General features: G+C 62.8%; 4 protein-coding genes across 5 annotated transcripts; 3 read left to right on the forward strand and 1 right to left on the reverse strand.

The window, feature by feature from the left end:
* The first annotated feature begins 3,926 nt into the window (after positions 1-3,926).
* TFF1 (trefoil factor 1) lies at positions 3,927-6,896 on the forward strand. Its single transcript, XM_070073121.1, has 3 exons — positions 3,927-4,076; positions 6,142-6,294; positions 6,692-6,896. The coding sequence occupies exons 1-3, from the start codon at positions 4,001-4,003 to the stop codon at positions 6,706-6,708; spliced, it is 246 nt and encodes an 81-aa protein (XP_069929222.1). The 5' UTR covers positions 3,927-4,000; the 3' UTR covers positions 6,709-6,896.
* A 16,999-nt stretch (positions 6,897-23,895) lies between these two features.
* TFF2 (trefoil factor 2) lies at positions 23,896-27,025 on the forward strand. Its single transcript, XM_051828507.2, has 4 exons — positions 23,896-24,268; positions 24,832-24,981; positions 25,930-26,076; positions 26,859-27,025. Exons 1-4 carry the CDS (start codon positions 24,070-24,072, stop codon positions 26,870-26,872), a joined length of 510 nt encoding a protein of 169 aa, XP_051684467.2. The 5' UTR covers positions 23,896-24,069; the 3' UTR covers positions 26,873-27,025.
* A 14,239-nt stretch (positions 27,026-41,264) lies between these two features.
* Positions 41,265-43,667, forward strand: TFF3 (trefoil factor 3). The gene is made up of 3 exons (XM_070073076.1): positions 41,265-41,377; positions 42,419-42,565; positions 43,491-43,667. The coding sequence occupies exons 1-3, from the start codon at positions 41,296-41,298 to the stop codon at positions 43,502-43,504; spliced, it is 243 nt and encodes an 80-aa protein (XP_069929177.1). The 5' UTR covers positions 41,265-41,295; the 3' UTR covers positions 43,505-43,667.
* A 10,644-nt stretch (positions 43,668-54,311) lies between these two features.
* Positions 54,312-104,096, reverse strand: ABCG1 (ATP binding cassette subfamily G member 1). 2 transcript variants are annotated; one of them, XM_070073122.1, is made up of 15 exons: positions 103,939-104,096; positions 97,401-97,644; positions 73,914-74,031; positions 71,650-71,782; positions 70,557-70,607; positions 66,760-66,905; positions 65,140-65,263; positions 64,512-64,626; positions 63,438-63,586; positions 63,234-63,335; positions 62,206-62,374; positions 61,119-61,219; positions 60,856-61,014; positions 58,630-58,748; positions 54,312-56,407 (listed from the first exon to the last, which is right to left on the reverse strand). In XM_070073122.1, exons 1-15 carry the CDS (start codon positions 103,978-103,980, stop codon positions 56,179-56,181), a joined length of 2,001 nt encoding a protein of 666 aa, XP_069929223.1. In that variant the 5' UTR covers positions 103,981-104,096; the 3' UTR covers positions 54,312-56,178. The 2 variants fall into 2 exon arrangements, with proteins under 2 accessions (XP_069929223.1, XP_069929224.1); XM_070073123.1 differs by lacking the exons at positions 97,401-97,644; positions 103,939-104,096 and adding an exon at positions 95,333-95,464.
* Positions 104,097-138,148: the final 34,052 nt, after the last annotated feature.

Consider the following 138,148-nt stretch of genomic DNA (forward strand, 5'->3'; position numbering starts at 1 on the left):
AATGACTGGGGCTGAGCCAGGACAAAGCCAGGAGCCAGGAGCTTCTTCCAGGTCTCCCATGTGGGTGCAGGGACCCATGCACTTGGGCCATCCTCTGCTGCTTTCCCAGGCGCATTAGCAGGGAGCTGGATAGGAAGTGGAGCAGCTGGGACTCGAACCAGAGCTCCAACCTGGGATGTGGGCGTCTCAAGCCGTGGCTTAACCCTCTGTGCCCCAGCTGCGGCCCAAGCTTCTGAGTTTGTTGTGATCCTGTTCACATATTTTGCGTTTGCTCACTGCACGCTTGGGTCAGATATATAGAAAAGCATTGCCCAGACCTGTGCCTCGGGGTGCGCTGGGCTTCTCTTAGTTTGACAGCTGCAGGTCTCGAGGTGCGGATGGGGAGAGCTGGAGTCCAGTTTCCTCCTTGGGCACATGGACACCGTGTGCCCCACCCCGCTGGTTGGAGACTCCGCCCACCACGGCGTTTCTGACTCAGTGGGAGGGGTATTCCGGTGGTCCTGGGTGGTGGAGAAGGGGGCGCACAACAGACCTGCGCCAACAGCACCTCCACCCTGAGCCCCAGGGCTCCCCCCTCACACACCTGTGTGCTCCTGCCCCAGCTGAGTGCAGATCTTACTTCCTGGTGCCCGCAGGGAGCGTCCCTCCAGGTCCTGAGGACGGGCTGCTGCCCGGGCTCAGACCACCTCCGAGGGACGGGTGGCATCCCCCTGCATGAGCCTGGGGGACCACTGGGAAGGCAGTCACGCCTCCACGTGCTCGTGTACACAGCACGGGCATCGGCCCCCTGCACAGGTGCAGATCCGTCATCCCCTCGGCTCCCCTCTGGAACACCCTCCCAGCTCCTGCCCCTCTACATGGGGTACAGGGCCTCCTCCTGTGTGGGCAGTGGGATGCTAAACCCAAATGCATGCTGGGATAGAGGGAGGGGCCTGCTCCACCTGCCTTCTCTGTCCAGCCTCCCCGCACCCCACACCCTCCTCCCCGCACCCTCTGCCTCTTCCGCCCTCACCCTCCCTGCACCCCACCCCTCCTCCAACCTTCCTTTCCCAGGACCTCACACCCTCCTCCCTGCACCCCCACACTCTCCTCCCTCCCCTCCCCACACTCCTGCCCCCTCCTCCCTGCACCCCCACACCCTCCTCCCTGCACCCCCGACTTCCCCTACGCCCCGCCCTCTCCCACCCTGCACCCTCTGTCCACTCCTCTGCCCTCCCCCTCCTGTTCCTCCTCCACCCTCCCCTCCGCACAGCCCACACCCTCATTCCCACACCCCCGCACCCCCACACTCCCACCCCTGCTGCAGGAGCTGTGGTGCAAACACCCTCAGGCCCATCCGTGCAGTGGAGGTGGAGACAGGGCTGGAGAAGGTGGGGGCTGGAGAAGGTGGGGGCTCCACATTTCCGCCTGAACAGCCCAGTCCCACGTCCCAGAGTCTCTGATCCCCACCAACACCAGGGTCTCGGATGAGACGGCCTGGCACGGGGGACAGGCCGTGGGTGCTGCCATCCAGGCCTCGGGCCGGCCCGACCGGCAGCCCCCCTGCCCTCCTGCCCTCCTGCCCTGTGGCTCTCACTGTCTCCCTGCTGCATTCGCAGCCTCGAGTGGGGCAGGGCTCCGGGAGGAAGCCAGCAGAGCCGACGTTCCCACCCTGATGGGCCAGCCTCAGCGCCCACCACCGCCTGCCCCTTCCCTGGGTAACTGGAGCCATTGTGGCTCTGGTGTCCCCGCCCACTTTCTCAAGGTGCCCCACCCCAGGGTTGCGGGGGCAGTTTTTGTGTCCATCAGAGACTGGCAGGAGACAGGCAGGGCCACTGCAGGCGTGAAACGGGGAGAATGCTGGGGCTCTTCGGGGCTGGGACCCCAGAGGGTGGAGCGGGGGCAGGCAGGAATCAGCACGCCTGCCTGTGGCCCCTCAGGGGGTGGGGGTGGGGCGGAGGCGCTGCTGCAGGGGGATCCTGGAGATGAGCCCCAGACACCCGCCTCCCCAGGGCCACCCAGAGCGGCCACGAGCCAGAGTCAGGCCGTGAGAGCCTGTGAGGCCTGGGCAGGGCAGTGCAGCTTCGGGGGCGGGGGTGGGAGAAACCCACTCCTCATCCTGGGCGCCCAGCCCTGAGCGGAGGGCGGGGTCTGAGCCGGGTCGGGCGGAGTCAGCGAGGGGGAGGGGCTCTTACTGAAACCACAGGTGGCTCTGCAGGGCCCGCACGGCCACCGTGGCCTGGCGAGGTCTCGGGCCACCATGCGGTCCAGTCGCCTCGCTCCTCAGATGGGAGCACTGCAGCCCAGCACTGCTCAGACCAGGACGAGGCCACCAGCCAGGACCCGACTCCACCGTCCCTTCAAATCACGCGGACACTTCTCTTAGTTTTAAAATTTTTATTTACTTGGAAGGCAGCGGTGGGGGGGGGGCTTCCATCCATTGATTCACCCCCAGGTGTCGTGGGGCTGGGCTGGGGCTGAAACCAGGAGCTTGGATCCCTCCCCAGGCCACACTCTGCCTCCCAGGGTCAGCATTAGCAGGAAGCTGGAACAGAAGCAGAGCCAGGACTGAACTTGGCTGCTCTGTCTGACAGGGATCTGGGTGTCTTAACTGGAATCTTAAGCCCTAGGCCAAACACCCCCACATTGTCATTTTTTTTATAAAAATACTTATTTATTTGAAAGGCAGAGTGACAGAGAGGGAGAGACAGAGATTTTCCATCTGCTAATTCAGTCCCCAGATGGCTGCAGTGGCTAAGGCTGGGCTGGCTGCAAGCCAGGAGCCAGGAGCTTCCTCTGAGCGTCCCACGGGGGTGCAGGGGCCCAGACACTCGGGCCGTCTTCCGCTGCTTCTCCAGGTGCTGGGGCAGGGAGCTGGGGCAGCCGTGGAGCAGCGGGGACTCGAACCGGCGTCCACACGGGATGCCGGTGTCGCCCGCCCCGTGTTTCGCGCGAGGTCCTTTTCCGTCCCTGTGCTGATGGACTTTGTCAGCACTCCCGCTGCTCTCTCCTTCCTCCCCAAGCTCGTCTCAGCCCCTGCAGCCAGGACAGAGAGGCCCCGGCACCCCCTGCCCAGCGAGCGTCTATCTGCGGTGGATACAAGCCGAACGGCTGGTTGTAAAATCTGCGTATTGCTCTCCGCCCAGCGCCGCTCGGCTTTCCTCCACATCGCTGCCCAACTTCAGTCCATTTCCCAGAGAAACGAGACTCACGGAGCCTGTCGTCATGGGTCACCCCGGGGCCCCCAGTGGCCCCAATGCCAGGCCTCCCCCCGAGACCTCGGCCGGGTGTCGGGGCAGGCAGCGTGGGGTGAGGACTGCGGCGGCCGCAATCCTGACCCGGGCTGCCCTCCCAGAGTGGCGTCCAGGGCCGACTTCCACAGTCGCCTAAGGGAAGACAGCGTCTCTCCAGGCTGCTCCCATCTCCTTAGCTGCTCACTGAAGAAATGATATTCCTTAGCCGCTCACTGAAGAAATGATATTCCTCTTGTGGTCCGTTCCCTAGTGCAGTCATTCGCCAGCTCTGGGTGCCCATGCAAGGTGCATCTTTAGGGACTGGGGTATGCAAAGGACATGAAGACCCCCCCCCCCCCCAGGGACCTTGCAGGGTACCGGGCAGAGGGCGCAGCAAGTGACAAACCCAAGGTGTAAGTGAGCAGCAGGGAGCCGAGGAGCCGAGGCGCTGGGGCCCCAGGGCGCAGGGCCCAGCACTCAGCAAGTGCGGCGTCTACACTCCTGGGAGGGCCTGGCCGGCCAGGTGGGACCCGGTCAGGGTCACCCTGGAGGAGACCCCCGCGGGATAAGACGGGAGCCCCTGCCTTGCAGCCCCTCCGCCAGGATGACCGGCCCGCGCCTTCTCTATCAGTGACCTGTCACCTGGCCTAGCCCTGCAATCTCTGCAGATTGCGGCCGGGCCCTCCCTAGGCAAATGTTACTCAGGCTCGCTCAGCAAACAGGCCACCGCATAAAACCCAGGGCTGGGCCAGGCGCTCATCTCTGACCGCTGTCTCCTGGAAGGCGCCATGCCGCGCACGGTGGCCTGCGTCCTGCTCATGGCCCTCATGCTGGCCCTCGGCTCCCTGGCCCAGGACCAGGAAGGTAAGGCTGCCTCCTGCCGCTTCCTGCAGGGCACGGCCAGGCAGACGTGGCCTCATGGGAGCCGTGGTTACGCCACGCCTGGTTTCCAGGCTGCATCTCTGGGTGGTCGCCGCACCAGGCTCCTGGCGTGCACGAGAGGGGCAAGGCAGGTGGAGCCGAGCGTCGGGGCCCACGGAGAACTTGAGGAAACGCTGAGACCTCCCCTCCTGGCTGGCCTCGGCTTCCAGAATCAACCTAGACTATTCTGTATCATAATATTGATGTACCATAACCTAAGGAGGAGGTTTGGTGTAGCTGAGAACGTACTTCCAGAGTTGGAGACAAACTCTCCCGGGGGGAGGGGGGCGGAGCCACCCAGAGATGCTCAGGTGCCATTGGTGGGACTGCCCGGGCCCCTCTGCCCTCCTGGGGCTGGCAGGGTCCCCCAGGGCTCCCCTGGGCTCTCTGGGCTCCGTGTGCTGGGGAGCCGGGGCTCTTGCTTTGAACTTGACTGAGCGAGTCTGTGGGTGGTGCAGCGGCCAGCCTCCCAGGGCGTCCGGTGCTGAGCAAACATTGCTTCTTGCTGTTGGTGGGGTGACGGGGACCGGACAGGGGAGTGACCAGTGTTCCCAAGCAAGGGTTCCCACAGCGGTGTGGGGAGGAGAGAGCGAGGAGGGGGTTCCTATGCTGCGTGGGCACCTGCGGCCTGAGGGGTCTGGAGGGCACCAAGGTGGCTTGGGATCCCGCAGAGGCCGTGGGAAGGAGCAGGGGCTTCCAAACCCTAAGTGGAAACAGCCGGGTGAGGGGCGGGGCAGGGCCCCCCGCCAGCTCCTCCCTCCCTGGCTGCGGCTTCTTCCCTCCCCTTGCTCCTGCTCCAGCTCCCACTCTGCCCCCTGCCTGTCCCCACCCTGACCTGTGGCCAGGGCTCTGTGCTTCCTCCTGGGTTACGCAGGGTCAGCAGGTTTTGCTAGCACGGAAATCCAGAGGGCCGTGATTACAAGCGCAGCCCACGGACGGAAATCACGGCCCCTGAGCTCTGCTGGGGCCGTCAGTGGGTGGGCAAGAGGACCCTGCAGTGGATGCGGCTGGGCCTGGGGGTCCGTGGCCCCAGGGCAGGAGCACAGCGGGGAGCGCCTCGCCCAGCGAGTCCCTCTACTGGCCGCCAGGGGGAGCTGCTTCCCGCTTCCCGCGGGGCTCCTGACCGCACACCCTCCCATGGCGGGTCACTTGGCCCAAGGGGCCACTCGGCCAGTGCGAGACAGCCCAGCCCTGGGTGGACTCTGCCCGAGTGCTATGGCCTTGTTAACCCCCTCTCCCTCCGCCCCTGAGACAGACAGGAACAGAGACAGGAAGGAAGGCATTCTAGATGCTTCTGTTAGCCGACTGCCAGATTCCAAGTGGTCAGCCTCCTCCATCTCTGGCCCCTGGCCCCAAGGTCAGACCCTGGGGCTCTTCCTGCCTCGAGAGTGCAAGTCGGCACCTGTGACCTGGGCCCAGCTCCTCCACATTGCCCTGTGGGCCAACTTCCTTGACTCCCTGTGTCCAGTGGAGCCCCCAACCCACTCTCCCCAGACCACCCCAACTCTCTCCACCCCTCCTGCAAAGGGCCTTGCACCTGGCCTCTCTGTACAGCCATCTGGTCAACCTGCTTCTCCAGGGTGGCCTCCCTGTGGAGCTCAGCCTGCAGCCCTCGGCCCCTCCTGGGAGCTCGGCGGCCCCCGCCTGCCCTCGGCTGCCCTCGGCACTCAGAGTGGCCACGCTCCAGTGCTGGCTTCTCGGTCATCCCGGCCATTAGACCGAGAACCTCCGGACAGCAGCGTCTCTGCCTCCGGTGTGGGGCCCCCTCGCCAGACGGGGTGCCTGGTTTTGGGGTACAGGCTCTGCTAGCACACACAACTGAGGCTCAGCTTGGGGGCTCGGTCACATGCTGAAATGAACGTGGACATGAACGGTGACCCAGGAAGGCGCCTGCCCGGGTTTCAGAGCTCTGCCTCGGGCGGGGCCTCCTGGCTCCGACTTCCCTGGAGCGGGAAGGTGGGCGGAGCTCCCCACCACTTGCCTCTGCTTCCTGCCCGCACCCCTGCAGAGACCTGCGACATGGCCCCCCGCGAACGGAGGAACTGCGGCTACCCCGGCGTCACCGAGGCCGAGTGTAGGAGCAAAGGCTGTTGTTTTAACCGCTCCATCCCCGGCTACCCCTGGTGCTTCTACCCCATGGCCATCGACAATCCTGCAGAAGGTACGGCCACGTGACCCCGCGGCGGCGGGGCGGGGTGGGGGCTGCAGACTCAGAGCGGCCAGCTGTGTGTTTCCCTCTCTGGTGTGGACCCACGGTCATGCGGCTCGGCCACGAGGCTCGGCCACGGCCAGGCTGAGCTTGGCTCCAGGGAACACAGTAGGCAGGGCAGAAAGGCCACCTGGCCAGACCCCTGCTTTTCCTGGCTTCTTGTGCCTCCCGCCCACGCCGGCCAGGACTCCCAGCTCGCTCGGGGCCCATGGCAGGAGTGGCAGCTCACGCACACAGACACTGAAGAATGCTCCTACTCAGGCCTGTTGGGAAAACCTCTCCGTGATGAAGAGAGAAAGGACAAGTTCACAGCCACTCACACCTTTCCCCTCCCCCACCTCCATTTCAGAGGAGTGCCCGTTCTAGACGCCCGCCCCACGCCAGGAGCTCCAGCACCCTGCCTGCGCGGGCCGTCGCCTGCCCGTCACGGAGCCCAGCCTGCACCTGCAGACCCGGGACATCCTTCTGAGTCTCCCCCGGGCCTCCGGGGAGATCGGCGGCTCTGATTCTCAGTCCTCACAATTGGCCTCAAAGATTAAAAGAGATGAACGTTACTCTGTGGCTTTCGCTCTTGGGCGGCGAAGGGCGAGGTTCTCACCCCGGTTTCCTGCCCTGGAACCGGAGCTGTGTCAGCCAAGACCCACAGGAGAGGGCGGGGAGCGTGCTCAGTGCTGTGCAGTGCCTCGGCCCGCTGACCTGGCGGCGGTGGCACACAGGGACGGGGGACGGCGGGCTCATTCAGGGACTGGGTACGGCGGGCTCATTCTGGGCAAGTCTCGTTCTTCAGCCCACGAGTGCCAGCCGCACCCTTGTCCCCCTGTGAAGTCACTGTGGGTGCCCAGGTACGCAGGGGTTAAAAAATATTATCCCTTTCCTTCCCCAAATGGGAGCCACCCCGGGAGATGGAATCCTGGCAGCGCATCTGAATACATAGTGACAAGGATCACAGGGGTGGGGTGAGCTCCCCCCGACCTGGGGGAGGGAGGGGAACCGAAATGTCACCTTATCACCGCTGCGGGCGAGGCAGAGGACAAGGAGCCCATTGAAGCTGCCAGCTCCGGCCCGGTGTCAGACAGACACCTGCAGGTGCAGCCCCGCCGGGCAGGTGCCGCCCGGGAGGACAAGGCAAGGGCACCCTCTGGGCAGGCAGCACCAGCTCCTGCCTGTGGGCCAGGAGCTCTGGTCCGGCCCGAGAAGCAGGCAGGTGCTGAGTGGGGTGGGACCGGGCCTTGGGAAATTAACCGTAAACCTCGGGCCCCCAGGGTCAGGAGCTGGGAGGCACGAGAGGCCGGGGGAAGACATGAGGAGAAACTTGGGAATGGTGAGCTCCCGGGCGGTGATGACCCAGGTTACGTTACACGAGGCGCGTGGAGGTGCACTCGATGGGAAACCTCCAGGGGTCTCACAACCTCCGTGGTTCCAGGGACGCCCTCCCTGAGGGGTCTGGGGCACCCTCTCTGCTCTGCTGAGTACCCGAGCCCACACTGTCTGTCTGCCAAAGCTGAGGGCGCACTGACTGCGTTCACGGGCTGGGCGCCCACGGCCTGGGGGAGCGGCCACCCCGGCTCTCCCTGGAAAAGCTGGCCAGCCGGCCCTAGCAACCACCAAGCTCCCTGCTCCCCCACCCCGGGCCACACCCCCTTTCTTCCCCTCCCCCACATCATGTCCACTGTGGGTGTCCCCTAGCAGTGACCGAGCTGTCTCTGGGGAGGCCCTGCTGGTCCCAGAGGTTCAGGGGCCTTCCAGGAAACTGACCAGGTCTAAGGTCCCTCAGCCCCGACCCCCTGGAGCGGAAATCAGTGGCCAGATGGAGGGGTGCGGCCAGGGATCCGTGAGATCAGACCCAGTGAGAAGCATGATGGGGGAGGGGGTGTTAGCTGGGGGTGATGGGGTTGGTGCTGCGGTGCCCGGGGGCTAGCCGTGCAGGTACCCGGCATGCGTGCCCTGCACACGGAGCCCTCCCTCCGCCCAGCCCTGGGGAAGCCGGGCTCCGGCTCTGTATGAGCTACGATTCGGTGCCAGAGCCCCCGGCACCTCCAACCGGCCAGGCTTCTGTCAGGGAAGGGCAGCCTCACTCGGACCGTCCCACTTGTGCACGTGGCTGGGGGAAGAGTGGCTGGACAGTCCACGTGTGCACGTGGCTGGGAGGATGGAGCAGCTGGACTGTCCACTTGTGCACGGGGCTGGGGGTGGGGGAGAGGGGATAGACCGTCCCACTTGTGCACGGGGCCCTGGGGGAGACGCTGGTCGGTGGAGTTGCATGTCAGTCCACGCTCTGCTCACCAACCATGACGTCCGGATGCCCATCTGGCCAGCTCAGGATCAGCCAGTGACAAACAGCCCTTGACCCCCCTCCCCACCATGCACACCCTGCCCTTAACCACCAGCCTAGGAACATTCTAGAACTCCCATGTCCTTGAAGTGTTCTTCAGCGATCGTCCTCTGCAGACAGAAGCTCAGGAAGACTCTCGGGAGAGAGCTTCACTTTGGGGGCAGTGCGGGGTTTTCTGGGTGCAGGAGAGATGGGGTGTGCCTGCCTTGGCCTGGGCGAGCAAGGAGGTCCCGTCCCCTGGGGGCTGAGGCTGGCTGTGCTGATGCCCTGGGCTCTCAGGACACCCTCTCCCGTCTCTGTGGCTGGTTGGCATCGGCCAGCTTGGGACCTTGGACAGGGTCCTGCCTCCAGACAGTCTCCTGGTGCTGGGGCTGGAGGTTCAAGGCCGAGGAGGGCAGGGCTGGTCTCCCCGGGCCCCTCCTCAGCGGGCTGCCCTCTACCCACTGCCCTCCGCAGCTCTCCTGTCTGCAGATTGGCTCGGGGCCTCACAGGACCTGAGGAGCTGCAAACCCCGGCTGGTGCTCAGGCCCCAGGTCAGGACGTGGACTCAGACCCCAGGGCCCACAGCTCAGCCTGGGACCGCAGCCCGGGAGCCCTCGTCCTGGGTGCAAGCTGCTGTCCGGGACCAGCACTTCCACTGTGGCCGGCAAGGAAAGCGTGGAAGTGCAGATATACCAGGCGCAGGGTGGGAGGGCCAGGAGCAGGGAGGGAGGAGGGCCAAGAGCAGAGAGGGGGGAGGGCCAGGCTCAGAGAGGGGGGAGGGCCAGGCACAGAGAGGGGGGAGGGCCAGGCACGGGGGGGGAGGGCCAGGAGCAGGGAGGGGGAGGGCCAGGCACAGAGAGGGGGGAGGGCCAGGCACGAGGGGGGGAGGGCCAGGCGCAGAGAGGGGGGAGGGCCAGGCGCAGAGAGGGGGGAGGGCCAGGCACGGGGGGCGGGGAGGGCCCGGCACAGAGAGGGAGGAGGGCCAGGCGCAGAGAGGGGGAGGGCCAGGCGCAGAGAGGGGGGAGGGCCAGGCAGCTGGGGAGAGGCAGCGGACTCTCATACTGTGCTCCCGGAGGGCAGAGGGGTGGGCAGGCGGCAGGCTGGTTTACGCGTTGCGAAGGAAGGACCCAACAGGGCAAGGGTGAGGGCCACACGTCCTAAGGACCGGATGGTGCACCTCTGTGCCGACAGCTCCCTTTCCCCAAGCCCACGGTGACCCCATCACGGCCCCAGGGCAGCCACGCATCCAGGAGCCCTCGTATGCTCAGCCCCAGAGCAGGGCTGGAGGCTCCGTGGCTGTTCCTGGGTCACAGGCCTTGGCCCCCAAGTGCCTGGGGCCGGAGCAAGAGAGCGTGTGGCCCCCAGCAGCCTCCTTCTCCTGACCCCGCTCATAGCTCAGTGGTGGTGGTCCTGGCAGCAGCACGCTGGTGGGGAGGGCAGAGAGAGAGCAGGACCTGTGACGGTTTCACGGCCTCTCCACGCCCCGTACCCCGCACACAGTGTCCGCCCCTGCTGCTCTCGCTCCTCTGCTCCCACCGCGCTGCGAGCTCATTTAACACCGCCCGGGCCGAGCGCCATCCGGGCCGAGTACTGCCACGTGGTCTCTCCGTCCGGCCGAGTACTGCCACGTGGTCCCTCCGGCGTTCCGCTCTGCAGCCGGGCGTGCCTGTGGGGGTCACGGTGGCTTCCAGTCGTTCCCACACAACAACAGGACTCTGTTCAGACACTGTTGAGCCGAGGAACAGAGCAGGAACAGAGCTGAAGCCAGGTTTGTAGGGTCAGCGGGAAAGTCACTGCGGGCCCCGCCCTTCCGTTGTGAGCGGGAGCCGGTTCCCAGGTCTGGTGCCCGTGAATCCGATGCAAACCCTGAGCTAAAAAAAAGGGGCGTTGGCAAATCCTGTGTGCGCAGCTCACTGGCAGGGACGCAGGAAGGGAGAGCTCGTGGCCGAAAGGCCCAGGCAGACAGATAACTGCTGGCGACAGTGGGACGAGCATTGTCACGGCGCAGGCGTCTGTCTCTTGTTCTCAGTTCTTAGTCTAGCTCCGAGCTGGACACGTCCACTAGGCAAAGCTGCAATGCGTGCACATGTGTGCACCGCCGTAGGGTGGGTGAGGCAGTGGGCGGGTGGGTGGACAGGTGCGGGGCAGCGGTTCTACAGGAAACATCGGAAGGGGTTCCTGCATCGTGGCCGGTCTAACCTCTCACCGGGGCCGAGCCGGCTGGTCTGACTCCTCACCGGGGCCGAGCTGGCTGGTCTAACCCCTCACCGGGGCTGAGCCGGCTGGTCTGACTCCTCACCGGGGCCGAGCACCGGGCAGCTGAGGTTTCCCCCTCCGTGCAGGCTCACCCGCCGTCCAGCACAGTGTCCTGGGAACTCCCCGGGTCAGAGATGCAGGCCTGTGTGGCTCCCAGGGTGCTGTGGGGCTCCCTGCAGGGCTGTGTGGAGAGAGCGCCCTGACCTCGTGGGCTCAAGGTGCCTTCCCAGCGGCAGAGCTGTCATGCCCGGTGTTTGCTGCACAAACATTGGGGGGGACAGCCTGGAGGAAGGGACTGTTTTCACGGCCTCCCGCACTGCCCATTGGTGAGGGCGGGGAGAACAATGGCTGTGTGTGCGTGGTGTTTGCTTAGAGCTCGGGAGGGAGGACAGACCATGCACAGCCCAGGGGAGCGGGCCAAGGCTGCTGCGGTGGCTTTGTAGTCCCGAGGGGGTCAGGAGGATGTGGCCCACTGGGTAAACAGGGCTGTGGGCTGGCAGGGAGCTGGGATCCGCCACCCATGGACCAGCAGGCACCATGCCTGCGCCTGGGCGAGGAGGAGGAGGACTGTCTGGCCAGGGGACTTTCCCCATGGGGAGTGGGCAAGGGTGTTACCAGTGAATGGCAGGGTTCTTGTCTTCTCACAAAAAAGAATTCAGGCGTGAGACAGGGAGTAGTGGGAGGTAAAACAGCAAGGTTTATTAGGGCAGGGACATCTGTAAGGATGGACGGGCACCTCTCCAGACAGAACCTGAGAGAGAGCCCAGTCGCTCGGACTGGGGGGGGGAGGGCGAGGTCACATGGCTGAGTGGAGAGAACACACCTGGGCAGGCCAGGCGGGCGGTCAGCAGAGAGGCAGAGGGCTGAGCGTGCCATCCGGGTGAGGCTGGGGGGGTTTAAGGGGATGGGCCTTGCCTGCCCATCTCTGCTCCTCTTGGAACAAAGGACTTCTTGGATGTAAATAGAAAATCTCCTGTCTGAGTTCTCCCCCTGAAGGTATCAGACAGGAGGAAGCCCGGCTGGCGCTGCCCTGGTTAGAGGAAGGATGGGCAGGACCCCCTGGAGTCAGGATCCGGAGCAGCGTATCTGAAATGCAGATGTCAGGCAGGCAGAAGGGCCGGGGACCCCACCTGGCAGGTTATGGGTAGGAGGGGGCGGGGCAGGATGCGACACTGGGCTGCCCCTGGAACGTTATGGGGATGACTTTGAGGTGCAGATGCTGGACCCAAATGTCTCCTTAGGCTTTTGTCACACACACGTAAGCTCATATCTGACTTCCTACTGAAGTGGCACCTTGACAGTAGGGACTCCATTTTGGAGCACTTGAGACTGCATTCTGGGAAAGCACCCCCCCCCCCGAGACTCTGGTCTGAAACTATGATCTCAAATAGTCGGACAATAGCAGTGCACTACGTCACCCTTGACAGAGCACAAAACCCCCCAGCATGAGTGGTCAAGCTAGAAAGTAGAAAGGCTGCACCTGGGTTAATGAGAAAGATGTGGTTGTCTATGTCTTACATATAATTTGGATTAATGCCAAGATCATATATGATAACTGTACGATTGTAACTTGGTTTTATCAAGATTATAGTGGATATCAATTTCACCTAGGTCTTAGGTTATGATGACCCCAGTAACTATGTACTCTCCCTTGATCTTAGCAACCGTGTATAGCAACCGTGCATCCCCCCCCCCTCCGGATTTTGCGGTTTTTGCCTTTATAAACCCTATGCTGTAGTTCCTCAGGGCTGCTCTGTTCTGGTTTGATCAGAGAGCTCCAGCATGCTGGGAAAAAAAAAAAACCCTTTGCTAATTGCATGAGAGAGAGTCTCTTGGAGTCATTCCTTGGGTGGTGGACGTTTCTCAACCATAACATTTGGAGGTTCCACCAAGATCTGACTGCTGCCTGCGGACGCCTCCAATGGACATCTCTCGGGGTGAGTGCGGCGCCTATTGCTTTGGTTGAACGTGTGCACTTTGGTCTGTTGTTTTCTGAGGTTTATTTGTTTGTAATCGGCAGCGTGGTTGTCGGGCTTGAGCGAGAGCTCCACCCGACTGTGGCGGGCAGACGTGCTCCAGAGCCACAGGCCACATCCCGGGGGACGGTTAGGTTCTGTGGACCAGAGGCACTGCAGACAGCACGCCAGCGAGCGCTCGGAGCTGTGTTTCAATAAAGCTTTATTTGAAGCAGAAATGTGCCTGTGAGCTACGGGTTGCAACCGCTTCACCTGTGGCTTGATTTTTAGCCTTCACGGGTGGTTTCAAAGCCTCAAGTTAACGCATGGCACAAACAGAAACACAACACTCAGCCGCCAGGGACGTTTAAGCAATTTCAGTCTTTCCCACGTCTCTCAAGCAGGTGCCAAGAGGAAGGAAACAGCACAGCTCTGGAAACGTGCTGAGTGACATCCGCCCCGCTAGCCCGACGCTAGCCCTGAAGGCGTTGAGCCCCCCCACCCGCACCCCCCAACTCTGGGCCGGAATTCTCACAGCACTGGCTCAGCTGATTCTTACCCCAGCTTTGGCCAAGTTCTGTTCTCTCCAGGGAACTTTAGTTCTGGGCTTTGGAATTTTCTATCGTCTGCCTGCTGTGTTCGTATTAATCGGGTTTTCATGGCTACGTGAATCACCCGGGACAAGGAAAGCGAGGTCTCCCGGGCGCTGGGTTGTGAAGGTTCCCAGGCCCCAGCTGGGCAGCCCCAGGCCTCTAGGGTCGGGGAGGGGCTGCGTGGGGAGCCCAGAGGCAGACAGGGGCTGGGCCAACTCCTCTGTAACCAGCCCTCTTGTGAGCAGGACCTCGGAGGGCAAGCTCCCAGGGCCAGGCTCTTCCCACAGCTCAGCCCTAAGCTCCCACCTCCGAGTGCCGGTAACTTCCGCAGCTCTAAGGTCCTCCCTGGGTTCCGACCAGAGCCCTGGGGCGGTGGGAAGGGCGGGAATTTGTCATTTGTTTTCCCCTCCACGTTTAGGGACATCGAGTGTGACAGCTGACCGCCAGCCAGGCTCCTCCCCTCCCTCCCGCCCCACGATGCTGTTCCAATGAGGCGGCAGTGCCCTGAGTTTCCTGGAGGCGAATTGATGCAGAGAGTTTGGCACAGATGAGAGTTATCCGAGATGCAGATGGTACTGGAGAAGCAAAGGGTTCTTGTCTTCGAGCAAGAAAGAATTCAGGCGTGAGACAGAGATTAGTGGAAAGCAAACAGTAGGGTTTATTAGGGCAGGGACATCTGTAAGGACGGATGGGCACCTCTCCAGACAGAGCCTGAGAGAGAGCCCAGTCGCTCAGACTGGGGAGAGCGGGGTTACATGGCTGAGTGGAGAGAACACACGTGGGCAGGCAGGCGGGTGGTCAGCAGAGAGCAGAGAGAGTGCGCTGTCCGGTTGAGGCCAGGATTTTTAAGAGGATGGGCCTTGCCTTCCCCTCTTCTCCTCCTGGAACAAAGGACTTTTTGGATGTAAATATGAAAAATTCCTTTCTGAGTTTTCCCCCTGAAGGTATCAGACAGGGGAAGCCCCGGTTAGAGGAAGGATGGTTATGGGGTAGAAGGGGCAGATGCTGGGCTGCACCTGGGAGGCTACTGTGATGACTCTGAGATGCGATGCTGGACCTGGATGTCAGCTCCTCAGGCCTCTGTCACGCACACATAAGCTCATTTCTGACTTCCCACCTAGCAGTGAGGGGCTTGCCTTTCTCATCGGCTCGGACCCATGTCTTCTATGTGTGGATACCACCTTGTCAATTTCCATTGGTACTTTGGGTGAGGGGCATCCCTAGGTGGGCAATTATCATTCCCCTAAGTCCCAGGGTGCCCGCCACCCACTCCTCCACTCCACTCCTCCTCATTAGGTAACACTGCTGGAGACCACACTAAACAGAGTCCCCGAGACGCAGCGTGAGCGGGGCGCAGACCTGGCTCCAGCGTCCATGCTGCGGTCCCTTGCTGTGTGACTCAGGCAAAGTACGTCATTTATTTAGACCATTAAATGGGGGGTGGTCATGGTAGCCCCTCTGTTGGGCTATGGTGAGGACTGAGTGAGGTGTAACACGTGGAATCCTCAAACAGTTGCCTGACACAAGGAAGCCTGCAGCTGCTAGGTGGGAAGTCAGAAATGAGCTTATGTGTGCGTGACAGAGGCCTGAGGAGCTGACATCCAGGTCCAGCATCACATCTCAAAGCCATCACAGTAACCTCCCAGGTGCAGCCCAGCATCTGCCCCTTCTACCCCATAACCATCCTTCCTCTAACCAGGGCGATGCCAGCCAGGCTTCTGATGTTGCAGTAGATTCGCTCCTGAGAGGAGGAGCGTGGTGGGGGCAAGAGGCGCGGAGTCACCACACAGACCCTGGGAGTTGGGTGAAAGCCCGCCAGAGGCGAGCAACCTGCAGACTCGTTTATTTCAGTTGGTGCAGCAGCTTATATAGCCAAGGCAGCCAATCCTGTCAAAGGGCGGTGTATGCCCTAACCAATCACAGCCTGTTGCCAGGCAGTTTCCAAAGCCATCCAATCACAGCCTGTTGCCAGTCAGGCTCTGTTGCCAGGCAGTTTCTGAAACCATCCAATCACAGCCTGCTGTCAGTCAGGCCCTGTTGTCATGTGGTTTCTGAAGCCATCCAATCACGGCCTGTTGCCAGGCAGTTTCTGTTGTCAGTAGCCATCTTGGCATGGCCTTTTCTTTTTTTTTTTTTTAACTTTTATTTAATGAATATAAATTTCCAAAGTACAGCTTATGGATTACAATGGCTTCCCTCCCATAATGTCCCTCCCACACGCAACCTTCCCCTTTCCCGCTCCCTCTCCCCTTCCATTGACATCAAGATTCATTTTCGTTTCTCTTTATATACAGAAGATCAGTTTAGCATACATTAAGTAAAGATTTCAACAGTTTGCTCCCACACAGAAACATAAAGTGAAAAATACTGTGTGAGTACTAGTTATAGCATTAAATCTCAATGTACAGCACACTAAGGACAAAGATCCTACATGAGGAGTAAGTGCACAGTGACTCCTGTTGTTGACTTAACAAATTGAAACTATTGTTTATGGCCTCAGTAATCACCCTAGGCTCTGTCATGAGCTGCCAAGGCTATGGAAGCCCCCTGAGTTCACTGACTCTGATCATATTTAGACAAGGCCATGGTCAAAGTGGAAGTTCTTTCCTCCCTTCAGAGAAAGGTACCTCCTTCTTTGATGACCTGTTCTTTCCACTGGGATCTCACTCATGGAGATCTTTCATTTAGGTTTTTTTTTTTCCCCCCAGAGTGTCTTGGCTTTCCATGCCTGAAATACTCTCATGGGCTTTTCAGCCAGATCCGCATGCCTTAAGGGCTGATTCTGAGGCCAGAGTGCTGTTTAGGACATCTGCCATTCTATGGGTCTGCTGTGTATCTCACTTCCCATGTTGGATCATTCTCTCCCTTTTTGATTCTATCAGCTAGTATTTGCAGACACTATTCTTGTTTATGTGATCCCTTTGGTTCTTAGTCCTATCATTATGATCAATTGTGAACAGAAATTGATCACTGGGTTGGCATGGCCTTTTCATCTCCTCATTCCACCACATTCCCCCTCTCTGATAACTTCAGGGGAAAACTCAGAAAGGAATTTTTCGTATTTACATCCAAAAAGTCCTTTGTTCCAGGAGGAGATGAGGGGAAGGCAAGGCCCATCCCCTTAAAATCCTCACACACACCCCCACCGGCCTCAACTGGGCGGTGCGCTCAGCCCTCTGCTCTCTGCTGACCACCCACCTGCCTGCCCAGGTGTGTTCTCTCCACTCAGCCATGTGACCTCGCTCTCCCCACTCCGAGTGACTGGGCTCTCTCTCAGGCTCTGTCTGGAGAGGTGCCCATCCATCCTTACGGATGTCCCTGCCCTAATAAATCTTGCTGTTTGCTTTCCACTAATCTCTGTCTCATGCCTGAATTCTTTCTGGCACCAAGACAAGCACCCTCCTTTCTCTGGTAACAGAGCCAGTACCATCTGCTATTTCTTTTTAAAGACTTATTTATTTATTTGAAAGTCATAGTTACACAGAGAGAGAAGGTGAGGCAGAGAGAGAGAGAGAGAGAGAGAGAGAGAGAGTTTTCTATCCACTGGTTCACTCCCCAATTGGCCTCAACAGCCAGAGCTGCGCCAATCCAAAGCCAGGAGCCAGGAGCTTCTTCCAGGTCTCCCATGTGGGTGCAGGGGCCCAAGGACTTGGGCCACCTTCCACTGCTTTCCCAGGCCACAGCAGACAGCTGGATTGGAAGTGGAGCAGCCAGGACTTGAACCAGCACCCACATGGGATGCCAGCACTGCAGGCGGTGGCCTAACCCGGTATGGCACAGCACCGGCCCCAGCCATCTGCTGTTTTTTAAGTGATGACTAAGGGGACCAGAAAGGTGAGACTCCACCAACAGCATCACCGTGGGTGCCGGGGGGGGGGGGCTTCCCTCCGGGGAGGCGGATCACCGTGGCAGGTGCTGGGGGGGCTGGGGTGCCGGGGGGGAGCTTCCCTCCGGGGAGGAGGGGAAGCCTTCCTGGAGGAAGTGACTCCCAAGCCGGGAGCTGGAGGACGTGTGGGGGCCAGCGAGGAGGGGTGGGGGAAGGGCGCATTGGGGCACGCGGGGTCCTGGCAAAGGGGAGCCTAGCGACAGGAGCCGGCGGAGGGCACGGGGCGTCAGGCCGTAAGCAGCCTTGCTTCCCACACTCAGGCATTTGGTCTACACCCTGCAGGCTTCGGGGAGCCAGGCAATGGCCCAGACTTTCGTTTGATAAAGGTCAGTAAGGCAGATGTTTGCCTGGATGGGGCACGTCGGGGACACCAGGAGACAGGTGTGGTGAACCAGGTGAGCGATCTGGCAGCCTGGACCGGGCTGTGGGCGTGAATGCTGGCGGAGACCGAGCAGGCGCCATCATTGGGCCAGTCCAGTCGGGGGGCAACCTGCAGAGGTCACGGCCGGTGTGGAGGGGCTGCGGCTCCGGCCTGAGGGACTTCCCCAGAGCCGTGGGAGAGCCGGGTGCAGGGCGTGGCTCGTCGGGAGCAGGTGCAGGGTGTTCTCGTGAGAGGAGGGTTCGGACTTCCCTGGGCTGCACGGTTTCTCGGGGGGAGTCCGTCGCCTCTCCCACCGTGCTCCCCGCTGCCCGGTGTGTCTTTTTCTCTGGCTGCTTTAAAACTTCTTCTTAATCACCGTGTTTCAGCAATCTGATCGAGCCGTGCCTTTGTGGGTTTTGTTTGTATTTGTCTTCCTTGAAGTCCTTCGAGCTTCTAGGGTTTGTGGGTTTAGATTTTTCAGCAAGTTGACAAAAAAAACCTGAACAAGCTTTCTTCAAATGCTCAGTGCTGCTGAGTCCTTCTTTAGCGCCTTCCCTCTGCTTTTCTGCCAGTGGCCACGCACCTGCGTGCCGGACTGGCGGACACCGCCTCACGGGGCGCTGGAATTCTCTTTTAAAGTATTTATTTATTTTGTAGAGGGAATACGGCCACAACCAGAGGCAAAGAAAGAAGGGCGACCCCTCCTCCCACACAGACCTCGTGAGGCAGCTGCCCGCTGCGGTCCTGTCCGGGAAGGGACGATGCCCCTAGGCTCTGCTTCTGTCACTCCAGTCAGCAGTCTGTCCCGGGACTCTGCCCCTGGGAGTGTGGTCCTTCTACAAGCACACCAGGCCCACTGGCCCCTGGGAGTGTGGTCCTGAGTCACGCGGGCTGTGATTTGCGCCCAGCAGGGCCGTGACGGCCAAGGTGCGATGCTGATGAACCGAGAAACGGCGGGAGACACTTGAGTGTGGCTCGGCTCTCGGGAAATGGGCCCCGCTGAGCCCGCAGGCGTGATCAACTGCCTGATCCCCCGCGGTCTCCGGGGCCTGTTTGATTGAAGGGGCTTTCCCTGCCCGGGTGTCTGTGACAATTTATCTGACAGAGAGAGAGAGAGAGAGAGAGAGAGAGAGAGTGGGGAAGGAAAGGGGGGCATTGATTTTCCATCCGCTGGTTTACTCCCCAGATGGCCACAATGGCCAGGACTGGACCAGACTGGAGCCAGGAGCCAGGAGCCAGGAGCTTCTTTCACGTCTCCCACGTGGGTGCAGGGGCCCAAGCCCTTGGACCGTCTTCTGCTGCTTTCCCAGCCGTGTGAGCAGGGGCCTGGGTGGAAAGCAGAGCAGGCAGGACGCAAACCAATGTGTGCACAGGGGACGCTGTCACCCCGTGGCGCAGGCCACTGCTCCACAGTGCTGGCCCAGCCATTGGAATCCTGTTTGCTTTCTTGGCCACCTTTTTTCTGAATGCACTAGTTTAGGACCGTTTGTGTTGCACTGGCTTCCGGCGAGCCAGCTTGTCTTCCGCAGAACCTAATATTCAGGACCTGACCCAAAGCCCTTAGAGGGAACCTGTGGTTCCAGACGCCGTCTCTCCCACCCCTAGAACTCTCCCTTGGTTCACTTTCAGTTTCCGTCTCTCTGCTGAGGTTCCTTTTCGCGCCGTCTATTTTGGGTTTTCTTTGAATCTTTGTGAACATTTTTCCCGGGCCTGTTTCCTCTCGCGGGTGTTCCTGATGGTTGTCGGACGCGCCTGCCGGCTGCTCTGGGCGCCTAGAAGCCGGCGACTTCACGCCGAGCACCCAGCCGCTGTGCCGTCGCCGGGTCTTGTCTGTCGCCCGGTCGTGTCTCCCCTGGTGCAGTGCTGACCTTCATCTGTCCGTGGTGCTGCCGGCTAAGCCCGGTCCCTGCAAACTCACGAGCTGAACCCTAGCCTCCAGCCCTCCGAGTGGGCCTGTGTTCAGAGACGGAGGCTCCAAAGGGGTACTTGGGTGACACCGGGGCTGACTGCTGTCCTACAGGGGGCGCTGTGCACAGAGGGACGGCCGTGTGACGACACAGGGAGAAGACGGTGTCTGCAAGCCGAGGAGGGGTCTTGGGAGGAGCCAGCTGCCCACACCAGTCCCGGGCGCCTGCACTCAGAGCCGGGAGAAAACGCACTGGGCCCGGGTGGCCCTGGGCGGCCCCCGTGGATGGACAGAGGCAGGGAAGGTGCTTGAAGGTCACCTTGGTCCTCTCAGGACCTGCTCCACAGCCTCCCCGGCAGGGGTCACAGGTGCCTTCCCTCCACACCCGAGGTGGTCGGCCAGCCTCCCCCACCGGCCGCTCGGGACTCCGGGGGAGCCACTCGGTTCCACAGCAGTGATTCTTCTTCCCCTGGGAATGGTTTGGCCCGGCCTGGTGGGCCTGGGAACTCTGTATTTGACTAAAAACTCAAGGGGCTCCCATTCACATTTCTGGAACTCCCTTCTCTTCCCATAAAACTCCGGCCACCCCCGTTGCTTCCAACTCACGGCTCTGTGTCCCCTCTCCATGCTGTCCCCTGCAGGGTATCTCCAGGTAGGAAACCAGGGCGGGCAGGGGACCCTCCTCGCTGAGTTCCTTCTCAATGGCCGCTGTCTACACTGCCAGCTGTCCAGCATCTGTGGGCACTCAGGGTGAGGGTGCCGCTGTGGCCGCAGGGACTCCGCAGTCAGACAAAGCGACACAGCGGGGAGCTGGGGAGCGGGGGAGCTGGCTCGCATCCCAGTTTTCCTGCGAATGGATGGGCAGCGCCACTGCAGGGCGGGCACCGCGGCAGGGAAGGGGGCGGAGGGAGAGAAACACAGGGCACCTCCACGGAGGGCGGGTGACGGGGGCGGGTGACAGAGGGCGGGTGACAGGGTGCCTCCACGGAGGGCGGGTGACGGGGGCGGGTGACGGGGGCGGGTGATGGGGGGGCGGGTGACGGAGGGCGGGTGACGGGGGGCGGGTGATGGGGGGGCGGGTGATGGGGGGCGGGTGACAGAGGGCGGGTGATGGGGGGCGGGTGACGGGGGGCGGGTGACAGAGGGCGGGTGACGGGGGGCGGGTGACAGAGGGCGGGTGATGGGGGGCGGGTGACGGAGGGCGGGTGATGGGGGGCGGGTGATGGGGGGGCGGGTGATGGGGGGCGGGTGACAGAGGGCGGGTGATGGGGGGCGGGTGATGGGGGGCGGGTGACGGGGGGCGGGTGATGGGGGGCGGGTGACGGGGGCGGGTGATGGGGGGGCGGGTGACGGAGGGCGGGTGACGGGGGGCGGGTGATGGGGGGGCGGGTGATGGGGGGCGGGTGACGGGGGGCGGGTGATGGGCGGGTGATGGGGGGCGGGTGACGGGGGGCGGGTGATGGGGGGGCGGGTGACGGGGGCGGGTGATGGGCAGGTGATGGGGGGCGGGTGACGGGGGGCGGGTGACAGAGGGCGGGTGATGGGGGGCGGGTGACGGGGGGCGGGTGACGGGGGGCGGGTGACGGGGGCGGGTGACGGGGGGCGGGTGACAGAGGGCGGGTGATGGGGGGCGGGTGACGAGGGGCGGGTGATGGGGGGCGGGTGACGGGGGGCGGGTGACAGAGGGCGGGTGATGGGGGGGCGGGTGACGGAGGGCGGGTGACGGGGGGCGGGTGATGGGGGGGCGGGTGACGGGGGGTGGGTGACAGAGGGCGGGTGACGGGGGGCGGGTGACGGGGGGCGGGTGACGGGGGGCGGGTGATGGGGGGCGGGTGACGGGGGGCGGGTGATGGGGGGCGGGTGACGGGGGGCGGGTGACGGGGGGCGGGTGACGGGGGGCGGGTGACAGAGGGCGGGTGATGGGGGGCGGGTGACGGGGGGCGGGTGATGGGCGGGTGACGGGGGGCGGGTGATGGGCGGGTGATGGGGGGCGGGTGACGGGGGGCGGGTGATGGGGGGGCGGGTGACGGGGGCGGGTGATGGGGGGGCGGGTGACGGGGGCGGGTGATGGGCAGGTGATGGGGGGCGGGTGACGGGGGGCGGGTGACAGAGGGCGGGTGATGGGGGGCGGGTGACGGGGGGCGGGTGACAGAGGGCGGGTGATGGGGGGGCGGGTGACGGAGGGCGGGTGATGGGGGGCGGGTGATGGGGGGGCGGGTGACGGAGGGCGGGTGACGGGGGCGGGTGACGGGGGGTGGGTGACGGGGGGCGGGTGACAGAGGGCGGGTGATGGGGGCGGGTGATGGGGGCGGGTGACGGAGGGCGGGTGATGGGGGCGGGTGGGTCCCGCGCCTGCACTCATGGCGGTGGGACCAGTGGTGGGCATTAGCCACCCCGGGCAGCGGGTGGAGGTGCAGACGTCGGAAGTGGGCAGCCCGGCTGCTGGGAGAAGTGGACACTGCGGAAATCAGGCCGGACAAGGAGCCAGCGGCAAGGACGGAGGCGCAGGCTGGTGCTCAGCGGGGCATCGTGGCGGAGCAACAGGGAATGCGTGGTGCTCACGTGGTGCTCACGGCGTCCTGGGCAGAGGGAATGCGTGGTGCTCACGTGGTGCTCACGGCGTCCTGGGCAGAGGGAATGGGTGGTGCTCACGGCGTCCTGGGCAGAGGGAATGTGTGGTGCTCACGTGGTGCTCACGGCGTCCTGGGCAGAGGGAATGCGTGGTGCTCACGTGGTGCTCACGGCGTCCTGGGCAGAAGGGACCGTTTGCATCTAGACGGAGCTTGAGCTCTGAATGGGGCCGTCTGCCAGGAGTGGCAGGATGCAGTGGGAACGGACGCTCCCGGACACGCGAGCGGCTGTGGATCGGGGAGACGCCCTCTGGAGTGCTGAGGGTGCCGGGGCACCAGAGGGGCGTGTTCGAAGCTGGCACCTCCGGGGGCGCCTCCAGGGGGGTGTGGAGGTGTTAGGACAGCAGGGAGGCCAAGGCCCAGCCCAGGCCTGAGCCCGGCGGCAGGAGCTCGGCCAGGCTCAGCCGTGCAGGGTCTGCACGGTGCACAGCTCTGCGTTCCGGCAGGGCGCTGCTCACGTCGGGGACGTAGGAGGCGACTTCAGAGGGTCCCGGGAAGCCTGGAAATGAAGATGCTTTGATTTTGGTGCAAACGCTTCTGAAATCCGTGCAGGCAGGGAGCCTCCGGAAACTCGGGCGGGTGGAGCATCGTGGAAACCGCGCGGTTTAAGGAATGCTTTCGCCCAGACAGGCGCCTCTTCGGTTCCAGTCTTCCACGGCCCCCTAGAGGACCGCGTGCCACAGTGACCCCCAGCGGGCGGAAGCCGCTTCCCCGGAAGTTCCTCGAATCTCCACAAACGCCCAGGGCGAGCGTGGTGGGAGCCGGCGCCCCTCCCCCGCCCCGGCCACGTGTGGCAGAGCATCTCTCCAAGAACGCAGCTTCTGCCGAGGCCGGGGAGGGCGCGGGGCCTGGGCGGGGCCAGGAAACCCTGGTGGGGGCAAGGGGAGCTCTCAGACCTGGGAGCAGGAGGGGGCAGGGGAGAGAACGGAGGGCTGGGCCACCTGGGCTTGGTGGCACTGAGGGTGACAGGAGTGCGGGACGGAAACCGGCCATCTCGGGGCTGCCCTGCGGGGTCCACAGGGGACCGCACAAAGCCCGCTCTCTTGATCCCATCAATGGCGCTTGCTGGCAGGCCAGGGTCTGGGTCCTGTGCCTCTTTGGGTCACTGCTCCACCCCGCGGCGACAGCCGGGCAGCGCTGCGGGGTTCCCTGGTGGCAGAAGTCTTAGGGTCCTCAGCACCTCCCTTTTCCCTTCCGGGGCGTCTGCCCCGGCTCCCATCCCCTCCCTGTCCAGGGCGTCCCTGCCGGGGCAGGGCCAGGGTCCGAGGCCCTACCTGAGGAGGTGCGAAGAGTCTCCCTGGCGGGGGGAGACTGCCCGGTCTCGGGGTTGCTGCACATGTACTGATTCAACACGGCCATCGCGGGCTGCCCACCTTCCTCGTCCACCTCGTCCCTGTGAGACGGGACGGGGGGACACACGGGGGTCTCTGCACTGCTGACCCAGCACCTGGGGGAGCTCTCCCGCCCTCCCCCTCTGGGGAGGGGTCTCCTCTGTGCTCCCCTCTAACTGCTCATGAAGTCTCAGCGGTAACATGTAAAAACATTCCTGCGGTAGCCACGTAAAGTCCCGGGACAAACACACAGCTAATCCCTTCCTGGGTGTGACCCGGGGTGTGCCCAGTGCCAGCCACGCACGTGGCCCTCTGCCCACGTCAGCAGCCCGGCACCTCCCGGCTCCCTGCTCGGGGCTGGGGGCAGCCACGTCGCGCGGCCGCCCGGCCCCCAGCCGAGGGCCTCGCCCGCCCGCACTGGGCACAACAGCCTCTGGCTCCTCTTCTCCGTGTGGACCTAGCTCAGCTCCTAACAAAGGGTCCCGGGCGGGGGTCATGGGTGGGGCAGTGGAAGCCGTCTGGGCTCGCTGGGCAAACAGGGGAGATTATAAGAGCACCCCCGGCAGACGCAGCCGCACATTCTCCAGGTCGCCCTCGGCGCAGCCGGCCACGGACATGGACACCCGAGGCCCCTGGCTCCTGGCAATGCTTCTCCTCCCGGGGCTGTGTGCCCTGGCCAGCGCCGAGAAACCTGGTAAGTGGACCTCTGGGCCGCATCTCCCGTCTCTGCAACGGGGCATGCGGGCCAGGGAGCCCGGAGTGTGTGCCCCGGGTGTGAGGGTGGGAGTGAGGCCCTCGCTTTCTGCAGCCCCCAACCCAACCCCGCGTCTACTCCCTCCGGGTCTCCTCTGAAGGGAGAAGGCAGGTGCAGCTTCGGGGGTGGGGGGCAGGTGGGGAGTAGCTACAGCGGCATCCTGAGATTGGAGATGGGGTGGGGTCTTCGGCCCCAGTGGCTGGGAGTGGGTGGGGAAGGGGGACCGAGGCTCTGCAGGGCCCAGGGTCAGCCCACCCAGGCCCTCGGAGAGGCCGTTTGCCACCTTCACCCTGGACTTTGCCTGCATCCATCTGTACCCCCCCCCCCCTTAAAGGAACCAGATGTTTGGCAAAGGCCAGTGAGCTCCTCGGGAGGAAACAGCACACGCAAACACAGCCAGACAAGGCTCTGGGTGGCCCTGGTGGCAACAGGACACGGGCGGGGTCCCTTGGATCCCCTGAGCCCAGGGGCTCTGAGCGGGGCTGAGGGAGGTCTCCCCGCAGCTGCCTGCCGCTGCTCGAGGCTGGAGCCCAAGAACAGGAAGAACTGTGGCTTCCCCGGCATCACCAGCGAGCAGTGCTTCGAAGGCGGCTGCTGCTTCGACTCCAGCGTCGTCGGGGTCCCCTGGTGCTTCCATCCACTGCCGGCGCAAGGTGACCTTGGGGGGAGCTGGGCCCTCTTCCCAGGCTGGTGGCCAGGAGCCCGGCACCTGCTCCCCAGGAAGGAACCAGAGCAGGTTCTCGGCCACTGGGCCAGAGCGAGCCCGGGTCTGTTGGTTAGTCTGGAGCTAGCCCAGGGTTAGTCTGGAGCTAGCCTGGCCAGCCAAGAGGAGGTGATGCCCCCAGCTGCACGCCCACAGCCGCTGTGCTCCCCAGACTTGTGTGAACCCGCGGGCTCGCTGTCTGTGAGAGCGGGAACCCCAGGGCCCCTCCAGCTCCCAATGTGGGGCTGAAGGGGGCTCCTGGGGTGCAGGCAAGGCCTTGGGGACACCACTGCTGGCCGTCCCCAAAGGAGAAGGAAGTGAACTAGCACCCCGAGGTCGTCTGGAGGGTGGGCTTCATCCCGAGGCGCAACGCCTTAATGCCTGGAGCGTGCACAGACCTCGGCGGGATCCTCCCGGCCACGCCCCCCCCCCCCCCCACGGAGCGATCTTTGCCCGGCACGCGGCTCAGCAGCTCCTGCGCTCTGATGGGCAGCAGGAAGGCCCCAGCGAGGGCCGTCCACTGAGAGGCGCCATCTGGGCATCAGCACGTTGACGAAATGCTTCATGGCCTAAAACTGTTCCCGAACCTCTTCTCCTGCGAGAGCATTGAGTCTGGAGAGAGACAGAGCGAACTTTCCAGGGCCCCGCCCAGCGGATCTGACTGGTGGAGACCCCAGCCGCTGGGTCATTCCTCCAGGGAGGGCCGGCCAGCTGACCACGGGCGCTGGCCCTTAGCAGTCTCTGGGTGTCTTAGCCCCAAGCAATGCCACCTCCACGCAGCCCCCCAGGATAACCGAGGCTGGGAGCCCAGCACGTTCCCGGCGGGAGGCTGGGAATGAGGGTGTTCCCGAGGCTGCCGGCCTAACGGAGTCTGCTTGTCACTCCTTCCTGTGGCCAGATTCGGAGCAGTGTGTCATGGAAGTCTCGGCTCGCAAGAACTGCGGCTACCCGGGCATCAGCTCCGAACTCTGCGCCGCCCGCAACTGCTGCTTCTCCAACACCACCCCGCAGGTGCCCTGGTGTTTCTTCCCGCAATCCGTGGAAGGTAAAGTCCGCACAGGACGGGCCCCGCTGGCTCCCGGACACAGCTGGTGTCTCCGAGGTGGCGGCTCGGGGCCCTCAACGCGGGGGATAAGCGTGTGCTGTGTGGCCAGCCCAGAAAGCAGGGTCAGCACGTGGCCCACAGCGACAGCAGCCCCCAGCCTGCGCGCTGCACCCGCACTGCCCGCTTCGGCGTCTGACGGTGTGGACACAGCAGCGCCTCTGCAGCCCCGCCCCGGGTCTCTGCAGAGCCGGCGGTGTTGCCTATTTTGTTGCAATTTCATTACCATATCTGGATGCCGCCAAGTGCTAGTGCGCTGGGCTGTGCCGGGCTCCAGGGCTGGGCTGGAAAGAAGCAGGCTTGGTCCGGCCGCTCTGGCCTCAGCCCCTCCCCCAGGTGCACACGTGTCACCTGGAGTGGGTCTTGGGAGAGCCCCGTCCCCAGGTGTGCACCTGTCCACCTGCCCGTCCCTCAGTAGTTGTGGGTTCCCGACACAGTTTGGCAGTGGAAGGAGAAGACCAGCCACCTCCAAAACGCAGGCAGAGTGTGTGCCTGTGCGTGGTGGGCGCCACGCCCCTGTCTGTGGGATCCGGGTGCCCCCAAGGCACTGCAGGAATCATGGGAGTGGTTTTTCCTGGGACCTGAAGGTCTCCCTGGGAAACAGCTGCCTGTTGGGGGAGTGGCCTCACAGAGCACCCTCCGGCTGGTGGCCTCTGTCCCCGCACCTGTCAGCCCAGGGGCCCAGCCCCTCCCCTCCGTGCTGACCGTGTTGCTTTCCACCCTAGACTGCCATTACTGAGGCCCGGCTGCCGAGACCCCGACCGGCTCTCGATGTCCCGAGACAGCGGAGCAAACCCCGCATCCGGTCGGCTCCACGGCTCCTGAACCCCTGTTCTGTCTTATGCCTTTCAGTGGTATGACGTCTTCAAATAGAGAAAAATTTTAAAATCTGCTACATTTCACTCTGGTTTCATTGGCAGAGAGGCAATGGTAGTGTGTGTGGTGTGTGTGCATCTGCACAAGTGTGTGTGCATGTGTGAGTGTGTGCATCTGTACAAGTGTGTGGTGTGTGTGCATCTGTGCGTGTGTGTGCATGTAAGTGTGCATCCGTGTAAGTGTGTACATATGTGTGTGCATCTGCGTGCGTGTGCACATGTAAGTGTGAATCCGTGTGTGTACATATGTGTGTGCATCTATGTGTGTGCACATGTAAGTGTGTGCATCTGTACAAGTGTGTGGTGTGTGTGCATGTGTGTGCATCTATAAGTGTGTGCATGAGTGTCCATCTCTGTGAGTGTGTGCATGCGTGTGCATGGTGTGTATTTGGGCCCCTGTGCACACATTAGGAATCTCAGCGGCCGAAGGCTCCAAGGGCCCCGTGGGGCTCCGGGTTTCTGGTTGCAATGCAGAGGCCCCTGAGGCTGTTGGAGACAGCGGCGACCGAAGTGCAGGCTGCGGGCGACCAACGCCCGGGGACCCTGTGGGGCCATGGGGCCTGGTCCAGCTCAGGGCTGGGGCGTAGCGTCGACCGGCCCCGAGGTCCCCAAGTCCACACCTGCAAGCCGCTGCCACAAAGGCTCGTCCCGCGGCCACATCAGAAAGCCCCAGCCTCCTCCCAGGGCGGGGAGGGTCAGAGCTGACCTGGCCGGAGGGCTGAAACCAAGGGCGGGTGGGGGGTGCTGCCTCCCTCCCAGTCCTGCGCTCTGAGAGGGGCCGCAGCCGGCACAGGATTCCCGCGGCGTCCTCACCCAGCCGGTGGGAGGCAGGGCTCCAGGGGACTCAGCCCACTGTGGGCGGGTACCGCGCCCACCCTTTGCTCCTCCGCGCCCGCTAGGGTCCGGCCCGGGGTCGCTCGCATGTTTCCGCGGGGCGCGGTGGTCTCCCGCGGGTGGCTCTGGGCGCCCTCCCACCTGGGCTCCCAGCGGCACCCCTCCTCCTCCTCTTCGGAGACTCCGCCCCCTCCTGGGACCGAGGGCGGCCGCGCGGGACGCGGGCTGGGGGCTCTGGGGCTGTCCTGACCGGACTCAGGGGCGCTCGGGAGATGCCGTCCCCTCCCCTTCTCCTTCGGGGGTTTCCGGAGGCTTAAACCCACCCCTCTCTGGCTCCTCATCCCGCGTTCCGTTTCCCCTTCCTCCCTGGCCGGGGCCTCCCCTGCCCCCGGAAACCCCAGAGGCACCCACGGTCCCCCACACAGGGTCCCAGGCGCAGGGGTGTGTGTGTGGGGGTGGAGCCATCAATCCACCTGCGCCGGCCTCTGCCACGTGAGCTCAGGTGACAAAGGCGCCTTGAGCGATCTCGCGACAGGGTGAGGGGACGACAGGGCGGAACTTGGGGGTGGACCTTGGGCAAAGTCTTTCCTGGCGGGGCCCTGTGGGAACTGGGGACGGCGCAGGTGCGGTGCCCTGTGCACGCGGGCGCCACCAGGGGGCGCTGCTGCCGCGCGGGCCTCCGCCTCCCGTGGACCGCCCGAGGGCAGGTGGGGACGTTGACCCGTCCCGCACGGCTGCTCCCCGTGACCCGTGGCTCAGTTCCGCAGAGCCGCTGCCTGCCCTAAGTCCTGCACGCGCGTGGCTGACTCCTGGAGGGGGTCGTGGTCAGGTGCCTGCGGGCGCCGGCCGCACCTGCGCCCACCGCGACAAAGTGCTGGGTGCTGGGGTTCCCAGTCGACCCACCCAGCGGCACTCCCCCGTGGGTCTCCCGCCAACAGCGCGGCCCAGACAGCCTCCTGCTGCGAGGCCGGAGGACGCGCCTTGCACCCCGGGGTCACCCCGCGCACGCCGGGCGCAGCTCAGCCTGGCCACGGCGGGGGATGGCGGGGCCACACTCAGCTGCGGGGGACAGAACGGACGCTGGGGGCTGCGGCTCGCCGCTCCTCTCGGCCTGGGAGCTGCACCCCTTCGGTCTTGGCTCTGGCTGCTGCACACCCAGGAGCACGGGTCAGCCCGATGTCCACCCGTGTCCACGCAGTAGAGCTATCTGCCACCCACCCCACCCACCTCCACGCGCGTCTCCCTCCTGCGCACACTCGAGGGGGTTCCCCAGCTCCAGGAGCGCCAGAGGGGCCGCCCAGCCCCTGCCCACTCCTGCCCAGCCCTTGGCCGCTCAGGCCGGATCTGCTGACCGCTGGGAGCGCTCTGGGCTCGGCGGTTGGCGGGCTCCGCGGTCATTTCCTGCGACCCGAGGAGTACCCGGGATGCTCAGCCTCCAGGCGGCACGGGCGGGAGTGCGGCTTGGGGAGGACCGACCCTAGGTGGACCCCAACCTCCGCCGGGATCGCTCTCCGGCGCCCTCTGCCGGCCTACCTGGGCACAGACACACCACCGCACCACCACGGGCAGCCTGGGTGCCGGGTGGTGGGCGTGGGTTCCCCAGGTACTGCGCACACCGAGCAGGGCGGGTGTCGCAGCCCTGTGTCCGGGGCAGCTCCCGGCTCCGCACAGGGAACGCGGCCAGCGGTGATGCGCACGCTTGAGATGTGTGAGAACCAGCGTGTGCAGGGTTACCCATCTTAACAGCTCAGTTCAGCCAGGTGTGACAGGCGCGCGGTTTGGGGAGCCCTGCTGCGTGAAGTTCTAGGTCGCGGGTCTCCCCACCGCCGCCCCCGCACAAGGATCCCCTCTGGGGCAGATGTCCGGCCCGCAGTGAGGAGGCCAGGAGAGCACCCGGCCGTGTCCGGGGACCTGGGTCCACTGAGCTCCAGCCCCTGGCGCTGGCTCTCTGCCACGGCAGTGGGGGGGGGGGGGTCACATGAGTACGAGTGACGGCTGGAGTGGGAGATCTCTACCCATCTACCTCCCCTCCATCCATCCAGCGATCTATCATCTACCTGTCATCAGTCATCTATCATCTCTGTCTATCATCCACCCAGCGATCTGTCATCTACCACCCATCTATCATCTGCCTGTCTGTCTGTGTATCCGTCGTCTGTCTATCATCTACCCATCATCCATCCATCTGTGCACCACCTGTCCATCATGTCCAGCTCGATCTCTGTCTCTCAGCAAAGCCCTCGGTGCCCTTTGGCCTCCAGCATCTTCCCTGCGGAGCTGCGGGTCTGGTTTCCTTCACCTCCCGCAGACCTCGCGGGTTTAACCACAGAGCGTGGAGCAGAGCCCTACCCCTTCACTGGGCAGGCAGCTCAGGCCGGGAACGGGACGGGAACTGGGTGGGAACAGGGTGGGAACGAGATGGGAACGGGATGGGAACGAGATGGGAACGGGATGGGAACGGGACCTCACTCCTTCCCACTGCCGAGTCAGTCCTCCCCTGATCTGTCCACTCACCAGCTGCTGGGGTCTGGGCTGTGTCCAGTGCTTGCCCCATGCAGGACGCTGCCACAAGCAGCCATGTGTGGTCTTTGAGTGGATGTGGGCAGATCCGTGTGCAAATAGCCTCTCCATAGTGGACAGTTGGGTAGTGGGCAGGGGGCACACTCACTTCCTAGGAAATCAGGGGCTCTTTTACTGCACAACCACCACTGGGTGAGAAGAGTGAGAAATGGACACCTCCTCCAGGGAGACCACAGGGTGTGCAGACCTGCTCTAGGGGAGACCACAGGGTGTGCACACCTACCACAGAGAGACCACAGGGTGTGCACGCCTGCTCCACGGAGACCCCAGGGTGTGCACACCTGCCCCAGGGAGACCACAGAATGTGCACGCCTGCTCCAGGGGAGATCACAGGGTGTGCACAACTACCCCAGAGAGAACACAGGGTGTGCACGCCTGCTCCAGGAGAGACCACAGGGTGTGCACACCTGCCCCAGGGGAGACATCAGGGTGTGCACACCTGCCCCAGGGGAGACCACAGGGTGTGCACAACTACCCCAGAGAGAACACAGGGTGTGCACGCCTGCCCCAGGGAGACCACAGGGTGTGCACACCTGCCCCAGGGGAGACCACAGGGTGTGCACACCTACCAAAGAGAGACCACAGGGTGTGTACACCTGCTCCAGGGGAGACCACAGGGTGTGAACATCTGCTCCAGGGAGACCACAGGGTGTGCACACCTGCTCCAATGAGACCACAGGGTGTGCACACCTGCTCCAGGGAGACCACAGGGTGTGCACACCTGCCCCAGGGAGACCACAGGGTGTGCACACCTACCCCAGGGAGACCACAGGATGTGCACACCTGCTCCAGGGAGACCACAAGGTGTGCACACCTGTCCCAGGGAGACCACAGAGTGTGCACACCTGCTCCAGGGAGACCACAGGGTGTGTACACCTGCTCCAGGGAGACCACAGGGTGTGCACACCTGCTCCAGGTGAGAAGTGTGGGTGCTAAATAAATAAATCTTTAAAAAATAAGTAAATATTTCACATTTAATGGAAGAACTGGTATTTTATTTCTCCCCTTTGCTGCATTTCCCTGCTGTCCATCTCCCCCAGCTCAGAGCCGGCTCTCCCTTCCTGTTCCACTGACGAGTTTGGGCTCTCAGCTTCTTCCAGCCAGGATTTAATATCCCCAGAGAATCCAAAATGAGGGCTTTGATTATCTATTGTTCAGACTCCACAGTTTGGGTTGTAGTTTATCCCTTAGCCACAAGTATTTAGCAGGAGATACTTGGATTTCCGTGTTTGAGTCTTTTTAAAATGTCAGTATCTTCTAGCTTGATTACGGGGTGACTGTAACGTTTCCGCTCTGTGGGACCTGCTGCTTCCTTGTGACCAAGCGTGAATTCTGTATTTCGTGTGCACCTGAGAAGCTGTGTTATTGTCAGGATTTAAGGTGTGACGTGCTTATGCCTGTGTGTTCGCCGTAGGAGCTGCCTTACTGACTACGTTTAATTCTATTTTCTTACTTTTTTGTTCACTTGTCCTGTACTGAGAAGAGCGTTCCTGTTAGCAGGAGGGCTGGTTTTCCCTTCCGCGTGGTTCACAGGTGGGCACCCTTGCCCGTCCCCTGCTGGCAGGAAGATTGTCGTCACAGTCACAGCTTCGCTGAGAACCCTGACTCCTTCATGCCGACGCACAGGTCTGGATGCCACTCCGTCGTCAAGGTCACAGCCCCCGCCCTGGCTCGCATCCCGGCGGCTTTAAAGTCTATTTAACCAGCACACCGACTCATTCTTTACCTCAGTGGCTGCTGGTCGGATGCAGAGAGCAGGGAGTGTGGGCAGGCGTGGAAGGAGCTGGTGACGACAGCGTTCACAGGAGGGCGGTGCAAATAGCCTTCTTCTCCAACAGGAAAGTCGCTGGCTGCATTAGCGATCTTACAGGGCGCCACTGCCCACGACGCCAGCATCCCAAGTGGGCGCAGGTTCCAGTCCCGGCTGCTCCACTTCTGATCCAGCTCCCTGCTGTGGTCTGGGAAAGCAGTGGAAGATGGCCCAAGTCCTTGGGTCCTTGCACCCACATGGGAGACCTGGAAGAAGCTCCTGGCTTCTGGCCTGGCCCAGCCCCAGTCACTGTGGCCATTTGGGGAGTGAGCCAAGGGATGGAAGAAGATCTCTCTCTCTCTCTCTCTCTAACTGTGCCTTTATAATAAGTCAATAAGTCTTTAAGAAAAATCTTACAGAGCACATCAAAATCTCTCCAAGAATTAAAAACAAGTTAGAGTAAAAATATGGCTAGTACAGAAATGGTGATATTTTCGTGAAACATCTAAAATAAAACCTGCTTGTAGGAACTCACTGTACAACTTCCTACCAACGGCGTTTAGAGGCATCTGGGGTTTGAGCTGTGTTGTTGCTGTCTACACGGTGAAGGGGCTCACCCCTGCCCGCTCCCCCACCCTCAGCTCACGCGCCTTGGGATAACCCCAGGGGTGCTGGGTGCTTTTATGGCTGCCTTGTTCCGCACACAGAGCTCACTGGATCGCGATCAGATAACACACTAAATAAAGCCAGCGCGGGCCCTGCCTTCCGCTTGCCTCACCTGCCTGCTTTAGTGGGGGCCCATAAAAGAGAGATAACCGCCCGGCCAGCCTATGGGCTAATGGTTCTCATCACCAAGTGGCCCTTGGATGCCGGCCCAGAGCTGTGCACTTTGCTGGAGAACCAACTTCCGGCCCCTGAGTGCTGCAGGGTCCCGCACAGTTGCAACACCTTTATCCGTCCCCTTCCACGTGCCCCTGCTGCTGAGACCCCATCCCCGTGCAGTCAGCGTGCCGGGGAGCTGAGCAGCAAGCGTCAGCCCAAGCCGCGGAGCCACGCACATGCTCCAGGGAGGGACCGTGGGGCCAGGCGGGCACCCAGAGTGTGCCAGCCCTCAGGGCACGTCCGAGACCCAGAACGTCCCGGAGGGGCTTCTGGAGGCGGCCAGAGCTGCCTGAGGCCAGCAGTGGTGCAGGGCTCCTAGGCTGGCGGCTGCAACATTGTTGCCAGTCCACAGGGGAGGGGGGCACCTGAGCCCCTGGGCCGCACTGTGCAGCTCTCTTGGCCGTCTCCCAGGACGCCCTTTCCTGTCCCTAACCCCCGGGGCCATCCCTGTCCATCTCTCCCGCACGTCAGCAAAGACGGAGGCGCCATGCCCAGCCGCCCCCTGGCATCAGGATGGTTTTGCGCTGAGCTCGGCGGAGCAGCACCAGAGGCAGAGTGCGCTCTGCCTCCCCACCTGACTCAGCAGGACAGCCGCTCTCCTTCCGGGAGGACCCCGTCCCTGTCCTGTACCCGGAGGACAGCAGCCCCGCCGAATGACCCCCGATCTCCTGCCACCTTCTGCTCACCAGCCCTAGAGGCCCCGTCCCTTCCCTCTGTCTTATCTCCCTGGTCTGATGCCTTCCGCTAAGACGGTTCACGGCGGCCATCTGACGCCCTGTGAGTCATCGCTCTCTACGAAGGCCCCTGTGCCTGCAAAAATGAGAATATTAACACTCAAAGTGGAGCCTCCTTCCCCCTGGTTAGTTTGCAGACCCCAGCTTCAAAACACAAGGCAGGGGCCTGGCGCTGTGGCGCAGCGGGTTAACGCCCTGGCCTGAAGGGCCAGCATCCCCTGTGGGTGCCGGTTCTAGTCCCGGCTGCTCCTCTTCTGATCCAGCTCTCTGCTGTGGCCTGGGAAAGCAGTGGAGGATGGCCCAAGTGCTTGGGCCCCTGCACCTGCGTAGGAGACCTGGAGGAAGCTCCTGGCTCCTGGCTTCGGATCGGCGCAGCTCCAGCCACTGTGGACATCTGGGGAGTGAACCAGCGGATGGAAGACCTCTCTCTCTCTAACTCTGGCTTTCAATAAATAAAATAAATCTTAGAAAAAAGAAAAAACACAAGGCGGGGGGGGGGTGTAATGGCCACTGTGCCGTGTGGAGCCCAGACCCCGGGACAGCTGCCTGGGCACCGCACGGGGGTCTCCTCCCCTCCCTCAGCTCTCGACCTCGGGGCTGTGGGCGCTGCCCGGTGATGAGCTGCCAGAAGGCACTTCCTTGCTGTCTCTCCTCGTCCCCAGTCCCGGCTCACACGTCCGCATGGACCCAGGGCCACCCCGGCTCAGAATCGCCCCTTCCTTAGAGATGCTGTGCCTGCCGGGGTCCAGGCACCCACACTTTTTCCTCCCGGACACCTGCGTCCGGCTCGGTGAGCTTACTGGGGGGAGGACTTTCTCCACGTCTCGTTGCTTCTTGGTGTGGTCGGCCACGGAGGCCAGCTGCCCTGCCGGTGTGAGGTCCACCACACCCGGCGATGCCCGTGAGCATGTGGTCCTGCCTGGGGCCGGCCCACAGCGCCGGGCTGAAGGTGATGCACGCAGTGGCTGCTTCATAAATATTGACCGACTGCTCCCCTTTCACTTCCACCCTGAAGACCTCAACAAATATTAGCTCTGGTGGACTCACAGCGCCTGAGCGCTCCGTAGGGATGAGCAATTGATTAACGCACCTTGGAAATCAGCCCGTGATAATGCAGGGCAGGGTTGTCGTGGCCATGAGCCCAGAGTGGCCTTGGTGTGGACGCAGGCCCTCGCCTGGGGGTGTTCCCCGCTTGGTGATCTCACCCTCTGCCTTCGGTGCTCTGGGGGTTGACCTTGGAAAAGCTGATAGGACAGAGAGAAGAAGCGTCAGCTGGGACATGCACCTGGTAGAAAGAAGCCCAGCAGCTGTCCCCGCCGTGACACTTAGCGTGGCCCCCCGGGGCCTGGGGGCAGCAGCCTGGAGAGGCGGCCAGCGGGCGGCCTGCCTGACCCCAGGTGGGTGCTCCGAGCCTCGCCAGCCAGGGCTGGGGCGCCACCGGCAGGCAGCGGTTTGTTCCGAGTCATCTCACATCTCTGCAGGCTTGATGGCCCCGGTACATTTTTGGGTTTTGCAACAACGTGTTTGTAAAATATTTATTTACTCACATATTGGAAAGACAGAGGGATAGAGAGGAAGAAAAGGAAGAAAAGGAAGAAAGGAGGAAGAAGACGTGAACTTCCGCTCACTGCTTCACTCCCCAAGTGTCTGTAACAAACAAGGCTGGACCAGGCTGAAGCCAGGAGCCAGCTCCCTGCTGTGGCCTGGGAAAGCAGCAGAAGGTGGCCCACGGGCTTGGGCCCCTGCACCCACACAGGAGACCCGGATGGAGCTCCTGGCTCCTGGCTTCCGCCTGGCCCAGCCCTGGCCCAGCCCTGGCCCTTGAGGCCATCTGGGGAGGGAACCAGCTGTTGGAAGATCAATCTCTCGCCTTCTCTCTCTGTTTCTCTGCCTTTCAAATAAAATAAATAAATTTTCTCAATAAAAACGGTGGCTCTGGCAGCCCAGGCTGCAGCGCTCGGCCGGCTGCTCCCAGGCCCCTGCACCCTCTCAGCTCGGCTCCCTCCTTCCCACGCCACCCCACCTTGTGTGAAAGGGGCAAACAGCCAGATTGCAAAACCCCTTCCTGCTCTTACCCCCAGCCCCCAGCAGGGGGCCGTCCACCTTGGCCCTGCCTGCAGCCTGCACGCCCGCCGCTCCCTGACCACCGTGCAGCACTGCCCTGCAGGCAGCGCCTCATCCCGCGGGGATTCCTGAGCAAGCCGCCGTGGCCTGTGCTCGGTGCTGCCGGGCGATTGGCCGCGGTGCCCTGGCGCGCACCCTTCCCTTGGGTTGTGCGTGTAACTGCTGAGATGCGTCCACCCCAGGGAACCGACCTGGGGCTTTCGACTCACGCGTGTGTCCGAGCCCTGGCGAGGCAGGGAGCTGTCACGCCCAGCTGCTCCCGGGCCTGGCCGCAGAGACTTCTCCCGCTTCCCGGGCGCTGCTGGCTGCCGCGGGGGCTGTGCTGGGACCCCTGGCCGCCCTGTGAGGGCTCAGGTTCCTCCACCCTTGCCAACCTGTGCTCTCAGGGCGGCCTGGGGTCTCTCTCAGTGAGGTTGGGGCTGTCGTGCCTTATGGCTCAGCTGTCGCGTCAGGGACAGACGCCGTTCACTGTGACTGAGTCGGGTTTACCGGCCGTGCCTGCATGATTCAAGTTCAAGTGTCAGAGAAAGTGCCAACGGTGTCTGCCTCACGGCAGTCTGAGAAGCCTCGCGGTATGGACAGTGCCTTGCCCTCGGCCTCTCTGCTGGCTCCGCCTGGACCTGGGCTGTGAGCCCAGCCCTCCAGCCCCATCAGCAGGGGAGAGACCTGCACCTGCCGCCCACCCAGCGTTGTCTCAGCCTCCCCTGACACGGGAAATGGGAGTAAAACACCCGTGGGGATTAGGCTGGCGAGGTGCGGGGGCACGGGCGGGGGGGAATGCAGCAAACGTGGTGATGGCTGAGCCGGGAGGCTCAGATCGACAGTCACGTGGGTCCAGGGGTGGGGGAGGGGAGCAGGAAGGGGCCGGGGAGCAGTGACGAGCCCGGGCACCCAGTGGTGCCCCTGACGGGAGGCTGGCGGGCAGGGTGACCTTAGCCTAACTGATTAGTCCACCAGGATCCCACACAGGGCCACGTTCTGAGGTCCTAGGAAAGCTTCGATTCCAGGGAGCCGGAATTCGCTTGGCGACAATGACGTGGTTCCCAGAGGCAGAATCAGGGGCTTCTCCCCGTGGCTGGGGGGAGGGGGAACCTGGTCCCCGGGGGGCCCCCGTGCTGTCTAGGGCCAGCTCGCACCCCTGGCTTTTGGGAGCAACAGGTGCACGTCCCAGGTCTGGTCAGGGCGGGGCTGCAGGCTAGAGCTCCTTGCGGGAGGGCGAGTTAGAGCCTGGCCTCTGTGCTACCGGAGCTGGGGACCACCCCCGCCCCAAAGGCAGGGCTGCCAGGGAGGAGGCGGCCGCGTCCCAGCTGCCAGCTGTGCCTGGGTGACCCACCCCACCCGTCAGCTGCTCCCAGGGGCCCTGCCTGGCAGCGGCAGCCCCACAGATGCCACCCAGAAGCTCCGCCACTAGCGGCCACTGTGGCTGCCTCTCAAGACCCACAGCTGAAATGCCCCGTCCGTTCAGCGCCCATTGTCCTGCTACCGCCCCTTCCCCAGCTCCCAGGGCTGCCATGGGACCTCCTGGGTGGAGCAGGTGGCAGCTGGCCCAGTGCTCAGGGCTGGAGGCCCCGGGCACCCTCTGTCCTGCACTCACGGGAACCCCTGGCTGCCAACCCTCCCCCTTCCATACGCCGAGTCCCAGCAGATGGCACCGCCCAGCCCAGCTGTGTTTGCCTCCTTAATCAGCCAGGCCCTGATGACTTGGGAGGGGTCTGGGTGCCCCTCTCCGGGAGGTAGCGAGAATGCTGAGTGGAGGGAGGCGCCGCGCCCGGGGCAGCTGCAGAGCGAGCGACAGCTGGCCAGCAGCACCCCGGCCCTGCGGAGGCTTCAGCTGTGACTGGCCACCTCCCCCCTCCACGAGACGCTGAGTGACAGTGCGAGGGACGGAGATGCACACCGGCTGACCCCTGTGGGCTGCTGAGGGGTCGAGCGCTTGGCAGTGCTGTGCATTTCTGATCCCCCTCCTCTGATGAGCTCCTAGTCCCACTCCAAACCCTGCTGGCTTGAGCCCCTTCTCACTCTCACCCCTGCTGACAGCAGGCAGGGGACCACGGCTACACGTGGCTGCGGCGGCCACGGCAGGGATGTGGCCGGCCACTGAGGAGGGAGAGAGCCTTCAGCAGAGCCGCTCTGCCCTCCCTCGGGGCTCGGGACCCCCACGCAGCGCCCTGTCGAGGGAAGCCTAGGCCCAGGGACCCTCGTGCCTGCAGCCCTCGACCAGACAGGGAGGCCGGGGAGGCCGCGGGATGACCAGCTCTGGGGGCAGGGTGGGCGCTCCTGTCCCGCTCTCTGCTCCTGCACCCAGGGCTCCTGGGCAGGGCCGCGCTAGAATAGAAGGAGGGGGTCCACAGTGAGGTCTTCCTCTCCCCCCACATGCGCTCCAGGGCTTCCTCCTCCAAAGGCCCTCCCCTGGCCCCCTCTCCCCGGGGGGCCCGTGCTGTGTCCGCCAGGGCGAGTCCGGCTCTGCCCCCACCCCTCCTGTGAGAGCCCTGGGACCAGCGGATCTGGCTCCTTGGTTGTACCACGCCTGGCGGGAACCTTGGGGCAGGTGAAGAAACTGAACCACGGGGAGCGTGATTTGCACAGGGCCACGTAGCCCAGGGCTTGGGCCAGGCATCTCGGCGTCCCCATGTTGGCACGACCAGCTGGCCTCCCCGGGGCCTTCCCACGCGGGCAGCACTGTGACCCCGCGCAGCTGTGGTAGGCGCGTGGTGCATGCTCACTCTGTCCAGTGGAAGCCTCCACCAGCCGGGCAGTCCTGGCGCTGCCCATGCGGAAGGCCCGGGGCAGTGGGACGCCTGGCTGGGGAGGGCCTGGACGTCACTGTCTCCAGCTCTGCAGGTGACTCCAGGTGTGGCTGGGCGGGGACCACGGCTCGGACAGACGCTCCTCCCCAGGCAGCCTGCAGAAAACCATCCCACCCCCTGCTCAGAGCACAGAGTGAGGGCCACAGTGGTTCCTGGGGTGTCTGCAGGCCCCTGGAACCCAGCCCAACTCCAGCCCAGCCTGGCCTCTGGGGGCTGTCACCAGGACAAGCTCCTGGGCCTGTCCCTGTGACCATCTGTCCCCTAACATGAACCCCCGGCGTCCCTGGTGAGCCCCGGTGCCCTCTCTCTCCCTCAGCCCAGAGAGGGCCCTGGGACGGAGCAGGCAGGGCTCCGCCTCTCTCACTCGCCCACAGGGGGCCACCCAGCTGCCCACGGAGGGCTCCCTGGGCACGAGGAGGTTCCTGGCTGACTCCCATCCATCCCTCGGTGAGGGACAGCTCTGCCAGGGCGTCAGGGCCCTGTCCAGCCCCTCAGGTGTCCCACCTGCAGGCTACGTTTGAGCAGGGACGGTACACAGAGTGCCCTTGCCCTGGCGGTCCCTACAAGATGCCCCTGCGTCAGCCAGCGCCAACTGCACAGGAGTGGCCAGGATCCCGACTGCTCGAAGCAGCCACCGGCTGCAGGGGTGGGGGCACCAGGAACAAACACGAGAGGCTGAGGTGGGGGGTCCCCATGGATATGGGTCCCCAGCTGCTGCAGCCACCCTGGGCAGGAGCCTTGAGGGTGGAGCCTCGGTTTCTCTCTCTGGAAAATGGGTGCAGTTTTTCCCGTCTCATCCAGTCCAGCTGTCGGGACAACTTCCAGTACACGGCGTTCATTGAGGACGGCCAGGCAGGCAGAGGGTGCCCTCAGCCAGAGGACGGCCTGCAAGGGCGCAGATTTAAAAATCCGGATGCACTGGGGCTGGCTCTGCGGCGCAGTGGGTTAAGCCGCAGCCAGTGACACTGACATCCCACATCACAGTGTGATTCAAGCCCGGCTGCTCCACTTCCCATCCAGCTCCCTGCTAAGGCACCTGGGCAAGTGGCAGGAAGTCCTTGGGCCCCTGCCACCCACGTGGGAGATCTGGACGGGGCTGCAGGCTCCCGGCCTGGCCCAGCCCTGACCTGGCGGCCACTCGGGGAGTGAACCAGTGGATGGGAAATCTCGCTCCCTCTTTCTCTCTCTCAGTAACTCTGCCTTTCAAATAAATGAATCTTTAAAAATTATTCTAAAAATCAGGTGTACCCTATTTGTATTAAAATGCATTGAATAAATTTATTTCATACATTTTATTGAAGTGCAATTAATCAAAGCATTTCTGCTGGGAAGAAAGACCAAAGAGGGGCCGGCGCTGTGGCATAGTGGATAAAGCTGCTGCCTGCAGTGCTGGCATCCCATATGGGCGCCGGTTCAAGTCCCGACTGCTCCACTTCCGACCCAGCTCTCTGCTGGTGGCCTGGGAAAGCAGTGGAAGATGGCCAAGTGCTTGGGTCCCTGCACCCGCGTGGGAGACCCAGAAGAAGCTCCTGGCTCCTGGCTTTGGATCAGTGTAGCTCCAGCCGTTGTGGTCATTTGGGGAGTGAACCAGCTGATGGAAGACCTCTCTCTCTCTCTCTGCGTAACTCTGCCTTTCAAATACATAAATAAATCTTAAAAATAAAAGAAGAAGGAAAGAAAGCCAGACGAGAGAAAGGGCTTTGTGCCTTTGCAGAGTCCAGCTCTCGAGAGGCGGAGCAGGCTGGGTCTGGACGGTGGCCTGGGCCAGGGTCTCTGCTGTGCTCCCGGGGTGGGAGGGCTGAGCCCGGCCCACTGACGTCCCTGCGGGAGCCACAGCCCCACCCGAGCCCCCGGCCTTTCCTGCAGCCCCGCTGGGGCGGGCAACACAGCCCTGTGCAGACGCAGGGAACCCACGTGCTGCTGCTCCCGGGGCAGTGCGGGCTGGGACACACACACACACCACACACACACACACACATACACACCACACACACACCATGCACCACACACACCACACACACCACACACACCACACACACCACACACACACACACACACACACACACCATGCACCACACACACCACACACACCACACACACACACACACACACACACCACACACACACACACACACATACCACACACACCACACACACACACCGTGCACCACACATACCACACACACACACCACACACACACACACACACCACACACACACACCACACACACACACACACCACACACACACACCACACACACACCACACACACACACACACCACACACACACACCACACACACACACACACCACACACACACACCACATATACACACACACACCGTGCACCACACATACCACACACACACACCACACACACACACACACACCACACACACACACACCTCGCGGGCTTCTGGGGGCTTCCAGTGGCATGCGGGAGAGAAACAGGTGGGGCTGTGGTGGGGCTCCGCCCAGAGCAAACAGAGTCCCGGTGGCTGTGCAAACACAGGGGTACAAATGGGCCCGGCGGCGGGTGCTGGCACTCCTGCGTGCCCACAGCCGGAGCGGTTACCATGGGGATCCGAGCGCTCTGGCTGCTGCTGCTCATCCTGGCCTTGGGGTCCTCGGGCTCTGTCGGGGAGGACCTGGGCCTGTGTGAGTACTGGCTCCTGGGGAGGTGGGCCAGCACCGGGCAGGCGGGCGGGGTCCAGGCCGAGGGCGCCATCCTGGGCTCAGAGCAGCGCAGGCGGACACGCCGTCCTCTGTTTCGTCTGCGCCGCTGGGCACAGGCGGGCTTTCTCTTGCAAAAGCCCTGCCAGGAACCTGAGGCCCAGGGCAAGGCAGGGCTGAGCGCAGGCTGCGGGGCTCGCCCTGCCCCGCCCCTGCCCAGCGCCGTCCTACCAGGGGTTTCTGGATGAATTTTTGATCTGGCGCAATTGCAAACCAGGAAAGGCAGGAGAGAAACCAACCTCCCAGAACACTTTTACATTTTTTAAAGATTTATTTATTTATTTGAAAGAGTTGCACAGAGAGAGAGAGAGAGAGAGAGAGAGAGAGAGAGAGAGAATCTCAACCGCAACAGCCAGGGCTGGGTTAGGAGCTTCCTCCGGGTCTCGCAGGTGGGTGCAGAGGCCCGAGCGCTTGGGCCATCCTCCACTGCCCTCCCAGGCGCATTAGCGGGGAGCTGGGTCTGAAGTGGAGCAGCCGGGGTTCCAGCCGTACCCATGTGGGATGCCAGCGCTGCAGCTGACGGCTTAGCACACTGCAAACACCGTCCAGGAGGCCTCCTTTTAGGCGTTATGTGGGAAGCCCCTCTCGTGGGGACAGAGCCATCACCTGCAAAGTGGAGCAAGCAGAGGCTGGTGCTGTGGCCCAGCGGGTGAAGCTGCAGCTGTGGAGCCTGTTCCAGTCCCGGCTGCTCCACTCCTGCTCCAGCTCTCTGCTGTGGCCTGGGAAAGCCCCGGAGGATGGGCCAAGTGCTCGGCCCCTGCACCCACGTGAGAAACACAGAAGAAGCTCCTGGCTCCTGGCTTCAGATGGGTCCAGCCCCAGCTGTGGGGGCTGCTTAGGGAGTGAGCCAATGCATGGATACGCTCTCTCTGCCTCTTCTGTAACTCTGCCTTTCAAATAAAAAAAAATGAAGCAAGAACACGCCAGCAGGGGCTCTGGCAGCTAACTGGGCTTTGTCTGGGGCAGCGGCCAGCCAGTGCGTCATCCCGGCCCAAGAAAGGGTGGACTGCGGCTACCCCCAGGTCACCGAGGAGGAGTGCAAGAGCAGGGGCTGCTGCTTTGACTCCAGCATCTTCGGGGTGCCCTGGTGCTTCAAGCCCCTGCAGGACACAGGTGAGCCCCAGCGCGGCCCCGCGTGCAGACCCAGGTCCCCAGACAGCTGCCCACGGGCCTGGGTCCTCAGCGCCGTCCACTGGAGGAGGCCTCCCAGTGCCGTCCACGCCCAGGGAAGCCGCGGCTGGTGGCTGTCCCCTTTCTGATTCATGTCGAAGCCATAGCTTCACAGACGTGCTCTGAGCGAAGGCTTCAGGTGGAGGGGCCCGGGGTAACAGGTGTCCCAGGACGGGGTGGGGGGCACGGAAGCCTGGCTGCTGGGAGACGGCAGCAGTGGCTGAGCCGGGCAGCAGCCCTGGAGCTGCCCCACCGTGATGGTGTGGCTCTCCCCTCCCGCGGTGCTGCAGGCCGAGCAGGGCAGCGCCCCTGGGGACCCCTCCTGGGAGGGGTAGTGGGCCCCGGCCCCTCCCACCCACTCTGGGCGTGGCTGACGGCCCTCAGCCAGGTGCCATGCCCACGGAGGACGTTCCCAGGGGGACAACTCTGGCCGTCAGCACCGCGAGGGGCCACTCTTGGCCTTTGTGCCGGGATAACAGTGAGAGGCCGAGTCCCAGGTCACCCCGATCCCAGGCACTGAGGGTGGCCCCAGCCCCTGCGCCCTGCCAACAACTCCGGGGAGAAGGCAAGAGACGAGGTTGCCTCTTCCCCGGCTGTCCCCTGCCTCCTGCCGTCCCTGCTGGGACCCCCTTCTCCCCTGAGCACTGGCTGGTGGCCCCGCCCTCTGTCACCTGCACTGACCACCTGCGTCCAGGGACCTCAGTAGCCCCTGAGGTGGGTTGCGAGGCCACCCGCTAGGAGCTCACCACTTCCCCGGGGACCTGGGGGCGCGCGCCCCAGCTCTAGGCATGGTCTGGGCGCCTGCGCTGCTGGAGGAGCTGTGCACGGAGCCGAGCCGCTCACCACACTGTCTCCGTGCTCCTTCCAGAATGCACGTTTTGAAGCGCAGCTGCGGCCTGCCGGGTCCCCGGGTGTGAGGCCCCTCCCGCCCTGCTCACCCCGCTTCTCTCTCCCCGCCTCCTGCCTGCTGCGATCGCCAAACCTAATGCCTGGAGCCTGATGTCTAGAGAATAAAGAACCCGTGCCCGGCACGGACCCTTCATCACCCCGCCAGTTCCCTTTCTTCCTCGGCACTCGGGGGCAAGGAGGGGGAGGGGCTTCCGCTGCCCGGGGGAGGGGCAAGGAGGGCGGGAGGGGCTTCCGCTGCGCGGGGGAGGGGCAAGGAGGGCGGGAGGGGCTTCCGCTGCCCGGGGGAGGGGCTTCCACTGCCCGGGGGAGGGGCAAGGAGGGCGGGAGGGGCTTCCACTGCCCGGGGGAGGGGCTTCCACTGCCCGGGAGAGGGCTGCTCCACGCCAAGGGGCAGGAGAGCTGGCGTGGTGTGCAGGGACCCCTCCCGGGCCGCTTCCTCCCGCAGGTTGAGAAGAAAACATTTCAAGTGCGAGTCCTAACAGTCCCCGCGGACGTCAGCGTAGGTGTTAGCCTAGAGGTTAAGACACGTGGGCCCCGCAAGTTCCGGTTCTGGCTCCTGGCTTCAGTTTCCTGCCCCTGCAGACCCGTAGCAGGTGACGGCCCAGGCGCTGGCTTCCTGCCAGCCAGGCGGGAGACCCGGATGGAGTTCCCAGCTGCTGGCTTTGACATTGGGACCGCTCCCGAAAGCTTCATGGGCTTGGGGAGTGGACCAGTGAGTGGGTGGGAGCGCTCTCTGTCTGTCTGTCTGTCTCTCTGCCTCGCAAATAAATAAGCTTTGTAAAACCCCTTTAAGGATTTATTCTGTGTTGGTGAAGAGCGCGGGCAGCAGCAGCCTTGGACAGACCCTTGCTGTGTGTGTTTGCAAGCCAGGGGTCACACCCGCCACCCCAGAGGCCCCTGCTTTCACCCTCTTGTTAGATGAACCAGGGCCACCGAGCTTCAGACGGGGGCTCAGAATCAGCTCCCCGGGTGCCGGGCGCCTGGCGAAGGAGGCGGCACCACGCAGGCAGCCCAGTCCTCCCACCACAAGGCCCCGCCCAGCCCCACAACCTCCAGGGGGTCCCAGCCTCCCCCAAGAAGGCGCCCAGGAGAGTCCTCCCTGCCTGGGGGGCCTGGTGGGCTACAGCCTGACAACACTGGGCACTGAAACTGTGGGGGGGATTTTCCCCATTCCACACCCAGCAGACCACTGTCTGGGAGAAGGGGCGGGGCGGGAAGAGCTGGACCCCTCCCAGTGGGAGCCCCAGGCTGAATTTCCTGGTCTGAGCCCTTCTCCCCTCCTGGGAGTGAGTCCGGAGCTGCCCTAGACAGCAGCCTTCACTTGGTGGCCGGCCGACGGCTCCCAGCACCCCAGCAGCGAGGTAGCCTTCCTTGTCTTACGGAACAGAGAAAGCCCTTGTTAAGCAAGGCGTCCAGAGGCCCGGACAGCACAGCCAGGACGTCCTGGTCTCAGGGTCTGACGCCCTGGGTGTCCTCCTGCTGACCATCGCGCGTCTGCCAGACCACGAGCCCAGGTCCCTCCGGCCCAGGAGCGTGCGCGAAGTCCGGCCTCCCGCTCTGAGACCCTGACAGAGCTCCGGCCTCTGATCCCTCTCCCGCATCACGGCCCACGGCCAGCCCGAGAGGCCTCTGATCCCTCTCCCCCATCACGGCCCACGGCCAGCCCGAGAGGCCTCTGATCCCTCTCCCCCATCACGGCCCACGGCCAGCCCGAGAGGCCTCTGATCCCTCTCCCCCATCACGGCCCACGGCCAGCCCGAGAGGCCTCTGATCCCTCTCCCCCATCACGGCCCACGGCCAGCCCGAGAGGCCTCTGATCCCTCTCCCGCATCACGGCCCACGGCCAGCCCGAGAGGCCTCTGATCCCTCTCCCGCATCACGGCCCACGGCCAGCCCGAGAGGCCTCTGATCCCTCTCCCCCATCACGGCCCACGGCCAGCCCGAGAGGCCTCTGATCCCTCTCCCGCATCACGGCCCACGGCCAGCCCGAGAGGCCTCTGATCCCTCTCCCCCATCACGGCCCACGGCCAGCCCGAGAGGCCTCTGATCCCTCTCCCGCATCACGGCCCACGGCCAGCCCGAGAGGCCTCTGATCCCTCTCCCGCATCACGGCCCACGGCCAGCCCGAGAGGCCTCTGATCCCTCTCCCCCATCACGGCCCACGGCCAGCCCGAGAGGCCTCTGATCCCTCTCCCCCATCACGGCCCACGGCCAGCCCGAGAGGCCTCTGATCCCTCTCCCCCATCACGGCCCACGGCCAGCCCGAGAGGCCTCTGATCCCTCTCCCCCATCACGGCCCACGGCCAGCCCGAGAGGCCTCTGATCCCTCTCCCCCATCACGGCCCACGGCCAGCCCGAGAGGCCTCTGATCCCTCTCCCGCATCACGGCCCACGGCCAGCCCGAGAGGCCTCTGATCCCTCTCCCGCATCACGGCCCACGGCCAGCCCGAGAGGCCTCTGATCCCTCTCCCCCATCACGGCCCACGGCCAGCCCGAGAGGCCTCTGATCCCTCTCCCCCATCACGGCCCACGGCCAGCCCGAGAGGCCTCTGATCCCTCTCCCCCATCACGGCCCACGGCCAGCCCGAGAGGCCTCTGATCCCTCTCCCGCATCACGGCCCACGGCCAGCCCGAGAGGCCTCTGATCCCTCTCCCCCATCACGGCCCACGGCCAGCCCGAGAGGCCTCTGATCCCTCTCCCCCATCACGGCCCACGGCCAGCCCGAGAGGCCTCTGATCCCTCTCCCGCATCACGGCCCACGGCCAGCCCGAGAGGCCTCTGATCCCTCTCCCGCATCACGGCCCACGGCCAGCCCGAGAGGCCTCTGATCCCTCTCCCGCATCACGGCCCACGGCCAGCCCGAGAGGCCTCTGATCCCTCTCCCGCATCACGGCCCACGGCCAGCCCGAGAGGCCTCTGATCCCTCTCCCGCATCACGGCCCACGGCCAGCCCGAGAGGCCTCTGATCCCTCTCCCGCATCACGGCCCACGGCCAGCCCGAGAGGCCTCTGATCCCTCTCCCGCATCACGGCCCACGGCCAGCCCGAGAGGCCTCTGATCCCTCTCCCCCATCACGGCCCACGGCCAGCCCGAGAGGCCTCTGATCCCTCTCCCCCATCACGGCCCACGGCCAGCCCGAGAGGCCTCTGATCCCTCTCCCCCATCACGGCCCACGGCCAGCCCGAGAGGCGTCCTGACCCCAGCGGCTGCCACCTTGTGCCTGGCTCAGGCCTGCAACTCAGCTCTGTCACCCCGCCCTGCTCCCCTGCATGGAGGCCTGACCTGGGACAGGGGACAGGGGACCAGGGACCGGGGACCGGGGACAGGGGACCGGGGACCGGGGACAGGGGACTGGGGACAGGGGACCGGGGACAGGGGACTGGGGACAGGGGACTGGGGACAGGGGAGAGGGGACAGTGGAGAGGGGATAGGGGCTCGGCTGCCTTCCTACAGGGGGACTCTAGGACTTCATTAAGGGAGCCGCTCATACGCCCCCAGAGAATTCCTCTACCCCCCCCTCAGCACCGACCTCTCTGTTCTCAGCCCTCGATTCTCATTGCCCCCGAGCAATGCCCCCCCGGAGAGAGAGGACGGTCGCACCCCAGCCCTGCAGCTGCGTGGGCCCACCTCCCTCACTCCTGGCCACAGCTGTCCACCGCTCAGGGGAGACCCCGTGCGGGTTCCAGAATCCCCATCACGGCGTCTTTCTGCCCCGGGTGTGGTGCCTGGGTTGGGTGGCTGGGCGGACATTAGCCTATGGGCGTGAGAAGACCGGAGTGATTGGGGCAAGTGGGCGATGCTGGCGATGAGCCAGGGAACCCGCCTCGGAAGCAGAGCTGCAATTGCAGGGCTAACGTCCTCCCCCCCATTCAGAACCCTGCTGGGGGGGGGGTCCCAGCCCTCTCCAGGGGGCAGCTGAGGGGAATCTCCCCCGACCCTGCACCCAGGGCGGCTGTGAGGTCCCTGGAGGAGTTTCAGGGACTCCATGCCCGGGAAGCCTCCGCCCAGCACGGTCTTGGAGACAGAGGGGAGAACAGGGCCACACACGCCCCTGTAAAAACTCCAGTCTGACTGCTCACTGCTCCGTGGGCGGGGGGGGGGGCACACTCTCCATTAAACTTGGCTGGGCGGCTTCCTGCCCCTCCTGTCTCCCGCCCGAGTTCTCTGATCAGCATCATGCTGTCTCCTGAGACACTGAGTTTGCCACGGCCAAGTGAACAAACGCGGCACGGAGAGACGTCCGTGTGAGGCCTGGGGAGGAGCCGGCATCCTCTGTGCTGTGCTGTGTGTGCCATCCACCGAGGGCCCTGGGCACCCACCCCGGGCTGCTGCTGCTCCGCCCGGGAGGGGAGCCCCCTCCCCCCCGCCCCCCCCGCCCCCCCCCCCCCGGCTGCTGCTCCGCCCGGGAGGGGAAGCCGCCCTCTCCCACCCGTGCCCAGCTCCCGAAGCCACAGCTCTTCCTGGTGGCCACACCCCATCCCACATGAGCTGTCCAGAGTGGGGCAAACTGCACCTGTAGCGAGGAAGCCTTGGGTCTGGCTGCCCCGGGTGACCCCTGTGCACTGACTTGTGGCCGCCAGAGATGCCTGCGGCCAACAGCAAGGGGTCACTCGTGCCTCATACGCCAGGCTGAGGTGATGGCGGGGCCCCAGGCCTGTCCTCTCTGGGCCTGTCGCTGTCCCTGTCCTGCTGGCTGGGGGAAGGGAGACAGGGGAGGCCGGCAGAGCCCTGCAGCTGGGGAATGGCTGCCCCAGGACCCCGGGGGACTGCTCTGGGGACCCACACACAGCTGCTGGGTTCTCTGACTCCGGCACGGACATGGTCATGGTCAGCCGCTGTGTGCTCGCTTCCTGTGCTCTACCACAGGGCTCTGCAGTCCCAGAGCCGGAGCCCGGGATGGGGACGGCCCCACCCCCCAGCCCAGGTGAGTGTCTCAGCAGCTGCCACCTGGTGGCCACTGTCCATCGGGGCTACTGTCTACCTCTGGTCACTCAGTGGCCGCTGTCCAACCCTGGTCACCTGGTGACCACTGTGCACCGGTCACTCAGCGGCCCAGATGCACACCCAGGGGAATGCCTCCCACCCCCGCCCCCTGCCATGTGTTGTTTCGGCAGCTGCTGGCAGTTTGCGGCTTCTGTCTTGAAAAGCTCCCAGTCGTGTCCCCGGGGACTCGTGCAGGGCCCCGAGGCCAGCCTCAGAGTCGGAAATCAGCCTCATCCCCGTGCCGGCCACCTCCTGTCCATGGGCTGGGGGAGGGGGCTCAGAGTCCGGCCCCTGTGCTCTGCTGTCCCTCCTGCCTGTTGGTCCTGCGTGTCCTGGGGCTCCTGTCCAGTGAGAATGCTCCCTCCCCGCCCTCGCTAGCTTGAGTCTCCCCCACCAGGGTTTATGTTGAGACTCGGGCCCCGAAGTGAAGAGGGGTGTGAGGCAGTCACGACCGCTCCGCCCTCGTGAGCTGGTCAGGGCCGTGCCCAGCAAGGGCGGGAGCAGGTGACGCCCCCGTGGCCCTTACAGCAGGACACAGTGCCCGCTCCGAGAGAGGCACCACCCCTCCCCTGGAGGCAGAGAGCAGCACCCCCCCCCAAGACAGGGAATCTGCTGTGCCTCTATCTTGGGCCCCAAGCATCCAACTGTGAGGAAAAAACGACCACCTGGTCTAAGGCATTCTGTTAGCGACTGCGATACCCACCCCCAATCTCGCAGCTCCACACACGGGCGTGGACTTGGAAACATCTGAGAGGTGATTAAAATATCTCAGAGCCCCTGCCCCAGCCTCCACCCCCACCTCCAGCAATGGCCGCCCTCTGCGCAGGGCAGGCACCGGGAGAGGGGGCGGGGCCACCCGCAGGCAGTATTGACATGAGGGCCAGGGTTAGGGTGAAGTCAACAGGCAGAATTGTGCAAGTGCAGGACCTTGTCTGTAGTTAAGTGGATATTTTGTTCATCATAGTTTTGTATTACTTCTGATTTTTAAACAGTGTGTTGGGAATATTCAACTTGATGATGGAGTTGTCCAATAACCACTGGGAGTCTGGGTGAAGCTGCTGCTGCACCCGGCATCCCTACAGGAGCGCTGCTTCAAGTCCCACTGCTTCCCTTCTGACCCAGCTCCCTGCTGCTCGCCTGGGAAAGCAGCAGGACCCCTTCCACACACGTAGGGGACTGGGATTGAGTTCCAGGATCCTGGCTATGGCCTGGCACAGTCCCGGCCGTTGTAGTCAACTGGGTGAACCAGTAGGTGGAAAATTCATGTTCTCTCTCTCTCTGTCACTCTGCCTTTCAAATAAATAATCTTTAAAGAGTTTGCATCCAAGGTGAATGCCTCACTGGCCTCCCCTAGCTGACACTTTGAGCTGGGGGTGTACAGTGCGTCCGGTGGTGTAGGCTGGCTGCACCTGCCCTGGCTGTGCCTACCCTGGCTGTACCTGGCTTTGACTTCACCTGCGTTCCGTCAAATGAGGTCACCAGCCCCCCCTCGGCCGAGGCAATGATGTCGCCGGAAGTCAGCGCCCTGAGGGGTGGCACCCACTCTCACGGACGCTGCTGGGTCAGGGGCAACACTTGGGGCCCCTTGCTTCAGCTGCCCGCAGCCTCACAGGTGCCTGTAATCGGATCTGCACCGGATGGGGAGGCGTGGAGCGAGTGCCGTGGAGGCCCCCTCCCCACCTGCTTCCCCTGTCTGTGTCCTCCCGCGGGTTTCCAGTGGTTTGAACCGTAGGCTGTAGGGACGTAGGTGTGAGGATGGAGAGATGGGAAGGGGTGAATTCTGGAATACTGTGACCTCGTGCCAGGCTCCGGTCTGGAGTGCGGGGCGGGGGCACTGCAGGTGAGGGCGGGGTGGATCTACTTTGAGAAGGGGTTGGTGAAAGCCCTCAGGATGTCCACGGGAATGACCCAGGGTTGCCTCATGGGGCTGGGGGTGGAGTGAGGCCATTAGCTTTTCTACTCTGCTTCACTAACTGGTAGAACATTTGAAGTTTTAAAATTATAAGAGAACTTTGGAAGAGGTGGAGGGATGGGGAAGATGGCAGATGGGGGGGGGCACAGGAGCAGAGACCTGGGCAGGAGCAGGTGTGGGGGTGCAGGGCACACAGAGACCTGGGCAGGGGTGAGGTGGGGGTGCAGGGCAGGAGCAGAGACCTGGGCAGGGGTGCAGGGCAGGAGCAGAGACCTGGGCAGGGGCAGGTGTGGGGTGCAGGGCACACAGAGACCTGGGCAGGGGTGGGGGCGGGGGTGCAGGGCAGGAGCAGAGACCTGGGTAGGGGTGGGGGCAGGGGTGCAGGGCAGCAGTGAGGACAGTCGGCTGCTGTCTTCAGCTGGTGACAGACAGGTAAAGGGGCGGGGCCATGTACCAGGGGCCAGGGCAGCCGCCTGCCCACCTGTCCTGTTCCCGCCTGCCCACCTGTCCTCTGCAAGGACAGCACCAGTCCTCCTGCCCTTGTCCCAGGAGATGCTCCCGGTATGAGCCCTGGGCCAGCCAGCAGAAGGACCCCTGAAGCCGACCCCGGACACACACAGCATCCCAGCCCTTAGCAAAGTGAGGACATGAGGTGGGCTGCGGCCCCGGCTCCCGGGCTGTGGTCCTGGGCCTTCAGCGGAGATGGCCGGGAGGCCCCCGAGCACCGTGTGCTCCTCGCCTGTGATTGGGCGCCACGGCTGCGGGGACCACGGCGGCGTTCGTCAGCCTCGTGTCCGTCAGCCTTGTGTTGCTACGAGTGCCGTAGCCAGGGCGGGCTGCTCTATAAGAAGACGGGTTTATTGTGGTTCCCAGTCCTGGCAGGCTCTGGCGAGGCCTGTGGCCTGAGACCCCCGTGGCAGGAGTGGGTGTGTCTGAGTGTCTGTGTCCCCCCCGTTTAGAAAGCAGCCAGGATTCTAGCCTGGGGCCCCGCTCCAATGTCCGAACCCCACGTAAGCATCTCCCTCGGCTCCACCTCTGACCACGGTCGGCTGATGAAGTTCGGGGGTTACCCCCAGCACGAGGCAGGGGGACAAGCACATTCAGACCACAGCAGCGGACAAGCGAGGAGCCACAGGGACGGCCCCCAACACCGTCCTCTCTCCCAACAGGTGCTCGGGGGACGCGGGGCCCTCGGGCCCCTCCAACGCCACCCTGGCCTTTCCTCCCACTCACCCCTGACGAGCGCATAGGAGCCAGAGGGCGCCAGGCTTGTCCTCCCTGCGTCTCAGAGCCGGGGTTGCTGAGAGCAAAAGGAGAGAGAAGTGGAAATCTGAAAATAACGATGCTTTATTTATTTCACATCCCCAGACAACGCAGCTGATTTCAGAAACAAAGTTCAAGTCTGCAAAAATCCAAGGAGCGAACTCTGCAGACGTCGATGCCGCGGCCCGGGCTCTGCAGGGCGGAGTTAGGAAGCTCGCACGGCGGGGTCTGTCCAGGCTCAGTCTCCAGGGGAGTGACGCAGCCGCAGGAGCGAGGCCCCGGGCGCTGATGGGATTTCTGCATATATGTCCACGTATGTTTATCTACAGCAGTGCAACTCTCTCCCAGTGCGCAAGCGACAGCGGCTCCCACAGAGACACGGCTGCCTCGGTGGAAGGTCACCCACACGGTATTATAAAAAACACGCTGTGTAATCACACAGTAGACACACAGATAGACGCAGTGTGCAGCTGATTAAAAAGTTACTTGCATTGACGTTTGCTTTGGAAGAATAACAAAGGGGACACCCTGGAGATTCCTCGCCAAATAAAAGGTAGCAACTGGAGACGGCCGAGTGTGGTCGGCCATGGCACCGCTGTCTGTCCACGGAGGGAAAACTCGAACGGGAAGAGCGATGGGTTGGGTGACGCCATTCTCTCTCGCGACACGCACAAGCCCCATGGAGAACTGGTTCCCGTTCAGCCCCTTCCAGGAGGAGCTCCAGACCATGGAAGCAGAAAGCCCGCTGTGTGCGTGGTGGGCTATTCTAACCGCAACCTTTCACTGGCCAGGACTTAACAATGGGGACACTCACGACAAATCCCAGAGAATGTTCCCAGCGTCGTGGACAAGGCAGCCAGGTGCAACAGGACCGAGCCTACAAATTGCAAAGGAATCAAAGCCAAACCGTGCTCCCCCGACAGCAGGGGCCACCCTGGGAACGCCAGGCACCCAGCACTGTGGGTGCTCCACCTTAAACCCACGTCCTGCGCGACTTCCCAGCCCTTCCCTGCAAGGCCTGAAACGCATCCAGCCCCAGCAGAGGGGGCACCCAGGGCGGCCCCGGGAGGGGAGGGTGTTCTGGAAACTTCCCCAGACGGGGAGGAGCCTTCTGTTCCCATGGCTGTAGCTCCCTCCAGCTGGACAGCTTGCCGTGCACACCCAGGCCCCGGCCAGGCAGAAGGGCTTTGGGTGCGCATTGCCCGGAGCAGGTAAAAGGCCAGGTGAGGACCCGCCCAGTGTGGGCAGTGAGGGCTTGGCAAGTTCCCCTGCAGGGGAGACTCCTGGGGCAGGGGACTGAGAACTGCCACCCCCGGGCCACCAGGGCTCCTGCCCTCACTGCCAGATGACAGGCAGGACAGCAGGTGCCTAGAGATGGGATCTGTCAACGCCAGCGAACCTGAGACAAACAGGACTTCTAACAGCACATAGCTGTGTTCAAATCCACGCACAAGCTCCGGCCTCGGCAGCTCTGTTTCACACTTGTTGGGTGCAGCCTCGCAGAATAGGGGGCGCTGGAGGGAGCCCAGGCCGCGGTGGGACATCACGTCTGCCCCACAGGGAGGCAGACCCACAGGGGCCCGTGGCCATGGCCTTGATGTGGACTGACAGGCAGTGGCTGTGGGGGCGGCTCCCTGGCAGAGGGGAGCTGATTGGACGAGCTCCCTGGCCGGCGGAGCCCAGCCCCTGCCGCAGTCCCGCCCGTGGCGTGGGCCAAACCGGAGCGCTCTGTGCCTTCCTCGTTTGTCTGCAGCCTCACAGTCGTCACTGTGGGATGCCCCAGATCAGGCCTGCTGCCGGTGGGCCCTCGGCCGGTGGCTCCGGGCTGGCCCATGCGCACGGGTGTTTTTCTCGTTCTGATGCCAGGCACAGGGAGTGCCTGAGGCCGGGGAGGCATCGGGTCCACAGGCCAGGCCCACGCTCACATGCGTCACACACGCAAATCTCATGCTGCTCACATCTGAGGCTCCACTCCACCCTGACCTGGGGACGGTGAGGCTGAGGACGGAGTGGTGCCCGCCTGCCACCGTCACCTGCCTGTCACAAACCGTGCGCCACTTCTGTGGCCCCCCCACAGCCCCTCCTTGCTTGAGCCCTGGAGGTGGCAGGGAGGCCCAGTCGGACAGCTGGACCCTGGGGAGTCGGCGAGCACACGTAGCATCCGATGCACAGCCCCACCCGCCCTGCCCGTGCCAGCTCTGGGCGACACGGACCTGGTGAGGGGCTGTGTCCCCCCGAGCAGCTGCCTGGCCCGAGCGGATTTCCAGCAAAACCAGAGCAACAGGCAAGGGATGTCCCCTGCTGGGGCTGCTGCCCGCGTGCCCGCGTCCATGGCTGGGATGGGGGCTGGGCTGGCCCTCGCTGCGGACTCCTGTGAGCCTCGTCTGGGTCCTTTGGGAGGTCATGGCCACGTGAACAAGGCTGGGAGAACGGAGGAAGAGAAAAAGCGTGGGTGTCCTCCAGAGAGAGAGCGGAGATGGCTTATAGCCAGGAGTTGACCCATGTGCCGGGCAGGCTGCCGGGACTGGCACCAGTGCGCAGATCCGCCCCTGCACCCCACTCTGCCTGGCTTAGCAAATTCACACGGGTTGCTCGAAGCATCTGACACCGGACGCAAGTGCGAGATTTTATATGAAATATTTATTAGCGGGCTTGATTTCGGAGGAGTGCCTGGCTCCAGATTCCCACACTCTGCCCTGGCTGCTGGCTGCTGGCTGTCCTGTGCAACTTTTGCTGGCGTTTGGCTAAAGCCTCGATGGGTTTTGACCATGTTTGTTTCCTCGGCACCATGGGCACAGAGGGAGCTTTTTTCTCCCTTCTTGTTGAGGAGGGTGATTGAGGTCTGCTACGGAGAGGGAGGAAATCCGGGCACAGGCACACGTGTGCATGTGTGTGTGTGTGTGTGTGTCTAAGACACAGCTGCGTGCGCCAGCCACCCTGCACCTGGGCTAGCTCAGACCACCCAGCGGCCCAGGGACAGCCTCGTCCCCTGAGACCACGGTGAGACCCAGGCCAGCCGCCCCCACCTGGCAGGACGCAGGCTCAACGCTCCATCTTAATAAACCCTAGTGTGTTTCCTAAAAACGATCTTGAAGTGCAAAAAGAATCTCTAAGCATTTGCAAACAAAATCCATGTAGAACGGGGACTTTTCCTTCTCCGAGAACAGGGAGAGACAGCCCCGGAGACAGCCGTGGGAGTGAGGAATCTTAGACGGCCGGCCTCGGCTCTGATCCGTGTGCGATGCCTGCCAGGCGAGAAAGCGCAGCCCCCAAACCGCAGTCTTTCATTGGGGACCCTCTGCTGGGCAGTGACACCGGGGAGGCAGAAGTTGCATTCTCCTTAACGGTGGGCTCCTTTGGCCGGAAGCACCACCCACCCTTGCCCGGAGCTGCCCCTGGGAGCCGGCAGGTTTGGAAGGCAGAGGTTGCTTAACGCTGCTCAGTCGCTCACTCCCAATGGCGCTGTCGGACCAAGCGGCAGCCCCGCCCCCGCCTGCCGCGGTCTACTCTGCTGCCTGCAGACAAAGCTCCCAGATGCCACGGATCCCCCGACATCTCGCGGGCGTCCCGCCCCCTCCTCGGCGGCTGCTCTGTAGACCCCACCCCCCAAGGCCACACCTGACGCTTCCGAACAGGCACTCGGCTTCCCAGGCTCAGCGGAGGTAGCTGATGTGATATGCGACAAAAGATTAAAAAAAAAAAAATCAACAGAGCTGACCTAGACACTTAGGCAGAACGGAGGTGGGCAGGAAGCCGGGGACACAGAGACGTTTTGTTTAAAACTAAAAGCAACAAGCCAGCAGAAGGACACGAGCTGGACGCGCCGGCCGATTCCGTCGTGCGACTCTGAGTCCCCTCTAGCCACAGCCCGCACGGGACTCTCCCAAGCTCGGCCTGGCAGTGAGGCCAGCTCAGTGGTCAGGCTGCCAACCGCCCAGGCTCTGGACAAAGTCGGTGCTGAGCCTGCTACCAACAGGTACTCAACAGTTACAAACAGATACAATGTATCAACTCTCGGCTTGGAAAAGTGACTTCTGGGGAGAGAGACAACCCTCACAAAGATGGAGCTAGGGAAAGTCATCAGAGGGGATCGCTCCACACCGGGGCCTTCTGCCCCAGACCCCTACCCACACAGTGGCCACTGAGAGATGGCACGGAACGCCCGGGCCAGGACAGGCGCCCCCGGTCCTGGGAAGAATCTCGAAGCCTCCTGTCTGTCACCAGCCAGGTTGCACGGCGGTCCCGGGTGTGGTGCGCCTAGAAAACCCTGCCTGCAGCTTCCTAGTTAAAGCTAGAGAGGGAACCGGAGAGGGTATCTGACCTCGCTGGGCACAGAAGCCGGGCGCCAGGGCCCCACAGACCGCACGCGGAGTCCAGGGTGGGTCGGGAGGGTCTCCGTGTCAGCGGGGGCGTGGCTGGCCGCCGCCGTTCCAGGAGCGCCCTTGGCCTAGCAGCAGCTACTCATCGCGTCTGCTGGCCCGCGGGCTTCTACCTCTCGGCCCGGATCTTGTACCTCAGGACGAGGTAGGCAATGAGGCGCAGGGAGACGAAGAAGACGCCCAGCACCAGGAAGTCCAGGTGCAGCTTGGCGTTCTCCACGTCCAGCTCCCGCAAGATGGCTTCCGACTTCTGGAAGTGGCACGTCTCGTCCGTGTCGCAGTGCAGGTCTTCCCGGTCCAGGCCGTAGATGGACAGGATGACCCCCTCGAACCCATACCTGGGGCGGAAGGCACAGGTGTCATGAGGAGGTCCCGCGGTGGCCGCTGCTCGGGTCCTGGCTCAAGGACGGGGTCGCCCACGGTGCCTGGCCTGGCTCCCTCCCTTCTCCCCAGCACGGGCGAACCTCGCACCCAGAGCTCGGCCGCACGGCTCGCCAGCCTTGCTTCCCCCAGGAGACCCCACAGTGGGGGAACTGGATCTGAATGCTATGGATCCTGCCCACGGGGCCACGCGCCTGTTGGTGGCCAGAGATAAGGGCGAGACTGACGGCTAGGGAGCATTAGGTGACACGTGTCCGGGGCCCTGGTCCTTCCAACCCGGGACAAAGCACGCTGGGGTCTTGAAGACCACACACGCTGCCTTCTGATTGTTCGGTGTGGGCGTGCACAGGTGTTGGGAACCCCAGGCAGGCACCTTGCTGGCTCCTAAACAATGTACCTGGGTCTGAACTATAGTGTAGACAGAGCTCCTGGCCCTGTGCACCTGGGTCTGATACAGTGTAGACCAGGGCTCCTGCCCCTGAGTACCTGGGTCTGATACAGTGTAGACCAGGGCTCCTGCCCCTGTGTACCTGGGTCTGATACAGTGTAGACCAGGGCTCCTGCCCCTGAGTACCTAGGTCTGATACAGTGTAGACCAGGGCTCTTGCCCCTGTGTGCCTGGGTCTGATGCAGTGTAGACAGAGCTCCTGCCCCTGTGTACCTGGGTCTGATACAGTGTAGACCAGGGCTCCTACTCCTGTGCACCTGAGTCTGATACAGTGTAGACCAGGGCTCCTGCCCCCTGTGTAACTGGGTCTGATACAGTGTAGACCAGGACTCCTGCCCCTATGTGCCTGGCTCTGATACAGTGTAGACCAGGGCTCCTACCCCTGTGTGCCTGGGTCTGATACAGTGTGGACCAGGGCTCCTGCTGCTGTGCACCTGGGTCTGATACAGTGTAGACAGAGCTCCTGCCCCTGTGTGCCTGGGTCTGATACAGTGTAGACAGAGCTCCTGCCCCTGTGCACTTGGGTCTGATACAGTGTAGACCAGGGCTCCTGCCCCTGTGTGCCTGGGTCTAACTGCAGTGTCAACAGAGCTCCTGGCCCTGTTACCTGGGTCTGATACAGTGTAGACCAGGGCTCCTACTCCTGTGTGCCTGGGTCTGATACAGTGTAGACAGAGCTCCTGGCCCTGTGCACCTGGCTCTGATACAGTGTAGACCAGGGCTCCTGCCCCTGAGTACCTGGGTCTGATACAGTGTAGACAGAGCTCCTGCCCCTGTGCACCTGGGTCTGATACAGTGTAGACCAGGGCTCCTGCCGCTGTGCACCTGGTCTGATACAGTGTAGACCAGGGCTCCTGGCCCTGTTACCTGGGTCTGAACTACAGTGTAGACAGAACTCCTGCCCTGTGTACCTGGGTCTGATACAGTGTAGACCAGGGCTCCTACTCCTGTTACCTGGGTCTGATACAGTGTAGACCAGGGCTCCTGGCCCTGTGCACTTGGGTCTGATACAGTGTAGACCCGGGCTCCTGCCCCTGTGTACCTGGGTCTGAACTACAGTGTAGACAGAGCTCCTACTCCTGTTACCTGGGTCTGATACAGTGTAGACAGAGCTCCTACTCCTGTTACCTGGGTCTGATACAGTGTAGACCAGGGCTCCTACTCCTGTTACCTGGGTCTGATACAGTGTAGACCAGGGCTCCTGCCCCTGTGCACCTGGGTCTGATACAGTGTAGACAGAGCTCCTGCCCCCTGTGCACCTGGGTCTGATACAGTGTAGACAGAGCTCCTGCCCCTGATTGGGTCTTTGAGGCACCTGGAGTGGTTGCTGCGTGGGTGGGGACTGTGAAGCTGGGCACCGCCCCAGGGACCAGCACACCCAGGCCAATGCATTGTCTGTGTCACTGGTGACATCGGCCCGTCGGAACCTGGGCTATTCCCAGGGGGCTCTGACCATGGCTTTATGGGCCCCACACACTTGCAAGAGAGCTGCAGCTCCTGAAAGGCGGGAACTCACAAGGCTCCCAAACCCGGCCACGGGGAGCCTCCTGGGCTCCTGGGCGCTCATCGCCCACAGCACTTTGTCATCGCTGTGTGTGCGCTGGCGAGGACGGGAGCACAGAGCTAGGGGACAACAAGGGCCATGCATGTCCCGGGGCCATGCCCGGTGCTCGGCCACAGGTGACGGTGGGCGTCTGGGTGCGCGTCTCTCCCACCCGCCGTGCTGGCTACCTGACGTAGGAGATGTAGGACATCCACTGCAGGTACGTGGGGATGGTGTCGAAGCTGACGAAGAACCCTGAGAACAGCAGGACCGGGATGGCCGTCACGGGGCCCACGAACGTCGCCACCTGAGACGGGACACAGTGCAGCTGACCGCAGGCCCCCACAGGCAGCCCGAGTCACCATCAGCAGGACAAGGCGAAGGCTGGGAGGTCGTCAGGGCACAGAGTGCAGAGTGCAGAGGTGGGAAGAGGGGCAGGGCTCCCTGGGCAAGGGCGGCAGGGGTCTCCAGGGGACAGGGGTGCAGCTGCCCCCAGGACTGCCCATGGTGGGGTGTTGCGACACCTGGGGGCTGTCTGGGGCAAAGGTGCAGCCGGCCCGGCCGTAACCCCAGCCCAGCAGTGATCCGGGCTGATGGGAGCCCTGTGGGGACCACCAGAGCCCAGCGTCCTGCAGGCCTAGGGGCTGAGGGCGGGGCCACCCTGGGCTGGGGATGGCCGCGCTCACTCCGCGCTCCCAAGGGAAGGGGCTGATGCAAGGCGGGGCTCCTGGCTCCCCCCGGGAGTGCGAGTGGGCCCAGGACACAGCAGGAACCAAACAACCACAACTCCTGACTTTACCTGAGCAGAAGCGCAGAGTGGGCGCTGTGGGGGGGAGGGGTGTACAAGTGTGGTGTGTGCAGTACATGTGTGTGGTGTGTGGGGTACCTACATGTGTGGCACATACGTGTGGGGTGTGGTGTATACATGTGTGGTATTGTAGGGTAAATATGTACTATGTGGTATGTTTGGGTGTAAGTGTATGTGTGCGGTTATGTGCACATACATGTGTGGTATGCATGGTGATGTGCCCGGGTGTGTGGTACGCGTGGTGTATGTGTGTGATGTGTAGCATGTGGGATGCATGCTGTATATGACATGTGGTGTGCACGGTGTGTATATGTGGTGTTTGTGTTGTGTGTGTGGTACGTGTGTGTGTAGTGGACATGTGTGTGTGGTGGTTACGGTGTGCATGTGTGGTGGATGTGGTGTGTGTGGTATGTGTGGCATGTGTGGTGCATGTGTGGTGTATGTGGTTACATGTGTGTTGTGTGTGTAGTGCACATGTGGTGTGACCTGTGCAGGGCTCTAAGCAGGCCTCCCACCTGTGCTCTGTCCGGGGAGCCCTTAGGAGGCTGAGGACATGGGGTGGAGGTCAGCCTGGGGAGGGCCTGAGGGGCTGTGGGCTGATCTTGGGGACAGGTGCACTGTGGGGGAGGGGAGCCCCGGTGAGCGACCCCGCCCGTGGGCTCGTTAGCATCGGGTGGCGCTGTGAGGCCGGTGTGGCCTAGGCACCGCCACAGGCTGATGGTCTGGACAGGGACACACGCTCAGCACAAGGCAGGCACGGCCGGGTGTGCGGGTTGGGGGCCCACGAGGAACCCCACTGGGGCAGGGCCCAGGGGGCCGAGCAGCAGGGCAGAGACACCTGAGGCTGGTTCCCTGGAGCCAGCACAGCTCAGCCCAGTGCCCATCTGCTCCGTCTCCAGCGTGAAGTCAGGCTGGGACACCCTGCTTTGCGGGAGGCCGCTGGGACCGAGGGTTCTGGGAAGGGCGGGGCGTGCAGGAGGGGGCGACAGGTGCGACTCCCGGGGCTCGCCCAGGGCTGCCATGGCCAGCTCCTCCTGTGGGTGTCACCCTTCCCCGGACACCCTGGCCACATCTCCCTGTGGGCAAGGAAACAGGCCCAGGAACAAAGCAAGGGGTGGCAGGTGGACCCTGGAGGTGGCACAGTGGAGTGCTGGGCCTGGGACCACAATGGCCCCGCAGGGTCTGCCCACGCCTCTGGCCTCAGTTTGTCCTCCAGGGCCGGGCTACAGTGGCCTGTGGGGCAGGGGCAGGTGCAGGCTCCTCAGAGGCCACGGGGCAGCTCAGGGCTGGGGAGTACAACCAGGGGATTCCCGAGAGGAAGCAATGAGACTTGGGTGCTGAGGGCCTTGGGGCCCCCCCGCAGGTCACGTGCCTGTTGGTCTTCCCACCTGCAGGACGGGGACAGCTTAGCACCGAACCTGTACGTGTGGCTGAGGCCGGGCGAGCTGAGGCCGGGGACACAGCACCCAGCACAGGAGCAGCTCTGCACTGCCTGTGGGCGCGACCTCTCGGGAATTCGGGGGGAGGGGGAGGAGCAGGAGCAGGTGCGCTGACAGGGCCACAGGCCACGGAAGTGGGGGCCACAGCGCGTCCTCGGGGCGGCTACCTGCAGGGAAGTGGAGGCTGCTCCGATCAGCAGCCCCAGGGACTGGGCCACGAGCGACGTCATGGTGCCCAGCGCAGCGAACAGGATGAACCGCACGGCGTCGGACGGCTGAGAGGTCATCCAGTACACGATGCTGCAGTAGGCCACCGGGAACAGGACCTGGCAAGGCAGAGCCGCCTTGGTTACCCTGGGGCCGGCGCACACGTGGCTCCACCTCCGCCCTCCGCAGACCCGGCCCCTCCCCCGCCGTGCGCCCGACCTACCTGGAAGGGGACGTCGGCCATGGTCTTGGCGAGGTAGTAGGCCTTCAGGCTGTACCAGTAGTTCAGGTGTTCCCGGAGGAAGACCCCCATCTCCAGTGGAACTGCAAGAGAGGCCGAAGCACGGGTCGGCGGGTGGGTGCACCCAGCCACGAGGTCGAGGGCTGGCGGCCTGACGCGGCTCCAGCCTGTGCCTGCACTCCCAGTGCTGAGAGCCTGCGCGGGCCCAGCTGCAGCTGTGAGCTGCACGGGCGGTGTGGGGAGCACCTGTTGAGCACCGAGCGTCACCTCCGTGACCACACGGGTGCTGCCTCCAGCCCTTCTTGGCCTGTCTGCCTCGGCTCCCCCTGTACTGCGAGCCCCACCCCTACCCCGCACTGGTCCTGGGAGTTAGAGGGCACAGAGAGGGTGGTGGTGGATCCTGGAGGGGGCCCTCCATGCTAGGCTCTGGCAGGGCCCTGGCTGCCTGCACTGCCAGCCCAGAGCGGCCGAGGCTGCCCCGTCGTGGGCAATCCCGGGCTGCACCAGATCTGTCTGCAAGAGCTTGTCCACTCCCCACGTCGGCCACAAGGGGGCCACCTTAGTATCTGAACCAGGACACGCTTGCCCAGGGAGACCTGGACCGGCTGGGGGCCAGCAGACTTTGGAGCGATGTCCCTCCCATGCTCCTGTCCTGGGCTGACTCCTGCACCAGGGATTCAGCCCTGTCAACAGTGTCTGCTGTCAGCCCGCAGCAGATGCAGCACCACCTCCGGCTGTCAGCGAGAGCAGTGGGGACGGCAGGTAAAGCCACGTCAGCGGTGCCGGCATCCCATACGGGCGCCGGTTCGAGTCCCGGCTGCTGCACTTCCAGTCCAGCTCTCTGCTGTGGGGCCTGGGAAGGCAGTGGAGGATGGCCCGAGTCCTTGGGCCCCTGCACCCACGTGGGAGACGGGGAGGAAGCTCCTGGCTCCCGGCTTCAGACCAGCCCAGCTCATCTGGGGGTGAACCAGCGGATGGAAGACCCCTCTCTCTCCCTCCCTCCCTCTCCCAGGTCCCGTTCCTGGGTGGGAATCCAGAGCAGGCAGGAGGCGGGCGGCCGGGCACTCACACGTCAGGACCGTGGGCATGAGCGCAGCGAACATGAGGAAGAGCATGGAGAAGAAGAGGAAGCCGGAGTTGCTCAACACCTTCTTGGCCTCGTTCCCGATCCCCAGGTAGAGCAGGCCGATGAGGAGGCCGATCCCGATGTGGGAGGTGACGCGCAGGTGCGTCAGGACCTGGGCGCAGGGGAGCCGGCGGTCAGGGCGGGAGGCCCGACCTCCGCATGGCCCCGCCCGCCTCCCCTCCCCTCCCCTCGGCCGGCTCAGACTCACAGCCCTGCCGTGTGCACACGTGACATGTGTGTGCACACATGCACACACACGCACCGTGCATGCAGACACGCACACGCCATGTGTGTGCACACACGCACACCATGTGCAGGCACGTGTGTGCGCACACACAGCAGGCTTTGACAACAGAAGTCATTGCTGCTCTTTGTTGAATCCTCTTTAACTATAACCAGAAGGGAAGTCCACCTTCAGAAGGGAGAGCAGCAAATGCAGTGGTGGGATAGTGAGGGAGGGGGGCCGGGGTGGGGGGCGCAGCCCTCAGGGCTCCCGCGTGGGGGTCACGGGCAGACCCCTCTGTCTGCCCAGCCCAGAGCCAGCAGCCGCACTGGGCACCTCCTCTCCCAGCAGGTGGCCGGTCACTGTGACTGGGCACCGCCTTAGCCATGGGATCCTTTCGGCCACCACCTGTGAGGACGAGGGCCTGGCTGCCTGCTGCCTCCAGAGGCAGGGAGGGCCACCGTGGGCGCTGCCCCTCGTCCCCTCCCTCCGCCCTGTGTGTGGCCTGCAGCTGCCTTCACACGGAGCCCCAGGACGGGAAGACAGAGGGGGCTGAGCCACGACCCGACCCACGGCTTCCGGCGAGGCACAGACACAGGCCGGGGCACACACACACACACGCGTGGCGGATGGTCTGTGCCCGCGGCTGGCGGTGCGGGCTGGGCGAGGCAGACAGCAGGGCGAGGAAGGAGCGAGTGGCGGGCCGAGCCGCCCCGCAGCCACGAGCGGGGGTCAGGGAGGCACTCACGGAGTCTCTCATGATGCTGAGGAGTGTCCTCCGGAACAAGATGCAGAACTGCGTGAGGCAGCTGGCCGAGAAGCTGTGGCAGCCCTCCGCGGAGGCCGAGTCCTGCGGGCACACGGCAGCCGGCGTGAGCCCACGGGGCGCCGCGCGGCAGGCGGCTCGGCCGGGCGCGCGGGTCCACGTTACCTGTCTGAACCCCTGCTTTACCTCTTCAGAGGGCCGGTGCCAGAGGAAGGTGTTCACCTCGGCTTCGCCCCCGAGGTCCCGCTTGTAGTCCGAGTCACACATGCCCTCCCGCACCGCGCGAACCAGGCGGCCGTTCTGATCGCCGTACTCGCCGGACGCGACCTCCATGACTGCCCGAGACAGGGGTGGGGGCTGCGTCAGCCCAGGGCTCCCGGTGTCACCCGGCAGCACGGTCATGGTTGGTGGGGACTTTGCAGCCCGTGACACAGGGGCTGCCTGGTGATGACAGCGGGGTGATGTCAATCATTTATCAACCAGCGTTTGGCCCCGCCCCCGGGCAAGGTCTCCTGTCCAGGCAGAAGCACACAATGCACCTGGACGTCAGCCTGGGAAGCCATCAGCTGCCCCAGCTCCCAGCCCCAGGGCTTACTGAGAGCTGAGGCTGGGGCGGGCAGCAGAAAGGGGCGGGGCCTCTCCACCAGGGCTCCGGGAAGGGCGTGCCCACTGCCACACGGGGGTCCTTGGCAGCTGGGGGACACCCAGGTCTCGGACCCTCGGCCTGCACCTGGCAAACCCCAGCGCATAAATGCTCGCCTGGCCTCCCCCCTCCCCGCCCATCCTGTACCCCGAGTCAGTTCCTTCCCACCTCCAGGTCTCCCCCGCCCCGCCCCCTCCTCTCCAGCACAGCCTGCTTCTTGTGAGAGAGAGATGTCTCCCAGGAGCAACGTCCCAAGGATCACAGTTTGGGGACCCGTGTCCCGGGAATCACCTGCCCAGGGACAAAGGAGAACGGCCTCCGGGGGGAGGGGTCACCACACCCGTGACCTATCTTGAGCTGAGTTCATCCTGGGTTAGAGCGGATCCTGAATCCAGTGACCCGTGTCCTTGTGGAGGGACAGGCCAGGCCCGCGGCGACACAGGCAGGTGTCTGGGGGAACAGGGACCTCTTCCTGTGTCCTTTGAAAGCTCCGCCACAGGGCGGCACCTGAGCCCCTCCTGGAATATTCTAGACCTTCCTGACCGGGTCAGATAAAAGTGGGAGCCACAGAGCGGACAGGGGTCTGTTTCTTCCCAGCTGGCCAAGGCTCTACTCACCGAAGTCGGCCGGGTTGTGGTAGGTGGGGCAGCTCAGCCCCAGGTCCCTTAAGTACGGCACGAGGTTGGAGACCTTGCCCCGGTACACACACTGGCCCTGGCTCAGCACGTAAAGCTGGAAAAAGGGAGGAGGGGGAGCATCAGCACCCGCCCCCAGGGGCCGTCAATCAACCAGCTGGCCCTGCCTTCCTCCTAGAACCCCACCCCCACCCCCCCACAGGACAGCTCAGGGTCCCCGCTGAGGTTCCAGGAGAAAGCCACGGCGTCGTGGGGAAGACGGACAGCAGGGGGCCAAGCATCATTTTACCATTTGACATCATTTGCTTTTTATTTCATGCTAACCCTTGCTGAACAAAGAGCCCGGGGCTGTGGGAAGACGCGTTTCCCGTGTGGGACCTGGCTGTGGTTAGCACCAGGATCTGCGGCATCGTGGGGTTGCTGGAGCCTGGCGCTAACTGTCCGCAGGCGGCCCCACTTCAAGGTGGTCAAGCACCAGCGAACTTAGTGATGGCCCCATCCCAGGCCCGGCCCGCAGGGGCCCAGCACTTCCTAGCCCCGCCCCCTGCGCTGCTGAGAGGGTGCAGTCGGCTGGGAACGCGGCGGGTGGGGTGGGGGTGGGGGCGGGTACCTGGTCGAAGAGCTCGAAGAGCTTGGCACTGGGCTGGTGGATGGTGCAGATGATGGACCGGCCGCCCTGAGCCAGGCCCTTCATGAGCGAGAGCACCTGGAAGCAGGAGGCGCTGTCCAGGCCGCTGCAAGCAAGGGGCACCGTGAGACGCTGCGGGCAGCGGGCAGCGGGCAGCGGGGATGCCCACGGCCCCAGAGGCAGGCTCTGCTCCAGCCAGCGGGGACTGTGGAGGTCAGGCTGGCTCGTGCTGGGTCCAGGGGCGCCCGGGGTGGAGAGGGCGGGGGTCCCGCCCATCTTGAGGGGGGGGCTTCAGAACCCTATGGCTGGGCAGTGGCACCTCCTCCCCAGGACATGTAAAGGGCCAGGGGCACAGCCTGGGGCTGGCGCCGGGGGTCGCCAGGGGCCGAGGCTGCACCCGTGGGGGTCTCACTTGACATGTGTGGGTGTCTTTCCCGCGGATGCAGGCTCCCGGGGTGACCACCCTTCCCCCCTCCCTCTCCAGCCACCCCTGGCCCTCAGGTCCACAGCCAAGGGCCAGGGTTTGGGCGTGTGAGGACAGATCCCGGGGCCACGCCCCCCAGAGTGCTTGCAAGGGCTTTGCTTTTGCTGAAACAGGCACAGAGAGGCTGCCTTGGGGGCTGCACCGGGTTGAAGCAAACCCAGCAGACACGCCCCTCCCTGGAGAAGGGCCCGGTCCAGCTGGGCTGTGGAGAAGTGAGCGGGCAGGGAAGACGGACAGTGGAGCGTTCGGGTCAGAGGTCACTACAGCACCCGACCTGCTCCCCTGGGCGAGGACAGCAGGAGGTGAGGGGTCAGGAGTTAAGTGAGCGGGGCTCAGCCGTGGGCACCAGGGCAGAGCTACGTGACTGCTGCCAGGGACCCTGGAGGCAGGCGGCGTCCCGGGAGAGGCTCAGGGCCCGGGCAGGGGTGGAGAGACAGGGAGCCCCCAAAGACAGTTCTGTCTGGGGACCCCTCCGAGCCTTAAACACGTGGTGTTTCCAGAGCTTGTGGGGCACCAGGCCCCCTTCCCAGGGCTCCCAGCGCTGGCTCCAGGGTGGCCGTGCCTTGGGGGCCTTGGTAGTACAAGCACTGGGAAGGGGCAGTTCCCCCAAACCCCACCCCCACGATGAGCGCACGCCGGACCCTGCCCCGTATCCCAGGAGAGAGGAACGGGAAGGAGGGGAGCAGAGCCCATGCCCCCCGAGGCCGTGCAGGGGGTCAGGGCTGGCCCACGAGCTCGGAGGACGCCCATGCCCCCCGAGGCTGTGCAGGGGGTCAGGGCCGGCCCATGAGCTTGGAGGACCATGCCTCCCGAGGCTGTGCAGGGGGTCAGGGCTGGCCCACGAGCTCGGAGGACGCTCATGCCCCTCGAGGCCGTGCAGGGGGTCAGGGCCAGCCCACGAGCTCCGAGGACGCTCATGCCCCTCGAGGCCGTGCAGGGGGTCAGGGCCGGCCCAAGAGCTTGGAGGACCATGCCCCTCGAGGCTGTGCAGGGGGTCAGGGCCGGCCCAAGAGCTCCGAGGACGCTCATGCCCCTCGAGGCCGTGCAGGGGGTCAGGGTCAGCCCACGAGCTCCAAGGACGCCCTCGCCCCAGCCCCCAGCCCAGACGCCCCGCGTACCTGGTGGGTTCGTCAAAGAACATGACGGGCGGGTTGTTGACCAGCTCCAACGCAATGGCCAGACGCTTCCGCTGCCCGCCCGACAGGCTCCCTGTGCGGGTGTGGGCACAGGTCAGCAAGCCCAGTGCCGTCAGGATCTCCTTGACCTGTGGGCGACAGAACCAGGGTCCCCATCAGGAACTGCGTGCCCACCAGGGCCACGTGGAGAGCTCTCCAGCCTCCCCATGTCTCCCAGGGGCCACCTGGTGCCAAGCAAGACAGGCACTGCTTCCAACAGCTGACCCGGGCCACGGAAGCTGCGCTGGAGTCAGACCTGAGGACTCTGGCTGGAGGTGTGGGCATGGCCCTCACTCCCAGAGACAGAGGAGCTGCCAATCACTAGCTGAGGAGTGGGCGGGCGATCAGTTTGTGACCAGCACCTGCAAGGTGCCTCCTCGGATGCCGGCCAACAGGAGGCCGAGGCTTGGTCGGCTGCAGCCTCTGGGCCAGGCTCACCCCCACGTGCCTTAGGCTGCCTCCAGAATCTATGCAACCCTAATCTCCTTGGGCTGGGCAGCCCCGGTGGCCAGAGCCAGCAGACCTCAGGGCATGGCCTGGCTGGGGAGTCAAGGTTCTGCAGGAGTGAGGGATTCACAGGGACGAATGTGTCCACTCTGGGCTTTTGAAACATTCATGCACTGTGCGTGCAAGGTGCAGCGGGGTGATAGGAACCGGCACACTGCTGCCGGCAAGCGGGGACAGGTGCAGCGAGCGGGAGACAGGCCTGGGGATGGAGCCTGCGCTGCCTCTCTCTGCTGATGCCCCACCCCACCCCGCTGCCCCTTCCGGAATATCTTGTCTCTGAGACAAGGAGGCAGCTGTAGGGAGACGGCCCGGATGTCCAGCGGGGTGGGTGCAGGTGGGCTGGGATCTCCGGGTGCTTTCTCTCCTATGTAGACCCAGGATGAGGTCCACGGGGTCCCCAAAGCCACTTGCTGACAGACTGGAAAACCAAGCAGCCATGGTGGATCCGGGCCCGCTCTGGGTGCCTACACAGACACGGCACACACCTGCTTCCCCGTGCACCTGCAGCAGGGGCCGCCGGCATCCTGAGCCCCTCCGGCTGCACCTGCCCCTCTGCAAGGCCGGCCCCGCCGCTCCAGCTCGGCCTCAGCGATGAGGCTGTGCGTGTTGGTTTGTTTTGCTCCTCCTCCTCCTAAGTCCTCCTGGGCCTGGTGGCTCTGGCCTCCCTCCTGAGGAAGGAACCACTGGGAACAGGGCCGGACTGGCGGGAATGGAGGCACGCGGGAGATCAGTGGCGGGGCTGGGTGCTCGGAGGGGGGGACGCGCACTGTGGCCGACCCAGTGCTGCAGGTGAGGCGGGAGCAGGATGCAGCCCACCTGCTGCAGGGCACGGCGAGGGGCCAGGCGTGGTCCAGAGGCCACTGTGGTCCTGCAGCCACACACAGGGAGATGGGGCTCAGGGCCCAGCAACCTCTGCCTGGGGCTGTGGCTTCCTCCTGTCGGGATGAGGGTGGGGTCGGGGGGGGCTGACCTTGGGCATGGGAGGGGGGAGGGAGCTGACAGTGGACTTGGGAGGGGGCGAGGGAGCTGAGGACATGGGAGGGGGGAGAGGGCTGACAGTGGACTTGGGAGGGAAGGGGAGGGAGCTGAGGACATGGGAGGGGGAGAGGGCTGACAGTGGACTTGGGAGGGGCGAGGGAGCTGACAGTGCACATGGGAGGGAAGGGGAGGGAGTTGAGGACATGGGAGGAGGGAGGGAGCTGACAGAGTACATGGGAGGGGGGAGGGAGCTGACAGTGCACATGGGAGGGAAGGGGAGGGAGCTGAGGACATGGGAGGGGGGAGGGAGCTGACAGTGGACTTGGGAGGGAAGGGGAGGGAGCTGAGGACATGGGAGGGGGAGGGGACTGACAGTGGACTTGGGAGGGGGGAGGGAGCTGACAGTGCACATGGGAGGGAAGGGGAGGGAGCTGAGGACATGGGAGGGGGAGGGGGCTGACAGTGGACTTGGGAGGGGGGAGGGAGCTGACAGTGCACATGGGAGGGAAGGGGAGGGAGCTGAGGACATGGGAGGGGGAGGGGGCTGACAGTGGACTTGGTGGGGGAGAAGGGAAGGGAGCTGACCTTGTACGTGGAGGGGAGAAAGGGGAGAAGGGAGCTGACCATGGATGTTTTGGGGTGGGGGAGGGAGTCGACCCTGGACATGGTGGCAGGGAGGAGGTGTGGCCTTAGATGTGAGAGGAGGTTCTGCTAGCCCAGGGGTGAGGTTGCCGGGCCACCAACCCTGCATCACCAGGCTGCTGACCTGGAGCTGCCTCTTTCAACCACCGCCTAGAACCGCTGTCCAGCTGGATCCCCACTCTGCGGATGTCAGCAGCTCTGGGGCAGGGCTGGGGAGCAGTGGTCTGCCCATCTCTGTTACAGGGTGCCGGCGCGGCCAGGGCTCCCTGCTCCCAACCCGCACCATCGGTCACAGCCAGGCCTGCGCCTCCAGGGGGCAGAACCACGAGCAGCCCCCACACTGTCCCATCTCAGAGTTCTGCAGGAAGTGTTTCCATAGCAGGAACCAGACTGGGGGGGGGGGGGCGCGTGCGGTGCAGAGGTTACGGTGGGTGCTACCTGAGACGCCTGCATCCCATATCTGAGTGCCTGGTTCAAGTCCCAGCTTCTCCACTTCTGATTCAGCTCCCTGCTAAAGCCCGCCCCGGGAGGCAGCAGATGATGGCCCAGCACTTGGGCCCTGCCACTCAGACCTGGAGTGAGCTCCTGGCTCCTGGCGTGGGCCTGGCCCAGCCCTGGCTACTGCAGGCATTTGAGGAGTGAGCCAGCAATGGGACATCTGTCTCCCCATCTTTAATTTTAAAAATAAGAAGGAATTTCCTTTCTCAAAAAGAACTGAAAGAAAGCAGGTTCTGTCTGCCTACACTTGCCACTGCCACCCAGAAACGGGCTGGATCCCAAGAGATTTCGAGGGTGCAGTGGCTGGGCGGGGGGAGCCCCAGGCTGCCGACCACCGTGTTCTGAAGACCAGCGCGGTATGAGCCAGCCTGCGTAACGAGGGACGTGAAGTGCGGTGACAGGAAGCGGCGGACGCCCCCATGGCCAGTTCAGCTGCACCCTGCTGCACACTCGTCCCTCACCTCTGTGGCAGGAGCCGAGGGCACTCGGGGCACGCACCCCACCCATCCCGCGCTCTCCACGGGGGCCAGAGGAGACAGACAGCACTGCAGGGCGGGCCTGCCCGAGCGCCAGTCCCCCGAGACCCCCAGCAGCGCCCGCCCAGAGCGATGAGGGGGCGAGCCCCTCCCCGTGCGGCCTTCTGGGGGGCTCCCTCTCCACCTGCACACCTCACTCTCCCTGGTGCCTTAGTTTCTGTATTTAAAGACCAGCTAATAACACCCCCAAGCCGATTGCTTCTTGCCAGTGTGTGTGTGGGTGGAGGGTGGCTATTTTTAAACGAATGACTAACCATCTTCATTGTCAGCATTTAAAGAAAAATAATTGAATATAAAGTGTATTAAACACTCTGAGGCACAGAGCGCCGGGCCCAGCCGGGAAGGCGGAGGCCTCTGGCCGCCCACGCGGGCCAGCCGTTGGCTCCTGGATCTGAGAGCAGAAGCCGTGACTCTGGCCCCAGCACAGCCTCTCCTGGAATCTGGCGGCACAGCCTAGGGCGTGCCCTCGCCAGCCCCTGCCTCCCGCAAGAAGGAGAGGCGGGAACAGCCAAGCCACACACAAGCCAGCACCGCAGAGCCCCGCACTCCGGGCCCGGCACGGGACCCCCAGGCACTCACCATCTCCCTCCTGCCTTCGTCTTTCTCCTGCAGCTTCAAGTGCGCAGACACCTGTGGGGACAAGGGGGACGGTGTGGAGCAGAGGCGTGGCTGCCGCAGGGCGGGCCCCCAGCCACCTGCCACAGAAAACCCCAGAAGGCCTCGGCCCCTGCCCTGGGGGTAACCCGGGCCGGGCTGTGGGCGAGTGCTGCGTGTCCCTGTGCCTCCACCTTCTACTGGACCCATGAGAGACATCAGCTATGGGCAGCGTGGAGAAAGTAGGCCCCCAGCATCAGGAGCCCAAGACCTGCCCAGCGGGGGGCCCTGCAGCCGCGGGCCTGGGAGGACGGAGTCAGGGACACAGGCTTCAGCCACGGGCACGCGCTGCACCCAGATGCTGCTCCTGGCTGTGCTGTGTTTCCCTGAGACCCCGTCCACAGCACAGCACTGGGCCCCTGACCCTGACCCCACGCCTCTACCAACGGCAGGGGTCCTGGGCAAACAGGGAGACCAGTTTCCTCCTCCCCAGCTTGGGGGTGAGGTCACAGCCTGCCCACCTCATGGTCTAGGGCGTGGCTGCAGGGGCAGAGGAGAGGGGAGAGTGGCAGTGAGGTCACAGACCCAGATGGCCAGGGCTAGGCCGCTGGTACTGGACGTCTCCACAGCGGAAGACACTGGGAGTGAGAAGAAGCAGTGATTGAGCACCTGCTGGATGCCCCTGCCTTCCGTGCAGCATCCCCTCAGGGGGAGGGGCCTGAGGCTGGGGGAGGTGACAGCTGCATGGCAGGGAGGTGGAGCCCAGCACTCAGAGGGGCCTCCAGGTCCCCGTGTGGCCACAGGCAGCCCTAGGACCCTGGCTCCCGGCTCAGCTCTCACAGGGCTGTGTGCGTACGGCCTGGGACCCGGCAGGTGCTGGCCAGTCACTGGCTGCAGCCCCGCCACCTGGCAGGCAGGTGAGCGGGAGGAGGAGGCCCTCTCGGCTCCAACACAGGCTCCAGATGAGCTGAGACCTGGGCTGGACTCACAGAGGGAGGGACGTCCCGGCCCGACCCAGGGAGCAGGACGCTGCCCACTGGCTGAGTCTGCCAGGAGCCTCGGGGGCGGGGCGGCTCACCATCATGGCCTCGTGCACCGTGAGGTGTGGCAGCAGCATGTCATCCTGCATGATGTAGCAGGACACCTTCCGGAAGCAGCGCAGGTCCCGGGGCGTGCCGTTGATGAGGACCGCCCCCTTCATGCCCGTCTCCCTGCACAGCCGAGCGGAGAGGGAGCGTCAGCCCCAGGCCCGCCCGTGTGCCACACAGACGGGGCCTCGGGCTGTGCCTTCCCCAACCCAGCAGCGACAGGGACGCTCCTGTGTGCAGTCCGCCTGGCTCTGCCAGCTTTGTCAGATCGGCTTCTGGAACGTTCTGTGTGCAGCTCAGACTGTGCCAACTGCCCCCCACCCCCAGGCCAGTGACAGCTCCTGGCAGGGGGAGGGGGCTACAGGCACTGAGTCTCCAGCCCTCCTAGGACCCGTCATGGCAGCCTCGCTCCCAGGGGCTCCCGGGGTCGTGTCTGGTTCCAGCTTCGTTCACCCATTGCTGCAGCTGTGGGCCTCATGGTGGACCGTTCTCCACCCCGAGCAACAGGCCGGGACCCACTGGCTCACCCCTGGACACCTGCAAGGGCAGCTCCAGGCTCCAGGCTCTGCAGGGATTAGTAGGGGCGGTGCCTGCCTGACTGCGTTGTGACCCGCTGACCGGCGGGGACCCCACAGGAGACCCCTGGTGCTGAGCACTGGGCTCTAACCTCGAGGCAAGAGTGGAACAGGCAAGGATTTGTCCTAAGTGAGATTTCCAAAAGTCTTAACTCCTTGGGGCTGGCGCCGTGGTGTAGCGCGTGGAGCCGCCACCTGTGACACCGGCATTGCGTGTGGGAGCCAGTTCCTGTCCCAGCTGCTCCTCCTGCAATCCGGATCTCTGCTAATGGCCTGGGAAAGCGGCAGAAGATGGAACTACCTGGGACCCTGCCACCCCGTGGGAGACCCGGATGAAGCTCCCGGCTTTGGTTTGGCCCAGCCCCTGCCGCTGTGGCCATTTGGGGAGTGAACCAGCAGATGAAAGCGCGCTCTCTCTCTCTCTCTCTCTAACTCTTTCAAATAAGTAAGTGAATCTTGTTTTAAGAAAAATCCTAACTCCTTACATTAAACACAATTCAGAAGCCTTAGTGGGGATGGTGGTCATTTTATCAGGAAATGGAGTGATTAGGACAGGGGTCCCCTGTTATCAGCAAGGACGCTCCCCAAGAGGGTGCTGAACTCTGTGGATACCAGGCTTGCTCCCTGGGGTACACATCCACGCCACCACGATCAGGTTCAGTTTCCACAGCAGCCGCAGTGCGTGGCACCAGGCTGTCAGCCGACCGCCAGCGTCACCGCTCCTGCGCTTCAGGGCCGTTACTAAGAGACGCAAGGGGAGCTTCCCATGAGAGTGAGCCTGTAACTGACAGGTGCCGCGTGAGCGATGGGTGGGAGGCCATTCCTGTCCCGGACGGGACACAGCAGGCGGGCAGGAGGCAGCACCGTGCCGCTCAGAAGTGCTCGGAGCCGCGTGCTGCTGTGACTGTTCAGAGACTGTTTGCAGAGCGTGGTTCACCACGGGTGGCTGAAGCCTTGCACAGCCGAGCCCAGAGGCAGAGGAGCCGCTGGGTTATTTCGTCTCTGTTTGCTCAGTGAACCAAGGAACCCATGAGAACAGAAAAGAACTGGCTTCCGGAGGGCATTTAATAAATACTTGTGAAGGTGCGGCTGTCTTGTTGTCCACAAGCAAACCACACAACCCGGCCGGCGCCGCGGCTCACTAGGCTAATCCTCCACCTAGCAGCGCCGACACACCGGGTTCTAGTCCCGGTCGGGGTGCCGGATTCTGTCCCGGTTGCCCCTCTTCCAGGCCAGCTCTCTGCTGTGGCCTGGGAGTGCAGTGGAGGATGGCCCAAGTGCTTGGGCCCTGCACCCCATGGGAGACCAGGAGAAGCACCTGGCTCCTGCCTTCGGATCAGCGCGGTGCACCGGCCACAGCGCACTGGGCATGGCGGCCATTGGAGGGTGAACCAACGGCAAAGGAAGACCTTTCTCTCTGTCTCTCTCTCACTGTCCACTCTGCCTGTCAAAAAACAAAACAAAACAAAACAAAACAAAAAACACACAACTGTCCCAAGCCCTCCACTGCCGCTGTCTTCCTGGGCCCCGCCCCCCTCGCGGGCTGCAAAGCCCCCTGCTGCTGAACCCCACGGGGGCCCGGGCGTGCTGAGCCTGGTGGAGCCGCGGGTGCCAGCACTGTCCCTGGCGACAGCACAGACGGAGGGGGCGCCACTGACAGCCGCGGCGGGTGTGCTCACCTGTATCCGGCCAGAATGTTCATGAGCGTGGATTTCCCGGCCCCGGAGGGGCCCATGATGGCCACCAGCTGTCCGCTGTTGAACTTCCCCGAAATCCCCTTCAGAAGGGTCTTGTACCCTGCAAAAGGCAGAGCGTGCTGGTTCCCCGCTGCCACAGGCTTCGCTCCGCCGTCCGCGGACAGACGCCCAAGGGACAGACGCCCAAGGGACAGACGCCCAAGGGACAGACACTCAAGGGACAGACGCCCACGGCGCATCCCACGCCCTGGCGCCCAGCGTCGCCTGCGATGCGACACCGGCATCCCATCTCGAGTGCTGGTTTGAGTCCCGACTACGCTGCTTCTGATCCAGCTCCGTGACGCCTTGAGTGCTTGGGGCTGTGTCACCCACATGGGAGACCTGCACAGCTCCAGATACTGTGGACATTTGGGCAGGGAGCCAGTGGATGGAAGATCCCCCCCTACGCCCCCTCCCTCTCTTCCTCCCTGCCTCCCTCCCTCTCTCTCTCAAGCAGATGAAGATAAGTAACAAGTGCTGTGTCCTAGGTGAGAAACGGCCCCGTGTCTTTTCGATGCCCCCTTTCATGTCCTCGCTTGCGTTTTGCGGGCTATAATTTTATCAGCAAATGCACCATGTTTCAGAGGCGACAAAGCACTTTCCCACGCTCCACCCAGGCCGTGAGGAGCCCCCTGCTCCCATTTCAGAAGGAGCAAGACCTGGCCCTGCAGCCACGCTGAGCAGACCCCGCTCGGAGCTTCGCCCTGCCTGGTTCCCCCCGCCGCCCACCATGGCCCACTCGTGCCCAGAACTGAATCATTCACTGTCCTTCATTAGTTATTCTTATCTGTTTATAGAAACATAAATTTGCATGCGATTTCTTTATAAATCATTACTCTGATGATGACTACATTATTTATTCCTTAGTTAATAATTGAGAGTTCGCCATCATGCGTGCACACCAGATCACTTTGGCGCCTCTGCCAAGTGCCAGCGGGGGAACCCGTCCACCCCCGGCAAAGCCCCTGACTTTCCAAGCCGACCTGTTATGGCCCCGTACACAACAGAGACCTGGACTCGCAGGAAGGACGCCCAATTCAGAAACGTTTCTCCGTGTCGATCAGACCAGGACGACCCTCCCTCCAGTGAACAAGAACCGCGTGTACACACGGTCTCAGCTCCGGCACGCATGATTACAGGGACCTCATGGCACGAGGGACACGAGGTCCTCTGGCTTAGGCTTTGTGCACCTGTCTGGGCCTGGGTCCCCGGGGAGTTTGCTCCACGCCACCCTCCCTCCTGTCTTTCACAGACGGGACGTCTGCAGACTCAGAGCTGTTGCCAGGAGCCACCTTGACCTGGACAGGAAGTCCCTGAGGCCTTGTCTAAGTGAGGCAGAGAAGCGGAAGCCACAGCCCGGAAGCTCGCAGCCCCGTGCGGCTGACTCCGTCCGGAGGCGCAGGCAGCTGTGGCCCTGGGTGGGGGGGTGGCTGAGAGTCATGCCGGGTTCCGGGACAACAGGGCAGGGCCTGGCGGGCAGCCGTAATCTGCACCGGAACCCAGCTCCCCCGGCCGGGGCGCCTGTGACAACAACAAACACAGCCCGGGCCCGAGCTGGGCGCAGCTGCCCCTCAGTGCACAGATGGGCTGAGACCATTCCTCCACAAGGCCAAGTTCTGCACGGCCGGCTTGTCACAACAGGGCCCTGTGGCTTGGGGCTCGGCACCTGGGGACTGTGCATCCCAAGGGATCCACATGACATCATGGAAAGAGCGCTAAATACCAGGCGCCTGCTCACGCGGCCTCTCACCTGTCCTGGCTGAATCGGGCCTGCTCCAGAGCAAACCCTAAGTCACAGCCTTGAGAAGTTCAGAGCTGCTCCCCACGGCCCGGGAACCGCCTGACGGTGCAGAGAGGCCACAGAAATGACCTTGGGCCTTTAGGAGCCGAAGCAATCCGTGCACACGCGTCCCCAAGGGCAGCCTTGCACCTCGGGCTCAGGCAGGGTCCTTCCCATGTCCAGGACAGAGCCCACTGCACCACTTGGCCAGAGTGTGAGGCCATCAACCCCAAATGCGGGGCCACGTCAAGGAAACACAGCCCCGGGCGGGATCTCACGCGGCCCAGCCGAGGAGAGGAGGACCCTGTGAGCTCCCTGGGGTGCTGTGGCCACCCCTCCCGGAGGGTGCTGCCAGCCTCGTGTTGTGGCAGCACCTTCTCGGTGGCCCCCATGGCGGCACCGGGGGCCAGACTGCAAAGTTGCATTTGGGTCCTGAAGAACAAGAAGACATCTGCAGCCTGTGAAATGGGCAGCCGCCCCCGGCCTCTGCCGGGGCCCAGGCGTGGGCAGTACGGCCTGTAGGAGGCCAGCGCTGGGTCCACAGTGGGCGCTGGAGGTCAGTGTGCCCCACGGGGGGATAGCCACAGCGAGCAAGGACTGTGCCTGTTCAGATGCAGGTCCCACTGTGCCGCGGGGGGGCACAGCCAGCCCTGCCCACCCATGCCACGGAGTCGCCGGCTTGTGCCCCTTGTAGAAACCCACATGGAGCTGAGGCTAGCTCAGGGCCGTCTTGGTCCCTTTCACAGTTAGTCCCCACGGCTGTGCACGTGGGAGAGACCAGCGTGTGTGGGTGCTGGTCCTGTCCAGAGCCGCTGGCTGTGGAAGCAGCAGGCACAGTTGTGACCCAGGACCCCTGGGGTCTCCCGCAGAAGCCCCCAGCCGCACCCAACGGCCCTCGGCTGACTCCATTCTGCAGTCTGCAGCCAATCCACGCAGTCGGTCCGCCTACGCAGACCCACCCTGTGCAGCGTGGGAAGACCCCAGACCCATCTGTCTCCTGCAGGCAGAAAGGGGCAACCGATGGTGTGGCATGAGCGGCTGCCCTGGCCGGGGCGGCGGCCACCACGTGTCAGACGCCACCAAGCACACAGGTGCAGCGGCCACCATGCGCACCCTCCCTGCCACCGCAGTCCAGCCGAGTGGCCCAGAGCCACACACCCAGCGGCTGTCGGGCGGACCCGGGTGGTTGGGTCCCGCGGCACAGCCACAGCAATGGCCTCCCTCGCGGAGTTCAGTCAGGGTCAGCCAGGGCCACGCTCACACTGAGGGCTCTGGGGAGGGCCCTCCCTGCCCCTCCTGGCTCCCCACGGCCCTGGGCATTCCCTGGCCTGTGGCTGCCGCACCCCAGCCTCTGCCTCGGCCCCCCTGCGGCTTCTACCCTGTGTCTGTGACGCCGTCCAATTTTCCCTCTTCTAACGAGGACCCCAGCGCCTGTGATCGGGCTGCCCCGCTCCAGGCCGGCAGCATCATAACCAGTTCCCTCTGCAGGGCTCCCACTTCAAGTACGCCCGCGTTCCCGGGTTCCCTCGGGGGACACACCTCCCCCCACAACGAGAGGCCCACCGCTGGGAGGGACGAGGCCGCCCCACCCGGCCGCACACACGGGCTCCTGCAAGCCCTGAGCGGGGCCGTCTGGAGTGGGGGCCGAGGGCCTGCAGGTACCCCGGCAGCACCAGCACCAGCCAGCCGGCTCTGGTCCCAGGAGCTCTGCCAGGAGCCCCCTTGGAAGTCCAACAGTGGGAGACTCCGGAAGGAGGGAGCTGCGAGGGGCACGCTCAGCCCGTCACTCACAGAGTCCATCTGAGCTTGCCTGGGGGAGACCGGAGGGACTGGAGAGAGCCACGAGGCCGGAGCAGCACGGCACAGACCCTGCTCAGCGCCTGCCTCTCTGGGGAGAGATCCCAGGGAGCTCCCACCCTGAGGCCGGAGAAGGAGCCTCTACCGTCCTGGACCACCTTTCCCGGGCTGGCGCAGGGGGGCGGCAGGCAGGACCCCAGGAGTGCTCCCGACCAGGGCCGCCTCTGCCACCCCTGCCCTGGGCCCGGGCCTCCCGCTCCCTGTCTCTCCCCTGCTCCCACCCCCACCCTCCTTCGACAACTCCAATCGAGGCTGCTGGGCCAGCACGGACGCCGGCCAGCTGGACGGACACAGAAAACCCACCCACGGAGGCACCGCAGGGTTGCCGCGGCTGCGCCGTCAGCGTGAGCTCCTGGCAGAAAGTGAGCCTGCCCAGGCCTCCGGGCTCTCCCAGGTCACGAGAAAGAAGGCGCCGACGTCAGAGCGAGGCCGCGGACCCGCAGCTGAGGCCTGGCCTGAGCCCCACACGCATCGGATTCTGCATCTCAGCTTCATGAGGACCCACAGGGCAGCTTCCACGTCCCGTGTCTGGCTCACGGGCTGAGGACAGTGTCCGCGGAGACACCAGCGCGAGGCGGGCTCTTGGCACAAGTGACCCCGTCGTCCTGGGTGTCACCGCGGGCCCTGGCACCCTGTCCAGGCCTTTCCTCCTCAGAGGACCGAGCTGTGACCCGCAGCTGCTGTGGGTCCAGCTGCCGGGCTGTCCCTCAGGTCTGTGTGGGCTCCACGGACTTCTACGTCGAGCCGCTGGTGCCCTGCCTCATGCTGGCTTCCCCAGGAGCCTTGGAAAACAGCGGTCAGAGCACGCGGACGGCACAGATGTCAGCCGTGGCCGCCTGCACCTGCTGCGCTCCTGGACGAGAGCTCCGCCCCCACGCCAGCGCCATGCCCTTCGGCTCCGCCCCCACGCTCCCACTGGGCCCGCAGGCTCCACCCCCACGCTAGCGCCATGCCCTAGGCTCCGCCCCCACGCTCCTATTGGGCCCGCAGGCTCCGCCCCCACGCTCCCGAGGGCCCGCAGGACCGCTTCTCTCCTGTAAATGTCCACACAGGGGAGGCCCCGGGCCTTGTGGCAGAGGCGGAGGGTCCCTGCGTGGCCGGCGCCGGCTTTGCTCCTGTCACTCACCGCAGAGCGCTGACAGCAAGAGCTCAGAGAGGGTAAGTGAGCTGCCCGTGGCCACACAGGTCAGTAAGGAGCCAGGACAGCAACACTGCCCGCGATGGAGGCAGCTCTTGAACCCAGGCCCAGAGCAGCTCCGCCAGTCCGGGCAGAGCTGTTCACGGAGCCAGGCAGCCCCCTCCCCCTGTGAGTGGGCTCCTTTCCACGAGTCCACACAGCCAGCTCACTCCAGAAACGCGCGTGCAGCCTGCTGCAGACAAGGGGACAGTTACACACTGTCCCCTGACAAAGGAGCGCTCCACTGGGTCCCCCGGCTGAGGACAGCCCCAGCAGTGACAGGGTCAGAGGGTCTGGAAGCCAGGACTGGAGGACCCCCCCCCCCAGCCTCCTCACGGCTGCCCTTGCATTTCCCCGTGATGCCACGGAGATCCTCCAACAAACACCACGCATCCTGCCCGGGTGTGGGGCGGCCGCTGGCCTCCAGCAGGGCCCAGCCGTGGCCACCCTCGGGACCCCTCACTGGCACATCTGCCAGGGGACTTACATCCCCGGCCCAACGGACGCTCACGGAGCTGCTGTGACCAAAGCCCCCATGGCCGCCTGCAGCCCCACGCCGCCCACGCAAGGCAGCTGGGCAGACGGGAAACCGGGGCCTGTGGCCGAGCCCTCGGGGGCCACTGGGCTCCACCCTGCTCACCTGCAGCAGTGGCCCGCTGGCAGCTCACCCACTCGGTTTAGCAAACAAGCGCTGCTCCCAGAGTCCCCAGGGTAGGCGAGCGTGGGGCTGGATTTCCCGGCTGCACCAACAAAGGCAAGCTGTCTGCGGCCCACCAGGCTGGGGCAGTGAGGTGGGCGCCCCAGAGAAGCGGGGCCTTGTGCTGTGCAGATGGCAAGCCCCACCCTGAAGACGCAGGGCCCTGGCCCCTCCCGAAGTTCAGCTCGCCGTCAAGCACCCGTGGGTAAGCGGCAGGGACAGAGTGGCCTCTGCTGCTAAAGCTCTGGAGCCTGCCCCCCCCCCCCCCGTGCCCCACCTCAGCCTCCGTCCACTGCCCACAGGCTCCACCTACTCTGCACCTCATGGTGACCAGACAAGGTGTCTCGGCACCATGGGAGTCCCAGCTGAGCACAGGGAAGCCGAGAGGGCGTGAGACCCAGCTGCCCACAGCCCCGTCTGCACCTGCTGCCCCGTGCACCTGTGACTTCACACCCATTGCTCCTCACGGTGGGCGAGGTTCTCCCTCCCCCTCTGAGAGATGAGGAAGCGGCTGCCTGCCCCCCCCCCCCCAGCTCTGCTGCCATCACTCTGCCACGCAGGCGGCCAAGGGCAAAAGGTAAAGCAGTCCTTGGCCTCTGCTGAGAAGTGAGCCCACACTGTGCTGGGCTGGACCCAGCTACCGGGAGCCCTGGAAGCCCCTACGGCATTCTGGGAGTTGCTCGTCCAGTCCAGCGGGCACAGTGGCTGGCCACAGGCTGTCGCCAGCACAGACTTTTCATAACGAGACTAAATCACAGATCAGGCGGGGGTGGGGGGGTGTTGGGCAGCCGGCACTGTGGTGTAGCAGGCTAACCTCTGCCTGCGATGCTGGCTTCCCCTATGGACGCCAGTTGCAGTCCCAGCTGCTCCACTTCTGATGCAGCTCCCTGCCGATGCACCTGGGAAAGCAGCAGAAGATGGTCCGAGTACTCAGACCCCTGCACCCACGTGGGAGACCCAGAGGAAGCTCCTGTCATGGCTTTGGCCTGGCCCAGTCCCGGTCACTGGGGCCATTGGGGAAGTGAACCAGTGGACGGAAGATCACCAGTTCTCCTGGGGTTGGTGGGGAAGGATGTGCACGGTCCCACACCCTGCAAACTGCCTCCCTCTGGGTCCTGCTGGCTGCCGGTGCCTCTGCAGGGGCTGGCTGATCACTCCCTCCTCGGCCTGGCCCCCCGGTCTGCTCTGGGTCCTCGTTAGTGCTGCTGCCGGCCTGGCCTTCGTCACTCCCTCCCCTTGCCCATGTGCTGCTGCCGGCCTGGCCTTCGTCACTCCCTCCCCTTGCCCCGTGTGTGGGGCCAGCGTGTGCGCTCCCAGGGGAACAGAGCATCTTACATCAGCTGCCCCAAGGTCAAGCGCTGCCCACCGCATCCTGGAGTTCCGCCTGTGTGCATCCGTGTGGCGACGTGACGTCCTGGCATGCCCAGACTTGCAAGGCCAGGTGTCCCTCCCAGGCGCCCTGCCAGACATGTGGGCAGCAGCAGCTTCCCCAGGCAGGACCCATGCGCCCCCACACCACCTGGCTCAGGTTGGCGTGGGGAGGGTGGCTTCCCAGGCCCTGTCGCCATCGCCCAAGCAGGGCTGAGAGCCCAGTGGCAAAGCCTTGCAGAGGAGTGTTTTCAGGTGGGCAGGGGGCAAGGCCAGGCAGAGGCGGTGCCCCCACCTGCTGCCACCAGGCAGGGGTTCCTCACGCCTCCGTGCACATCCTCTGTGGATAAATCCTCGTCTGGGACACACTTCAAAGCTGGGCGATGCCACCTGGAAGCCACGGACCCTCAACACAAGTCACAGGGGCACTGGCACACCAGGTGAGCGTGCCACGCCCCTCGCAGACGGGCACACAGGGCACCTCCCCCACCGACACGGAGGAGCCTGAGCTGGGTTCATGACACAGCTCACGGCTCTCTGTGAATGCCCCCGACTGGAACGTGATGGAGAAGGACACAACTCGCTCTGTCCAGGGAACGGCGTGGCTCCAACACTGGCCGCTGTGCCTGGCCGTGATGGACAAGCACTCGGGGGCAGCTTCAGAGGTGGCTGGCAGAGGGCTGCTCCATGGCCACGCGTGGGGTTGCCACCAGCCAAAGGCCTCCTGGTTGTTCCAGATGAGACAGGTGGCCTCGGCGTTCATCTTACACACAGAGCTGAGCCTGGCCTCGGCCTGGGGCTCATCCAGGACCCGCAGGGATCTGAGCATCTCCCAGCTCAGAATCTCTGGGTGCCCCCACCTGGCCCCACTCTACAACACCTGGGATCTTCTGGACCCTCCTCCCAGCATCCCCTGCTCCAACCTCCCTTTGCAGGTGCAGCGCCGTCCACTCAGGAGGTCTTCCCGCCTCTTCCTGTCCTCCTCCCGCCAGTTCCTGGAGCTGGGTCCGTGGCCCCAGCAAGCAAACTCTCGGGACAGCACAGCTGCCACAGCTCCTCCCACAGGTGCTCACCAGCGGCCCAGCAACGGTAACGCACAAGGGAGGCTGACGCAGGCCACGAGGGCACGTGCCCCGCGGAACCCAGCTCCACAGGACGGTGAGCGGCCACAGGGAGGGCCTGCCGGCTGCTCCTGGGTGCTGAGGCTTGTCCCCCAGGAGGCCCAGCGCCCATCTGCCAGGGACAGCTGCAGGGAGCAAACTGAAGTGCAGGTGTCAGTGTTTGAACGCCATGTGTGCACTGTCCTGGGGGACGTCCCCAGGCACCTCAGTGAGCCGCTCAGGGGGTGACCTGCCTCTAGCCCTCTCTAATCCCTTCGTGATGTGGCCAGAGGTCCCCAACGCCCCAGGTCAGTGCCAGCCTAGGCCCCTGTGGCTACAACAGGCCGTGTGCACCGGCAGCCAGCTGGAGCCAGCACAGGCCTCTCTCCCTGTGTCCCCCCTTCTCAGTGGCTCCAAGCGCTCCAGGCCCGGCCCGACATGCTCACACGGACACCACATCACACACATGCACACACATGTGCCCCCTCCTCATCCCTTCCCGCTTCTGTGTCTCCTCCGTTCTCTGTGTTTACAACTCATGGTCCAGCCGCCTCTGCCGCCTCCCCGTGAACACCCACGTCCATCCCAGACCGACCCCAGGCTCCAGCCTCCACAATCTTGTCACTTATGGGGCTTTTTAGCCAAGGAGAGACATTTTTTCTTTTAGCAAAAGAAGAAGAGAGAAAGTTCCTGGTTAGAGCCACACCCCTCTGGGCATCTCTGTGTGGACACCGCCCGGAAGCCAGGACAGGTGCATCTCCACTCACACCAGACACTCACGCAGCCCCTGGGCAAGGGGCTCTCCCCCCAGAGTGCACAGAGGGGCCAGCGGTGCAGCATCCAGAGGACAGTGCGGGCCGGGTGGCCTTCCTGCAGGCTTGAACAGGTTTTACAAATTAGCAGACAGAAGCCCTGCGGTTTTATCCTGCCCAGGTGATGCCACAGCCAGCAGCTGTTACTACACGGCCGTGTGGATGCGATTAAACGCACATAAAATCTGCGCTCACTTAAGTGGCAACACAAGCCTCTGGATGCAGGCATTTCTGCCCAGGCTCCAGAACCTGCCGGTCCTGGGGACACCCTGGGGACGGTGAGCTCTCACACAGCTCCCTGTGCAGGGAGGGGACCTGCCGGATCCCCAGGCTCACAGCGGGGTCTCCCGGGACAGTGCCCCGCTTCCCACCAAGGCAGCTGCTGCATCTGTGCTGCCCCCTCCCGGTTCACAGGAAAGCTGGCTTTGAACTTGTGGGAGCTGCTGAGAGTGTTTAGGGGATGGCCCCAGTTCTTGCCGGGCCTCTCCTGCCTCCAGGAGGAGTGTGGGCAAAGCCAAGGACCCGGGCGACCCCAGGCGGCCGTCTGGAATTCAGTGGTTCTTGAACTGGGTCCCGGAGCCTATAGCAGCAGCAGCAGGTGACACTTGATGGACAGGACTCAGAACGCCGGGGCGGGCCCAGCTGCCTGCACTTCCGAAAGCCCAGCAGCGGCCACACCGGGCTCCCCAGGGTTGACCTCACAGCCTCATTTCACCCTCGTGTCTGGAGCCGCAAACAACAACACCACACCAGCCCCGCGGGTCACTCTGTCGGGGAGGGAGGAGAAAGGAACCAGAGTGGAGCAAGTGAGTGTGCCGGCCCGGTCCCTCCATCCCCATCCCCCGCACCCGTGCTCCTGGCTGGTACTGCGCCTGTGCGGTGGTTATGGAAAAGCCAGTATTCCCGCAGGAAAGCTGCTGAAGTCAAGTTAGGGCAGTCATAGGGCCTGCCCTGTGTGAGCACGTGTGGCCACGGCGGGCCAGGGACCCTCCGTGAAGATGGCGTGGAGTGCGTGCAACCTGGGCCAGGCCCTGAGACCCGCCGGGCAGCCTCCAGCACCGTACAAGCTCCCAGCTCACCGCCTTCTCCACAGTTCGCTGAAAGAGCCCACGCGTGGGGCAGTCAGTGTTTCAGGTCGCTGAAACTGGCGCTAGCCCTGGCTGTTCCACACGAACTTGAATTCAGAGCAAACAGGAGGAACGTGGGGGCCTGGGGCTGGTGCTGGGTGCACCTGTCGCTAGCAAGGATTCTGAACGTTGGCCTGCAATGGTGCCGGGGACACAGCGTGGCAGGCACCACCCACCCCCGGCCCCCCCACCTGACCCAGGCCTTGCAGCCTAGCATGAGCATATGCAGGGCTCCCAGCACCTGCAGGAGGCACGGTGAGCCCTCAGAGCCCTGGCACAGGGGTGAAGTGGGGTCCCCCGACCTGGGAAGCTGGAAGCCAGGCAATCGCCAGCCCCCTCCCCCCATGACCAAAGAGGAAGCTTCTGGAGCTCGGCCCCATGACCCCAGAGGTGCTGAGTGACAAAGGCCCATCCCTCACGTGGCACGATCATCTGCCCGCAGCCAGCTGCAGGGGGGCAGGGTGGCCGGCAGGTTAGCAGGGGGCAGGCGGAGGGGCTGCTCCAACACTGGAAGCCAACTCTCGGGAGCCCCAAACCCCAAAGACTGGCACAGCCTGGCTGGGGGTCGGGCGGGGCTCTGGCGGCAGGTGCCTGGGTCACCTCCCTGCCCGGGTTCCACCCTTGCAGCTCTGGGACTTGGGGCAAAGCCCACTCCCTCCCTCTGCCTGGCCGTCCCCTCCCCCCACCCCAGGAAATGCTTCCCAAGTCAACACCAACCATGAACTTTCCCTTTGATTTGGAAAGCCTAGGATTTTGTGGCAAACTTGCTTTTAGAATGATAACCAGAGGGCTCTGAGCCACCTGGCTGGACCTCAGCTGTTGTTATATGGTGTCAGGTAGCATGCGCGTAAGAATTGCGGCTACTGCTCCGTCCACAGGCCACCCGGGGTGCAGAGCCGGTGAGCGCCCAGCTGCTCAGCCCAGTCAGGTGGGATTATGGTCACCAATGCCGTCTTCTGTAGAGAGGGTAAGTTACCCAGGTGCTCAGCCTGGTGGGCAGAGCCAGGCCTGAGCCCAGACGCCCTGGCCCTGGAGCCCATGGTCCTGCCTGACCCAGCACCATTTCATTAAAACACGTAGAGAAAGACACTCTACATCCTGTGTAGACTTTCTTAACCTCCTCTTTGCTACATGTTATTGTAGACCTGCTACATGTTAATGTAGACCTGCAACATGTTAACTTAGACCTGCTACATGTTAATGTAGACCTGCGACATGTTAACTTAGACCTGCTACAAGCTAACTTAGACCTGCTACATGTTAACGTAGACCTGCGACATGTTAACTTAGACCTGCTACATGTTAACGTAGACCTGCTACAAGCTAACTTAGAGCTGCTACATGTTAACATAGAGCTGTTACATGTTAACTTAGAGCTGCTACATCAAAACGGGAGGTGTTCTCAAAACAACCGCAACCTTCCAGCTTCGCACCGAATGTCTGCACAGCCAACAAGCTCCCTCCTGCCCCATTCACGTTCACACAGTCCCCACCTATCTTCAGAGACCTGAGACCTGGGCTCACGGCCAACGCCTAGGCTGCCGCTGTGCCCACGGCAGGCTGCCCATCAGAGCAATGGGCATGGCACCCTTAACTTGTAATCATGAAAATCTAGCCACAGGCCTGATACAATCTCACACCCTCCTAAGACAACCTACATTCACTGACTCTGAAGTGTCATGTTGCTGGCTGAGCTGTGTCTCGGGGCGGAAATTTCCACGGGGTAGCTCTCCAAGGTGGGTGCTGCATGTAAGTAGTCTCAGGGACGCAAGGCCTCCCAGAAAGAGTGAGACCCGCACCTGCCTTGCAGCAGCTCGGAGACATCAGGGTCCATTCACTCCTCGCTGGAGCCAGGGCTCAGAGAGAGAATAAAATTCCCCGGAGAACAACTCCGGGGAGCAGTGCGCCCACTTTCTACGCTGGGAGAGCAGACAGCTCAGGGAACGGGGGTGAGGCACCCCGGGCGCGGTGTGGCGGCTTGTGCCGGCTGCGCAAGCTACTGCACTGCTCCCAGCCTCACGAGAGAACACGGTAAGAAAACCTGCCCCACGGTTCCCGTCCACGACACCGTGACGAATCATTACTCTTATCAGGAGCGGTACTGACATCGTTAATCAAGCTGAGAACACAAAACCCCACCCTCAGCAAAGCTGGAGCTACGACCCTGTGATGCGTGAGCACTACCAGGTGCTCAGCTCTCCCCTGCGTGACCCAGGCCTCGCACCCTGACCAGCCCATTCCACGCACACAGAAACTGAGGCCCAAGGCCACATGGCCAACAGCGGCTGGAGCAGGCTGTCTGATCCCAAACCCAGCTCTCGCCACCCATGAAGCTGTGAGTGTGGCCGCTGGTGGCACCCAGGAGCCACCTCCACCAGGGCCCGCCAGCGGGCTCGTGGGCCAGGTACAGCCTGCAGCGTGCAAAGCACGCCCTCCCCGGAGGCGCCAGCTTCTTCTCTCTGCTTCTCCAAACCTCTCTCACGGGTTCTCGCTCTTCCGTTCATTCATTCATTCGCACGCCCATCCCGAGCCAGGTGCCAGGCTGGGCATCTGGGATGCAGGGAGAATGGCACAGTCCATCTTTGGAAGCTCAGAGGATGACAGACCCAAGATCACACGCTGAACACCAGATTGTGGGGACACAAGGATGCCAAGGCACCCAGAAAGGACCCTCCTGGCCACGGAGGAATGGATGAGTGATGGCTGGCTCCCTGCAGCCTGGAGGATGTTGGGGGAGAGGGTGCAGCCCAGGCAAGAAAACACAAATGCTTCCAGGCAAAGACCCCTGCCCTGGGAGTGCGGCTCAGCGTGCCCACACAGAGGGGATGTGGGGAGGCAGGGGTGGGAGAGGAGCAGGGAGGGCTCCAGGAGAGAGGCCCCGTCCAGGCTCAGCACCCGGAGATTCCCAGCGCAGAGACGTCTCCTGTTCTGCCATCAAGGTACAGCTCTCAAGCAGGGACAGAGAGGGTGACCGTGCGGTAACAGGCGTCCTGGCCTGTCTCTGAGCCAGATGGAATCGGGACAGGGAAAGGCTGCCGCTGGCCCAGGACACACGGTGCCTTCACACCCACCTAAGGAGAGGACGAGGAGCCCGTGGCCAGATGGCTCCTGGCTCATGCTGTTTGGGACACGGCCCCTTCCTGGACAGACTCGTCTGTGGCTCTTTAGAAACGAGAAACCCACAGGCTTCCACTGCAGAGAACAGGGGCAAAATGGGACGTTAAACATTAGGGCTCCGGTCTCCCACCAGACCCCTGCAGAGAGCCTGAGCTCCCGTCAACAGCAAGGCGACATGCCACAGGCGACACGTGACATGTGACATGTGACACGTGACAGGGGACATGCGACATCTCCGTTATTATCACTGGCCCCTTCCTTCCTGCTGCCACGGGTTTCCGCCTGCCTCAGGGGCAGAACCTCAGGACGACCTCAGCAGCGCTCATGGCCCCTCTGGCTTCCTGCGCCGCAGCGAGAGCAGACTTGAGAGGCGGAATCTACAGAGGCTTAAAAAAAAAAAGGCCAACTTGAGCACCACAAAATCACAAATGCAAGCCAGCGACGGAAACACGGGTACAGAACCACCAAGCGCCTTGCTCGGCTTGCCTGTGAAGAACGGCGGTAAAGCCAGCCCCCCGGAGCCGGTGCAGCCGGGGTCTGGGCCAGTCCTGGTTCCTGAGGCCACCCAGGCCATCCCAGGCCTCCCAGATGTGCGGATGGAGCCCGGCAGCCACACCTGCGGGCTCCCAGCCAGCCAGTGAGCCGGGGCAGGGCGCACACCTCGCAGCTGGGCTGTCACTCATCTCTGCCGCCCCACGTGCCCGGGGTGGACGTGACTCAGGAGGGAAGTGCGACCTGTGGCCGAGTCCAGATTCCACCCGGCTTAGAAGAGGCAGCTTCAGATTCCTAAGGGGGAATTCCAATGTTCCCGAAACTCCCTGCTCCCCTCCCAGGGCAACCACAGGCAGGGCCCACCCCCACCCCCACCCCCGCCCCCGGGAGCCCTGCCTTTCCGCACTCTGCCCGCTGCAGAGACCACCAGGCTTCTCAGCGTCCCAGGTGCCCCAGGAGGGGCTGCGAGGAGCCCCGTCTGCCTGCCACTTCCTTTCTCAGGAAACCTCCCAATTGAGCTTAATCAGAAGGAGCGGGGCCAGTGGGGGGCTGCTAGCAAGCACCGCCCGTTCCACAGAGAGGATGTTCCTGGACAGGAGCCGGCACTGAGCCCTGGGGTTGCGAGGCTGCCGCCCCCACCCCCGGCTCCTCCACGCGCAGCAACAGCGCCCCGCGCAGCCAGCCAATCCTGCGGCTCCTCGCTGCCGCCGCCGGGGTTACCCTAGAGCATTGACCGATAGTAACCCCGGCGCGGGCTGCGGCGGGCAGGCACTGCGCACGCGCAGCAGCGCGCACCTGCCCAGCCCGCACCTGCGGGCGCCCTGATGCTGGGTGTGAGTGTTTCTCCCAGTCATTCAGAACTCAGAGTTCCCAAGGAACACGGAAATCCTGCACGCAGATCCACGTCCGAGCAGAAGGAAACAGGTGCCCGGGATGGGCCCCAGGCCTGTGGGGCCATTGTCTGCAGCAGGCACAGAGAGGAGGGGTTTTCCGCGGTGTTTAAAGGCTACCACCCTGCCAGGCAGAGCCTCGGGTTCCGGGGGAGTGCGAGTGACAAGGGACCGGAGTGAACTCGCCCCCAGCAGGGAGTCTGGGCCGAGCACAGGTGGCTCCTCCCCGGGGGCACAGCTCTCAGGGCGTAGGGGTCGTTCCTCTGCCGGATGGGGGCCGGCGCCCACCAGCAGCCCCTGAAGGAGTCCCTGGGGAGGAGCTGTGTTCTGTGGCGCCCCCACCTGTCACCAGGCCTGAGGTTGGCTTCGTGTCCTGGGCAGGAGCCGCTGAATGCAGTCTATGGCAGGTGGGCCTGGGAATTAGACCGGAGAGGGGTTCTCAGGGGCTTTCTGAGAGGCAGGCAGCCTGCCTGAGCCCTAGGCCTGCCCCTTCCAGAGAGGGGTCCTGGCACCTGCCTCTTCCTCCCTGCAGGCCTCCGGGATAAGCTGCTGTGTCTCGGATGGGGCTCCCCTAAGCTGAGGCAATGTGGTAGAGCCAACAGCATCGGCTCAGCACACACCACTTATTTTTAGTTTAAAAAAAAACACACACACACACTTCTCCCAAAAACAAGTGGGAGGGGAGAAAAGCAGCTGAGAAATCCCACAAAACCCATGCCAGAATGTTTACTCGCAAGACAGCAAGAGGGAAGTGGGAGCTGAGCCCCAGGGCGGGGCTTTCCTGGTCAAAGGGCACCCAGCTGCCTGCACAGCGGGACACAGCGAGAGGCCCAGGCCCTGCTCCTCCACCCGCCCCACCCTGACCAGAGACAGCCTGAGCAAGGGCTGCCCGGCCGGGGGTGCCACTGGATGCCCACCACCCGCAGCAGGACCCCGGCCTCCTGGGCTCCAACGGCCCCCCGCCTCTCATCAGCCCCTTTCTCGGCAGCCCTCGGCGTTATCGGTTTGCACTTTGTCCGGCTTTCCCCCCCGCAGTCTGAGCTCATCTCGAAACCGGGGCGCCTTACCCTGCAGAGTCCGGAAAGCAGAAGTTGGGTAAGGAATGCACGTTACTCAAGGTCAGACTTCAGGCCCCAGACAGAAGCATTTTCTAAGGATGGGAGTTGTGTAAGTACAGCCCTGCTCCCCGGGGGTGTCGAGGGCCGGCTGGGGCTGGAGGCCACACAGGGTGGGGGTAGGGCACAGCTCCGGACTCTACATCCAGGCCTCCATGGGACACAGTCACAGCCTCAAAGCCACGGAATGCCACTTACCCCACAGAGAACACAAAGCTGGCTAACCACACACAGCTGCCCAAGCCGGCAGTGGCGCTCTGGGCTGCCGGCCAGCCCGGGGCCCAGCAGGTGCACCAGCTGCCAACCTTGACTCTGAACACCCCAGCGCCTCCTCACAACATGAGCAAAACCACTCGCCGCTGCGCGCATTTTATTTGAGGGCAACGCTTTCCTCTGCGGGTTCTGGACCTGCGGGGAGAGAGGGGCACTCTACTACAAACTCCCGGGCTGCGCCGTCTCCCCAAATGCATTTAATCTGCCCCACGTGGTCAGCTTTGCTCCTTAGAGAAGCTAATCTGTTCATTCTCGCACCGACCTCCAAGGAGCGGCGTTGGGTTACCAAGCGCTTTTTTGGCTGCCAATTAATAAACAAAAGAAACCTTTCGTGTTCAGCCGCGGTTCTTGGACTTGGTGAATTGGGTTCGGGCTTAAGGGAAGGTGAACTCGACCCGTTCCCAGGCTGCTAGCAGCTGTTAGAGGCAGGCAGCGGGCACCCGCCGTGCCAGTGAGAAGGACGTCCTTGGGAAGTTCACCCGTGACATCGGTGCCCACTGAGCAGAGCGTGGTCCTGCAGTCTCACCGCAGTGCCGAGCTGGCTGAGGAATGGGACCACCTCCAGGAGGGGACGGCCAGTCGGGGGGCGCAGGGCGAGGGGGAGACGCCAGGGCCAAGGCTGGCAGGGCCCACAAAGCCGTGTCCATGGCTTCGCTGTCCATGCTTTGCAACCACGGACCTCCAACTCCAGGTCCCGGCTGATGAAGGATTGGCTCCCCACGCTACAGGGAGGAGGTGTGCGGGCTGCAGGGGGTGCGTGGCTGGCGGGAAGGAGCCGTGGGCTCCTTGAACATCCAGGTTCTCCCAGTGAACTGACAGGGCCCCCTGACTGGGGAAGTCACACACAGGCTATCTCACAGGAGGCAGCTGTGAGAGTCAGCCCTGTCCCAACGCCTCCGGGGAGCCCCCCAGGTGGAGGAGCCCCCCAGGTGGGGGAGCAGAACCGTTCCCCTGCCATGGCCCTGAGTGGCACCCTGGCCACCCAGTACTGAGAACCTAAGAAGTGGACGCCGTGAGTTTGCCGAGGTGACGCAGGGCCACTGTTTGCGAACGCCGCGCCTGCACCAAGGAATCCCTGGGGACAGCCCCCCCCCCCCCCCCCCCCCGCACCGAGAGATGCAGCCAGTGAAGCTCCAGCCCCGAGGGGAAGCGCTGGAAGCTGTTTCCTGCCACACCTGGTGAGGGCCGACGTGGCACCGCCCTTCGCTCCGTCCTGCTGGGGGAGGCAGCCCCCTGCACGCTCCCGGCTGCCTTGTGAGACACCTCTGCAGCCTCACCTAGCAGGCCCCCTTCCTGCTCCTGCGCCGGGGGGTCGCATGGAGCCACCCCGCGCTCTCCTGGAACCCAGTCCCCTTCCCGGAATCCCTAAAGGGATCTATCATGACGCGTCCGGCTCCTCTTGGCCGCCCAGGCCCTGTGGAAGCGCCGCAGAACTGAAGAGAGGGCGGACTGAACTTGGGAAGGTGTTTACAGGCATGTTTACGGCCGAGAAGCAAACCCACACACATCACGTGAGGTGCGGCCGCCTGGGGTGCTCACCCCTCCCTGGCTCGGCGAGGGTGAGGCTGGAGGGCTGGCCCCATGCCATGGCCAAGACCACGTCCAGACAGGTGAAGCCACATTCCACGGTCCTCAACATGTCCTGGCAGGTGAAGCCCCATTCCATGGCCAAGACCACGTCCAGACAGTGGGCAGGATGAAGACTGGCAGGGAAATCTCTCTGAAGGGCCAGCTGCGGTTACTTTGGAGGCACAGTGGGCACACCAGCCTTGCACACTGGGGAGGAGACTGGACTGTGCTAGGCTCTCCAAAGGGACAGCCGGGCAGAAGGAAACCAAGGCTGAGGCCCAGTCGCGGCCACGCCCCTCATTCCAGCCATGTGGTGGGTGGGGGTCGGTGTGCTGCCCGCCACAGGCCTAGGCAGTTCCTGGGGGGTAACTGACCCTGGCCTGCCATCCACGGGCCTGGTCTCGCGTCTCGTCGTCCCTGGGCCCTTGGGTGACCTTGGGTCATCTCTGAGCCTCGTGGTCCCCCAGGAGTGAGTGGGTGCACGGAGGAACTGGGACGGTGTGCGGCCAGCAGGGGTCCATCTTGATGGACACGGGGGCCATTCCGAGTGTCTTAACTGATCACCAGACCACCATTCCGGGGTTCTGGGAAGATTCCTACAGGCCTGACACAGCCCTGTGGTTTAACTTGGCAGGGCCTCTCCCGGCAGTGAGAAAGGACAGATATTCCCGTGAATCCAGTTCACATCTCAGTCGGCACCCGTCTCAGACGCGAACCTCAAAACCCGCAGACAGACCCCGAGCCCCAGAAAGGGTCTTGACAGTGTGGCTTTCGGCATCTTTAACAGAAATGAGGAGTTAAAGGCCCAAAAAGGAAAAAGAAAAAACCAGCAAACGCTGGTCTCCTTGGTCCACCAGGTGCTTGGAAAAGCAAATCTCAACGCCAAGAAAAACGAGCCACAAACCAAACCCCAACACCCCGGCGGCTGCTCTCCTGGCAACCCAAGGCACTGCAAAGGCCTGGCCCAACCCCGGCCTCCCACAAAGAAACCAAACCTAATCGAACGAGGAGGCCAGGGTCCCACAGTCCATCAGTGAGCCCATGGCCCCAAGGCTTGGAAATCAGTCCAGTGTGGCATGCGTGGAGAGATGCCTGGGAGCTGATAGCGCAGAGACAGAGACGTAAGCCCCAAGAGAGATAAAGTCAGAATTTCACCTCTCATCCCTACATCCCTGGAGAAGGGAGATAAAATCAGAATTTCACCTCTCATCCCTACACCCTTGGAGAAGGGAGATAGAATCAGAATTTCACCTCTCAACACTGCATCCCCTGCAGCCAGTTCAGCCTCACACCCCGTGTTGTTCTCCACCCCACCCTCTGCATTCTCATCCAGGGGGCCAAACAGGAAGAACCTGTATGAAGGAATGCACCTCCGCCTACTGCCCGTCCCCTCCGGACCCCCAGGCCCGCCTAAGAGATGCAGCGGCCGGCCCCTGCTCTGTGCCTCCCGGACTTCATTTTCGTTGGATAGATCCGGTCTGGCTGTGGGTCAGTAAGCCTTTTCCCGACAGAAGCCGCTGGGATCTCCTGGGCGCAGGCCCTGGGCAGAGAGCCCCACGCGCTCCATTGTCCAATGTGGCCACTCCCACCCTAATAAAAAGGAGCCCCATAGACTCTCCTCATCACCCTGTTCCCTTCACCTGGAAGAATCCCATCTCCCGGGCTCTCTTCTTCTTCTTCTTTGAAAAAAGATTTATGTATTTATTTGAAAGTCAGAGAGAAGCAGAGAGAGAGAGGTCTTCCATCCGCTGGTTCACTCCCCAGATGGTTGCATTGACCAAAGCTGAGCCAATCAGAAGCCAGGAGCCAGGAGCTTCTTCCGGGTCTCCCATGCAGGTGCAGGGGCCCAAGGACTTGAGCCATCTTCTACTGCTTTCTCAGGCCACAGCAGAGAGCTGGATCGGAAGTGGAGCAGCCGGGTCTCAAACCAGCGCCCATATGGGATGCCAGGACCACAGGCAGTGGCTTTGCCCCCTACGCCACAGGGCCGGCCCCGCGGGCTCTCTTCTTAACAAGCATCCACCTGACAGAAGGCAAAGTCCACTTTCAAGAGCGTTGCACTCGGGGGAGCAGGACCAGAGCTGAGCCACTTCATCAGGCTACGGCCGTCCCCTGACACGCCGGTGTGTGACGGCACCGGAGCCAGCAGGGTTCCAACCCCTGGGTCCCATCAGCTGGGGCCACGCCAGGCGCCCCCTGGGGGAGAGTCATTACCGCACGAGAAGCTGGTGGCACATCCTCGGGACGCACTGTTTTCCCCTGAGAACGGCTCCTGTCACAATTACGCTCTACCAGGAATCTATTATGCGGCCTCTCTTCCTTCCAAAGGTGTCATTAGTCACCGGGAGAATCGCATCCTGGACAGAAAGTGCGAGGCGTCCGTCAGGTGCCGGCCTGGCGCTCGGCGAGGCAGAGAGGCTAAGATCGGTGCCTGGCGACTCCCCTTGAGGATTCCGCCGTGGATTCACGCGGCGCTGTCTGAGCCGGGTACACGGCCCTCTTCTCCGTCTTCCCCCATTAAAATAACGACGTGAGAGTTCACGACACACTGTGGCACGACGCCCGGCGTGGCGGCCACTCCCGTGTGGGGCTTGCGTCCTAGCCCGTGTCTGGGAGGTGCCGCGGGAAGAGAAGGCTTGCCTGGAACCCACCGGCGGGGCCACGGCCTCCCTAACTCAAGGAAACTCGTCCTGGGAGCGGGAGCCCCGGGTCCCGGCGTCAGCTCTGACCTTCAGCAAATCACTTCCCCTGCCAGGCTCCTCGGGTGACACGGCGGGGGGTGGGGGGGGGCGCTGTCCAACGTCTTCTCTCCCCCTCACAGAGGCCCAGCCCGAGCCCTGCCACGATGCCTGACCCCAGAGCTGGCTTTTTAAAAGTTGACTACATGATACTGACAGCGAAACTAGTTCAAGTGAGAGTAAGACCAATGGCTCCCGCCCCCAAGGTCACCCTGGGAGCCACACAGAGAGGGTGGCAGAGGCCACCAAGAGATGAGAGACAGCAGCTGGGATCCGACTTCCCGCTCACCCAAGTCATTGCCGGGAATGGTCACCAGGTCACCAGCCATCGGAGGGGCGGCAGTGGTGTCGGGAAGAATCCCCGTGGCGGGCCAGAGGCGGGCACGGAGGACCAGTGCAGCAGGGCAGACAGACAGCAGCGGGCAGCCCTGACCCTGGGCCCAGACTTGGCACGCACTTCTCTGTTCTGTCCCGGTGCAGCTCTAATTGGGGAAATACGGCGCCCAAGCTCAGCGTCCCTAGCCCCAGGATGCAGCACTGCAGGGCACCTGGTGGGGAGAGCACCTGCCCGGCGCCCTGCACTGGGGAAGGCTCTCCGTTCCCCGCTGGGCCTCCAGCCCACAGGGTCCCCGGGCCCCCGAGCCCCAGCAGGAGCTCTGCTTGCCCGCTGCGGTGTGCACCCTGCGCTGGGCTAGGCGTGGCCCCCATGCTGGACTGCACGCCGCGGGCTCGCGGCCCCGGCCCCGGGCCTGCCCTCTCGCCATCTCAGGCCTCGCCTGGCCTCGGGTTCCTGCCGGCTGCAGTGATGAGCCTTCTAGATTCTGATCTGCAGGCCTTGGAACAAAGGAAGGGCAGGGGAGAGAAGAGGGCTCCAGGGGCTGCCTGGGACAGGGGTGGGGCCGGGGAGGAAACCGGCAGCCGAACCACGCTTGGCTGTGATGTTGAGAAACTGCCGACGGCCGACCTACGAAGCCTGCCGTGCCCTCTGCTCCACCGACTGACTCATGGGCAGGTCCCACGAGGCCGCTTCCTACTCCTCCCCGCCCGAGCCCACAGAGGTTACTGTAGGGCAAGTGCCAGGCCAGGGCCGGCTGGGGCCTCCCCCTCACCTGCTGGCTGACCTTGACAGGGAGAATTCAGGCCTGGGAAGCCACCCACCCACCGAGGCCGTGACACGCTTCACGGACAACCCCCGTGCCCTTACACGGTGGCTTCAGCCCCAATGCCCACGCTTCTGCACAGCCACACACCTGCGTTTCGCGGCACGCCCATCCCGGCACTGCCATGGCCGCGTTCCCCTCACGCGTCTGCCACACCTTGTCTCGGTCGCCGACCAGCACAAAACATCAAGACTCTGCCGCGTCCCCGGCAGTGAAGCCTTCCCTGTCGCTGAGGTGAAAGGTGTCGCCCCAGGATGAACTGCCGACAAGCACCAAAGAACAGGCGCCAACCTGAGGCTGGCACAGCCCTTCTTCCTAACAAAGCAGGCTGGCAGGCTCCGAGCGTGGCTCAGGTGGCCCTGCTACCTGCATGGCCTTGAGAGGGTGTGGCCTCTGCTCCCTGGTGCAAACAGACATGAAATCTACAACAGCCGGGCTGCCTGGCTCCCAGCTCCCAGGTTCAGCCCCTCAATGTCCTAAAGCTGTGAATTTACAACCGCAGGTGCTGCCTGTGCCACCTGTCTCAGAGCCTTAGCTCCGAGAGTGGCAAAACCAAGCAAAGAGGCAGTGGAAGACACACGACTTCAAAGGACAAGGCAGTAGTCCCGGCTGCTCTTCTTCCCAGAGGCGGAACCTGCGGGGAGCCAGTGGAGCGTCCCAAGAAATCATCCCATTCCCCGTGACACCTGGCCCGCCTGTGTCGTTCCAGGCTCCTCCCAGGTTGTCACCGATTCTGCAGGCGCCAGTGCCCACCGTGCCTTGGAGATGTCTGCCCAGGTCCCTCTCCCCAGGAGCTCCCCCACCCCGAAGGACCCGGCCAAAGTCGGTGCCGGGCGTGTGAAGAGAGGGAGGTGAAGAGTTTCCATGAGATGAAAGCCATCGGCTGTGACTCCCCGGTGTGCGGTGACTCCACGCTCAAAACCGGAGCTGGGAAAACGCCAGGTGCCCAGGCGCGGGCGCCCCCCCACCCCCCGGTCCCCGCCCCCCACAGCTCTCCAGGGGCCTCTGGGTCCCGCCCTCTTTGTGTTGATGGGGCTCCTGTTACAACAGTGAATTTTTCTTTGCAGACAAAGAGTTCTTCCAAGATCCTTGAGCAAACACCGGTTCTCAGAGCCCCACTCTGGGCCCCTGGCTGCGTTTTCACGCCTGCGCGGGGAGGCAGTGAGCCCCTGGCTGCGTTTTCACGCCTGCGCAGGGAAGCAGTGCCCGTCTCCCTCCCAGCTCTGCACAGGCAGAAATACTCTGGTTCCATCTCGAAAGACCACCACCACCTGCAGCCACCACTGCACACCTCGACACCCGCCAGCCCTCCAGGAATTCCTCCCAGGGCTCCAGCATCTCTCACCCAAAACTCCCCAGTCCCAACCGCTCCAGCGCGGGAAACTGAGTGAGGTTGGAGCCAGAATGCAGCTGCACTGAAAACACTGCACGAGGGCCGACACAGTGGCGTAGTGGGCTGAGTCTCTGCCTGCAGTGCCGGCATCCCACGTGGGCGCCAGTTCGAGTCCCGGCTGCTCCACTTCCAATCCAGCTCTCTGCTGTGGCCTGGGAAAGCAGTGGAGGATGGCCCAAGTCCTTGGCCCCTGCACCCATGTGGGAGACCTGGAAGAAGCTCTTGGCTCCTGGTTTCCAATCTGCCTGGCTCCAGCCGTTGTGGCCATCTGGGGAGTGAACCAGCAGATAGAAGACCTCTCTCTCTCTATCTCTGTAACTCTGCCTCTCCAATAAATAAATTTAAAAAAAAACTTTAAAAAAATACACTGCATAAGATCACCCAGCCTCTGCACCCCCGCGTCCATGACACATAAACGGATTCAGCATCTGGATTTTTGGGCCCCATCCCGGGCCCTCTCGTGGCGTATACACCAGTATTCCCAAACTCGACAAGACACAGATCCACAGCACCGCTGGCCTCGAGCATTTGGGATGAGGGAGAACCAACCTGCGCCGGCACCTCTGGCTGTCAGAGCCAGGGCGAGCCCCGAGGCCGCCTAACGCACCCGGCCACTTCACGGTGGGAAGAGCCGCACGTCTGCAGGTACAGGCAGTGGCCGTGCTGAGCGGAGACCTCAGCTTCCCAGCTTACAGCCCAGATTCTTCCCGAACCACCCGCGCTTCCCGCGCCGCCCCTCCCAGCCGCCCCCGCCCCCGCCCCTACCTTTCTTCCTCCACCAGGGTCCCTCCGGAACCGAGTAGGAAAGGTCCTTGAATTCGATGTTCACGGCCGCCCTCCGCGGCAGGGAGGAGAAGCGCTGAGCCTCCGTGAGGCTGTTGTCCACCTTCGTCAAGTGCCCGTTCATCAGCTCCGTCTCCGCGGAGTCCATGTTGCCCGAGAACCCGTCGTCCACCGAGACGCACACGGACGTGGGCTCGGTCATCGCCGCAGAGTAGCCGCTGGCGTTCTGGAGAAACAGAGAGGACGACGGGACCCGTGAGGAGCTGCCCCGAGCACCTGAGAGAGCAGCGGGCGAGCCGGCGCTGGGCTGGGGTGCAGACCGCACCCCGGAAGACAGGGGCTCCCTGGTGGGGGCCTGGAGCCAGGTGCCAGGCACGGCGTCATTCGCTGGCCACTCAATCCCAGCCTGCCGCAGGGGTGCCTCAGTGCTGCGGTGCCGCCTGCGGGTGCGCCCCAGTGATCCTGTGGGCCTGACCGGGTCTCCAGCCCCCACCAGGGGCCTGACCGGGTCCCCAGCCCCGACCACAGGCCTGACCAGGTCCCCAGCCCTGACCACAGGCCTGAAATGGTTCCCAGTCCCCACCACAGGCCTGATGCGTTCCCCAGCCCCGACCACAGGCCTGACCGTGTCCCCAGTCCCCACCACAGGCCTGACGTGGTCCCCAGCCCCAACCACAGGCCTGACCGTGTCCCTACTCCCCACCATAGGCCTGACTCGGTCCTCAGCCCTGACCACGGGCCTGACACAGTCCCCAGTCCTGACTACAGGCCTGACACGGTCCCCAGCCCTGACCACAGGCCTGATGCGGTCCCCAGCCCTGACCACGGGCCTGACCATGTCCCCACTCCCCACTATAGGCCTGACGCGGTCCCCAGCCCCGACCACAGGCCTGATCGGGTCCCCAGCCCCGACCACAGGCCTGAAATGGTCCCCAGTCCCCACCACAGGCCTGATGCGGTCCCCAGCCCTGACCATGGGCCTGACATTGTCCCAGCCCCGACCACGGGCCTGACCATGTCCCCAGTCCCCACCATAGGCCTGATGCGGTCCCTAGCCCCCATCACAGGCCTGACGCGGTCCCCAGCCCCGACCACAGGCCTGACGCGGTCCCCAGTCCACACTACAGGCCTGATGCAGTCCCCAGCCCTGACCACGGGCCTGACGCGGTCCCCAGTCCCCACCACGGGCCTGACGCGGTCCCCAGCCCCGACCACAGGCCTGATGCGGTCCCTAGCCCCGACCACAGGCCTGACCGTGTCCCCAGCCCTGGCCTCCAGGGCGTCATTGTCTCTGGCAACCCTTTTTCTTCCTTCCATTAAAGACGCACCAGATACAATGTTACACCTGGATGGGGGAGGAGGTTTACTTTGGATTCACAGCCCCCAGGCGCTACATCACTGTCAGGGAAGCACCCAGTGATCTGTTCACGGTGCCCGCCCCAAAACGTGAAACTGAAAACGTCCAATCCAAAGCCAACCACTCTGGCACCTTCCCGCAGAATCTCGCGGAAGCTCACGGAGAACCACGGCTGCCGCCGCCTGAGCCGCCGGGCTGTGCGGCTGCTCTGGGATTTCACTTGAAAAGTTTCCACCTTGCTGAGGACGGCATTGGCTCTCGTGACTGCAGACCCAGAAGGAGCTCCTGGCTCCTGGCTCCTGGCTCCAGCCGGGCCGTTGCAGCCCTCTGGGGAGTGAACCAGCACATGGGAGACTCTCTCTCTCTACCTCTGTAACTCTGTCTTTCAAATAAGTAAAATAAATCTTTAAAAAAAAAATGAAAGAAATATGATGTTTTCCCCCTATACACAGACAAGGAAACGGACGCAACGCACAGGGGCAGGGGCAGGGGCAGGGGCAGGAGGGACCCCCAACCGTGAGAAACCGAGAAGCCGCTGGTGCCGGTCTCCCTGCGCCCCGAGACGACCTGGCGTCCTGCAGCTGGCCTTGTTCTGGAAGCTCCCATCAGAAGGTGAGTGAGCCACGTGCACACGCCAGGCCCCAAACACACCTGTGCAGAGAAAGGCCCTGGGCTTCCCGTGGCTTAGAAACCCCGCCCTCGCCGAGGAGGCGCAGGGACGGCCGAGGCACGGGAGAGCCCTCGGAAGCGAGTGCTGTGCTGCACCCGGGCCGGCTTCTCCTGAAGCCAGGAGGACGCCCATGTAGCCAGAGGCACGGCCCCACTGTGCCCCGCTCACGGCCGACAGGGTCAGGGCCACCCCCTCTGCCCCAGGAAGGGGGACCCGGCCACTGGTCCCAAGGAGGAAATGTGTCAGCCTGTGTGCACCCTGGGTCTGTTAGCCGCGTCCCCAGAGCTACTGGCCCCGCACCCTCGTTCATTACCAAAACCAAAGCACTCCTCCCGAGTCCCTGCGAGCCCGGCAGCTCAGGCCGGCACAGCACCCCACTGGGGCCTGGCCAGGGAGCTGGGGCCGCCCCACCCACGGCCGAGAGCCCACAAGTCTCTCCCCAACTCCCTCACCCCTCCTTAAAACTCAGGTGGGGGTGGGGGTGGGGGTGGGGGCACAGGACTCTGTCTCTGGAGTGAAAAGGCTGCTTTGCCATAGAAGAAAAAGATGCACAAACACACAGCACACACATCACAAACACAACATCATATATACCACTGCTACATACACACAACACACATCTACAGACCACACACACAACATAAACCACACACAGCATTCACAACACACATCACACAAACGTAACACCATACACACCACATGCCACACACACACAACATAAACCACACACAGTACACACACGCATGACAACACACATCACCTGCCACGCTACAGATGCACACATGCACTGCACCAAACACACACACACCACATCCCACGCAACTCGTCCCTCTGAAGTCTCAACCAAATCAACCCATAGCTCACTTGGGGGGTGGCTTTAGAGCCCTGAGTTGCAATTTGGGGCACCCACGTCCTAAGTCCAGCATCCTACCAACGCACACCCTGGGCGGCAGAAGGCGGTGGCTTCTGCTACCCACGCCGGAGACCCAGATGGAGATCCTGGCTCCTGCTGTAGGTCATCCACTCCTGTCCCCAGTGGTCACACAGTGAGGGGACACTGCTCCTCTTGTTGGGGACAGGGACAGCCTTCGTTCCAGCCGCCCACATACTGGCTTTCCCTGGGACTCTCTGCTGTAGCCACTGTACCCACTCATCTGACAAACGGAGCAGCAGGCAGACAGATGGACAGGAGCCACAGGCAGATGGACACACAGGGCCTCTGGTCTCAGCAAACTCAAGAAAACAAGCAGTGATGACAGCGAGGCGAGAACCGGCAGGGACTGAAAGGCCGTGGAACGCCACGCAGACGTGGGCGGGGCAATCAGCCCCAAATAAAATCTCAGCTGAGACTGGCGAGGGGGGACGGTGGCGCCGGTTCACGGCACTCCCTGCAAGGGAACAGCGTGTGCAGGGCCACAGCAGCAGCGACACAGGGGCGCTCAGACCTGTGGAGAGGCACGGGCTGGAGCGCCAGTGGGGCGGTGGGCAGGGCAGGGGGCAGGGGGCAGGGGCCTGACAGAGGATGAGACACACGGGGTCCAGCTGGTGCGGGGAGCCAGGGACCAGGGTTGCAGGATCCCAGCACAAGCACCTGCTGGGCTGGGACAGGCTGGGGGAGTGCAGGTGAGACGAGTGGACGGGCCAGCAGGACACAGCGGGGTGACTCAGTTGATTTGCGAGCCAGAGAGACTTACACTATAAAGTGTTGAGACCGCTGCCTCCTGCACGTAGGTGACTGTAACAATAGTGGCCATTGATGTTCAATGACAGCAGCGCCTGTTCAGCTCCAGCCCGGACAGACTGCACGGCTTAGCAACAGCTCCACCGGTGGGGCAGGCGGGGGGAACAAAACACAGCATGCCTGCCTCGCCCAACTCCCCCCCCCCCGGGGACGGGGACCCAGCAGCCCCAGGCCTGAGCCCGAGGTGTCCCACCCAGCGGCCAAAACAGCCCTCGGCCGGCCGAAGCTTAGCATCCTGCAGCCAGCTGCGGGTGTCTCTGGGCCATCAGGTGTAGGACACCCGGCAACAAATGAGGAGATCGCACAATGCAGCCCCAGCGCCACACAGGCCAGGGGCCCCCCTTCCTCCACAGGTGCGCCACGGCCTCGTCCGACGAGCAGAATCCCGGAGGCCACGTGGCCCACGGCAGCACCCTGGAAACATCCTCGGTGAGCAGGGCCAGCCCTGAGGTTGCCGCCAGCTTCTCCCAGCCTCTCACCCTTTAAGAACTGAACAAACGCCTCTCCCCTCCCCACTTGCCCCTTCCGTTGTTCTGGTCTCTGATCGCCCCCTACACACGGGCACACATGCACACGTTCACACACGCACACAGACACACACACACATGCACACACACACAGTTTGTGCTGTAAGAAACCACAAATCACAGCACGCTCACTCCTGGGTTGTCCCGACGGTCGCTGTGTTTTCCTGAGCAGAGTGGCAGAGTGCAGGGGTCTCTTAACGGCAGCCACCCCCCGGCTTGGGACAGGACACAGAGTCAGAGCGAGGACACTGTGGCCAGGCTGTGTCCACCCAGAGGGGGGCCTCCCTGGTGTCCTGTGGACCGATGATCCTCACGGCGACTGCCCACAGGAAAATTATCAAAATGTCACACCGTTGGGGCAGGTGGCAGCATCCCTTGGACACCTGCCCCCGGCGCTCTCTCCTCTGGCAAGCCAGCTTCTCCGGACTCACAGCTCACACGGCCAGCCCCTGCCAGACCCCAGGGCAGGGAGGGGACCGCAAAGCAAAGCTCAGCTCCCGGGAATCTCTTAGGGCTGAGTCAGTTTTTGTAAGGTTTAACACTTGTTTTCCTTCTGAGCTTTCAGCATGTGGCATTCCCGTATTCCCAAAGTCTCCCATCCAAGCAGGGACCAGGTCCAGCCCTGCTCACCCGGCATCAGATAAGAGCCAGGCCCCACCTGACCCTGCTCACCCACCGTCAGATAAGACCCCAGTCCTCAGGGTGATAAAAGGTTTCTGTTTTTTAAAACCTTCAGGATTTTTCAGGGAGAAAAATTCTTTTCTAACAAAACAATCTCCACTGGAAAACAACAACAACAACAACAACAACAGCCCAGCCATTAGCGCCGGCAAGTGAGAAGAGAACAGGTGGGCTACATCAAGCCACAGCGCGGATACAAAGCCGTCCCTGGAGACGCTGGTCCCACCCGCACTTGCCACCTTTGCCGCTCTAGAACTGGGCGACCCAGGAGCACCCAAGAGGCCCGAAGCTCTCTCTGCTGGCAGCTGACATCAATCTGATTCCTCCACTGTCAGCGTCCCCTTGGACGGACCCCAAGCAGAGGGATCTCCCCAAGTGGCCGCAAACCATCAGCCAGACAGGCGGGGGTCGGTGGTCCCCTTTCCGAGTCGGGGTTTCGCCGCTCTCCATCGCTGCGGGTCCCCCCGCCCCCGCCCTGCTCCTAACACGCGGGCGGCCCCATTCTATCGGTTTACACAAAACCATTATATAATGAGCTGGCGAGGCCCGGGTATGTTCTACAGTAACCTGTTTGGAATCAGAGGATGCAGCTGTCAGAACCGAGCATGCGCAGAAACACGGCCACTTTTTTTTTCCTCTTGAGCTCAAGGCAAGAGGTAACTGTCGGTCAAACCCTGCAGCGCCCTGCTGACTTCAAACACAGGATGCTAAAAATGAAATCGGGTGGGGGTGGGGGTGGGGGAGCCGGTGCGCGCCCCGCAAGCGCCCGGAGGCCGGGCATAGAGGCAGAAGAGGGGGTACTGCCTACCGGTCCTGCCGGCGCCCCGAAATCCAGCCCTGAGCGCCAAGCTGCGAGGTCGGCGCGCCAGGCGGAGGCGGAAGGCCCCGCGCGCCGTGCTGGAGTCGCTGAGCAAGGGAACAGGGCTGTAGCGGTAGCGGGGTCCAGCTCCGAGCCCGCCGGCCCCCCTACCCGCTCCGCAGCCCCAGCCCCCCCCCCAGAAGCGGGATGCGCGCCTCTCCCCAGCCGCCGCCCGGGTCGCTCCGGCGCGCGCACCGCGGCGGCCGGCAGGTGTCCGCTGGCCGTCGGCCCAGCAGGTCCGGAGCTGCTGTCCCCAGAGCCGCTCCTTACCCCCGAGCCCGGCTCTCCCAAGGGTGGCGCCAGAAGTCCCCGCTCAGAGGGACGCGACCCCCTGGGGCCCGTGCGCCCGCCCCTCCCCAGCGCGCCGCGGGCCCCCAAGGCCTCGCGTCCCCCACCGCAGGCGGACGGGGTCACGGCCATCTGTCCCCTGCTGGGACTGCCTCCCCGCCCGCTCCCGCTCCCCCACCTCGCGGCGCCCTCGCCCGCGCACGGCGCATCCCGGGGCGCCAGGTGGCCAGGGCGGGTCGGCCGGTGCCCGGCTCCGCTCCGAGGGCGCCCCTGGGTCAGCGCGCAGAGGACGCGCTCCGGACAGCAGGCGTCCGCGCGAGCATGCGGGGCTGCGCGAGCTTCCCGCTCTCCGGGCAACGCTCCCCGCGCCACCGCAGGGAAGGACGCGCGCACTCACCATGGCGGTGCCGACCGAGAAAGCGGCCATCAGACAGGCCATGCCCCGGGGGCGGCGGCGGCGGCTGGGACGCGGATGCGCTCGCTCGGGGCTGCGCGGCGGCGCCCGCCCGGCTCCCGCTCGGCCCCGCCCCGCCCAGCCCCGCGATTGGCCCACGCCGGGGGCCGGGCCGAGGCAGGTGCGCGTGCTCCTGTTGTGCCGCGGGGGGCGGTCCCCGAGCGGCTCCCTGCGTGAGACCACCGCTCCCTGCCGGTCTGTGCGGATGGGGCCGGCGGAGGGGGCGGGGGGGGGAGGCGTTGGGGAGGGAGGGGGACGCCTGGCGGCTGCTGTCTCCTTTTCGGCGTCCTCGTTGGGCCCCTCCCCGCCGGATGGATGCTGAGATCCGAAGAGGGACTCCCCCTGCCCCATCCGGGACCCCCGCGGAGGCTGTGGCGCGCGCGCTCACGCGTGGGACAATCCGCACGGGGCCCCGCAAGCGCGCGGTGGCGATGTCTGGGCCCGGTCCTCCGGGAGCCCCACAGATAGAGGCGGTGCGGGGGCGGATGGCGGTGGTTCCAGGGCGGACGCAGGGCTGTGTCCTGGCACCCCCTCTGCGGCCCCGGACTACACGGTCCGGTGGCCAGGTGGCCGCTGCAACCCCCACTAAAATAAACGTAAGTGCAGCCACTTCCGGGGACCATGGCGCCAGGCGCGCTTTAGCCCAGCCTCAGAGGCCAACCCTTTTGCTCTGCGTGGGGGGACCAAAGCCAGGAACGTGTTTCTTCTCACCTCGGCACACCTGGGTCACCGCCCCACCGCCTCTGTCCGTCTCCTAGCTAGCAAGAAAGTAGGCAGGTGGATGGCTGGGGCCAGATTCTCCCATCCAATCGGAGGAGGCGACGGAGGCAGGGCTAAAAATCTAAGGTGGGGGTGTCAGGTGTCTGACCCAGGAGGCCTTGGGGTGCCTCAAATGTAGGAAACAAGGAGGCCAACACGGGGTGTTCTGGAATGAGGATTCAAATCCACAAACCACCCAGGGAGAGTTTAGACCAAAACACACACACACACACACACACACACACACACAGAGGGACTGGACACCTGTGATGTGCACGGCTGGGGCCCACCTGCTGCAGGGGCAGATGGGACACACACCACCGGGGAGACACGGGGACACGGGGGGAGGGGCAGACAGGAGCCTTCTCCCTGAGACCGGGGTGGTGACATGACGTCATCACTGGGCATCCAGCTCTGTCCAGTACCCATGCTCCTCACTGCCCAAGGATGTGTCCTGAACTCTCTCCTGGAAAGTCCTTCTTCTCCGCCGTGGGGTTCCGGCACAGGCCAGCTGGGGCACAGGGCTGGGCCCACGGCAGGCGCCAACCCTCGTTCTTGCACTGTCAGCTCTCGTGCCCACTCGGGGAGCGGGTGAGTGGCGCGGTAGGACAGAGCTGGGCGTCAGGACGCGTGGCTGTGGTGATAGAAGTCAGCTCCCAAGCAGGAAGGTTCGGAGGGCCCAAGGACCCAGGCTGAGCGCTCCGCCCCGGGCGGCTTGCTCCCTCCACAGCTCTGCCCCCGCCTGCTGCACGGCCCTCCCGCCAGCCCCCAGCTTGCTCCCGTCAACCACAGACAACCGGGGGGTGCCTACCCCAGGGGAGCCCAGCAGGGGTCATGCGGGGGGAGAGGGAAGGGTTAACCCCACTGGAAACACAGAGAGCAAAGGTGCTTTCCTAAGGCCACGTGGAAGCGCTTGGCACAGGTCGGGGGGTGCCAGGCAGACAAGCACAGGAGATGCCCACCACGGCGAGCTGGTGCACACCACCCCCGACAGCAGTCTCAGCCGACATGTGACGGACGTGCAGCTGGGCTTGGAGTGTCCACGGAGGGGCCATGGCCGGCGTCCACAGACAACCGCCCATCAGCGCTCAGGGCCCCAAACCCCGGCCCCCACGGAGGCTCCGTCCCTCCGGGGCGTGGTCTTTGTGCACACTTCCCTTGGTGTCTACACCACGTAGAAAGCCCAACACAATCAACTGTGCGTGAACGGCCGCCCCCCGTCTTGTTTGGCCGGGACAGATGCTGTCCAGGCTCAGTGTAGACGTCACTTTTGCACACATCTTCCTTGCCAGATGTGCTGAACCCACAGGTTCACCTGAGGACGCGGGGGCCTATGTGGTTGTCACTGTTAGAAGCTGCCCCTGCCTGCTTGGAGCCCCAAAGCAGGTCCGTTAGCTCCTCGCCAGACCACGATGGCTGCGCTGGTCATCTAGCCTTTGCGTCTCCGGCCCCAGGCCTCCAACAAGGCTTCAGAGAGGCTGCCTTTTCATCTTCGTCCCCTTGGCTGGTTCATGCCCAGTTCCCCGTGTCCACCGTGCAGCATCCTGATCAGGACAGAGAGGCCGGGAGGGCCAGCCCCTGGCCCTGCACACTCCGTTCTCTCAGCTCAGCCCAAGTCCCTATGACCGGGAGGCGGCAGCCTGGCCCAGCACCAGGAGGGAGTCTCCGACTCTCTTGTCTGGGTGGTTACCAGCATATGTGCAGCCTGCCTGTGTAGACACACACTGCCTGTGTAGACACACACCTGCCTGTGTAGACATACACATACCCGTGCAGACACACATCTGCCCGTGTAGACACACACTTCTCTGTGTGGATACACACCTGCCCGTGTAGACACACACTGCCTGTGTAGACACACATCTGCCTGTGTAGACATACACCTATCTGTGTAGACACACACTGCCCGTGTAGACACACACCTGCCCGTGTGGACACACACCTGCATCTGTGGACACACACTTGCCTGTGTAGACACACACCTGGCTGTGTAGACACACACTGCCCATGTAGACACATGCCTCTCTGTGTAGACACACACCTGCCCGTGTAGACACACACCTGCCCGTGTAGACACACAACTGCCCGTGTAGACACGCACCTGCCCATGTGGACACACACCTGCCTGTGTAGACACACACCTGGCTGTGTAGACACATGCCTCTCTGTGTAGACACACACCTGCATGTCTAGACACGCACCTGCCCATGTAGACACACACCTGCCCGTGTGGACACACACCTTCCTGTGTGGACACACACTTGCCTTTGTAGACACACACCTGCCCGTGTAGACACACAACTGCCCGTCTGGACACATGCCCACCCGTGTAGACACACACCTGCGCGTGTGGACACAAGCTGCCCGTGTGGACACACACCTGTCTGTGTAGACACGTACCTGCAGACACAGAGGCCAGGCTGTGCGGCAGGTGGGGGCGGGGCCAGCACAGCAGGCAGAGGCCTGCGTCAGGTTCAACACCACGGTGCCTCCTGCTTCCCAGTGCTGGAGGCCTCGGTGGCATCCCCGTCTCCAGGGTCCGGCGCCCTCACAGCTCCTGGCCCCGATGTGGGGCACGGGGGGTGGGGGTGCAGGGCAGAGGGCAGCAGATACACCGCGCCCAGAGGCTGAGACGGGGTGATGGGGGGCCTTTTTCTGGGAGAAAAAAGAGCGACCAAGCGGTTCCTGAACGGAGTCAGCAAGAGGCAGGCTCCGTGCTGCAACCTGAGCCGGTTCTGCCCCAGCCTGAATCCTAGGACGCCGGCCACAGGGCCCAGGCAGGGACCCGGCTGGTGGGCTGGTGCCTTTCCCACCCTCACAGCTGCCAGACACCTGCTGAGCGCGCAGGGCAAGCCTGCTCCAGACGAAGGATCTGCCCCACACCAGCCCGGTCTGGTCAGAGCCACAGGTGGGGCTCGTGGCAGGGCACAGGGACCAGCTCCCCCTCATTTCCCTCTCCGAGCACGGCGGGGAGCTTGGGCCCCCACGAAGCCAGTGTAAGGAGACTGAGGGCCGCGGAGAGGCAGGCAAGGCAGCGGGATCTTTGCGATCCAAGGAGCCACACTGGGGGTCTCTACGCCTCGCCCACATCTGTGCCACTTAGCTGAGAACCCGGAGTTGCCCAAGAGCCCAGGCTAAGAGGGAATCCCAGCGAAGCCTGCTTCCCACCCAGAGAGCGGGGCGAAGCCCCCGAGGGGAGGGGAAGCTTCGGCCAGCGTCTGCTCAGCTCCAGACGCCCAGACCGAATCACGTCCCAGCTCCCACCCCGGCAGTGAGAATCAGGGGGGAGCCTGGATTCCACCCTCCTCGGGCTGCCCCGTCCACCCCAGCCATGCCAGTGTAGACACGGCCAAAGTCTGGCTCCCCTACCGCCCCGGCTGGTGCTGGCGTGGAGACGGTAGAGCCCGTGGCACCACCACCTTTCCCAGTGCCCAGCGGTGGCTGGGACAGCAGAGACCACGTGAGGGGTGGCAACGAGGTCTCCAGCCTCCCACAGATAGGGAGGTGTCAGTGGACCCCCGCCCGGCTGTATCGAGGAGGCTCTCCCCTGGGGGAAGAGGCAGCACCCCTCCCCTCCCCCACCAGGGTGAGTCAGAGACGGAGGAACAAGGTTTAAATGAGACCTACAGTGACATGCTACGCAGAGGTGTAGGTCTCGGCTGGAAATCACTGGCCGGCTCGGTAGAGAGTGTCCACAAGAAATCCACACTAAGATCCGCCGGGCAGACGTGAGTGGTCCCCAGATGGATGCACAGGTTCAACACGGCTCCTGTTAAACTCCAGAAAGGGGCCGGCGCTGTGGCACGGCTGGCAAAGCCGCCACCTGCTGGTTGAGTCCCAGCTGCTCCACTTCCCATGCAGCTCTCTGCTGTGGCCTGGGAAAGCAGCAGAAGATGGCCCAAGTCCTTGGGTCCCTGCACCTGCAGGCGAGACCCGGAAGAAGCTCCTGGCTCCTGGCTTTGGATCGGCCCAGCTCAAGCCATCGCAGCCATACAGGGAGTGAACCAGCAGATGGAAGACCTCTCTCTCTCCTCTCTCTCTCTCTCTCTCTCTCTAACTCTGACTTTCAAATAAATATAAATCTTAAAAAATAAAAAAGAAAAGAAAGCTTTGGGCCTGGTTTTCCTGTAGATAAACACAGGACTGGTCTCAATGTAGGGAACAGCAGAGGAATTTGGAGCAGTTAAAGCAATTCCGAAACAGAGGAGTAACGGGTACACTAGTCCCCCTGATTTCGAGACTGTATGGTCCCGTGACCAAGACGGCCTCGTGTTTGCGAGAGGCGAGACAGAGAGCTATGGCGCGCAGTGGAAAGGCCAGACCCCTGCCCGCACAAGTATGCCCGCTGCCTTTTGACAGACGTACAGAGACACGTCCCTGGGAGGGACAGCCTTCCCAACAAACGGTGCTGAAGGAAGTGGACATCATAGCAGAGAAAAACAAAGAGAATCTGAACTCAGGCCTCGGGCCTCAGATAAAAATTACCTCAGAAGGGATCACAGGCTGGAAAGCAAAACAGTGAGGCTGTCAGGATAAACACACTAGGAGAAAACCTTTAGGATGTGTGGCCGGAGAGTTCTTAACCTGACACCAAAAACATAGGCCCTAAAAGCAGAAGTTGGTAAACTGGACCCCTTCAAAGGACAAAGCTGAATCTGAGAGAGGCCTGGTTAAGAACACAAATTGTAGACCGCGTGACAATGTTTTCAAAACCTCGCCTCCAGCCGAGGGTTAGGATCTGCACACAGGAAGAGCCCTCAAGGTTCAACAGCTCCAACAGTCCAGCTGTTGGCAAAAGGCAAACGGACCCTCCCCTGAGAAGCTGCATGGACGGCACACGCACCCGCAGGCCGCTGCAGGACAGCTGGGAGGCCGGGGAGCCAGTGGAGTTGCAGGCAAAGTCAGGGCCAGCCTGGGAGGCAGCTGCACCCAGTGTGAGAGTCAGGAGGGGCTGCCTCGCACACTGCCGTGCAAAGGGGAGCGGCGCAGACACCCTGGAAACGGCTCTGCTGAGAACACCACTACCTCCCAGCCCACAGCTGGACATTCCACCCGGGAGAAGGAGGTGTGCATCCACGGGGCCTGCGCTGTGCCGTAGCAAGTTAGGTCTCCACCAGCAGCACCAGCACCCACTATGGGCACCGGTTCGAGTCCCAGCTGCTCCACCTCTGATCCAGCTCTCTGCTGTGGCCTGGGAAAGCAGTGGAAGGTGACCCAAGTGCTTGGGCCCCTGCACCCACGTGGGAGACCCAGAAGAAGCTCCTGGCTGTGGGTGATCCTGTGCCTGGCTGGGAGACTGCCTGCCTAGCCCACGCAGGAGGTTAAGAAGGTATGGCACACCATGCCTCCTGGGAAAGACCCTGGTAGAGGGCTCAGCACACTGAGACCCGTGTATGACCAGGCTGCTGGCAGGCAGCAGGCACCCCAGGCACATTTCCCCCACCCCCACTTCCTGTTGATGGCCCTTGTAATTGTCAACTAGGTGAACAGCTCCCAGGTGTGGCCCAGACTCATAAGAACACCTGGAAGGCTACATGGGCTACGTGAACTTCAAGCTGATTGGAGAAGTGTAGAGGTGCCAGTATCAGTTTTATCCTATAGAATGTGTTGTCTTTAGCTACTCTCCTTTGCCCGCCCTCCTGTTAATAAACAGACATGCTCACCAAAACTGTCTCTGGTGCTTCTTGCTGAAGAATGCCATTGCCACACCATCCCAACAGTGTGGGCCTCACAGGATGAGCCCACACCTAGCTCCTGGATCCTGGCTGTGGATCAGCTCAGCTCCAGCTGTTGCAGCCACTTGGGGAGCGAACCAGCAGATGGAAGACCTCTCCCTCTCTCTGTCTGTAACTCTGCCTCTCAAATAAACAAATAAGTCTTTAAAAAGAAAAGAAAATGTGTATCCACACAAAAGCCTGAACACAAATGTGCGAGCCAGGAACTGGTCAGACCCAGATGTCCTTTGGGGTGGACGGTGCCCCTGCAGCCCACGCCGTCCATGCAACACTGCTCGGGGATAAAAAGTAGGGAGCCACTGACACGCATCACGGCCTTGGGGGCTCCATCGAATTCTCCCAGAAAAAACCAATCCAGCGACGACACATGCTCATCCCTCGGTACTTTTGGGGTTCTGATTCCAGGACCCCCTGGTGCCCACAGCTGTGGAGGCCCGAGTTCCTGCTACAGATTGGTGCGTCTATGCACAGGGCCCACGCACACCTGGAGTGCTCGCGAGCCCTGCTGCAAGACCCATGCTCTGTGAATATTGAGTCCCCCGTGTTGTCCAGGGCACGCATCCCTCAACCCCAGCTACACACAATGATTCAGGTCCTGTTTTACAATTGACGTGATGCAATCGCGTGTGTAATTCTGTTAGCTAACAGTCGTCACGGCAGCCAGCAGGAACCCACACAGGTTACTAAAGGGCACGGCCGCGTTCCTGGCTGTGAAGGGGCACCTGCCACCTGCTGTGCACGGAGACCCCCGGCCAGAGTCTGCCTGTGCCCACTCGGGTTGGACCCGGGTTATGAGTGCGAATATGGGGGACACTGGAGACAGTCACGGCGAAACAGGAGCTGTAGGGCAGTCAACAGGGGCAGGTGGCGTTTTGCCCTGCGGCAGGCGAGAGCCACTTACAGCCTCGTGTGGAGCTGGCTCTGGCAAGGAAGGTTCCGGCTGCAGGGTGGGGACAGCCGGCTGCCGGAGCCCTGGAGAGAGCGCGTGGACACTGGTGATGGGGGGCACCACCGCGGAGGCCAGAGGGGGCCTGGGTCTGCGCTGACAGCTGCGCGTCCGAATGCATCCTCACCAGTGCCACGAGGCAGACGCCGCTGCTGTGCACGGAGCTGTGAGGCCCACAGGGGCCACCTCACTTCCCCGGGGCGACAAGCAGGCAAGTGACCATCTCAGGTCCGGAACAGGCCGCTCGGCTCCTGGAGCCACGGGGTTTTCTTCCTGTAGAAGGCTTTGTTTTCATGTAACACATACAGACCTGAACATTAGGCTTCCCTTTCTACACACCTGTACAGAGCTACCTGGCTACACACCTGCACAGACCCCACCTAGCTACACCTGCATAGACCCCACCTAGCTACACCTGCATAGACCTCACCTGGCTACACCTGCATAGACCCCACCTGGCTACACCTGCATAGACCCCACCTAGCTACACCTGCATAGACCCCACCTAGCTACACCTGCACAGACCCCACCTAGCCACACCTGTACACACCCCACCTAGCTACACCTGCATAGACCTCACCTGGCTACACCTGCATAGACCTTACCTAGCTACACCTACACAGACCTCACCTAGCTACACCTGTACAGACCCCACCTAGCTACACCTGCACAGACCCCACCTAGCTACACCTGCACAGACCCCACCTAGCCACACCTGCATAGACCCCACCTAGCTACACCTGCATAGACCTCACCTGGCTACACACCTGCATAGACCTCACCTAGCTACACCTGCATAGACCTCACCTAGATACACCTGCACAGACCCCACCTAGCCACACCTGCATAGACCTCACCTGGCTACACCTGCATAGACCTCACCTAGCTACACCTGCATAGACCTCACCTAGCTACACCTGCATAGACCTCACCTGGCTACACCTGCATAGACCCCACCTAGCTACACCTGCATAGACCCCACCTAGCTACACCTGCATAGACCCCACCTAGCTACACCTGCATAGACCTCACCTAGCCACACCTGCATAGACCCCACCTAGCTACACCTGCATAGACCTCACCTAGCTACACCTGCACAGACCCCACCTAGCCACACCTGCATAGACCTCACCTGGCTGCACCTGCATAGACCTCACCTAGCTACACCTGCACAGACCCCACCTAGCCACACCTGCATAGACCCCACCTAGCCACACCTGCATAGACCTCACCTAACTACACCTGCATAGACCTCACCTAGCTGTACACCTGTACAGACCTCACCTGGCTGCACCTGCATAGACCTCACCTGGCTGCACCTGCATAGACCTCACCTGGCTACACCTGCATAGACCCCACCTGGCTACACCTGCATAGACCTCACCTGGCTACACCTGCATAGACCCCACCTAGCTACACCTGCACAGACCCCACCTAGCTACACCTGCATAGACCCCACCTAGCTACACCTGCACAGACCCCACCTAGCTACACCTGCATAGACCCCACCTAGCTACACCTGCATAGACCCCACCTAGCTACACCTGCATAGACCTCACCTAGCCACACCTGCATAGACCCCACCTAGCTACACCTGCATAGACCTCACCTAGCTACACCTGCACAGACCCCACCTAGCCACACCTGCATAGACCTCACCTGGCTGCACCTGCATAGACCTCACCTGGCTACACCTGCATAGACCTCACCTAGCTACACCTGCATAGACCTCACCTGGCTACACCTGCATAGACCTCACCTGGCTACACACCTGTACAGACCTCACCTGGCTGCACCTGCACAGACCTTCCATGCCCACCCTGCCCACACACCTGAGAGCTCACCGCCCCCCCCCCCCCGAGCATGGGCCCCGTGTGCCGGAGCTCCTCACTGCTCTAAGGCAGAGGCCGTTCTGGCCCCGGCTCCGTGTGCGAGCTTCCCGATCCACCGATCCTCAGCACACAGCAGCGCCCCGGCCGCACCTCCCGCGCACACTCACCGGTGTCGGTGTCGACGCGGCGTCGCCGGCTCACTCTCTTGTGCCCTCGTCTACTCCGCCCTCCTGCTGATGGGCGTGCGCTCGGTTGTGTCGGGCCCAGCGCTGCTGTGACCGGCGCTGCTCTCAGCGTCCCTGTGTGTGGGGACGGCACGGGCACTCCTGCTTCTTGTGTACCTGACAGGAAGTCGCAGGTTGTGGCAGAGGGACATGCGGACCTGAGTGACAGCACCCAGGAGCTCTGCAAGCCTGCACCAGTTTCACTGGCACCAGGGTGGGGGTTCCAGCCGCTCCCTTTCCTCGCTGTGGGTGCACCTGTCGGCTTCCCTGGGCCGCAGCCACGCGGGCAGGTGCGCGGTGCTTCTGTCACCGAGCTGTTACCCTGCTTTCTGTGTGGTGATGGGCCCGCCCGCTTCCCCTCGTTTTGAAGCCGCATTGTTGTGTTTTTTAGCACGGATTTGTACAATTGCTTGATGGATTCTGTCAGACACAAGGGTACTTCAAAAAGTTCACCAAAAAATGGAATCTAAAAATATGTCAGTGCTGACACTGTGACGCAATGGGTTAATCCTCCGCCTGCGGCGCTGGCATCCCATATGGGTGCCAGTTCGAGTCCTGGCTGCTCCTCTTCTGATCCAGCTCCCTGCCATGGCCTGGGAAAGCAGTGGAAGAGGCCCAAGTGCTTGGAACCCTGCACCCGCGTCGGGGACCTGGAAGAAGCTCCTGGCTCCTGGCTTCAGATCCACGCAGCTCCGGCCATTGCAGCCACCTGGGGAGTGAACCAGCGGATGGAAGACCTCTCTCTCTCTCTCCCTCTCTCTCTCTCTCTTTCTCTCTGCCTCTCGCTGTCTGTAACTCTACCTCTCAAATAAATAAATAAAATCTTTTAAAAAAAGGAAAATGTGTTGATTTGGTTGAGAACCCGTTGAAAGCCGTGCCTAGCTTTTTCCCAGCACACACTGCCTATGAAGACCGTCGTGTGCATGGATTGCAACGTTTTCGCCGAAGGAAGCACCCTCTCGGCCCCTTTTCCGTGAGCTTTGGGAAGCCCCCGTCTCCCTCAGGCGGAAGCACCACGCGGTGTCTCAGGGGGGCTTTGCTTTTCCTCCCTGAGGACAGAACTCCCGAGTGTCCACGCGATCGCTGAGTCACGTTTCATCTGATGGTGCGTGGGCTGGCGGAGGAAAGGTCAGCCGCCCCCAGAGTCGGGAAGCTCGCTTGCATTTTCTTCTAGAAGCTTCTCGGCTGTTGCTTTCTCGCTGGAGGCTGCGGCCCTCTCGAGCCCAGTCCGTTGCTGCGGTGAAGTTTGCTGAAAGCACGCGGTGTCCTGCCGGGGTCGCAGGAGCGGCTGGCCCCGTCCCGCCCCGCCCCGCCCGCCCCGCGAGTGGCAGGTGCACGTGCTCTTGTTGCGGCTGGACGCGACTGTGTAGGGGCAGGTGCACTTCTGAGCAACGCGCTCTCCCCTGGACCAGCATCACGGCCCCTTAGTGACGGCGGCTGCCAGGGAGCCTCAGAGGGGCGTGCGCAAGTTCCCCAGGGGTTTGCTTCCGGGATGCACTGGCCGCTCCGGGTCTGGTATTAGAATCATCTCATCAGCTGTCACGAAGGACAAACCACGGAGGTGTGGCCTGGCATCGCACGGACTCTGCAGATTAACTTGAAGGTAGCGGGTAGTTTATTATTATTTTTTAAAAGCCTAAGTCTTTTTTTAAGATGCCTTTATTTGTTTGAAAGGCAGAGTGAGAGAGAGAGAGAGAGAGAGAGAGAGAGAGTTAGAGAGAGAGAGAGAGAGAAAGGGAGAGAGGGAGAGAGGGAGAGGGAGAGGCAGAGGTCTTCCTTCTCCTGGTTCACTCCCCAAATGGCCACAGTGGCTTGGACTGTAACAGGCCAAAGCCAGGAGCCAGGAGCTTCCTCCGGGTCTCCCACGTGGGTGCAGGGACCCAAGCACTTGAGCCATCTTGCACGCTGTCCCAGGTGCAGTAACAGGAAGCTGGATTGGAAATGGAGCCGCCAGGACTTGAACCGGTGCCCATAGAGGATGCCTGCGCTGCACACGGCGGCTTGAACACGCTACGGCACAGGGCCGGCCCTGAGAGTGGGCATCTTAACGAGACAGGCGACTCTGCGGACACGGCTGTCTCTCCACCTCCTGTTTCCTGTCTTTTCCCAGCAACGCTGTTGCGTTCTTGGTGCAGAATCCACGTCTGTCTTCAGCCGGTTTCCTTCCAGGAACTTTAATCTTTGACATGCTCGTAGGTGATGACGTCACCTGACCGTCCAGTTGTTAGCCGACACAACCAAGCGCACGTCCATCAGCAGGAGAGCGGAGGAGTAGACGGGGGCACAAGAGAGTGAGACTGCGAGTATTGACTCCAGTTTGTGCAGCCTTTACTAAAATCACTTCATTTTTTCCTGCTCTGGCCTTTAGCATTTCCGTCTTTCCACCTGCTTTAGGTTTCGCTTGCTCTTTTTAAAAATTTTTTATTCATTTATTTGAGAAGACGACAGAGAAAAAGGGGGCTTCCATTTGCTGGTTCACTGCCCAAACGCCTGCAACAGCCAGGAGCCAGGGAGCCACCCCCACTGCCTCCCAGGGGCCACACTAGCAGGAGGCTGGGACGGGGAGCGCGGGCGGGAGCCTATGCACGTGCCTGGCCAGCATCCCAAGCCTAGGCTCCGAGTGCCCCTGCTCCCTGCCTTTGCCACATCCGTTTGGCTGTGTTTCTATTTTCATTCCCTTACAGCCTTGTCTGGTTAATTTCCAATTCCTTCCTTGAACTCCTGCTTGGCTGAGGGCGTTGCTGTTTAACTGCCCGCGCTGGTGACCTGCCTAAAGCCGAGTGGTGACAGCCGGCAACGTGCAGATGCCGCGTGCGGCTGCTCTAACTACGGTTAGCCTGAGAAAGACACTCAAAGAAGTTGCTTGCCCAGCTTGGACCTGAACCCAGGGCTGCCGCCGTTCCTAAGGCTTAGGAGAGATTTGGCTGCAGCTTCAAAGATGCCGCTCCTCCCTCCCTCCCCTCCTCCCTCCTCTTCTCCCTCCCGCCTCTCCCCTGCCCACCCCTGGGCCCGGCATGCCCCACGTCTCATGCTCTTTGCTGTATTTTGGGTCCATTGCGGGTGTGTGCTGCTTGTCAGGTAGGGAGTCAGAAGTCAGCCTGTGTGTGTGGGAGGGGCCTGAGGAACCCAGCGTCTGCAGAGCCCCCCTAGGAAGCAGCCCAGGATTTCACGCTGCGAAGTCCTGCCCAGACCCCAAGGGCAAGCTCCCAGGAGAATCCTCGCTCCCAGCACCACGTGGGTCACCTGCCTGATGACACTAGGCAATACAACCTTCATACACGGGGCGGGCGCTGTGGCGCAGCAGGTTAAAGCCCCAGCCTGCAGCGCCGGCATCCCATGTGGGCGCTGGTTCCAGTCCCAGCTGTTCCCCTTCCGATCCAGCTCTCTGCTGTGGCCTGGGAAAGCAGTGGAGGATGGCCCAAGTGCTTGGGCCCCTGCACCCACGTGCGAGACCTGGAAGAAGCTCCTGGCTCCTGACTTTGGATCGGCACAGCTCTGGCTGTTGTGGTCTTTTGGGGAGTGAACCAGAGGATAGAAGACTTCTCTCTCTCTCTCTCTCTCCCTCTCCCTCTCCCTCTCCCTCTCCCTCCCTCTCTTTCTCAGATTCCGTCCCATCCATCCTGACGATGTCCCACCCCACAGACCTTTCTGCTTTGCTGGCCACTGCTCTCCGTGTCACGTCTGAATTCTCTCTGTGTGAAGACAAGAACCCCACCCTGCGACCTCTGCTGACGTATTGATCCTATTGATCCGCCTTGGAACTCATCGATCGGACGTTCTGCTGTGAGAGCGTCAGACATCCCCCTCCCCCGTCTGTGCTTCCAAGCGACTTCCGAGGACCCTCGCTGACGGCTCCTGCTTGGTGCACATCGTTCCGCGGTTTGTAAGTCTTGGGCTGCTGACTCCACTCCGCAACCTTTGGACACTCAGCGGGGAGCAGTGAGACCGGCCACTGCCCTCCCCCTCGGGGACAGGAACCTCACCTCCTCCGTGGCTCTCCGTGCACCCTGCTTCCCCGAGCTCGGCTGCCGCGGACGTTGGAAGTGGGCCAGGGGTGGCTGTTGCAGCTGGTCTTTGGCAGGGACACGGCGCTGCCCCAGTGGTGGTGAGGTCACTGCCGGCGGCCAGAAGTCAGGTGGGTCTTCCCGTTCCCATAAGCAATGTGGGAACTGGGCTGTCCCAGCTCTCAGCACAGAAGTCATCCTCAACACTTCCCTTAAACTGTCCCAGCCATGTGGAAGACGGCCAGCTCACCCGTCACGCCCACAGCGTGAGCAGAATGTTCCTTAATTTAAAGAAAACCACGTGCGGGCTGGCGCTGTGGTGCAGGGGTGAAACCGCCGCCTGCAGCGCCAGCATCTGCTATTGGGCGCTGGTTCCAGTCCCGGCTGCTCCTCTTCCGATCCAGCTCCCTGCTGTGGCCTGGGAGAGCAGCGGAGGATGGTCCAAGTCCTTGGGCCCCCGCACCTTCGTGGGAGACCTGGAAGAAGCTCCTGGCTCCTGGCTTCGGCCGGGCCCAGCCCCAGCTGTTACGGCCACCTGGGGAATGAACCAGAGGATGGAAGATCTCTGTGTCTCTCCTTGCCTTGCCCTGTAACTCTGCCTGTCAAACAAGGAAACAATAACTTGAATTGATCTTTTTTTAAAATATTTATTTATTTATTTATTTGAATGCCAGACTTATACACAGAGAGATTTAGAGGCAGAGGGATTGACAGAGAGAATCTTCCATGTGCTGGTTCATTCCCCAATTGGCCACAGCGGTCGGAGCTAGACCAATCCGAAGCCAGGAGCCAGGAGCTTCTTCCAGGTCTCCCACACGGGTGCAGGGGCCCAAGGACTTAGGCCATCTTTTACTGCTTTCCCAGGCCACAGCAGAGAGCTGGATCAGAAGAGGAGCAGCCAGGACTTGAACCGGTGCCTATATGTGACGCCGGCACTGCCGGCAGCGGCTTCACCCGCTATACCACAATGCTGGCTCCCTTTTCTTGCCTTTTTAAAAATTTTGTAATAACATTTTTAATTTCCTATGCGTCTCAGATTAGTGCTCCACCAAACACAGAGTTCCACAAGGAAAAAGTAGGAACAAGGCCAGGGTTATAGACGCTGAATCCCAGGTGTCCATGGCACTCACGTCCGTGAACTTGCTGTGCTTTATCTATGAGCTACGCGAGTCAGAGGACACGCGGTGCTTGCCTTTTGGGGTCTGGCTGGTTGCGGTAAGCACCCGTTTTATCGCGAGACAGGATTCCATCCTTTTTGAGGCTGAGTAGTCCAGCACCGTGTGTACAACGACTTCCTTACCCAGCCGTCAGCTGATGGACATCTGGGTGGACTCCATATCTTAGCTGTTGTGAACTGAGCTGCAATGAATGAGGGGAAATGGGTTAAAGTCCTCGCAGCAGGAGTGGGCTCCTGATAATGGACGGGGGACCCCCCGGGCAGACGCCCCACCATGGTACCGCGGTGAGGGGCCGTTCCGAGGCCGGCTCCTTGCTCCCAGAGCTCGTAGCTCCCAGCACTGGGCAGAGGGGGACAAGTGTGCATCCCAGAGCACTGAGACCTCACCCTGCCCCGCCCCGCCCCTGTAGACGTGCGCCCTCCGCACCTCACCCCTGTCCTTGCCTGCTCGGTGCCTCCAGGACAGGGACCCGGGCTCGGGTTCCTCAGTCCCTGCGGGAAGCTGTGTCCCCGGCCCTGCTGAGGGCCTGCGTCCGGCCTCTGATGCGACACTAGTTCTGTCACCCCAGACCCACGGGGCTCCCCGAGCAGCCTGCCTGTGGATGTCTCCGTCCAACTCCTCAGCGGGTGGCCCGTGTTCCTGTGGCTCTCAACCCTCGTCCAGGTCATGGCCTCTCCCCTCTGAGCCGGGTCGGCTGCAGGCACCGCTGTCGGATACAGCGAAGCCTGTCAGAGGCGACCGGCGCCAGTGACCACAGTAACTCTCACCGACACCCTCGGGAGCGGCGCGGGATCAGGAAACGGGGCCTCCTGTGTGGCTGCTGGGCCTGGGGCCCGGGGCTAGGCCGGTCACAGAGTTACAGAGGGAAGGCAGCGTCCTCATCACTGGCTGCCCATCTCCGTAGTCGGTGACAGCAGATGCCCGTCTGTCTGTCTGTCTGTCTGTCCACGGGCCCTCCCAGGCCCAGGTGTGTGGTTCCCACCTTCCCAAACCCCACCGCCCACCCCACATCAATGGCCCGGCCTGGGTGGTCTCCAGCTCCTGGAACCTCCTCCCCGGGGACCCCCGCCCCACCTGCTGCTCCATACTAGGGGCTGCAGCCTGGGGGGCCCGGGAGCACCTAAAGCCTGGGTACCTCCCCTCGTGATTCACCCAGAGCAAGAATCACTCCACGCCGGGCCTAAACACAGCCGTGCACAGGAGCCCTGGGACCGGCCAGGGACTCGGTGGCTCAGGACCGTGCTGTTCTGACCAGCTCTTGGAGCCAGCGGCTGCAGCACCGCCGTGTGCCGTCCTGAGGTCTTCCCGCAGTGAGCTTGCTGGCTGCTGGCCTGTCATTGTCATTGAGGCCTAAACCCTTGTCCCTGCCCTGGGGACGCGACATGGTGGTTCTGGACCCAGGCTGCCCACAGATTGCGTGGGCCGCAGCTAGTTAAAAACCACCCTGAAAATCACCCCAGGAGCCCTAGGTGCAGGGCCCAGGGGGCGGGACTCGAATGGGCCAGGGCTGAGCCCCTGCAGGTCCTGCCTGCCCCGGCTCGCTAGCCACCCCTCTGGAAGTGGCTTCCTTCTTTCTTAGCTCCGCCCCGTGCCGGGCCTGCTGGCCAGGCAGCCCGGGGTCACTACAGGGCAGAACTGGGGTGCATGAGCTCAAGTCCACGGGGACCCGAGGGCCGGGGTGTGGCCTTGAACCACAGACAAGAAACGAGAAGTGGAAGCCCAGACCAACTTCCTCATTAAACTCTTCAAGAAAAGAGAAAAAACCGGCTGTTTTCCCAGCGTGTGGAGGTCAATGGGCCTGAGGAGCTGCACCAGGCTCCAGGACACCAAGAGGAACGAGGCAGCGGCGGCCTGGCGGGTGGCTCGGAGAGGCGAGGCCAAGCCCTCCCTCCAGGGCGCCCTGGCCCCATCGGGAAGGGGGGCCTCCCTCCCCTGCCTCGCGTGGGCCCCCGGTCACCTCCTGCACCGCCTTCTCTGGTCACTTCCGTGGCACCTGCTGGCCTGCTCCAAAGCAGGGTTTTCAAACCACTGGGCTGCTTTGTCTGGTTCCCCGGACACGCGGGGCAGAGCAGACGGCCGGACACCTGCAGATGCTTCTGGGCGACAGGGCTGGGCTGAAGCCGGCAGACGAGAGCTAGAGGTGGGGGTGGGGGCGCCCCTTTACTTCAACAGACACCAAGGTCACCGTGAGTGAGCAGGAGAATCCAGAGCCGCCCAGCTGGCCAGCAAAGCCGCCCTCACACAGATGCCCGCTGTCCGGCCCGGCTGCTGCCCCTGTCCTAACAGATGTCTGCGACTCTGGTGGCCGTGATGTGCCGGGGGCCCCACGGCTGAGGCCAGCGCCGTCTGCTCCAGGGCAGGGCCACCAGGGAGAGGCCCAGCCACAGCGAGCCAGGCCAGCACGGGCTCCGTGCAAATGCAATGACGACCATGGTGACCCACAAGACCAAACACGAGGGCCAGCGTGTGACACAGAGAGTGAGGCCGCCCCTGCCACACCGGCACTGAGTCCCGGCTGCTCCACTTCCAATCCAGCTCCCTGCTGTGGCCTGGGAAAGCAGCAGAAGATGGCCCAGGTCTGTGGGCCCCTGCACCCGCGTGGGAGACCTGGAAGAAGCTCCTGGCTCCTGGATTCGGGCGGGGCACTTGCTCCCCAACACAGGAACAGAGGTCCTGAGGTGTCCCCAGCTGGCAGCGGAACATTCTGGTTGTGTTTTTTTAATGTTTATTCATTTTTATTTCCTTGAAAGGTGGAGTGACAAGGAGCGAGCGAGAGAGAAGGAGAGAGAGAGGGAGCCATCTCCCTTCTGCTGGTTCATTCCTCAAATGTCTGCAATGGTGCGGGCTGGGCTAAGCCGAAGCCGGGGACCTGGGACCCCATCTGGTCCCGACGTGGGTGGCAGGGACCCAGCCATTGGAGCCTGTTTTCCGGCAGCCTCCCAGGTGTCTTGGCAGGAGGCTGGCCCGGCGGGGGGTTAACGGGGCTGGAAGCAGGCACTCGGACACGGGGTGCGGGCGCCCAGGCAGCGGCTCCATCTGCTGAGCAACCACACCGTCCCAGCGTGGGAGACTCCCACGGCCACCTTGGCCATTCAGGAATTTCAGGACACAGACAACAGAAAGCTCCATGTGTCCCCCCACCGGGACTGGAAGGGGTCCAGGTCGCAGGCTGCCGTTCGGACGGACTCACACGGATGCCGTCGGAGCAACGCAGGTGCACAGAGGAAAGACGGCTGCACCCCAGGAGGTGCCTCCTGGGGCCGGAGGATGTGGAGGCGCAGGGGCAGGCAGCTGGGGGCCCCGGGCGGGTGGCCCTCACCTGACGTGCTACAGCGGTGTGGACAGGTGTTTGCCACCGTCAGGTCTCCCCAGGAGATGGGGAGCTGAGAACATAGGACAGAACCCAGAGGGCACCCAGAGCTACAGAGAGCATGGGACAGCTGATGGGCGGGGCCACGGACAGCAGGTGCGGTGTCTGGAACCTTGACCGCCCAGCAGAGCCCGCCCTCCCTCGCCACGCTTCCTGCATCCGTGCACGGTCAGCCTGGGAACGGAACAATGTGTGTGTGTGTGTGTGTGTGTTGGGGGGACGTGGCCGCTTCTGTACTGGACACGTATGGAGTTCTCCCTGTTGCTGTTCCCTACACTGCACACCGCACAGGAGAACTGTTTGCCTCTACGTGTATAAGGGCCTCGAGCAGGCGTGGACCGTGGTGTCCATGGGGGTCTGGAACCAGTGCCCGCCATTCCGTCAGCCGCACACAGGGAAGCCTGCCAGGTCCCGACAGGACAGAGCTGGCCGCCGGGCTCCTGGCAGTGAGACCCTGAGCCAGGCCACGGACCCCGATGGCGATGAGCCCTGCTGTTTGGCTCACCCCTCTGAGTGGTAGGACCCCCTTCCAGAATCCCGCTGGGGGTCCTGGAGACAGGATGCTTTGTGTTGCTGTCTCAAGAGCTCAGCTCCGGCCAGCTGGACCGCTGATGCCCCCACAGCCCCCTGCACCCCGGGGACGCCCCGCGGCCACCTCCTGAGCACAGGCAGGCCCCAGGTCGATGCACCAGTGCAACCACGGGTGTCCTGTGCAGAACATAGACCGCGTTCTTCCCACGGATGCAAGAGCTAAGTTCCCAGCCCCGGGCCGCCAAACCCCGTTCTTGTTTCTTCTGTGGGTTGCATCGCTGCCATTCTTCACGGTACGACACCATGGCATTCAGTGTGGAGAGCCCTGTGCAAGGCTGCGTGGGCTGGAAAAGCCCCCACGTTCAGCCTCCTGCCTCCAGGAGGTGGTGGGTAGGCGTGCCCCCCCGCCAGGATCCGTCTGCAGGGACACAGGCACCGGGATCCACCTGCTCCGGAAGGGGGGGTTAGTGTCCGGGCCAAGGGGGCCCAGCAGCACCTACAAGGTGGCCCCCAGCTCTGGTGGCAACTCTGGGGACCAGGGAGATGAGTGGGGGAGGAGAGGGAGAGGAGCTGAGAGCCGGGCCAGGCGGCTTTGCAGGGAAAGGATTCGGGCGAGTACAGCAAGTTCAAGGTGGAGACTTGACTGCTGTGCTGGCTTCCAAGTCCTTGCGCAGCGGGGCTGATGCAGAGAGCCACCCAGAGCGCCCTGTCAGCACCAGGCACCTCCGGAGCAGGAGGGGCAGTGAGCGTCCAGCGTGCCAGCCCAGCGGATCGATCAGGGTGGCTGTCGTCGGAGCCAGGGGCACACTCAGCAGGACCTGATGCCCCGATCGATTAGTGATGTCTGCCAGCAGCAGGGCAGGGGCGGTGTGCTGGTTCCTCGTCAACCCCGAGGCACCCTCCCTGGGAGAGTGAGGACCTGCACGGCTTTGGAATTCCCGTGGGAAGATGTGCAGGCAGACGCTGGGGTTGTCTTGGGGAAGCTGGGTGCTACTTTATTGACTGATTTGCTGTCTCCACAGGGCCACGTTCTGTGCATCTCGCTTTTAAAGGCTTTCCAGCTGTAACTGCCCCAACACGTTCCGTGTCAGTGTCTCTGGGGCAGCAGCCACTTAACAGGCTCAGCGAGAGCTCAGTGCGCGCCCAAACAGCGGAGGGTCCTGGGTGGTTCTGATGCCCATGTCCCCCAGGGGCTGGTGTTGGGGTGCAGTGGGGTAAGTAAGCCACAGCTCCTGGTGCCAGCATTTCACTTTTTTTAAAGATTTATTTTATTTATTTGAAAGGCAGAGTTACAGGGAGAGAGGAGGGAGAGACAGAGGTCTTCCATCTGCTGGTTCAGTCCCCAGAGGCCACACAGCCGGGGCTGGGCCGGGCCAGGAGCTTCTTCTGGGTCTCCCATGCAGGTGCAGGGGCCCAAGCACTTGGGCGTCTTCCACTGCTTTCCCAGGAGTATTAGCAGGGAGCTGGACCAGAAGTGGAGCAGCCCGTGTGGAATGTTGGCTTTGCAGGCAGCAGTGTAACCCATTATGCTGCAGCACCAGCCCCACACCAGCATTTATATTGGAGCACCAGTTCGAGTCCTGGCTGCTCCACTTTGATCCAGCTCCCTGCTAATGCACTTGGGAAGGCAGCAGAGGACGGCTCAGGTCCTTGGGCCCCTGCACCCACGTGGGAGACCAGGATGGAGTTCCTGGCTCCTGGCTTCAGCCTGGTACAGACCTGGCTACTGCAGCCATTTGGGGAGTGAACCAGCAGATAGAAGACCTCTCTCTCTCTGTAACTCTGTCTCTCTCTCTCTCTCTCTCTCTTGCTCTCACTCTCGCTCTGCCTCCCAAATCAATCAGTCTATCTTAATGACAAGCAGGTGATAGCCCAGCAGTTACGACACAGCCCAGGACACCCACTTCCCACGTCAGAAGTCTGGGTTCAAGTTCCGGCTCTGCTCCTGGCTTCAGCTTCCTGCTAACAACGTTCACTCTGGGAAGCAGTGAGTGGTGGCTCAAGTAGCTGAGTCCCTGTCACTCACAGGGGAGACCTGAGCTGAGGTCCCGGCTCCCGTCTTCAGCCTGGCCCAACCCTGTCTGTTGCAGGCATTTGGAGAGTGAACCAGCAGGTGGAAGACCTCTCTCTCTCTCTCTCTCTCTCTCTCTCTCTCTGCCTTTCAGGTAAAAGACAATGAATAAATAAGAACTTTAAAAATTCATGATGCCCATTGCAGGAGTTGGCTTTAAGACACCACACGGCCGGCTCCATGCTGAGATGGCGCTGCTGGCGGAGGAGCCTTCCCGGGCCTGCAGCCAGCTCTCCGGCGGCTGTGTGCGCTGGGCCTGGAGTTTGCTGGGAGGGGCCGGCCCTGACCCCGCGGTGTCAGCCCACCACTGAAATCCACCGCACACTTCGATGCCTCTCAAAATGAAAAGGTATCTTGTTAGGAGGTCACCACGCTGGGCGCTCCCTTTGAGGGCAGGAAGGAAGAGGGAATGATGGGCGGATGGACAGACAGGCAGGGCTCAAGCCCAGGCCCTCTGCCTTTGCTGCTGGGGGCAGGTCCAGCCCACAGCCCAGCTCCCGAGTGCACGCGGACCCGGCTGCCTGCTGGCCACGGCCGAGGCCACGTGATGCCCCTTCCGGCCCTGCTGCTGCTTTTTATTTATTCGCTTAAAGATTTGTTTGCTTATTTCAATGTTAGAGTCTCACGCAGAGACACAGACACACATGGGGCGGGCGTCACCCTCCATCTGCTGGTTCACTCCCCAAATGCCCACAACAGCCAGCACCGGGCCAGGCAGAAGCCAGGAGCCCCAAGCTCCATCCAGGTGCCCCCAGTGGGGGGCAGGGCCCCGAGCACCTGGGCCATCCCCCACTGCTTTCCCCAGAGCGCCTGCAGGAGCTGGATTGGAAGCAGAGCAGCTGGGACTCCAACCAGCACCCACGTGGGATGCCGGCACTGCCCGGTGGCGGCTGCACCTGCTGCTCCCAACCCCGAGCACTGGGCCCCTTGCTTCCTGCAGGGGAGACAGACGGAGCTTCCACAGTTTTCAGTCATAAAGCAAGCAAACGTGTGTGTGTGGAGGGGGTGGTGTGTAGGACGTGGTTTCTTTCAAACCAGCCTGGCGGTGTTGCGGCCACGTCAGCTTTCCCGCAACACGGAAGCACTGCGCAGTGACACCCGGAGAGCGCGTGGGCTCCCGGCGACTCGTGAGGGCCGTAACGTCCTGAGCCATCGAACGCCGCGTTTGCTGCCAACGTTTTTCGTGGTGCGTGCAGGCAACCCTGGACCCTTTCTCTGGTCAATAAAATCTTTCTCCATTAGACAGGATTTTCCCTTGACCCGACGCTGGTTCCCAACCAGTGGGCGGTGGTTATCTTGCACTGACTTTCTCCCTCCCGTGTCTGTCATTGGTCACTTTGGTCGCCCCCGTTTGCCTGAGACGCTAAGAGGGGCGGTTCCCGTGTTGCTAAGTAACCGCTCTGGCTGACACCGAGTGGAAAGGCGAAACCACAGCTGCACGCAGGGAGCAGCCGGCTGCTGGCGTCGGAACACCGCCTTGTAGAGTCTGCCAGCGTCCACGACTCACGTGCCCCCGCCGCCGACCGGTCCCAGGCTCCGCACACGGCTTCCCTGGACAGGGATCAGGAAGGGGCACCCAGGGCTGACGCTTCCCCAGGCACGCGGCGGGAGCGCCCTCCAGAACACGGACACCAGGAGACGTGAGAAACGGTCCCCAGGCGGTGAGGCTGGAGCACTCAGCACCTGGGCCGTGCAGCTTGGAGCAGTGAGGGCGTTGAGAGCTCCGGTTCCCCGTGGAAGCCGACCCCGGCCCGGATCCCCAGCAGCTGCACCGGGCCTCCACCCGCGGGGGCCTCGTCTGGCTCCTCCCCCTCTGCCACACGGCCAGAGGTTTCCCGGAGCAGGGACTCATCGTCCCAGGGAACCCTCAGCCTGCGCACGGAGGTCGCTCAGGGTTTCAGGAGCCGTTGTCTCAGCTTCTGACCGTTACGGCTTCTTTCAAAAATGAGGCTCCATCTGCCTGTGATAACGTTAACCCGGGGGGGGGGGGCTGCACTCATTTTCCTGGACTTTAGACCCAGACAAGCACACACAGTACACACACACAGCACACACACACAGCACGCACACACACAGCACACGCACACACACAGCACACACACAGCACACACACACAGAATGTGCACACACACAGCACGTGCACACACAGCACACACAGCATGCACACACACAGCACACACACAGCATGCACACACAGCACCCGCACACACACACAGCATGCACACACACAGCATGCACACACACAGCATGCATACCACACACACAGCACGCACACCACACACAGCACGCACACACACAGGCTACATACTCCACACCACCACATGCACACACACACACCACACACACAGCCCGCACACACACACAGCATGCACACACACACAGGGTGCATACTACACACTACCACATGCACACACACAGCACGCACACACACACAGCACGCACACACACACCCACCACGTGCACACACCACACACACACCACTGGCGGTGCATGGCTTCCCTGCCAAGGAGCCTCAGGACAGCCACCCCGAGTTTTCACAGCAGGCGTCCTAGTGCCCGGCCGCCTCCACGGAGCCGCGTGTCAGTGCGCTGAGTCAGCAGGGTGGACGCGAGCCCGGACCTCATACCGAGGTCCTCATGCCCAGGCCCTCGTGCCCAGGTCCTCATGCCCAGGTCCCCATGCCCAGGCCCTCGTGCCCAGGTCCTCATGCCCAGGTCCCCATGCCCAGGCCCTCATACCCAGGTCCTCATGCCCAGGTCCTCATACCCAGGTCCTCATGCCCAGGTCCTCATGCCCAGGTCCTCATACCCAGGTCCCCATGCCCAGGTCCTCATACCCAGGTCCTCATGCCCAGGTCCTCATACCCAGGTCCTCATGCCCAGGTCCTCGTGTCCAGGCCCCTCAGCTACGTTCCTCCAAGGAAGATGAATCCTGTAGCACATTCTGGCAGGAACGAATGAAGAAACACTTTATGTTTTTAAAAAATATAAGGAAATTGTTAAATATATAAAGATACATTTTTAAAGAGCTGCTTAGAAATCTTGGAAATGAAGGATTATTGAAATTTTTTTAAAAAACTTGTATTGGAGGGGAGCCGGCGCTGTGGTGCAGCGGGTTAATGCCCTGACCTGCAGGGCCAGCATCCCATATGGGAGCTGGTTCAAGACCCGGCTGCTCCACTTCTGATCCAGCTCTCTGCTGTGGCCTGGGAAAGCAGTGGAAGATGCCCAAGTCCTTGAGCCCCTGCACCCACGTGGGAGACCTGGAGGAAGCTCCTGGCTCCTGGCTTTGGGTCGGTGTGGCTCTGGCCGTTGTGGCCATTTGGGGAGTGAACCAGTGAATGGAAGACCTCTCCCTCTGTCTCTGCCTCTCTCTCTCTCTCTCTCTTTCTCTCTCTCTCTGCCTGTCCTCTGTCTGTGTAACTCTGACTTGCAAATGAATAAATAAACCTTTTTAAAAAAACTTGTATTGGAGGCAGGCGTGCTGGTGCAGGGGGTGGAGCCACAGCCTGTGACGCCAGATTCCCGTACAGGTGCCAGTCGGAGTCCCCTGTGCTGCACTTCCCATCCAGCCCCCTGCTGTGGCCTGGGAAAGCAGCGGAGGATGGCCCAAGTGCTTCAGCCCCTGCACCCACGTGGGAGAGCCAAATGGAGCTCCTGCAGGGCCGGCATCCCATATAGGCTCTGGTTCAAGTCCCAGCTGCTCCACTTCCGATCCAGCTCTCTGCTGTGTCCTGGGAAAGCAGTGGAAGATGGCCCAAGTCCTTGGGCCCCTGCACCGCGTGGGAGACCTGGAAGCTCCTGGCTCCTGGCTTCAGATTGGCGCAGCTTCAGCTGTTGCGGCCATTTTGAAAGTCAACCATCAGATGGAAGACCTCTCTCTGCTTCTCTGTAACTCTGTCTTTCAAATAAAAATAAATGATTCTTTATTTAAAAAAAAGTTCATATGTTAAAAAAGCAAGAGAGAACTAACAGGAAACTAGTAACCCAAAATAATTATTAATTATGAATGCCAGAATAGAGCAACCTGAGGCAGCACATGTCTGTGCAGCGGTAAAGGTCCCAGTCAGGACACTAAACCCCACGAGGCCGCAGGCAGGGCGGGCGCTTCCCCAGCCCCCAGCCCGTGGCCAGGGGGTCGAGGGCTGTCCATCGCCAGGCCCCCTGCCCTGCGCCACTGCCTTCCGCAGTCCAGGCAAGGTCTCGGAGCCAAACAGGTGGACTCCGGTCATCAGCAGCTGGGCAGAGCTGGGCAGACGGAAGGGCCCGGGGCGCAGGGGGCGCCGGCAGCCTCGGGGCTGGCAGAGGGCACAGGTGTCCTTCGGACAAAAGCTTACCTAAAACTGGACACAGAGCAAATGCACCCACATCGCACAGGTTTTGGTGCCATGAATATCACATTCTTTGTCTGTAATTAAGTTAATAATTAATCGCAAAAGACAACCCAGGAGACAGGGGAAGATTTGGGAATTGCTACACTCTAGGGGTCGAAAGAGCGATCTCTCAGCCACTGGTTCACACCCCAAATGCCCACAGCCGCTGGGGCTGAACCAAAAGGAAGCCAGGACCTCGGGACCCGGTCTGGCTCTGCCCGCGGCTGACAGGGGCCAGTGTCAGCCGTCACCGGCTGCCTCAGCACGTGCGTCAGCAGGAAGAGAGACTCAGACCAGGCACAGGCCGTGGGGCCCAGCGCTGCCGACCGCCGCCCCAGATGAAACGCTTCCGAAAGAGATGCTGAGAACTCCCTCCTTGAGGGAACAGGAGATGCTGGAAAAATTATGAGTTCAGCCTTCAATGTACGAGGTTAGCAAAGACAAACCAAGGAAGCAGAGAGGAATAAACGCAGACCAGACACAGCCAGCAGCAAACCGCAGGCGCCCGGACCCGCGCGACACCCACAGGTGCCTGCAGGCTGCTCACCTCCTGCACAGAGAATCCTAAGAGAATTGCATGACCCCCACCCCGGGAGGCCCCAGCAGGTCCAGGCACCAGGTGCCCAGGGCAGTGGCCAGCATTCTTGTGTCCAAGAAAGAGAAAACGCGCATTCTTCCCAGTGCAGGCAGAGCCCAGTGAAGTCCTTCTCGAAGCTTTTCGAAGAGAAACTTTGCGAATGTTGAACACTGCCGTCGCCCAGAGCTCCTTCTCAGTGCGATTCAGCGAGGATCGGAGACCTGGGCGCTGGACCAAGACTCCAGGGACACCTGAGAGGGGACAACGCTCCCCAAGCTCCCGGGGAAGAAAGGGCAGCAGAGGCGCCAGCCCCATCCGGAGCGCGGCGGGCGGGAACGCGCGGCTGTGTCACCTGTGTCACTGTGGGACGCGTGTCTGGAAGCCACCTTCAGGAATCTGCAAGCTCTCTAAGAACGGGAAACGGGCACAGGTCCGGCCAGATTGACCGGAGCGGGGCAGGGGCGGGGAGGGAGGGGGAAGGGGAGGGGAGGAGCAAACAGTGGCTGACAAAAGTGAGAATGACCATGACCACGAAGAACCTCACCCAGGAATCTGAAAACTGCAAGGAAGGAATGGCCTTCAGGAAAGTAAAACCCCCAACAGGACCAAGAACCAAAAGCCTGAATAAACCTGCAACTGCTGCCTGGACTGAGTGGCCGGCCACACCTCCCACCTCCCCGCAAGCCCAGGAGGGGTTTCCCACGAGACCCAGGAAACCTTTGTGCACGGGAAGCATTGGAAGCATTGCGTTTTTAAGCGGCCAGTGTACGGTTCAGATGCAAGAATCGGCTGGGTGAACCGAGCCCAGGGAGAGACTGACGCACGACTCGGCCACGGAGCTCTGCTCTCTGCCCTGCAGAAGGAAATCCTACCGACCAGTAACAAAAAGCAGCCTGAAACTTAGAGCGTGTGAGGTACATGAACAGGAAGTTCACTGAAGAAACACACATCCAATAAACACAGGAGAGGGTGTTCAAACACGTCAGCAAATGTGGAACTAGAAATGACAGCAGAAGCAGCCTCTCACACACATGCACACGCATACACATGCTGCACACGCATGTCAAGTCTGCTAGTGACACAGTGTACCTCTCACACATGTGCACACACACCCACACATGTCAAATCTGCTGGTGACACAGTGTACCTCTCACACATGTGCACACATATGCACATATATGTCGAGTCTGCTGGTTACATAGGCTACCTCTCACACATGTGCATACACATGTCCACACATGTCAAGTCTGCTGGTGACTCAGTGTACCTCTCACACATGTGCACACACATGTCCAGACATGTCAAGTCTGCTGGTGACTCAGTGTACCTCTCACACATGTGCACACATGTCCAGACATGTCAAGTCTGCTGGTGACTCAGTGTACCTCTCACACATGTGCACACACATGCATAAGCCCACTGGTGACGAGTGTCCCCGTGCATGCAGATCAAGGACACTGGTGCTGTCAGAGGGCAGGCACTTTGGGCAGCATCTGGGGCCAGGAGGCCGAGCCGCTGAGACCTGACCTTTGCCAGGTGAGAGAGGGCCAGGGTCACAGGGTCCAGGGGTCATGGTCAGCCCCCGGAGCTGCCGCCCCTTTCAGGCCATCCTGCCTCTGAAAACACAAGGCTTCGTCATCTGATGGTGTATGGATGTCTTAACAAATCTAGATTTTTTTTACAATGATTTTTCTGAAACTTAAAAAAATCTTTCAAAATGTTTAATCCAGAGAGAAAATCCAGCCATCAAATGCCAACTGCTCGCGTGTGTCAGCACGAGTGATGTCAGAATTGCACGTCGGGAAGGCAGAGCGTGTATTTTTAGCCGCAATGCTGGCACGAGGTGCTGGGTGCAGCCACGTGAGCGAGCTCCCGGCCACGTCTCAGCCACGCGAAGCGGCCGGTCTCCTAGACGGAAGCCCAGTGCGGTGTTCTGGAGGGAGCCTGGGATTCCAGGACAACAAATCGGGTTTTCCCCACGTGCACAGACCAGAGCGCAGAAGGTGCTTTGAGAACCATGCCCCCCGTGGAGCCCTGCACGGGGTGGGGCCCCTGCGTCGGGAGCTGGAGCCGGAGGGAGCGTGGCCAGCATGGCACCGCCCGCCTGGTTCTACAGAGGATGTCATCTGGCACAGAGGTCTCCAACCTCGCTCGCCTCTGGTCTCCCCGGCCGCCCTGAGGCCTCCCCTGACTCTGGGGAGACTGTGGTCTCCCCTGGGAGGAACACAGCAGAGGCCCCAAGCTCCTCAGAGAGGTGCTGGGTTCCCTGGGGGCTGGGCTTTGCATGCTCAGGGCTGGGATCCTGAAGTGTGCAGAGCTCTGTGGCTGCAGAAGCAGGGAGGGCCTGCGCTCAGGCGCAGAGGGTTAATCCTAGCCTGCAGTGCTGACATCCCATACGGGCGCCAGTTCAAGACCCGGCTGCTCCTCTTCTGATCCAGCTCTCTGCTGTGGCCTGGGAAAGCAGTGGGAGGTGGCCCAAGTGCTTGGGCCCCTGCACCCACGTGGGAGACCCAGAAGCAGCTCTTGGTTGCCAACTTCAGATCAGCCCAGCTCCAGCCGTTGCGGCCATCTGGGGAGTGAACCAGCAGATGGAAGACCTCTCTCTCTCTCTCTCTCTCTCTCTTTCTCTCTCTAACTCAGCCTGTCAAATAACTAAATAAATCTTTTCTGAAAAATGAAGCAAGTGCCTTCCGTGCAATGCAGCAAAGGCTGGGGCCTCTGGAGGGAAGGGGAGTTGAATTCGCAGCCGTCGCACCCCTGTCGTGCAGGGAAGAAGCCCAGGTGACCAAGCACGGCCCCTCAGTTTAAGGCTCCGAGCGTCTGTCCGCGTTCACACAGCCAGCTTCCAAACGGTGCCCCGCGGCCCCCTCCTCTAGAAATCATCAGAGGAACGTGTGCAGGTGCACAGGGAGGGGGCGCTAGGCACTGAGGGGCTGAGAGGGGGTCTCGGGGGACCCAAAGGCTCCTGCTCCCCAGCTGCGCCCACCGCCCCACGGCTCACCGTCCCCACCATCCGCCTGCTCGGCACCCTCAGCCCAGAGCTGCCAGGAGCCACCGGAGCCACCCAGGCTGCTTCTGGGTACTCAGAGTGGTGCACACTTTAAAAAAGAACTCATTCATAGCCGGCGCTGCGGCTCACTAGGCTAATCCTCCGCCTAGCGGCGCCGGCACACCGGGTTCTAGTCCCGGTCGGGGCGCCAGATTCTGTCCCGGTTGCCCCTCTTCCAGGCCAGCTCTCTGCTGTGGCCAGGGAGTGCAGTGGAGGATGGCCCAGGTGCTTGGGCCCTGCACTCCATGGGAGACCAGGAGAAGCACCTGGCTCCTGCCATCGGATCAGCGCGGTGCGCCGGCTGCAGCGCGCCGGCCGCGGCGGCCATTGGAGGGTGAACCAACGGCAAAGGAAGACCTTTCTGTCTCTCTCTCTCACTGTCCACTCTGCCTGTCAAAAAAATAAAAAAAATAATAATAATAAAAAAAAGAACTCATTCATTAAATTGAACTGAAAGGCAGAGTGGCACAGAGAGAGACAGAGAGGTGGATCTTCCGTCTGCTGATTCACTCCCTGAACTCCTTCAGGACGTGGGGCTGGGCCAGGCCCACGCCAGGAGCCTGGAGCTCCGGCCAGGTCTCCCACGTGAGTGACAGGGGCCCAACAACTTGACCTTTCCCTACTGCCTCCCTGGATGGCCATTGACAGGAAGCTGGACAGAAGCAGAGGTGTGGCTCAAACCCAGACACTCCAGCGTGGCTGTGGCGTCACAGGTGGCAATGCAACCTGCCAGGCCACGACGCCAGCCCCAGGACTGGTGCACGGCCCAGCACGGAGGAGCCACAGCCTCACCCACAAGTGCACCCAGGGCTTGGGTGAAGGCGGCAGACGGGCGAGGGCTGCTGGGAGCAGGAGCGTGCATGGGTATGTTCAAGGCCACTGCTGGGAGGCGCAGGGACCTCCGTGGAACTTCCCCCTGCAAAGGGCACTGCTGGCAGGCCAAGGCCACTCTGTTAAGACAGCCACGGACTGCAGGTGCCAGGGACGCACGGCAGAGACGTCCGAGCGTTGAAGTCTCGTGCTCAGAGGTGCCGAGGGACAGCTATGCTAAATCTATCAGAATCCGTGTGATCGGGTTGGAACCGAAGGATTACTCTGGGGAAACGAGGGCCGGCTCTGGCCCAGTGGCAGAGACCGAGGACGTCGTCCTGGCTTCGTTCCAGCAAGGCTCTGGCTGGTGGAATACCTACTTCTCGAGGGCCTAACAACAGAAGTCATCAAAGAGAAGCTGAGGGCTGGAACACAGGGGCGGGCCTTTGCCCTTTCCTGCTCCTTCCAGCCACCTGCTCCAGCCCGGACCAATCAGAGACTGCGGCTGCCACGCTGTTGGGTGGGCCCTACTCCTGTGACTCGGGCTGGGCCAATCACGGTCTGTCCTGGGCCTTTCCTGGGGGCCAGTGGAAACAGCCGTCTCCCTCTGATGATTGGGTTATCTCGGGGGGCAGTGCCCAGGGCCCACAGCCTCCTGGTCAGCCTGGCCCTGCGGGAAGAGGGGCCGGGGGGAAGCCGGATGGCAGAGGAGCCGGCCAGGGCACCGCCCCCCAGGACGTTCCGTGTGTGGCAGCCTGAGTGGGGGTGCCTGCAGCTCGGGGAGTCCTAATCAAATCAGCTTTATTGTCAGGGGCTGTAAATGGCATTTAAAAAAATCACAGCTAATAATTCCTGAAATAGAAGTAGAGCTGTGTGCGATTCAGGCCGCTGAGGGAGAGTGAGCCACACTTCAGGGGCTCAGGAAACCCCTGCGTGTGTGTGCATACACATTACCTCCCAGTCTCCAAATCCCTCTGTCGTACACACACACACACACACACACACACACACATTCGGAGATGAACCAGGCCCCGGTGCTGGGCTGTCGTTGAACGACCCCGCGTGGTGACTCACAGAGTGCTACCCAGTCACTCGGGGGGAGTTCATAGAACTTCTGAAACAAGACCTGGCCCGCCCTCTTGGCATGGCTTCTGGATTGGTTGCTCGCGGCTGACTGCTCCCAGAAAATCCCGTGCCCTGGTGCGCCGGCCTTCCCGAATACAAGGCAGATACTGCCACTTCCTTCTGTGATGGGGCCCTTGGGGGTCTTCGCTGGTGACCTGGACTGTGCTGCCCCCTGTCGGGAGCCCAGGGGCTGGTCCCGGAGGGGAGGTCCTGCCCAAAACCCCCCCCCCCGCCAGCTCCCTGAGGATCTCCCGGCCCCAACGACCCCCAGACAAGAGGCCCCCGCCCTCAGCCTCCCCCGCAGCTCTCCACACCAGTGGGGCCACGTGGACCCAGAGCCGGCGCGGGCTTTCCCGTGGATCCGGGCCTCTGCCTTCAGGTTTAGGGAGGTCCCCGGTTCCAAGGCCCCTGGGGGTGCTGGGAGTCACTGCCACTGGTGGCAGCCGCCATGGCTGCAGGTCGCAGGCCTCGCCCGAAGCCCAGAGGCGCCGGAAGCTTCCATGCCAGCCACATACCCCGTCTCGTGGGTCACAGTGGATGACGCTATGAGGTCTGAGCCTGCGGAGACCACACCGGGCTGGGGGCTGAGGCCCTGGGGGAGGCCAGCTCGGCCTGGGGCCCGAGAGACCCCGGAGCATCACCAAACCAAAGCAAAGCCGTGACTGCACACAGGAGGGGTGGGCTGGCGTGGCGTGGCCTGGACACACTGCCCAGCATCCTCCTTGGCTGCACAACGCGTCTGGAGACCACCGCCAGGCAGGGCCCTGAGCTCCGTGACGCAGGGAGGCAGCCGCGGAGCAGGCTCATGGGGAAGACACACGCACCAGGAGTGACTCGGGCGCCACGGGCCGCGGGACCCAGCCGCCTTCCACCAGAGCCACGGGGACTGACGGGGCTGTGCCCACGCCAGGCTGGGACGCAGCTGCTACGCAGGAAGCCGGCCGAGCTGGCTTCTCCACCCGGAAGGAACTCCCCTGGGTCTCTGAGGTCGGCTCCCGGAACAAGCGCTCCCTCTAACCCGAGACCCAGCCCAGCTGGAAGGGGAAAATGTTGTCTTTGATTTTTATTTATTCACAGAGAAACTGTCCTTCGAGCACATTCCGAGCATTCCCAAGCAGCCCGGCCGCCCCGGGGCTCAGCCAGGCAGGGGGAAAGCACAGGCCCGGGTTGTCCGATGCCGAGTGCTGGAAGAGCCGACCGCACCCTGACAGCACCTCCACGCCGCCTGCGCCCCAGCCGCGCGGACAGCACCGGAGCCCGGAGAGCTCCGCCCCGGGGCCCTCGCCCCAGCCCCGCTGAGCAGGCAGCACTCGGTTCCCAGGCAGAGGACTCGCGGGCAGCCGACCTGCCTCTGCTTCCCCCACGAGATCGGCCGTGAGGATGGGGCCTGGGGCTACACAGCCATGCCCCACTCTGCACTCCCAGCCCCCCCCCGCCACGCCCAAGGCACACACACACGTGACACAGCCAGCACCCACCAGGGACTCGTCTGTGACTTTTTAAAGTCGGATCTTTTATTTTTAAAGCGCATGTATTTTATGTACTGCGCGCAATCTCCTACCCACTCGTTCACTCTCTAGATGCCCACAACAGCCAGGTCCAGGCCAAGCCGAAGCCAGGAGCCCAGAACCCAGTCCAGGCCCCCGCGGACCCTCGCACTTGGCTGTCACCTGCTGTCCGTCCCGCTGTGCATTCGCAGGGAGCAGACCGGGGTGCAAACCCGGCACCCCAGCGCTTAGCCACTAAACCTACAGTCGGGACCCTTAGCAGGTGCTTGGAAGCCTGTGGCTCCTTGTCCGGCAGCCGCCGAGGTGAGGGCGAGAACGGGCAGCTGTGCACACAGGTCTCGGGCCCCAGCCTGCGGAGGGCCGGCGGGCCCGCGGCTCCTCCTGCCCTCGGTCAGCACGTCCGGCGCCAGGGCCCAGCCTTGGCTGAGCTCCGGCCGAGCGCCAGGCATCGTGGGACGGGTGTGCGATGAATAGCTGTTGTTTCCGCCTTCAAGGACCTCATTGTCCGGCGCAAATGTGCAGGAGCCGCCTTGCCAGGGCACGCAGCACAGCTGGCGGCGAGGGGGCGGGCCCCGCGTGCGGTCCGTCCCTCTGCCGACGCCTGTTAGGAACGGCTGTGCCGAAGACCCGCGTGCGCCGTGGGGCTGCTGGTGTGCGGGAAACCTGCGGCGGGGGAGCAGGATGGGGAGGGGGCGCACGGCTGCGGCCGGGAGGTTCTGCCCCGCGCATGCGTGATGGGCTTTGAAGGCAGACGGTGACAGGTTCAAGACGCTGCAAAGTACAGGACTCGAAATAACCGAGCAACCGCTGAGCCACCAAGCACGGGGACGCGAGGAAATCGTGCTGCAGACGGCTGGGTTTCGCTTTTACGTGCGTTTTACCAGCAGGCTGGGCCCCTGCTCGCGATGCCCACGTCCCAGGCTGCTCGCTCCGGCTCCTGCCGCCCACGTGGGAGGCCCCGACGGGGCTCCAGGCTCCGGGGTTCGGCCTGGCCCAGGCCTGGCGGTTGCGGCCATTTGGGGAGTGAACCAGCAGATGGAAGACCTCTCTCTCTCTCAGTCTAACTCTGCCTTTCAAGTAGACGAAAAATAGGTAAATGAACATTTAAAAATACTCAGTGCTTAACTGATCTTTAAATAGAGGAAAAAGAAACACACAAATGATGGGACGATGATGCCAGTTCCAAGCGGTGGATTTAAATCCAGCCACAGCCCAAACGGTCTCAGCTGCCCAGAGGCTAAGGGGCCACGGAGAGCTGGAGCTGGCGGGGGGCCGCGGCAAAGGCGGAGACCCAGGCCAAGGCCGAGGCAGGCCCAAGGTTACCCAGCAGCCGGCACACGGGCCGGGAAAGCTACGCCATGAGCAGGCCTGTGTCCACGTAGCCTTGTTCGCTGATGCAAAGTTTGAATTTCATATAATTTTCCTGCATCGCAAAAATGCTCACGGCCCAGGCGTGGGCTGGGGGGGAGGGGCGGCGGGAGGCCCGTGCACAGCAGGGGGCTCCGGATACCGGGAGCCGCTGAACCTTTTTAAAGCTGGAAGACGAGTTTTGAATGATTTCACCCTAGGAGATGGCGCAGCCTGGAGGAGACAGGGGCTGTCAGCCTGTCCTCCGTGTGTTACCCGTGTCAAGGCGTCACACGGTGCCCCCGGTGACACACAGACTCATAGGTCGGAGTTACAGAGAGACAGAGACAAAGGGAGAGAGAGAGAGAGGGAGAGAGGTCTTCCATCCGCCGGTTCACTCCTCAAATGGCCACAATGGCCGGAGCCAGGCTGATCGGAGGCCGGGAGCCAGGAGCTCCATCCGGGTCTCCCACGCAGGCCACTTTCCGCTGCCTTCCACCCTGGGTCATTCTAAACTCACTTCTCGGGCTCAGGCAGGGCCTTCCGCATCCAGGCTCCCCTGACCGGGCACCGGGGACCTGCTGCCCCCCCCCCCACCGGGCCCCCGGCTCCTCTGCCAGACCTGACGGCTCTCACCCTTCTTGGCAGCCCCGGGGCCCCGGCTTGCTCATTTGCATCAGATGACCGGCATGGGGTTGCTCTAGCCTAATGAAAA

Source organism: Oryctolagus cuniculus, chromosome 4 (genome assembly GCF_964237555.1).
Source record: "Oryctolagus cuniculus chromosome 4, mOryCun1.1, whole genome shotgun sequence".
In the NCBI taxonomy this organism is placed as follows: Eukaryota; Metazoa; Chordata; class Mammalia; order Lagomorpha; family Leporidae; genus Oryctolagus; species Oryctolagus cuniculus.

Bases quoted from the DNA above. Each gene is read 5' to 3' on its own strand.
- TFF2 (XM_051828507.2), top strand. From the start codon at position 24,070: ATGGGTGGGGCAGTGGAAGCCGTCTGGGCTCGCTGGGCAAACAGGGGA. The intron at 24,269-24,831 runs GTAAGTGGACCT...GTCTCCCCGCAG, and splicing joins GGCCAGCGCCGAGAAACCTG to CTGCCTGCCGCTGCTCGAGG. The intron at 24,982-25,929 runs GTGACCTTGGGG...TCCTGTGGCCAG, and splicing joins CCATCCACTGCCGGCGCAAG to ATTCGGAGCAGTGTGTCATG.
- ABCG1 (XM_070073122.1), bottom strand. From the start codon at position 103,980: ATGGCCTGTCTGATGGCCGCTTTCTCGGTCGGCACCGCCATG. The intron at 63,587-64,511 runs GTGAGTAGAGCC...TGTCTCGGGCAG, and splicing joins CCACAACCCGGCCGACTTCG to TCATGGAGGTCGCGTCCGGC. The intron at 58,749-60,855 runs GTAGCCGCCCCG...GTCCCGTCTCAG, and splicing joins CAGCCTCCACTTCCCTGCAG to GTGGCGACGTTCGTGGGCCC.
- TFF3 (XM_070073076.1), top strand. From the start codon at position 41,296: ATGGGGATCCGAGCGCTCTGGCTGCTGCTGCTCATCCTGGCCTTGGGG. The intron at 41,378-42,418 runs GTGAGTACTGGC...TGTCTGGGGCAG, and splicing joins CGGGGAGGACCTGGGCCTGT to CGGCCAGCCAGTGCGTCATC.
- TFF1 (XM_070073121.1), top strand. From the start codon at position 4,001: ATGCCGCGCACGGTGGCCTGCGTCCTGCTCATGGCCCTCATGCTGGCC. The intron at 4,077-6,141 runs GTAAGGCTGCCT...GCACCCCTGCAG, and splicing joins CCTGGCCCAGGACCAGGAAG to AGACCTGCGACATGGCCCCC.